Source organism: Stylophora pistillata, chromosome 7 (genome assembly GCF_964205215.1).
Source record: "Stylophora pistillata chromosome 7, jaStyPist1.2, whole genome shotgun sequence".
In the NCBI taxonomy this organism is placed as follows: domain Eukaryota; kingdom Metazoa; phylum Cnidaria; class Anthozoa; order Scleractinia; family Pocilloporidae; genus Stylophora; species Stylophora pistillata.
In genome coordinates this window covers 24,850,513-24,972,408 of record NC_142525.1, presented here as the reverse complement: position 1 = coordinate 24,972,408, position 121,896 = coordinate 24,850,513, and the positions used below count along the sequence as shown (strand labels likewise).

The window sequence follows — 121,896 nt, the reverse complement described above, 5'->3', positions numbered from 1 at the left end:
TCTGTCCGCGCAGCTTGCATATCCGTTATGTACTTTGTATCTCAAATAGTTTCTGTTCCTCCTTCAACTATGAAGTGTTCAAGATTCCTTTGTCATATTCAGCGTTCATACACTGTCCCTTCGTCGCCTTGTGTGCAAGTTCCAAAATGAGTTCGATGGGCAAAGCCACATCTACATAATTTGCCATCACGGTGATTCATGTAATGGCAACCAAAATGATTTTTTCCAGGGGAGGTTAGAAGCTGCATATATGAAAAGGAAATTTGAAAAATAGTGGAAGGTACAAATTATCTACAGTTAGGGGATCAAACTCTTCTTTTCATGTATGGGAATGGGATGGGATTGCCTTATCTTACAATATACCTTTGAAATTTCTAAGTCGACGTCCTGCCGGTTCCACTTTCCCATAGCGGAGTTTGCGTTTAAAGATGGGGGTTCTCGATGGGGTGATGGCTTTTAAGGGTAACGGTTAAATGTTTGGCCATTTTATGGCAAACGGTTAATTTTTTTGTTATTTTTAAAAGTAAAAAAAAAAACTGCGAATAACATTTTTCCCGATTAATTGTTATACTTTGTCAATTTTTCTGCCTAATCACTATTTTTTCCGTTTTACGGCCAACGGTTCATTCCATTTTAATCCCTCTTTTAACAGGTCGGATGTCTGAACAGGCTACCATCCTTACCACATTCAAAATTACCAGCCAAAATGACCGACCCTCAAGAGAGTTACGATTTTTAAGTTAGCCTTCCATTTAAACTTTCCGAAATGAAAATATCCTTCTAGCCTTCTAGCCTCTGAATTGCGATGGGATCGATCAGGTTACCATTATTTTTTGTCACAGTGATTTTTCAGCGCATTGATTATAGTTCCAACCTGTTGCAAAGACTATTTTGGCGTGTTGTTCAAACACTTGAGTTAGCGCAGTAAGTTTCCTCTGAGTGGCCTTCCTTAAGGCTTACAAGAGGCCGAAGAGTGACAACTCTAACTTGCTATTTAAATCAGTAAAATCTCACTCACAAATGTTGTTGTAATTAAAAATTATACGCTGTTTTTCAAGAGAAAAGAGAGTACATTCTTTTATTGACGTCAGCAGCGCGTCGGTACGCTGTATCGAGTATCAACCAATCACGGGGGCGCGTATTATTCCGTTCATTGTAAAGTCTGAAATATTATTCTGGTCCCATTTCTTTTCATTTAGCCCTGTGTATATACATACATAAAAAGGCTTACAAAAAATATCTATCACAGCTCACTCCTGAGTCAATAACAACCAACATTCCTGCGTTTCCAAAGAAATTTTTAGTGATCTTATTGTCAAATAAGTGTAGGACCCTCACTCCATCAGAGACAGTGAAGTATCAGTGACCACTGGGGATTTTTTCCTCTCAGTACTTCAAAACACTTAAGGTAGGATCGATTGTCGATTAAAAGCTATTCCTCAAATGTGATTCCCAGTTTTGTCCTCGAATTTAGCGCATTTGCGCGAAGTATTGCACGAAGATACGAAATAGTCGAAAATCTTTATTGACGTGGGTTTACTCACAATTAGTAATCGTCGTTTTCTTCGTGACCTCTTTTCAGATTTATGCAAAAATGAAGTTCTACACAGCACGGATGGTTTTTACTTTGCTTTTGATTTACCTCTGTTCTTTAACCCAAGGAGAGGAGGAAGGTATCAGCATTCTTTAAGTTTGCTCATAGGTGTATTATTACAGTGTTTAATGATTGGAGATAAAGTGAAGAGTAATTTGAGCTTGCAACAGACGCGGCGGCCAGCGCTCTCGACTCCGAATGAAAGTTTCTGGTTTGAACCGTTCGTCGATGTCAATGTGTCGCAAAGTGCTTTTCTTTTCTTTTCCTTTTTTTGTTTAAAAAGCTTTTATTCGCATAGTGCCTCTCTCTCTCCGCCGAGGCCCTGGTTTTTTCGAAGTGTAGGTAACGCTATCCATTACTGAGTTAAATCTGCATCGTTTGGATTGTGTCATAACTTATGCGTTGGAGAGCAGCTTATTTACGGCTTATAAAGATGAACACCTCTCCAGTCTGCTTCGGCGCAAAGAATAACCAGTTTGGTAAGTTCTCTGCTCCATATTGTGGAAAACTGGCAGCTGTAAAACTGGTTTATCTGCATGGCTACGTCACCTGCGCCGTCAATGCCTCTACCCCACAGTGGTCCTTTTGGGGCTGTGGCAACAGGCCTTCTGTCATAAACCACATCAATGGTGTCATCTCAACGTCATCTAATAGAGTCATTTTACCACCGGAACAATTCTTTTACTCTTGGAATGGGGATGTGGTCAGAGATTCCCGGATACAACTCGTTTTCCCCCGAAATCATTTTGTCTTTTATCTCCGGTAGTCACCCAGTCCATGCTGGTAAACATCTGCGCTTGTGGTACGGGGAAGATTACTTGAATTGGACTGAAGAAGACAACGATGGACGAGTCTGTTGTGATGTTTATGCCCACTATGTTGAGTAGGACTATTCACATTGACCAAATGCTTTGGAAAGTCTCCAAAAGCATAAAAAACAAGCCTTAGTGTCTTTCGCTTTTAAGCCTTTCAAACGTAGTGAATCCGCTTTCGTTGTTTAAGACAGTTCTGTTCATTTTTCGTTAGCTATTTAAAGTCAAAATCATAACATTTTCGTCAAAGCGCAAACGGTGAGAGTTGTAGTTTTTGCTGTCTGCTTTTAGCTTTTTTTTTTTTAACAGAAATGTGTGCATTACAGTGAGCAGGAGTGTGTTTTTTTTCTATTGCTGATAAAAGTAAAACGAAAAGTGTGAAAAATATGATTTGTTTGTTACTGTTTGCCATTCTCGCAAACCTCCGGGTTTAACTGACCATGAACTTTAAAATTTCAACCACATAATCAGACTGTTCCTTATCTTGAATAAAGGGGTTATTGGGGTTATAGCCCTTATTCAGAGCGAAGGGCCAACGCTCGAAAGGTCAGCTTTGAAACTCTTTACGGAAGCCAATTTATTTTATCAACTCACTGAGACTTGAAACGCATCCTCTTTCCAATCCCAGGGCCCTGCATCGAGGCTTCTTGTTACCAAGACTGATAGAGTTTGTAAATAGAATAAGAAAGATGGTGAATTTTAAGCTCGGTAAAGAAATAGAGAAAGATGCTGTCAGAGCGTGGAACAAAGAAAGGGGAAATTTCTTTTTTTTATTTTTTATTTCTTCCATCTCTTTACCGAGCTCAAAATTTACCACTTTTCTTATTCTATTTACAAACATGACGCTATCGACATAGCCGATCCTAGCAGTATGCAGGATGGGTGACAAATATTATCTTCGTAACGGGCCTTGCTCACCATAGAGTCTTTGTGGCTCCGCAGTAGATGATCGGAGTGCGGAATTTGAAGGACTGAGGTTCGCTTCCCTATGGGGACTCAGAATATTTTTTTGTCTCACGCTCATGACAAGACGAACAACATCTCTCGAAGATAGAATTTATCGATGACCCTTTTTACCTCATGGTATGACGTAAGTTATGCTATTGGGTTTGGGGTTTGGGGGCGAAATTCAATTAAAAATCGCTCACTCACTTTGTTAGACATTAATTTATGCACTAAAACTGAGTAAAACACTTTTTCTCCCCCTCTCCGACAAGTTTACCGGTTCAAAGTCACGGTGTACGTATATTCGGGCCGTTGGTACAAAGGCGAGACTATGCCGAACTACTTGGACAGATTCAAAATGGCGTCCTGTCCCTTAAAGCGTGATGGTTTTTTGATCAAAACATATCTTTGTGGAGCCGAAAATGGAAAGAAAATATGCTACAGAATACTTGACTGCAGAGAAATGGGCGCCTGAGTCCTAAAAGTGACGATAACATGAACGATTCGTGCGTAAAGACCCAAACACAGCGAATATGAAGGAATGGCTCTAGCGGGTAATGTGACGTGAAATCAAGAACACGAAAGTCTGCATTTCACACATTTTCACTTGTTTGGGAAGGTTGTCGTCGATATTGTCCGAAATATGCCGACTAGGTGTGTTGTATGAGGAATGTATGAAGCGCGATACCCTCTTGCAAATTTCGCACGTTGCTACATCCTTCTACAACACACTTAGTCGGCATATTTTCGGACAATATTGACTACAACCTTCCCAAACAAGTAAAAATGTGTGAAATGCAGACTTTCGTGTTCTTGATTTGACGTCACATTACCCGCTAGAACCATTCCTCTTTAAACACGGTCGTGGGGCAAGATGGCGGCCGATTTTCCGTATTTTGACTGGGTACAGAAAATTGAAGATTTAAGCATATAAAAAATTTTTTGCACGGAAATGCTCCAAAAAATACGCTTATTTCATTAAGCGAAAACAATTTTTTGGGTTTAGGAGCACTTTAAGCTTACTGCAAATTGGTTAGCGTGAAACTTCGTTGATTTTATCTTCCACCACATTCGCAATTTAAGACAATTTTTGGTAAAACTACAGAACACAGAATAACGCTTACAAACACAATAATTGTACTAGCACGTGTTGCCCACGATCAAAAAAACTTTCCGGCAAAGAAAGCCAGATCGCAGCTTACGTCAAGGGTGCCAAAAATTCATACCATGAGGTTGCTCTAAGGAGCCCTTGATCTTAGTATCTTTCTCTGATGTCCGATATTTCATTTAATTTTTAGATGTGTTGGTCATTTCTGAAATTCCCAAAGTTACATGATGTCGCTGACCTTCTTTTTTAAAGCTGAACTGAGTTTTAGCAAATCTTAGGCTTTTCAAAAGTTTACTGGCCACAAAAACCGAATAAAGTGGAATAAGAATAGTTTTGTTTCAAATTTCCATCTGTCTTTACTGAAAATTAGTAGTTTAAATAAGTTTAACTCCTGTAGTCAAGACGAGTAATTCTTAGATAGGATGATGCGGCGGATGCATGGTATCTTAATGCTATTGAAGGTGCACCAAAGCGGCCATCAGTGGTGAAGCAAGGCCAAGGAGGGAAGGGGGAAGGGGTTGGATGATTTTGGTTATGTCACAATGTAATTTTCCTGATCCCTTCTGCAGTGTACTAATGATACCCCTCAGTGGCAGTGATAATTTTCATGATCTCCTCCAATAATAAGCATTTATCGGATGAGGTTGAGCGTGATATTAAGGATTATTAAAACCGATGCCCATAGACACAAGATAATTCATTATATCTTGGAAACGCAGCAAATGTTTCAGAACACTACGCGGACATGAGGCAGACTTTGAATTCGAGATGATAAATGCAATATCCGCTACGGATATTGCATATATCAAGTCAGTCATTTTTACACGCTGTTGAATACCGATTGAATACTCACCTATATTTAGTTATAGATATACAACCAAAAATATTAAAAATCTATGCAAAGAATTGCCGTTAAAATATATAATAGAATTTGAAGTATCAAATTTTGGCATTAAGCAGAATATCAATGTCCTGTACGACTTCCGACCTTTTTCAAATTAAGTTTTAATTTCTGCATATTACCAAGTCCACCAATGCAATATGAATAATTGACCTCATAAGGAAACCGTGGCCGGTGTAGCCAAGCTCCTAAATAAGGGGAGAATGGAGGGGAAGGGAAGATGAATGGAACAAGAGAAACGCTAAATTTGCTTTAGTCCCCTCTTTTTTTTAATCTTCTAGCAACAACTGACCCCTCTCCGTTCCCCCTGAAAACCATGTGATCGCAACCCCTTACCAAAAAATACCTTCAGCCTCCTCCTTCAGGTGATAAATATTTAGTGGCCCTTCAGGCCTTATCAGCACGGAACAGCTACATGTGACTTGCAACCTCGTTCCCAGGGCTTTTCCCTTTTTGAATTTTGGCGGGCGGGAAAAGGCCCGCCCGCCAAAATTCAAAAAGGGAAAAGCCCTGGGAACGAGGTTGATGACTTGGTAACTTTGGCTGGCCACAAAGAAAGGTTTATCGATATAAAAATTTGCATAGTCAGTCAAAAAAATAATTTAAATAAATAAATTAATACATAAATAAACAAACACAGCGACAAGCATAGAAAAAGGAAGAGGACATAAAGGCTAAACTCAGACGCTTACCGCTGAAACCGAGTAAAATGGCGTAGATGGCCTCGTAGTAGCAGCCTTGTGAAACATGTAGTCGAACTATCCACTCTGGAAGTCTTGATATCGGGTAAATTTTAAGAGAGCGGCTGAGAGTTAATTTTTCTGATACTACCAACACGTATCTTTCCAATCACTGCGATAGGATACAGACACAGTTAAGGATTTTTTCATGTCCAAAGTGCTATTTGAGGTACAAGAGTGGAAGAAAAAGCAACGAAAAGCACCTCTAGCTTCTCAACATAACGGCCAGGACAAAAACAGGTTTCAATCGTGATTGAATTCAAAGTTCTCAAAACGGATGTCTTTGCTACTCTATCTCTTGGTTGCCGAGACGTACAGGCTTTAAGTTACTTCCGTTGATGTGCAGGTTAATATGCAACTCCCCATTTCAGGTAAACATTCCCTCTTTTCTAGAGATAAAGACCATGATAAGCAAACTGAAATTAGATAGGAACAACGTCTGTGCTATCTCGTTCTTAGATCCAGCTCACGCTGCTGGTCATTATTTGAAACGCATGCAATACAGCTCTCACAAATGGTTTCAGGCGGTGAAAATACCTCGATGACAGTTGCCTTGCACGAGGCCTTGATACAAAATGTTATGGCTCGTCCACACCTTTTGGTCATAGTGTCAAAGTCACTACGAATTTTAATGGGAAATAATCGTCTTAGCCAACTAATTTCTGACTTAAGGATAGAAAAAATGGGAAATACTAGAAAACGTGCGCGCCAGGGTGTTTCAGTTATCCTCTAATAGCCCCCTGTTTCTCCCACTTTCCATGCAACCCCTTTATTGGGCATTTCAGTCTGTTATCCTTGCTAGTGAGCCGCACGCATGACGGTCAGCGGACTTTGTTTGTACCCAGGCCTGGTCCTTATCCATTCGGTCGTGTCCGCCATTTGTCCCCAGGGTTTGTGTTTTCTTCGAAATCCGCCTTTGTACACAAATTAAACTGTGTGAGTTGCCCTGTATTCATCGTTGACAGGAAAAAGTTTTGCAGATGAAAGCGCAGAACTATTATAGCCTTAAACATATGTTCGTAGTTAATTTTAATCTCTGATTTTAGATTTAAGAATCATCAAATAAATGTTCAATATTCTTGTCAGATATACTTTTTAACTGTAAATTTGGAAAAGACAGATTTCACTGTGAATACAAAGCAGAATGTTTTTGTCAACAACGCAATGATCACCAGAGGCGAAGACGCTTGAATGACTTTTTGTGGATGCGTCTCACAGGGGCCCAATTGTTCCGAAAATACTTTCAAAGAGCAATTAGTCAGCACTTGAAAAAAATTCCGGTTATGACATGTTTTAAACCACATTACAAGGAAAGTCAAGGTTTTGAAAAGTTGTACAATTTGAAAAGCGTTTTCACCGGGCTTCTCTATAAGTGGGCAAATTACTGCGGACAGTGTGCCTAAACTTAGAGACAAAGCTAAATTTCTAAATTTATGCGATGTTGTGTCGACAACGTCTAAGAGAGGCTGAGAACAGTAGACTGAGAGAATGCATGCTGTGTTATCTTTCTTGATAGACTTTAAAATATATGCATTCTTTAATTCTCTCTTTAGGAAATAATATTCTGTGAACACCAAGGATAGCAAAACCACTTAAACCAATGTATGTCATACTTGGCGGGGGTGAGCAAAGCAATTAATGCTTAATACAGCCTGAGTTGATTAACTACTTTTGGAAATAATTTTGGTCACATTTTCAGATCCATGGGGCTTTATCTTAACATATTGTAGTCCAGGTTCTAATTGATTTGCGGTTAAATGTACGTAGGGAAGTATCAAGGGTGCTAGGTAAGGACTGAAGCAATTCCGAACTTTGAAGCAAAACATGTTTGCGTGTCCAAACCCTATGAAAACAGGTGATATTTTAGGATTCTATTGTGTAGCGGCCGTGGTGGGTCAGCGACTTTTTCGGATGATCGCTTTTCAAATGGCCTTTTAAGCACTTGCACGTGGTAGGCATTTCTTAGGCAGATGATGCGGTTAAAAAAAAGCTTGAGAGCAAATAATAATAATGGGAAAACATACAGACAAAGAATCATGCAAGGACAGGTGTAGACATATGCTAGTAGAATACTTGAAACTAAGCTGTTATCGTTTTAAACTGAGATATATCGAGGAAAATGAGCTTCACGATGTAAGATTAACCCAATGGACTGCAAAAAAGAAACCGTTTCACTTGCGTAAGGGAAAAACCCCGGCCTTCTTTTGTCCCAAATGCAAACATCAATCATTCGAGAACAGTTTCCAGACGGAAGATGATTAATTTCAATAGATATTAAGATATATATAGTATTTAATAAGAATAGGTTTAATCTAGAATACGCTGCTTTGACAATGAAAGGGATGAGAAGGAATGGGTAGGAGAGATACTTTTTCGTCTCCCTTTTATTCTGGTGACGTTGTTTATTCGCATTGATCCGTGAATATAAACCAAATACCTCTAGGTTATTTCCTGTAGGTTACTCGTTCCTTCCATTCAATTAGTAGACAAGGCAAAGAAGATAACAATTGACAAGTAACAATTGACAAGTAACATTTGACAAGTAAGTATGAAGCAAACTGACGTGTTGCTCTCGAACAAAAATTCGAAAATAAAACGCTTAAACTGTTGTTTGTTGCAAAAATCATTGAAAGAAACCAACTGTTATACTCATCTAATGACGAAGTGCCATGCACGATTAGAGTAAGAAGCGTAGACATTTAAATTGAGGAGTATAATGGTCAGTATGACGGATACTAACAATTTTTGTCCACGTCTAACAATATCGAGTACTAAAACTGAAAACTATTGGGGGTATTTTTTCCGTCTTCAATACTTAAAGAAAGAGGAAGACCAATCCACCTGAAAATAATGAAACATCAAGGTTTTACCTTCCTCAGTTTTTAGAAACTGAGAAAAGGTGAATACTTAGCCGGTTTACGTTGTAAAGAAAGAAACGCCTAACGTTTTAATGAAATAACGTACAGTTGAAGTAAGACCCCTCTGTATCCCTATTAGAATTCGACCTTAAAAACAAAGATGTTGAGTAAACCTTTGTTACATAGATACATATTATAACAAATATAAATTCCTTTATGGTACCAAAGCGTAACCGTCTTAAAACTTTAAGCAGATCTCATAGTCATGACTTAATATTATTAATATTAATTATTATTAATATTAATATTAATATATGTGCTAAATATTAGCAACAAGGTTGCATTTGCCTTTGTTAAAATCACCTTCGTCATGATTTATGCTTCTCTTAAACTTAACTAACTCCCTTTTTTCGGTTTCGTCGGCTGTAATAATTTTTAATTTATTCATAGCCTTGTTATTTTGGTTCATCTTCGAATTTAAGAGTTCTAAAGTTTTGTATTTTTAACCCGTTAACGTTACTTATGAAGATGAAAAAAATTAGTCAGTATTTTTTGAATACCTTACTTGCTGCAGGAGCCCATCATTACAAGTGATGGACTTCTACCTGTAGAGAGATAAGTTAGTCGTATCTTATTAATATTTGTAGACGTCAGTTTCTAAGATTCTAAAGATTCTATGAATTGCTTTGAATTGCACAAATGTATTAAGTACATAAATTATGGCAAAATATGATCTTTTTTTTATCATAGGGTAGCTAATGATAACTTAGGGTACAAAAGGTCTTGATTTGGTTCCTAGACTGTTGATTTCGAGAAAAATTTATAAGCTTGAACTTAGTATTTCAACAAAAATAAAGAGTGGTTTAAGACTATTTATGAGAAGTCTTATTAATCTGGTTAAATAATTTAGTGTTCTATGTGCTACAAGAAGTTGTAGAGCTATATATATATATATATATATTTTTTTTTTTATATGTTATAAAAATTTTGCAATCTCAAACTTAAACTCAGTGGGTTGCAATAATTGAAATGTAACCCACAAAGTACTTGGTCTTACTTTGCTAAGCATTTTTTTGATGCAGCTCATCATATGGGGAACGCATAAAAAATATAGATGGTAATACCTAAGGGATTAAAATTGAATTGTGTAAGCTTAAATTAACCCATATATTGATGGCTACCTTAAATGCGCGAACTTGAATTTAAAATCGAATTTAGCTGCTAAGAATCAAATGAAAGTGCTGACGAAGAAAACTACATAAAAAACTCACAGACATCTCTGAAGTGCAATATCTGTGCAATAATGTCAGCCAAAACGACCATTGCTTTCACGTTTTTTAATATATATAGAAAGTACACAAAGAATTTCTAAATTGAGACATGTTTAATTAGTCTGCGATTCATTCGTTGACTACATCGCGTATCAGCCATTAAAAGATATATACTTCCCTTTGAATGGGTATTTACAGAACGTTTCTTTGAAGTTACCATGTAATTTGATAGATAGATTGTAAAAGTTAGTGATGGTAAACCTTTCCATCATATGCACACTGTACAGCTTCTCTTCTACTCTTGAATCGCTTCCGTTTCTCGTAAGGACTTTTCCTCTGCTGAAATGAAATGACAAAAAAGTTTGGTTACAACTATTTTCTTTTATTAAAAAAAGCACCAAGAATTCTATCTGTGCGTGGAGTATCTCGATATCCTTGGATTATGAATACACAAATCCTCCTCACGTTTACCAAAACAAAAAAAGGGAAGTTTAATTCTACATCAGCAAGGAACACTGGACTGGCAGGAAACTCGTAACAGGTGACCTTTGCACACAAGGCGGCAGTGATGAAACTTTTATGATCCCACACACACAGAAAGCAACAGTTTTCCACAATGTCACAGTGACAACAGCAACGAGAGAAGAATTCACCTCAGAATTTTTTAGAGTGAAAAAGTTATGGGTAGAAAAGAAACATTCCGTGATTTTGCCCTATTACTTTGACAAAATTGACATACTATCCTTTAAAAGGAAAAAATAAAATTCTCAACGAGCGCGGTGAAGTTTTGTGACAGACGTCGATTTTCTTATCAATATACATTTGATTTCGTTTATCGATGGATTGTTGTATGTGCTTTTCTCAGTTATTCATGATCGGGTGGGGAGCGTGACCACCTGTGGTTTAGTGTTCAGTGTCTTTGTGCCAGATGGATGCAGGTGGTGTGCGGCTTACGACCACTGTGTGTTCTGGGTGAACTGTTGCTTCGAGCTCATTTTCATATGACCTCCGCGCGAGTAAGGTCGCTATGAAATCCTGGGACGATGTTTATTTTAGTATGTGCATCAATATTTTGTAAGTGTCTCTAAAAGAAGTGAAAAAAGAAACTTTCATTGGCCGCTCAGAGGAAAACGGCTGCTGTAGACGTTTCTTGCTAGCTTCACAATGCTATGACAATAAGTATCCAGCGAACTGGCCAATCCGAAAGGTACATTTTAGCCACCGAATGCAAATTAGTTGTACCGATTGAACCACTTTCAGGAGTTTCCTGAGATGGATGGTGGTAAATTGTTATATAAGCTTCATGTCTGCTCAAATGTAGAGATTGGTAAATAGTGGAACGGTGTGTATCTTTGCGACAGGTGAGAAATGAAAAGCGCATGGATATGAGAATCCCCTAATCGCTTTAACTTGCTTTTGAACGATCTATTTCGAACGTTTAAAAAGTCGAACTTCACTGAATTGTGAATTTGTAGTGGTGCCAACTTCCTTCTCACATCTCATTCTGAATATTTTGTCATAAGGAAAAATTACACTTTGACTGTGTTTTAAACTCTACGCGATTTTCTTGAAAAAAAAAAAGAAAAACGGAACTTTTTTTCACTTTAGGTTCTCTTTTAGAAGTGTAATTCATCAAAATGATCACTGATCTTCAGAGTATATCATTCTTGACACCCAATTCAATTTAATCAAACTGTGCACGCACGATTTTAGGAATACAGTCGAACCTCGATTATCTGGACTCTTTGGGACTAGACGAAGTAGTCCGGATAATCGGGGATTCGGATAATCGAGAATATGAATGTTAGTGAGGAACAAAACTGATTTTAATAAGAAAGCGACAGTTAATCGTGAAACAAAACATTAACAAATCGTTTTGAAGAAATATGCTCTACATCTTCACTTTCCGTTGTGAATACCTCTACACGCGCGTGTATCAACAATTAAAATAAATCAAAAATGTCGAACCTCGATTAATCCTGATTCATTAATCCCGATTAATCCTCGATTAATCCTGATTCTAGTCATTCTGATGATGACTTCCGCACAGGGTGTCGAAACGTCAGTCACTACCACCGAAAACAGTCCTTCTCAGGACTACACTCACCCGGACGATCAGACTACACCTTTACTAAAACAAAAATCGTTCATCCATGAACGGACGTGAAGGCGACTCATTGTACAGTTATCATCAGTAGTCCCTACGCAGACTCGTCTAGGTTTTGTAATCAGAGATGAAGAACCAGGATTGTCAAATGGATTACGCTTTTTTGTTTATGATGATGGTGATGACACATATTATTTGCTCATTTTTGTTTTATATCATGAAAGGAACAGTGGATTGGTTCACTCGTAGACGAAGGGTTGTCGCAGTAGAAAATGAGGATCATCATGATTATAACATCGAAGGTATCTTAGTCAAAACAATGTTTCAGTTTTAGCATGTGAGGTAGAAAGCTTAAATACTTTAGAGAGCTGCTAGGTTTAACTGTGAGTCTCAACCAAATAAGGAGTTCGATATGATTGAAACAAAGGTGTCTATTCATCGAATTAACCCTTTCCATAACAGTTCCAGAGGGTTACTTCAAACCGAGAAATGATTTAGTAACCCAAAGCACCATCATAATGCGCTGTATATGCTCAATAATTCCAGCAGAACTTTAAAGTGCTATCTCCCAAGTATTTTTAATGCTTGAACAGGTGAAGTAAGCGTCGGAGAATCCAATATAACAACGAGTAAAGATACTCAGAGATTCTACACAACAAAACTTTTAATAAGAGATTTATTATCCAACATGCCAAATTGTTATTTCAGTGCGGGCGGATTTCGCGAATATTTCTGGGGTACAAATATCGCGTGATATCTGTACTCGTCTCGCGCGTTATTTGTGCTCTACATAGCACATTTGGATAGTAAGAATACTGATGGAGGGGCTTGTAAACTGATATTCTGTTAGAATTGATCTCGTCTGCCTCTTACATATCAATTCAAACACATAATTTTTTAAGTGCAGATTTTCTGAAGTAAAGAAAATCTGGTAAAAACCACAATGAAAGAGATGCTTCCTTGCCATTTCAGTATATGTTGGGTAACATGTGCTCTACAATGTATCATTCTAACCAGGACACTCAACTACATTGAAGGAAAAAGAGTTTAATAGTCTATAAAAGCCACTCCACAGTTGAATTGATTACAACAACTTTTAGAACAAAGACAGAATTTCTTTTGAGAACTATTTACTGAAATTTATACATCCGTGCTTTAAATATACAAAATAAGATGTGGCGTATCTGACAGCGATTTTTCTGAGAATCTTTTTTACAAATGTATATGCAGACATTACCATAGAGATGATAATCCAAAAGGACTAAAAAAAATCATGTTACATTATACCATGTCACTTAAGCAAATCTTTGGAAATTTCCATAGACATTTCTGGATCGATTAGAACGTTAATGAACATTTACATTTTACCATGTCCATAGAAGATCTATGGAAATTTCCATATACATGTCAGGATCAATTATAACCGTACATCTTAAATTTTGCTGTGTTATGGAAGGTCTAAGGAAATTTCCATGCACATGTGTAGATCGACTAGAGCTGAACATCTAACATTATACCATGTTAATAGAAGGTCTATGGAAATTTCCACCATGTCAGGATCAATTATAACCGTACATCTTAAATTTTGCTGTGTTAATGGAAGGTCTATGGAAATTTCCATGCACATGTGTAGATTGATTAGAGCTGAACATCCTTAAATTATACCATCTTAATGGAAGGTCTATGAAAATTTCCATGCACATGTCTCGATAGATTACAGCTGAATATCTTACATTATATTATGTTAATGGCAGGTCTATGGAAATATCCATGCACATGTCTAGATCGATTAGAGCTGAACATCTTACATTATACCATGTTAATGGAAGGTCTATGGAAATTTCCATGTACATGTCAAGATCGATTAGAGCTGAACATGTTACATTTTACCATGTTAGTAGAAGGTCTATGGAAATTTCCATGCACATGTGTAGATTGATTAGAGCTGAACATCTTACATTATACCATGTTAATGGAAGGTCTATGGAAATTTCCATGTACATGTCAAGATCGATTAGAGCTGAACATCTCACATTGTACTATCTTAATGGAAGGTCTATGGAAATTTCCATGCACATGTCTAGAACGATTAGAGCTGAACATCTTACATTATACCATGTAACTGGAAGGTCTATGGAAATTTCCATGTACATGTCAAGATCGATTAGAGCTGAACATCTCACATTGTACTATCTTAATGGAAGGTCTATGGAAATTTCCATGCACATGTCTAGAACGATTAGAGCTGAACATCTTACATTATACCATGTTAATGGAAGGTCTATGGAAATTTCCACCATGTCAGGATCAATTATAACCGTACATCTTAAATTTTGCTGTGTTAATGGAAGGTCTATGGAAATTTCCATGCACATGTGTAGATTGATTAGAGCTGAACATCTTACATTATACCATGTTAATGGAAGGTCTACGGAAATTTCCACCATGTCAGGATCAATTATAACCGTACATCTTAAAATTTTGCTGTGTTAATGGAAGGTCTATGGAAATTTCCATGCACATGTGTAGATTGATTAGAGCTGAACATCTTACATTACACCATGTTAATGGAAGGTCTATGGAAATTTCCATGTACATGTCAAGATCGATTAGAGCTGAACATCTCACATTGTACTATCTTAATGGAAGGTCTATGGAAATTTCCATGCACATGTCTAGAACGATTAGAGCTGAACATATTACATTATACCATGTTAATGGAAGGTCTATGGAAATTTCCACCATGTCAGGATCAATTATAACCGTACATCTTAAATTTTGCTGTGTTAATGGAAGGTCTAATTGGAAATTTCCATGCACATGTGTAGATTGATTAGAGCTGAACATCTTACATTATACCATGTTAATGGAAGGTTTACGGAAATTTCCACCATGTCAGGATCAATTATAACCGTACATCTTAAAATTTTGCTGTGTTAATGGAAGGTCTATGGAAATTTCCATGCACATGTCTAGATTGATGAGAGCTGAACATCCTTACACTATACCATCTTAATGGAAGGTCTATTTAATTTCCATGCACATGTCTCGATCGATTACAGCTGAATATCTTTCATTATACCATGTTAATGGAAGGTCTTATGGAAATTTCCATGCACATGTCTAGATCGATTAGAGCTGAACATCTTACATTATACCATGTTAATGGAAGGTCTATGGAAATTTCCACCATGTCAGGATCAATTATCACCATACATCTTAAATTTTGCTGTGTTAATGGAGGGTCTATGGAAATTTCCATGCACATGTTTAGATTGATGAGAGCTGAACATCCTTACATTATACCATCTTAATGGAAGGTCTATGAAAATTTCCATGCACATGTCTCGATCAATTACAGCTGAATATCTTACATTATACCATGTTAATGGGAGGTCTATGGAAATTTCCATGCACCTGTCAAGATCGATTAGAGCTGAACATGTTACATTTTACCATGTCAGTGAAAGGTCTATGGAAGTTTCCATGCACACGTCTAGATCAATTACAGCTGAATATCTTACATTATACCATGTTAATGGAAGGTCTATGGAAATTTCCATGCACATGTCTGGATCGATTAGAGCTGAACATCTCACATTGTACCATGTTAATGGAAGGTCTATGTAAATTTCCATGCACATGTGTAGATCTATTTATAGCTGAATATCTTACATTATACCATGTTAATGGAAGGTCTATGGAAATTTCCATGCACATGCCTAGATCGATTAGAGCTGAACATCTTACATTTTACCATGTTAGTGGAAGGTCTATGAAAATTTTCATGCACGTGTGAGTCGATTGCAACTGAATATCTAAGATACGTCATTTTATCATACAGAAGATCTATGGAAATTTCCATGCACATTGTTTGGATCGATCATGACTGAAAAATTCCTTCATTTGAGCCATGTTGCTGGAATATCCAGGGAAATTTCCATGCACATTGTGTGAATTGATCATAGCTGAACATCTTAAATCTTGCCATGTCAATGGAAGATCTATGGAAATTTCCATGCACAAGTGTGAATTGATTATAACTGAAAATCTTATATTTTACCATTCTACTGGAAGATCTATGGAAATTTCCATTCACAAGTGTGAATCGATTATAACTGAAAATCTTATATTTTGACAATCTTCTTTCCAAATTCTGACCTGAGCCGTTGATGCCCAAGCTTCTCTGTATGTGGAATAACATAATCTGGGAGGACATCAACATTTATTTCTGCATCAGCCTGACATAAATAAAGAAAAGCAAGCTTAAAAAACTGTAGCAAAAATGCTTATTCCAGAAATTTAATATTTGAAGGACATGAACCAGACAGTAGAGAATGAAATGACCTCAACAATAAATAAGCTTCTAATTTAAGTAACTTACAGCTGTATACCATCAAGCTGTAACAGAGATCAGTTTGTGATTTTTCTAACAGTACTTGTCATTGTTACTAATATTATTGTTATTTACAATTATTATTATCATTATTGGTCTTGTATAATGCTAAGAATTAAAATGTAAGATCATCACACTCCATCTGAGCAAAACAGATATCTTCAGTGTATGAACAGAGTATAATTGTTAATGGAAAGTATTGTTGAGATTTTTTGTTTCTATTTATTCTCCATTGTACAGCAGATATTTCCACTTACTTTCACTACAGTTAACCACTGTTCTGAGTGGATGAGGGTTTACCGGTTTCCAGTTTTCCTTTTTGCCACTCCCCCAGTGAAATGGGCAACATCCCCTCCTTCACAGCAAAAACATGCTCAACCTCGGCAGCCTTTGGAGTTGGGGTGTAACAACTCTCAAAGGAGGTCACAAGCTCTATCAATTAACAAGAGAAAACATTTTAAGGTGGTCTTCCACTCAAATTTTAAAAAAATTCAGTTTATGCTTTACCTAAGTTATTTAAGTACCATTGGAGAGATCACCTCAAACTGATACTTTTAAGAATTTTGATAGACATGTCGTTGCCATGGTAACCAAGTTTTGGGCCCCCAACTGTGAAAATAATGGTGTTCTTGTAAAAAGGATATCTCAAGAACTAGCGGTCCTATTCACCTGAAATTGGTATCAAAACTAAGTACAAAGATGGCTTTATGTCATGAACCTCAGAAAACCCATATTTTTTATGCCAAGCTATTATAAAATTGCAACTGTTCCTTGATTACAACATTTTTGTTTGTATTATCACCATGGATACATCTGTCAACAACCATGTAACTAAAAATCACTAATAATTTTAGGTTCACAACACAGAACTATACTCAAGCAAACCTCCCTGAAAATTTCATCCCTTTTGGTTTAATACTTTTCAGGAAATCCTTTTTGCCGTGACGGGCACTCTCTCAAAATTGCAAAACTGAGAAAATCAAGTTTAAAGATTTAAGTTGATCAATCAAAATAATCACTAAAGCAACTGGTGCCTTTTGGAAAGTTTAAGCTAAGCTCTTTGATGTTCTCATTAAAATGCACCAGGTGCATATATGTCACCCTCCTTTTCCTGGGATTTGTCATTTTTTTTCTTTATTTTTCCCCTGAGTAGCCTCCTCCTTGTCTTGTTCTTCTCTTGGAACTTGTATTCAGCTTTCAAAACACGAATCTTGTCCAACTGCTGGCATTCATTTATACAGAATTCACCTGGGGGAATTCCAAGACTCTCAAACACTTTAATAGCTGCTCTTGAACCAATATTAAAGTGAGCGACAGCATCATAAACCCCCAGTTGCAGTACTTCAGAACCAACAAACACCCCCTTTGGCACACGCTCCCAAACCATACCATTGAGTGACTCATTCTGGTTTTGAGTCTTGCCATCAAGACATTTGCTGAGAAGGCTGTCCTCACTCAACCTTTTATAAATGGGTTTGATTTCCTCTCTGACATCTAAAGGTAGGCCAGTTCCATGTTTGAAAGTGTTTGTCCTATTGACCTTGTCCCGCTGAAAACCACACCAGCTTTCAGGACCCTCAGGGCAATGCCCATGGTAATTACTGTCTGCAGAAGAAGCACAGTGAAACAAGCTGGCATAAATTGCCTTCTTCATGGCAGCAAGATCACCTGAGTTGCTTCGAATGGCAATTCCATAGTAATTTTGCAGTCTGTCAATCATGGCATCTGTCAGCCTGCCTTTCCCACCCATCCCTTTCTTTTCCTTCTTTAACTTTCGTAAAGCTGTTCCCAGTCGTTTTTGAACATGGCCAACACATTCCTTCTTTTGAACTTCAATATCATAGACTTGGTATACATCTTTGACTAATGAGTAACTTTTGCTGTCACCATCGCCATAATATTCATCATACTGCAGCTTATGCAGATCTACTGACCTTTGAAACATTCGAAGGGCGCCTTCTGGTTCCATAGCTGGTGCTGAACCCTTAAAGTTTGCCTTGCAAGAGGCTCTGTGGTCTGCTCTCCATGCAGTAGTTTCTGGGGTGTCAGGATCATTTTCATGCTCCCTGCACTTGATACAAACTTTGCTTAGGGGCTCAACATCTACCACTTTCCCTGTATCCATGCTAATAGCACTCACACAGCCATTTAAAGAAGAAAAGCCTCTTCTCTGCCATGTTCCATCAACAGACACTCCACATCTTGCTATGCCCTCATCTGAACCTGGCTTGATATCGTGAATCTCTCTTGCAGTATCACGCATTGTCTCCAGTGAGATCTTCTTTACTGCTCGGAGTATTTCTTTATTATGGCGAGCATATGGTGTAGGTCTAGGAGGTGGCGGCATGTTCATAAGTCCACAAAACCTCTTACCTGCCGCACGTCCACAACCAACAGATCTTGAAGCATACACAAATCTTCTGTTTACTTCAAAGAAACGGCCTATTTGAGCTGAAGTAAAGAATTCCATAGACCAACCACACGAGCAGCAAAGCAAACGAAGATTCGAGGCACAACCTTTGCGTTTCATAGCTTGCTCTTGTAAAATTAAATCACAAACAAAGCATTCTTTGCATGGCATACATTCCATCACAGAAGACAAAATTCTCATATCTACAAACCGAAATCCACTTATGATTGACTCCTTACACTCCTTGATACCCTCAGAAGATGCGGTGGTCAGACCTGCTGGAATCTTGCGGGCAGAAGCTGAACATTCTTTCCCAAGACCTTTGGTGCTGACACTCGTTTTTTCCTTCTTCGAACGCTTCGATTCAGTAGAGTACTGGTTTCCACGATATTTACGCTTTTTTGTGTAACCAGAACGAGCCTTTGGTGGCATTGATAAATAAATTATCAAGCAAAATCGCAATAGGAATAGAGTGAACGAATACGACCAAAATGGTGGATGATAAGTTGGGAAATAGTGTCGCCACATATCATCCGCCATTTTGGGTGCTCGTAACTCACTGCATGTATGCCTGATTGAAATGTTAATAAACAACGGGAATAACCAGGGAGGGGTCCCAGGAGAAATTCCGTCGTTTCCTTTTGACTGCAACTGCGTTTTGTTTTCATAAACAAACCGTTGCTATGGTCGTTGCTAAGGTGAAAATTCATACTCCCTAAGGAATTTAGCAAAATTTTTGACTTTACCTCCTGAATATGGAAAAAAGGAAGCTGTAGAATGAAAGAGTAATGGTTAAAGATACCAAAAAGCACCATTTTCAAAATGAAAGTTTTTTGACAAAAAATACAAATTTTTGAGTGGAAGACCACCTTAAGATATTGTATCCATCCATATTGTCAGGAGAGGATAAACATCAATCAATTGAAGGCTTAAAGTATAACTACATGACCGTCTCAATAGTTATACAAATCTACTCTGCTCCTCTTGAATTTTATATATATATTTTTATTACAAATCCGTAATTAGTTAACTATAGATTTTCTCTTAGTTAACTAATTAACCACCACCACCGCCACCACCGCCACCGCCACCGCCACCGCCACCGCCACCGCCACCGCCACCGCCACCACTACCACTACCACTACTACTACTACTACTACTACTACTACTACTACTACTACTCATTTTCCAAGGTAGAAGTTTACTGATTGCATTCCTCCTAACAGTACCTATAGAGGTTCTTGTGTCCTTCTTTACCAAAAATTCAGAAAGCCTGTAAGACACAATTTAATATGACTAACAATTAACAACAACATTTATTATTTTGAAGCTGGCAATTAAGCATCCCAGCAGTGAAACTTCATCAATACATTAGCACAGAAGGTACAAAATTAACACTATTAATAAATGATTATTTACTTTGTGTATACTAATATCAATATTCTAATTACTTTTACACCATCGATGGTATATTTTGTATGAAAAGAATAACAGACTGCTGAACTTCACCGCACTGAACTTAAACTACCTGCACTACATTACCCTGGATACCTTGAGCATAACATCAGCTAAATAATTCGACGCAATTCATACAATAGTATCTAGAGAAATATGGCTCATCTTGGCGATAGAGGCTTCTAATTCGACTTTGTTCAGTCAAATGTAAATGTAAATTATTACTTGACGGCATCGTTCGGTCGAACACCTTTTAATAACTTATCGTTCCTTGTGCTATAAACACAATTTCAGTCTTGGAATTGACATGGTTTATAACGAAAGTGCATATTCAAAGCTTATAGCGCCGCAAGAAATTGGCATATTTCTTCTAGTGAAAGAAGCTATCGAGTATTTAGTTATTTGCTTTTTCTATTTCATTAGTGTATCGTGAACAAAATAATTGTTTAATCGCGATATGAAGATTTCTTCTACCGCCGAAACTCCGTTCATAATGCATGCGAACTATCGCCGTGTAATCGATTCCAGGGACACTCATTTGAATTGAGTTACTCATTTGTAACGCGCGAGAAATTTTTATACGCGTAAAGGAATGGGAACGACAATGTTTCTGTTTTAATACTCTTGAGGCAAATTGCGAAATTGTTAAAATTCCCTTTGTCTGTTTTCACGTTTCGGGAATAAGCTCAAGCCAACACAGTAAAGGTCGCAGTTTTCAGAAAAGTTTCTGTCGAACCTCCTGCGTGACATATTTCGCTCGACTAAAGTTGTGGTAACGTGTGAATTATGCATAGTAATTTGACCTGTGTAAGATCACAAGATTGGAGTATTAATACATACTCCATTCAAATTTATGGAGTTGATTCCTCAGAGTTTTTCAAACCTTGTTTTCTTGCATGATTTCTCGTCTCTAAAGCGACTAGTCCATGAATGTGCATGTGATTTTGCATCTTTTCAAGTAAATTCAAAATGGCCAGCGCTGCAATTAAAGCGTGAGGATCATGGCTTTCAATAAACCGTTGTCTAATAAAATGCTTTCTGTGGACTTGAGAGTTTATCATTAAGAGCCGTGAAGTTCTTTGTTATCACTACTCGTACAGCGCAAGAATTCTTCATCATTGATAAAATTAACACTTTGAAAGAGTCGAGTGGAAGTATTGTTCGGTAATCCTTAAACAATGCCATCTCACTAAGAAATTATCTTTGCTATCTTCGACCACCAGATTTTGCTCAATATTCTATTTTTCCAGTTGATTTCTCGTCGATGCTAAAGCTACCTAATGACTGAGTTAATTCAACATTGTGCCCTTCACTCTTTTCATCCTTATAACTAGTATGCAAGGAACAGAATTCGTTTATGTGAACTTATTTCTTCCGAACGAGATAGGTTTCTTCATCTTTATATATGCGCTCGAAGATTAGCATAATTGCATTTATCATATCAATCAATCAAGTAAACAAAGCAACACCAAATAATCAAAATTTATCTTCGTAAAATTTCCATCGACTGACAAACTCTATCTAAAAGTTCGCGTAAATAAACAGTGTTTTGCATAATTTTGACACAGGTTGGCGCAATAAAGATCAATTTTCAAGATTTAGAATCCTCAAAACACATCATCGTCAATCAAGTTGTCATAATTTAATGTGTTCAAGTCAGTCAGTCCGTCAGTCGCTTGGTTTTCAAATTTTTGTTGATGAAGAAGCTAAATTGTCATAGTGAATTTCGAAAATACTAACGTTACGAGCAGTAGCCCTTCGTTCAGTGAAGCCATTAACGAAAAAAAACTTTCACAGATACTCCCCAAGCTCTAAAATTGCGCACAAGTAGGCTTAGCGGGAATTACATTTTATGTTCTTTGTGGTTATCTGTTGTGCTTGCTGTAACTTTCTCAGACAGACTTCCGATACCGTGCACCGAAGATGACTAAATCAAGACTAGTGCACATGAAAATCATATCATTGATAGCAGTCAAGCCAATAGCTAGAAACTAGAAGAACTAGAAAGCAAGACACAACCCTCAAACAACAACGTAAAGGCCACGTGGAGTCTGACATCATCATGCTTCCCGTGCTACGGTGTCGTTCCATTGCGACTTCTTCGCCTTTTCGGAAAAAGACTCACTATCACTTTTATGATTCCACTCATGGCTGACATGGATGGACCGTATGAACAAACAACGTGGTTGAAATATTGCAGCGGGAGGTTTCGTGGGCTCGAGTACCAGAAATTGTTCTGCAAATTGATCCCGTGCTCTTTCGGCCAAAAAGTAAGAAAATGACAGGAAATTCTATAGTTACCTTTAATGTGGTTACCTCGTAAACTAGAAAAATTACAAAATGCTCTTCTGATGTCATCTTTCTGAAAAGAAATATCGATGATGTCGGCCCTTGTCGTTAGTCGGTCAATTTTTTTTTCTATATATCAACAAAGTTGAAATGGTAAATTGGCCACCGTAACGATTACAAAAGCTGACGTTTCGAGCATTAGCCCTTCGTCGTTAGCCCTTCGTCGAGCGTTAGCCCTTCGCTCCGACGAAGGGCTAACGCTCGAAACGTCAGCTTTTGTAATCGTTACGGTGGCCAATTTACCATTTCAACTTTGTTGATATATCCATAGTTAGTAGAGGGGACTGGTTATGAAACCCGGTAAACATCAGAGGCCGATGTCTAATGGTTTTCCCTTAGTCACGTGATCTTGACCGTGCACATGGAAAATCAACATGGAGATCGGAGTGACGTGAATGTGCAGAGACTCACACTGTATTTCGCCAGATTTTTAGCTTAGATTAATCTCGATTCGATAAGTGTTATAGCTACACTACTCATTAGTCGTCATGCCTGGAGATAACTGCGCTGTGTTTGGCTGTGGGAGTTGTAGAAGAACGAAAGGGATCGGTATTTGGAAGCTGCCTGCAGCGAAGGACGAGGCACACAAGAGGTGGCGGGACGATTGGTTGAGTGAAATCACAAAGACGCGTGAGATCGACCAGGAATTTCGTAAAAGGATCGAAAACGACAAGGTGTTTACCTGTGAAAAACACTTCGACGTAGAAGATTTCGAAATATGTAAGTACGGCTGCGATAGAAGCTTACAGTAGAAATTGAAGACGCTTTCCATAAGGTTTTGTTTATTTACGATCTCTCTGGAATTTTCTTGAAGGTTAATTTTCATCTTTCTGAGTTGTGTTTTACTTTATTTTCAAATGCAGTTCAAACGGCGAAAATGACGAAGAAGAAACCACGATTCGGCACCATCCCAACCTTAAACATGCCAAGGAAAAGTCACGAGTCTGCAAGGCCTACACAAAGACCTGCTAGATCGGTTGTCAAGGAGCACGATCAACAAGCCAAGGCATGTTACAAGTCGTTTGGTGAATTGTGCCAGCGAATCACTGGCTTGAAAACTCTGAAAGGGTGGAAATTGAAAACTATGTCAGACAGACTCATCCTGAAAAAGATTGTAGAACCTTTCCTTCTCCCAGAAGTAGAAATAATGATCGATGACAGTCTTGCATACACTGTGAAAGCTTTTGGTTGTTTTCTTCCTGAAGATCATCCCCTCTATGTTACTCACCGGCGTTCAGTCAGAAACATTTCAGTATGTGAAATTGTAAGAGAGCTAGAGTGCTATAAACTTTGCTGTGGTGTGGAAGTCAGTAAATTAACAAGCCAGCTGTTTCATCATGTATTTCCCATAGATGAAGACCCACTTCAGGCATGTGAGCAGGGTGAGCAGTTTCCCAACAATGGTTTCTGGAGGTCAAATGACTGCCAGCTCATGTGCAAAAAAGAAGTCGTGGAAGGTGCATGCCCACAATGTTTGGAGTACCTGGTTTTCTCAAGAAAGACCATAAAAGCAAAGGAAAGGCGGCTCTCCAAACCTGCAAATGTCAAGGCACCACTTTCAAAAACTGATCTGGAAAGAATTAAACTGACATTACAAGAACAAAGACTGAAATGTGCTGAACTTGAGCAAGAGCTAAATGAAATGCGAGCAGCAATTGTCAAAACAAACATTGAAGTGGACCATGAACTTAGCAACGACTTCGCTAAAATCTTTGATGAGGCTGATGACAAAATCACTCCTTTTATGAGCCTTTTCTGGCAGCAACAGAAGAAACTGTTCTCCAGCAGCCGTACTGGGGTGCGATACCATCCGATGATCATCAGGTTTTGTCTTTCACTTGCTGCTAAGTCACCTTCATGCTACGAAGAGCTTAGAAATAGTAAAGTGTTGGTACTCCCAAGTCAGCGACGCCTGAAAGATTATCCAAATGCCATTCGGCCACAACGTGGATTCCAAGAGGAAATTGTTCAGGAGTTGAACTCCTTAACTGACACGTACTTTGATGTTCAAAGATGTGTGGTTCTTTTGTTTGACGAAATGAAAGTCATGTCAAACCTTGTTTTGGACAAGGTAACAGGAGAACTGATTGGTTTTACTGATCTTGGAAACTTGGAACTGAACTATGCTGTTTTAGAAAAAGTCAATGAAATTGCAACACATGCCCTTGCCTTTCTGGTTCGTGGAGTTTGTACTGACCTCAAGTTCTACCTTGCACATTTTACCACCACTGGTGTTACTTCTGTGCAACTAATGCCCTTGTTTTGGGAAGCAGTTTGTATTTTAGAAACTAGTAGCAATCTGTGGGCTACTGCTGCCACATCTGATGGTGATTCACCAAAGAGGAGGTTTTACCACCTACACAAACCCCTTGATGGAGATGCTGGCACTGATGTGTGTTATCGTGCAGTTAACATCTTTGCACCGCACCGCTTTGTCTACTTCTTCTCTGATGCCCCGCACCTAGTCAAAACAACACGGAACTGTCTCATGCACTCTGGATCTGGAAAATGCACGCGATATATGTGGAATAATGGGCAGCATTTATTGTGGCAGCACATCACAGAGATTTTCTATCAGGATTTAGACAATGGCTTGAAGCTGTTGCCTAGGCTGTCATATGAGCATGTAAACCTGACCCCGTATTCTGCCATGCGGGTGAATCTTGCTGCTCAAGTCCTGAGTGCATCAGTTGCTACAGTTCTGATGACGTTTGGACCTCCAGGCACAGCAGCAACTGCAAAACTCTGCGAAATGATCGATGGCTTCTTTGATTGTCTCAATGTGAGAAGCATGACAGAGCATCAGAGAAAGCGCAAACCATTCTCGGCTCCTTATACCTCTGTTAATGACGAAAGGTGTGTTGTTGACTTTTTAAAATTTTTTTTTAATTTATAAAGTATTATTTAGCAAAATACAATGTTAACCCTGGGTATAAAATCATCCATTGTTAATGGTTTCTAAATATATAATACTTCATTCAGAATTTACAAATCCTGAAAAGGAGGGCCCAGAGGCTATCCCTATTAAAGGGCCTTCTACCTAACTACATTTAAATATGATAAAATACTATTTTTTAATTTTACAATGGGGGTTTTTATCAGAATATTTATTTTGCTTTAAAAAGCTTCTGTTTAATTAGCAAATCAATTAAAGCTGCTTAGGTGCATTTTGATAATGGAGTACTTATTATGTGTTAACCCCATTCACACCCTCTAAACAATATCGCCGAAACATATGATGCACGATCCTCTCAGTAGATAGCGCTATTTAAGCAATAGCGAAAATCAGACCTGAATAAAAAAAATGCCTGTACGGCCTGCACTAGAGCGCTGCACTAGTATCGCTGCACTAGAGCGCTGCGCTAGTATCGCAGAGGTGAGTGGTTCGAATCCCGTACAGGCCTGATTTTTTTCAGGTCTGATTTTCGCTATTGCTTAAATAGCGCTATCTACTGCGAGGATCGTGCATCATATGTATCTAATACCGCAGTACAAAATATATGAACTTCATATATTTCATTGTATCTCATTTATCACTTTCACGGGTTTATTACGAATCAACTTAACGGCCTGCTCCCAGTTGGCTGGTTAGCTCAATTGGTAGAGCGCTGCACTAGTATCGCAGAGGTCAGTGGTTCGAATCCCGTACAGGCCTGATTTTTTTCAGGGCTGATTTTCGCTATTGCTTAAATAGCGCTATCTACTGCGAGGATCGTGCATCATATGTATCTAATACCGCAGTACAAAATATATGAACTTCATATATTTCATTGTCTCAATATATCGCCGAAGGTAATTTCTATACTTAGACAGAAGTTGACACGCTTGAGTTAGTTTCTCCTTACTTTTTGATTTTAGGATTAGTTCACACTCATGATTCAAGTTACCAAACAATATCGTCGAAGGTAATTACGATGCAGCAGAAATAAGACACGCTCGAGTGACTTTATGATCACTCCTTTACTGTAAAAGACACTTTTACTCGTTTCGTTTCGTTGCGCAAAATACAGTAAGCCTTGCCGAGGGACAAATCGAACCAGAGGAAAAGAAAAGCAGGTTTTGGTCAGCTGATTCATCGATCTAAACAGAAAACCAGCTTTTACGGTATAACACAACGACAGCTGGCCATTTTCATAGCCTCTATTGTGAAGAACGAAGATAACGCTCTGAAGATTCAATAATATGTAAATGCAGGGCCAAATATTCAGTTTTCCTATTTTTTTTTGTGTACCTAAGGCATGCTTGATCGCTCATATCAGGATAACTAACGCTTCGAAACTTTCCTTCTTCATTAACACTGAATACTTTGTTTTTCATGAACTAATTTAAAACGCAGTTATTCGGTTTGCAAAGAGAAACTTTAAGATGCTTTTGAAACTTTACGGTTTTCAGGAAAACGATATAAAGAAACTTATACTTGAAAAATTTCCTTTTGTACGAAACATAGAAGTCAAAATGCAGGTATATTGTAAATTCTTTCCGTTGCTTAAGTCATGAGAGTGATGCATAGTTAATTGAAAAAGGAAAGCGAGTTTTGTTGATATCATGACATAGAAGACCATTTTCTGAGATGTAAACCAACAACACTTTGAGTTGTTGCGCATTCTTTCGTTCTAACGTGTTCAGTTGACGTTAACAAAGTGAAACTGTTTTCCTTGATAGAAGAGTCCTTGTTATAGATTTTCAACTTCTAAATGAGTCTCATCCACTCAAAATTTCGAGCTGAGCTCGAAACTTTGCGAAGAAAGTCTGGTAAAGAAACTTTTTGATGCTTTTAACAACAGGGCTTTAAGCGATAAACTTGCCAACACTTACAACTGTTTGATCAGAGGAGGAAGGAGGCAAAACTAAAACACCAAAATAACTTAATATTTTTGAGACTATTACATACCTGGTGGCTAGAATATCACGTTTTGCATCGTGCACGAGCGCATTTGAAAGTGCCTGGTTGCTCATTAGTCTGAAAAGACAGCTCGCCATTTTCATAGCCTCTATTGTGAAGAACGAAGATTACACAATAGAGGCTACTCTTATTCAATGACATGTAAATGTGTGACAAAATATTCAGCCGAAATGGCGCTATTTCGTTGTCCTTAAATCGTTTTCAGTCATGCTTGATAACTCATATCAGGATAACTAACGATTGTCGCGGAGGGCCGAGCGACCACTCCACGAGAATTAGCGACCGCTCCTTTCAGACCATGTGCGAAAAGAAGGAGGATTTTGTCCTCCGTGTAAATCGTTGTGTTCAGTTGAGAATAAAGAAAAATCGCGTTCGCGACGACGCTTCGAAACTTTCTTTCTTCATTAACACAGAATACTTTGTTTTTCATGAACTAATTTAAAACACAGTTATTCGGTATGCAAATAGAAACTTTAAGATGCATTTGAAACTTTATGGTTTTCAGGAAAACGATATAAAAAAACTTATACTTGAAGAATTTCCTTTTGTACGAAACATAGAAGTCAAAATGCAGGTATATTGTAAATTCTTTTCTTTGCTTAAGTCATGAGAGTGATGCATAGTTAATTGAAGAAGGAAAGCGGGTTTTGTTGATATCATGACATAGAAGACCATTTTCTGAGATGTAAACCAACAACACTTTGAGTTGTTGCGCATTCTTTCGTTCTAACTTGTTCAGTTGACGTCAACAAAGTGAAACTGTCTTCCTTGATAGAAGAGTCCTTGTTATAGATTTTCAACTTCTAAATGAGTTTCATCCACTCAAAATTTCGAGCTGAGCTCGAAACTTTGCGAAGAAAGTCTGGTGAAGAAATTTTTTGATGCTTTTAATTTAACAACAGGGCTTTAAGCGATAAACTTGCCAACACTTACAACTGTTTGATCAGAGGAGGAAGGAGGCAAAACTAAAACACCAAAATAACTTAATATTTTTGAGACTATTACATACCTGGTGGCTAGAATACCACCTACGATCACCTAGGTCACGAGGACAGCATATACAGATAAATCACTTTTTGGCTTCTTGATCTGTGTGCAAATCAGACAAGAAAAACTTATCTTCTGAGACTTTAAACACGAATTTTGTAGAATTTGAGGAGGAGACAAAGTCCATGGCTTAGAGGAATATCATCAAAACCCTCGCCGAAAGACGTTAGCAGGATACCAGAGCAGTTTAAGACCAACAGCCAACGAGTCCTCAACACCACCGAAAAAAAGACAGCAACAAAAGCTCGAGACACTTTTGCAGGAGAAACAGGCGCATGTTGACAAAACTAACTGGGTTGTTAATCTATTTTTTGGGTCCAAAGAAAAGAAAAGCCTAAACTTCGTCAGAACTCCTGACAACATACCTGCTACAGAGATCATTGCCAAGGTTAATTCAGCGATGAGACCGCTCGATCCCGAACAAGCAGACACTGGCAAAAGAGCTGCAAACGGAATCCTTTAACTGGCAAAACCACCAAAGCCTAACGTCACAAAGGAAATTCAGGACGCAGTTAAACGTCGAAAAGAAGACAAGTCCATCAAGATTTTACCATCAGACAAAGGAAGCGCCAGTGTTTTAGACGCCGACACATGCCAGACCAAGATGTCCTCCCATATCGAAAACGGATCGTATCAGCCCCTGAACAGATCCGACAGACCGCCTGACGAGGAAGTTGTCTGAGAAACTGCTAACCTTGAAACGAAGTGGATATCTACCTGAGGCCTTCTACTTCAAGATCAGACCACAACGTAAAGGGCCGCTTAGAATCTACGGTTTATCGAAGATTCATAAAGCTGATATACCTCTGAGACCAAATGTGTTTTGCGTGAACACCTTAGCATATAATTTGTCCGTTCATCTAGCTAGCATCATATTTCCATTAACAGGTAACTCAGATTTTACCGTGCCCAACTCATCCCACTTTGTATCTACCATCGGTGGCGAAAGGATTCGAGATAGCAAAAAAAATCATGGTGTCCTTCAACATAGAAGTGATGTTTACCTATGTTTCGATTGAAGTGGCTGTACGAGCAGCTCGACAGAAACTGAAAAATGATACTAGCCTACCCAACCGCACGACACTAACACCTAGTCAGATCACAGACCTCCTGAGCTTCGTTATGAGATCTACACATTTCCTGTACAATGGATTGATTTACGAAAAGACAGAAGGCTCAGCTATGGAGACTCCGGGTTCTGCTGCTATTGTTGACCTCTACATGTAAAGTTTTGGAGAACAAGCAGTGACATCATCACCCTACAAACCCGGGATCTGAAACGCTACATGGATGACATAGTCCATCATCTGAGACGAGTCTAATACTTAGCCCGGGGGAACAAACGAAGCTGATTTTATGTTATTATTTGGACATATGAAGTGGTAAATTGGCCACCGTAACGATTACAAAAGCTGACGTTTCGAGCGTTAGCCCTTCGTCTGAGCGAATAGAGGAATTGTGGGTTGTGTGTGCTTTTAAAGGCAGAGAATGGAGCTACGTTATTGGTGGGAACATGGCAACGAGAAAAACAAGAATAAATTAGTAGAGTGAAAAGCGTTCGTTGACCCCTGTGAGATTTAGACTGCCGGTTTGAAAGATGAGCTTTTGTTCAAGATTTTTACGGCTTTCCGTGCTACCTAAGTGTGAGGAAAGACCGCAGATTGCCATGAGTTGCTTAGAATGATTAGGTAAATTAAAATGTCTAGCGACTGGTTTCGATGTGTCCTTGTCATTCCTTTCCACGTCTCGAAGGTGTTCTCGGAATCGGTCACCTAGTCTTCTGCCTGTTTCGCCGATGTACATCTTTTTCCAATAAGTGCAAGTTATGCAATAGATTACATTGGCGGAGGTGCACGTGAAGTGATCGGTGATCTTAATGGATCGTTTAGGTCCCGATATTTTATCAGTGTTGTGAATGAAAGGACACGTTTTGCACCGTGCACGAGCGCATTTAAAAGTGCCTGGTTGGTCATTAGTCTGAAATGAACTTCTGACCAAAACATTGCCTATGGTTTTGTCGCGTTTGAATGAAACGAGCGGAGGCTGCGAAAAGATAGCGTTTGTCTCTGGATCGTTTTGAAGTAATTTAAAGTTTTTAAGAATGATGGATTTAACTGAGTGGGTGTGAGGGTGAAACGTACGACTGAATGGATTGCGGTCGGAATCTTCCTTATGCGACGTTTGTAGTGCTGATTTTATGTTATCTTTGAATATTCAGGATTATGAAAAGGTATAATGGCACGGAAAGGAAAGTTAGCTTTCATCCTGAAGATCGCGTTTATAATCTACTCTCTCAACTCAATCAATAACCGCCATTTTTTTTTTAATGAGATCTGCTAGTATAGTATTTGGGTTCGTAAAACTATACTCAAAGCCGGTTAAAAATTAATGAAGGATGTATTATACTTATTTCAAGTTTAAACTGACGTTTTAAATCACAATACTTACAAATTCTTTCGTTTGATTGATCACTTTGAATCGCCTTGGTTCTAGACCGTGCAAATCAGTAACCTTGTTTCAGATGGACAGGATTGGAACTGGAGAAAAGTGGGGACTAAAGTCCACCGATTATTCAGAAGAAAACACAAACAAGCAAAACATGAACGTTTCGAAACCTTTTATACTTTACCTGCCGACCTACCAGTGATAAGTGTGGTCAATCTTCAGCATCTTTGGCATCACTTTCATCTGGGTTTTCTCGCTCAAGAACGTTATCCAACACCATGTTCTTACATTGAAAAGTGCATTTGTCAGTGCATTTGTCCAGCTTTCAAACAACAGCATGTTCCCATAGACCACTTAACGTTTACATGTTTAAATTATTAATTAAAAACTTAAAAAGCGGAAGCATATTTAAAATACAGTTTCTTCGTGGACCTTTCTACCACAGCATCACTTTTAACAACTATATACCGCAAGCCAAAATCGCTGAGTTTGCAATCAATGATGCCCAATGATGTTGGTACCTGTCCGACCAAGTACCAGCAACAGTGGGTGAGGTTTGAGTTTCCTTACCTCAACCCAAACAAGATACTATATTCTCTGCTCCTTAGCTTTATCATCATACGTAGACTTAAGCCAAAATTTCGAAGAAGGCAATTCACCAGGTCCAACTCGTTTCCGCTATGATACACAGGAATCTCTCTTATCACAATTTCAGGCGATAGTGACCTCTTGGATTTTTTCTTCGATGGTGACTCACGAACCTCATTTTCTACATCTTCACTCTGCTGGTTTTGCTCCTCCTTATTTTTCAATGCAAGAATCGAGTTGACACGATTTAATGCTCCTGTTCCACTCTACGTGTATTCTAGTTTATCCATGTTGTTACTGACACTCCTTCACAGTTTGAATGCGTTCCTTTAATCTCAACGATTCACTTGTACATAACACAGAAAAATACAGAATTAACAATGCGAACTTAAACCCAAGGAAACTGAAATACAATGAAATAAATATGAAAAAACACAGGAAAATACAAACGAAAGCGTAACTACTTACAAGATCTGTACAGCACTCCGGAATAATCAACGACTAAATGAAATTTACAAACTACGACGTTATATAACGGATAAAGGCTAAAACAATAGACTAAACAAGGTTACATAATACTCAAAGGCGATAACATTAAACAACGCTGACAAACTTAATTTACATTTTGACAGCACGAAAAAAAATACAAACTAATAAATACAGAAATGAACCATCGAGGTGAGAACTATTTACACTAATTACAAATAACAAAGACGAAAGACAGAACCGATAAAAAATAACTCTCGTGGCTACACATTTTATCCGCGATCTTGAGAGCGAGAGGAAAACTTATTTAGACATTCAACAACTTTGCAAATTGAATATCATTTTCTTCTGAGTCAGCATTTGATTTCAACTCATTGTTCAAGTCAAAACTCTTCTAACAAGAAGCGCGTTATTCAACTTAAATTTATATCAAATCTTTGGCATATAATTCAATCACTCTCTCATCTATGTCACTTAGATTAGTGCAATGCTTTGTACGCAACTAAGCGAATTTTCTCACCGTTTCATCAGCCCGGAATTCTTGCACACTAAGCATCGTCTTCTTAGTTTCGATGTTTAGCTTATACTTAGTCTTGTTGCATTAAATTGTGACGGTCTGGTAGAACTGCTGACTGCTCTTGTGTAGATCTCCAGAAATTCTCCTTGCTGGAGGATCACTTTTGTTGTTTTCAGCAGACTTCTCGGCTTAAAAGTTTCTTTTAAGCTAATCTACATGAACGATGCCTTTCACGACACGGCTTTTGTAAGAGAACCCGATGGACGCTTAACCACCGGCGTATACAGGAAGCCAACACACACTGAAAAATATCTAGCGTTTGATTCATACCATCTGGAGTCAGTAAAGTGCGGTATTATGTGCCTTTTCGAGCGTGCGAAACGTCTCGTCGCAAAACCCTCCGTTATCTCCCATGAGAAGGAACATCTCTTATCTGTTCTTGTTTGTAATGGTTATCCTTCCTCTTTTGTGCAGAGTGTAACAAAAGCCGACCGCCAGCACTGTGATCAGATCCACTGCAGTCCTTCCCTCTATCAAGGGCCTCTCCGAACAACTTCGCCGCTATCTACAATAACAAGGCATACATGCTATTTCAAGTCAGATATCACACCTATTACGCCCGAAGGATGCCGTTGACCCAGCTAAACAGGATGGCGTAGTCTACAGGATCTCCTGTGAGTGTAGGAAGGTCTGCATAGGCAAAACTGGCAGACCTATTCAGGAGAGCATTAAGGAAACGACAAAGATATCCGACTCGCTGAGACGTAGACCTCTGCAGTTCCGGAGCACGCCCACAACACCGGACACCGCCCACTCTGGAACGAAATAAAGTTTATTGATCATGATCCCCGTGACATCACCCTAACTTCATCGACAGTGACAGTGGAAATTAAATCTTAGAAGCCTGGATGTCGACAATGAGTGCTGCAATAAACTTTCGGACCCATCAAAATAAAGCGGCAAAGGAAAAGTGTTTTTCTGTGATAAATTGTAATTGTCGGTAAGCGCCAACATGAGCTGAATTGTGCTTCCGTTATTTGACGCGATTTGAGGCCCAGTATGCGAATCGCATTATCGCGTAATGTGAGAAGCCTTGCATATTATAGCATTTGGTAGGAAAAGAAAAGGAAAACAAATCTTCGAAGTTAAAAAACAAATTGAAGTTTGTCTCGTAGTTATTGAACCATCAGTTTCCGAACTACCTTATTATAGGAATATAACGAAGCATGTTAATAACGCGAACAAAATTTACGCGTCATAAAATTAACGCGAATTTTCCAAAAGTTATGTTTACATAGATTTAATTAACGCGACTTTCCGTGCGGTATGTTGCATAATTAAGACGTGAATTTAATATTTTTCGCACTCATTTCGTTAGAAAACAACAACGGCTAACAACAAAATTTGCTCTTTATTTCCGGAAAAGAACATAAGATACTAAGGCATGAATGGATCCAGGGTTGGAATCCGACGTTTCCTGGCGCTTTCTACTGCCTCCGTTATTCCTGCTGCTTTCCATCCATTCAAGATGACTTTCCTCCCCTTTTCGCCTTGCAGGAATTCATATAAACTCATAAGTAGCTTGGCGTGGATTGGCTTCAGTGTTGAAAGCTTCAGGTCCACCTCGATTGTGGTGACATCTCTTTGCGGGTCTTTCTCCAATGTTTTAGTGATAGTGGATGTAAAAAAGTCACTGAAACCACGCTTCTCCATCTTCTTGACAGAGTTTGTTGTTGGATCCAAAGGCTGCAACAGATGAGTCATGTTCTTTGGTACAGCGACAACGTTTATGTTCAGCCTTTCCAGCTCGCTCCAGACTTTATCTGTACTTTGTGCCTTGAATGTATCCCATACTGGCAATGCCTTTTGAGTTTCAGGGAGGCCTAACTCTTCTTTGACTTTAGTGACATACGGGTAAATTATTTTATTTATCAGAGCCATTGTTTCGGCTTCTTTACTCCAGTGCTTTTCATTGTAACTCAAACAGAACCAGCTGGAAATTCGACATGCGGCAGTGAAGGGCTTGTCTTACCGGTGTAAATGAGTTGGAATGGTAATATTTGTCCACTTAACGTTTCCGCCAAAGTAACTGTAATTCCACGTTTGTCACTACTCCCTTTTCTGGATACATGCTTAGAACTCTTCTCTGCCATCGTGACGTTATCCGTCGGCACGAACTTAGACGGTGTTTGGACAACATTTAGAATAAGTTCATCGGGAATTTCATCTTCAACTATAGTGGACACTATATCATGTAGAAACGTTGCCTTTACTTCGAGCCAAGTTGCTTTGGTGATAGCAGGCCTTGACGTGGTTATAATCCTTCGAGTCAAGTTCATTCTCTGGTAAAGGGACTGTAACCAACCGTTGGTAATCACAAAATTTAAATACTGACCATATCTTCCGAGATCACTCTTAATGAAACCCATCAAAATGCCATAAATAACATGCTTGTTGATAGTCCCTCCTGCAGTCCTTGTGCTGACAATGAACGCTTGGAGCTTTCTGTCAAGCTCATCAGGCAGCAGTAAGGGTCTCCCTCTTCTCTCAGAGATTCGAATACAGTCACTCAAACACGTCTTTTTCGCTTCAAGTCGATACTTCGCCACCCAGGGTCGTAGAGTGCTTTCATTCAGGTTTGGGAAGTCTTGTCTAAAATGTTTTAGAGCGTTTACGGTCTAATGGCTATTGGCATATTTGGCAATTTTAATTTTCTCATCTTCGCGGTAGGTCTTTCTCTTTCTCTTGACTTGCGGGATAGACTGCATTTCTGTGACTATGCTGACATATTCTGAATGAAAAACTCCAGATTCTTCTCTGCTAGGAAGAATAATGCCTTGTGTATTTGATCCCTCTCTTGTGAAATACATTAGGATTGACATGTCTGGTGCATTTGCGCTTAGGAATTTTGCGGATTTCCCCGCTCATATAAAATTGAACACAAGGATCGAAATCCACCTATCAAATCACATCCTACACTTTAGTGGCTTTCCGTCTCGAAAACGGCATGTTTCCTCACAGGTTCGCAAATTCCAGTCTTCACGTGTTCCCCCCTCAGACCGGAAAATTATTGACCATTGAAGATAAAGGTAATCGCTGTACAAGCCTTAAGAGCTCGGTTCTTCATTTCAGTAGGCCAGTGAAATAATGAGTGGTCCAAGTACTGATGAAGTCGTTCCCACATTGAAATTCAACACTGCTTTAAGAGGTTATCACGTGTATCGCACAAGCTGGAAACCATTTTTAAAGCAACAGCTCACGTTCAAGCAAGAGAAAGACAACAAACACGACCGGTTTGCAGCTGCTGGGCAAACAATATTGCCAGGAACCATATTTCCTTCTACTGTCGGACATATTCCAATAGAATTGAGCCGATATATTTGGCACGCACTGCAGAGAGAAGCTGTCATAAAAGGAGAGGTCACAGCGATAAAATATAAGCCATCTCCACTTGTTGAAGGTGATTAGAAATACCTATTGCGGTGACTTTGAAATGGGATGACAAAAATGCGATAGACATTTTGCGCAAGAAAGTTGAAGAAGTGAGTTATCCCCTCGGAGAAGACGATCGCTACACTGATGAATCTAAGGACATTTTGAACTTAATATTAAATGATGATGCGTCAACCGACTCTGACGGTGACGTAGAGGAATTGTAGCTTTGCTTATAATAAAGGTGTCTTTAAATAACGATGCTTTCAATTAACGTAATTTTAATTAACAATGAGGTAAACTAAGATACATAAAATTAACGCGAATTTTTGAAATTCGCGTTAATTACATACATTGTTAATTTCCTATAATAAGGTAATACTCTGGCAGCGAACTCTACAATAACCGTCATGAGGTCTTACTCACGTAGTGGTACTTACATACTTACTTACACACCTGTTGACTTAGAGTTTTACCTGCTGTAAGCCAGTAAGCTCAAAAACTGCAAAAGGCAACCTGAAAATACTAATCCTACAATATTTTCAACTTACTCAAGTAATCCTTTCAATTAATATAAACTTTTACGTACCTCCAACACTTTTCCTATCTCCAGCACTCACTTTAACTTTGAAATTTCTAGGTGTGAGAACATATTGGCCTATAAAGATTTTTTCAACGGATCGCGGTTTTCGCACCCTTCCCCAAGAAAGAAATGTGTTTTAAAGCGATCATTAGAGAAACATCTTAGAAGCTTTTTTTACCGGCGGGGTCTCCTAGCGCGCCGCTGCGAACATTGCTAGCTACACGTATTAGGCTGCGAGAAAATTCACAAAAAGACAAGTAAAAAAAAATTCTTCTTTTACGAACCTCCTATTACTTCTCGTATCTCAAGATTGATTTTTTAGAGAGGGAAGCTATCATAGTTAAGAATGGAGATGGAAATGAAGAAGCAGTGGAATACCACACGAGAAGGGGTAATTTACTCGTTCATGATTCTATTTGTAAAGTTTTGATAGTATTGTTTACCAGAAGTTGTGTTGGCGGAAGTTCTCGGATATTGTAAACATGCAAAGGATCCTGGATAGTTGTGTGGGCCATGCTTTCCGGGTGTCATGGCGGCTGAATAAGGTGTAGTTTCTTTTTATAGTTAAATCTGGTTTGTTACACGGCTATCCGGGTAACATCGTTACACTATTCATAAATTCAGTATTGACTGTAAATAACATATCCACGAGATGGTAAGGTAGACACCACCGAGACAAAAACAACATCGACGGAAAGTTGGTAAACGAGTCGTGCACTAACAGTATAGCGTTGATTTCGAGTTTGTTGGTCATTCCAATAGGAGAACTTACTTTTTAATCGAAATAATTACGGTTTTTTCAACATGACTTACCTTGGGTAATATTCAATCTGCAAAGAAAAAAATCAAGCATAATCAAGACGGGGAAATTGAATTCTCTTGAGAACCATACTCAAAATGAGAGTCTTTCGATAAAAGCGCACAGTCTAAAATAACAAACTACAGAACAAAACCAGATTAAAAAACGAAAAATTCTGCTTCAGATAACAATAGATCAAATAGGACTGAAAACTCAAAAGAGGCAGAACCAGGTGAAAAAAGAAATTAAAGGTTCTACCTTCAGACAAGAAATTAAGCCCAAATGGGAATGATTGCCCAAGAGAGACAGAACCAGATGAAAAAAACCTAAACACTATTGATGTTGAAACGCTAGCTTGAGCTTCCTAGGGGATTTGTTGTGTAAACAATAGGCGATTTTACATGCGAGGTGGTAATAACTAGTGTGCGTAACTGGCAGTTTTGTAGAGGAGCGCCTAAGCAAGTTACGAAGCCGAAAGGGAAATGAAAAACAAGTCAAGTACAAGTCTGCTAGCAGCTTACACAAATGCAACACCATGTGCAGTTCATGATCAAGCCAAAATTTACGAACGCTTGTGCAATAATACAGGCTGAAGTAGTGTTCATGTCAGCCATTGCTGAGGGTATGAGGGAGGTGCAGGTTATGACTTAGTTTCTGGTGGTAGGTTTCCATCAGTAAACGAGACACATGATGCTTCGAAGGAATGGTCATGGAGAACTTAGCACCTTGCGCATAGGAAGTTTCACAAATACGACCAACGACTCTCACAACTCCATCAGTAAACACTGGTCACAATCTAAGATAAATTCACACCTGGGGGAGAGTTTGGGAGCCCTAGATTTTTTAGGTGAGGCCCTTTAGGTTCAGTCGATCAGGGCAGTATCTGGGAGACACATTTAAGCTTTCTACGGGTATAACTTGACTTGTTGGTTGCGATTACCTCCAATACTTTGGACCTCCGTCGCCAGAGTGGTGATTGGTGGGCTAGTTGCCGATTTTGATGTTAAGGGTGTTCTTTGGGTCTGATACCACTGCTCACTCTTGCTGTGGGATGCTGTGATCCTCCATAAACCGCGGGGTCGTTCTCTGTCTGTGCATCGACAGTTTTGAGTGCAGACTGCTCAACTCAATGAAGGCTCTCTTTCACCTGTCTTCGGTCGCGGTACAGTTTCGGCTGACATTCTCCATTTTGTCTGAAAGTAATCGGGTGAAAGATTGTTGATTTTTCGAAGGTTTGTAATACCATCAAGTTCATTGAGTTTAATTCGATCATTGCCCAGCAGAAGTTCCGAAGTTTGTAGGAGAGAGTTAAGAGACCTGCGCCGTTACTATTTCTAATTTTCGGACCACTGATAACCAATGACTTCAGTACCTCTATGATCATAGCACTCAGTCCAAATCTTTTTCTCAGAACCTGAAGGGCCACACGGAGCCATTCGGTGGGCCTTGATAGCTTTTAATGGCTCCTTTGGCTCCTCCATTTGTGCAAGTCATTAGATAGTTCATCCTTTCGCTGTGAGTCCGTCAATGAGACTCCACTCTTTACTTTTTCTCGAAATTTGCTCTGAATCGCAGGAACCGAATGGGATGACATTCGAGTGGAGTAGGTGCAGGTGGTGGCTGTGTAGTTCTTAGCTCCACTTTTTCCCAGAAGCCTGCCTGAGGGTCACTGATGTCCTTTACGAGAGTGTTAATTCCTCCTTTAGTAATGTCTTGGCCCGAGGTACCTCTAACGCTGTGAACAACACTTTGATGAGAGTGGATGACTGGTAGATTGAATTTCGATGCAAATAGATATAAGGTCTCCTTTACGCCAGAAGAATGCTCCAATTGCACACCTATAGCTCTGGGATTACCGGTTTTCTTTTCCCTCGGGCCCTTAGGATTCTTCACTTCACCGATATCAGGGTCGTCAGAGCCCAAATAATGTTCTTCATCTTCCTTAATTGTATCTTCGTACACCTTTCTAATAACAGCAGGAACTTCAAAGTCTTTCATAAGCCTGACCTTCTCGGTATCCTTCTCAGCTGTTTCAACCCGCTCAAAGTGTGTGATTCCTGCCTCTAACTCAGTTTGTCTTGCCTTGGCCTGAAGAACCCTTAGTTTGGATGAGGTCGTCGATGCACGTAAAGCCTTTAAACTCCTTGTTTTTATGCTGAGTTCAGAAGACCTTTCAATCCATTGTTCAACAATTCTTTCGGTGAGGCGATAGGCTTTTCACTTTTTCAGTTGGTCACGGTTGTCTCCTGTCAACATCAGTCCCTTTCGGATCCAAGATTTTAAGTCCTTTCACATTTTTATCAAAAACATGTGTATCTTCATCTGATGTCGGATTAATCGCATCTTTCGACCTCATAGGTAGCGTTGCCCGACTCAAATCTATCGGCTTTTATCTTTGTAGAAAAACCTTGAGGCTCACATAATGATGAGTCATCAAGAGGTTTCGTGTCTTCACGTTCGACGCTTCGGTCTCCCTCGCTCGTAAGATCCCACATCGACATCATAAAGCGTCAAAAATATTTCATCAATTGATTCCAGCAAACGAATCTTTCTCACCCAAGGTACTTGAGGCTGCTCTTCAACACCAGAATATTATTATAGTGAGATCGTAGTCGTCACAAAACTCCAATAACGAGGACAAGGGATCATCGAAGCGGAAACAACAGCTCGATCTTAGTCCACAACTGAATTTCAAGCAGCTTGAACACTGGGCAATTTGAAGTAACTGTAAGGACCAAAGGACCAAAATTACTCACGTAAATTTCCCCAAGTTTATTGCTGCAGGCCTCGTTACCTCGATGGAGTGTGCGGTATAATAGCAAGGGATCAATACATCACGGGCGACGAGCCGGGCAAGAAAACTGGTCCGAAATACGAGTGGTTAGTGGTGACATAGCTTTAATACCTCGAGTAGAAACAAATCATTTGTAGTTGTATTAAATAATCGTGTTATCAATCCCCAGATTTTAGCAGAAAACTTTGCTTATTGTTAGGGCTCACATTTCATCAGCTGTTAGGGCGGCTTGTTCTGAGATCAAGTGGAATTTAATGTCATGTGTTGACCTTAATCTACCAGGATAACGAATACAGTTCTTGGTAATCAATCAAAATATATATTCGGGAACGCCACTGTTCCAAAATTGTAAAGTGATGGAGGTACTTGGTGTTGTGGCCAATGCGGAGAAAACCCTACTTGCTTGACTCTAACGATAAAAGAGAGCAAGGAAATGTGTTTAGAAGAAAGAAAATTATTCATGAACTTTTCAAAATGAAATTAATTTCCTGTAGCCGTACCAGAAAGGAATGAACCATTAGTGGCTTGTCTACGAAGATTGACTTGATCTGTTGAAACATGACGCAAATGTTGAGAAATACTAGTTGATTTGTTTTGCTCTTGTGTACATAGGACAGTTTGAAGATTTATGTGTAACGAAGTGAAAAAGTTCGTAATTATAAATTGTGGTCATCGTCACTGAGAATACCGTTAGGGACTGTGACATCATTCTAATTCTCAAAAATGAGCTGGTCTTTGAGTTTGACTCTGAAATTTGATTCATTATTGAACAGCGATGCACGCTTTTCGGGCGAGATGGTTGGTGCAGATTTCTGAAGTGTGCTACTTAAGCACTTTGAAAAAATCGCTTTGGTTAGAGCTTATCTCCAATAAGGAACTGCTTGCTTCAGTTGGACATTCCATATATAATTTGCATTCAGACATGAGATGAGTATTGCTCAGGTCTATTATCAACTGACCACCTTAGATTAACCGGGTAAGGCTTGCCTTTTGAGAAATGAGTTATTAAGAGGAAATGTGGCCAAAAATCGAACATTTTCAAAGTATGGTGGCAACAGCCGAAAAATCGATTCGGCTTATATTCCTAAGTTAGGTAGGCCTTATGGCGAAACAAACCACTGCATACTTCGTTTTGCTGAATATCGATTTATTTTCGAGGAAATCGACAAAAGCTGAATTTCGCCCAAATGCCGCTTTTGAACCTCAAAATTTCAGACGAATCTCGGAGTGTCGCGCCAAAAATTGATAACACTTGGACCGTTAAAAACTACCAAATCTTGAAAAAACAACATCAATACATATCTTGACAGCAATTTGAGTAATTCTTGATCATTTATTTACACAACGTAATTGAATTTATCCGACCTTCTTCTAACAAGATTAAAAATAGGTCAAAAGTAACCTGTTATTTAACTAAGTGCTATACAAAATAATCGACTGAAAGTATGGCTTTTGGAAGGCGAAGTATGGTTCTTTTCGATCTCCAAAGGATTTTTTGGGGAAATGATTCAGTGCGATTTAATCAGATTTTAAAGTTGGATAAAAGTGATGAGCTGATTTGACGATGCAGTCAGTTCTTCGAAAATGTACACATTCACACGCAAACTCGATTGTTTCGCATTTTACATCCAATCTACAGCTTATTTAATATAATATTATCTTACCGTCCATATTGCTGTACCACAAAAGGGGATTGCAGTCCTGAAATTGTTGCAGTGCTCCCATAATAGCGATATAACTTGGCAGGATAGTCAACACCTCCTGATCATGATTGTTTACAAAGCGTATCTCAGGGTTTCTCTCTTTCCCTTTCGTTGAAAAGGAGGCCGCTGTAATTATTTCACGTAAGAGATCTTTGTTTAAATACAAGTCTTTAACTAAACCGCGAACCAAATGTTGGCGAAATGTTGCTAGTTCAGAAACATGTTTCTCGTGTGTGGAATAACGCTAATTAATTCAAAATTACGGTCCACAGAAATTGTCAACTCGGCAAAAATACAAATTTGGACTGTGAAGCACGTGGCTACAGGAACTAAGGTCGAGTGTTACATAAAGAAAAAAGGAGCAAACAATTATTTAACTCCGATCCTTATTGAGTTAATTTTTTTATTTTGTAAATTATTGTTTAAGTTGATAAAGCTCGTTTTAGGACAAAAAGAACGAAAGATAAACCTAGTTAGGTAATTAACACCTCTGCTTGCTATAATACTACTGTATTTTACTGTTGATAAGTTTCCAAGTTCCCTGCACTCTTTCTAAATTTTCTTCTGTTGATATGACGGTATGTAATATTCAAAATGAGTCACAGTCAAACCTACCAAATCGAGTAGAGGTAATGAATTTAAATAGTTTACAAGTATTTTTAAGACGCTGAAAAATTGAATCGTATTTGTTTCCTCTTCCTTATTATTTCAATCTCTATTGATTGTTTGATTAATTACAGAAATTACCTTGAAACTGGCATTTTCGTTTACTAATAAAATGAATTGCAGAGAAAAGTTGTGAATTCTGCAACAGCATTGCGTGTCGTTCTCCTCATACGGATATCTGATGCTCGTTCAAAACTATAGTCAGAGTACACTGTGACTTCGACAGACGATCCAGAAAACGGGAAAGAGTAATTATACCTTTTCTTGCCAGTTCAAGGCGGATCGAGAGCAATTCCTCTTGTCGGTTTTTCCGGGCCAGTAGACGAAGTTGACCTAGTTCTTAGCCGAACAGCCGTATTCTCTCCTCCTGCCGACATACATTCCATTACAATTTGTCCCTCGTTTAGTGCACAGCTTGGTTTGGGGTGAACGAGAGGCTCTAGTTCGAGGCGCATATTTCCTTCTGATATATCAAACCATGCTCAATAATATATCGCCGTCATATAATGCATTGATTGGCTTTGGACTTGTATAAGAAGTAGTCATTCACTTCTTAAATTTATTACCTTGGAAGGAAAGGTTTAAGGAGATAGGCACAACATAGGTTTGTTTACTTTCTTTTTTATATGTCAATCTTTTCCCGATGGGCGTGAACATTCTCGTCTGATCAGACAACAGGCTTATGTTAATTTTCCATTACGCATCAGCCACCCTCTATAATATTTCGCCATATAATGCATTGATGGCTTTGGACCCGACCATATTTGAGGGGTATAGATCACTACTTGGCTACATTCTTGGGCAAGAATACTAAATAACTAGCTAGCTGAGTTGATTTTTCAAAGCCACTGTTTCCAAAATGCAAATATTTGATGTGGGTATACCGACTCGCACTCGAGTCTGCTGTGTCAGCTGGTGCAATGATTACCCGAAGCGTTTCTTGAGTTCCGAGATACGCAGAAATGGTTTTATTTCCAGATGTGAGCTTTTTTGGGACCGCTGCCGGGAAAAGGTGGGTGTGAAAAATTGTGAAAGTTCTACCTGGGTCGTAGTCTTACTACCGGCACGAGTAACTTAACAAGGCACAGTAGTCTCTGGAGAAGAAGCAATATAATTATAAAGCTGTTGAACTTTGGCTTTTACAAACATTTCAGCGAAAGTTGTGGTTTTCCAGGTTTGACCCTTATAAAACTTCCTTTAAATAAACAAATATTCAAACACTACACTTTTCTTTGCTGCACATCTGCAGTGATGTATGATGGGCTATGCCCTTTGCAGATCTTTCGCTCTTTTTTTTCCTAAAATGAGCTTTATCTCCCGAAGTACCATGAAACATTCAATTATGATACATTAAATTATGATCGGAGTTAGATAATTGTTTGCTCCTGTTTCGTATATGTAACACACGACCTTAGTTCCTGTAGCCACGTGCTTCATAGTACAATGTTTTATTTTTGCGTTTTATTTCAGTAGACCTCATTTTGAATTAATTAGCGTTATTCTGCACGCGAGAAACATGTTTCTGAACTAGCAACATTCCGCTTACATTTGGTTCACGGTTCGGTTGTAGACTTATATTTAAACAAATATCTCTTACGCGAAGTATTTCAACGAAATGGGAATAGAGAAACCCCGAGATACGCTTTGTAAACAATCATTATCAGGATGTGTTGACTATCCTATCAAGTTCTAGTGCTATTGAGGGAGCAATGCAACAATTTTAGGACTGCAATCTCCTTTTGTGATACAGCAATATGGACGGTAAGATGATGTTATGTTAAATAAGCTGTAGATTGGATATAAAATGCGAAACAATTGAGTTTGTGTGTGAATGTGTACATTTTCGAATAACTAAGGGCATCGTCAAATCAGCTCATTTTATCCAACTTTAAAATTTGATTAAATCGCACTGAATCATTCTCCCCCAAAATCCTTTGGAGATCGAAAAGAACCACACTTCGCCTTCCAAAAGCCAGATTTTCAGTCGATTATTTAGTACAGCACATAGTTAAATAACGGGTTACTTTTGACCTATTTTTAATCTTGCTAGAAGAAGGCCGGTTAAAATCAATTAGATCGCGGAAATAAACGATCAAGAATTGCTCAAATTGCTGTTAACATATGTATTGATGTTGTTTTTCAAGATTTGGTAGTTTTTATCGGTCCAAGTGTTTTCAATTCGTGGCGGGACGCTCCGAGAATTGTCTGAAATTTTGAGCTTCAAAAGCGGCATTTGGTGGAAATTCAGTTATTATCGATTTTCTCGAAAATAAATCGATATTCAGCCAAACGAAGTATGCAGTGCTTTGTTTCACCATAAGGCCTACCTAACTTGAGAATATGAGCCAAATCGATTTTTTGGCTGTTGCCACCAAATGTTTGACCGTTGGTAACATTCGCTCTTAAGAGGGGTTCATGAAACCCACATCGGAGGGAGGCAACTGAATAATTTCGAGAGTGAAGATGAAGTCCTATAAAAAAAAGATATCAAATCTCCCTTTGCGACTCTTATTTGTTTCTTTTCTTTCGAGATATCATATTTTCACTTGTGCCACCAGTAAAAGTTACTTGTCTCTCATATGTGACAAACTGCTTTAAGAGTACCGTCACGGGTATGTCTGGCTGGTTAGTGCGACTTCCAACAAAGAGGTTTCACTCATTTTTTTGTTTAATAAAATTTCCTAGAAAAACACCTGATGGAATGATTACATTCTCTATTTCAATATTGGAATTGATATAGCTTATCTGCGAACTGGTTTTACGAGCAGACATTCTCCACTTTCTGAGTACTTACAGTGTGTTTATAAAATTGTCTTAGATCTTATGATCTAGCTCGTAGATCTTAAACAAAAGTCACTGCCTTTTTATTGACTTGAAATCGTCATGGAATAACATATAGCCAATAGAATAATCTCTTCATCCACTCCTTATTTCTCTCGCTCTCAAAGAAACTGCATCTACGATAATATGAAACTCATTTTAAGAGGGAAAGTTCATATCCATTCTTGAGTTTAGTTAATGGGACGTTCCTAAGCACACGCAGAAATGGAAATTTGTGTATTTCGCCATAAACAGCATGTATTTATTACTAAAAAATTGTATTTAGGTTATTCAGATTCTTGTAGGAAGAGTGCGCTCTTAGTTAAATCACAAAAATTGAAATATTAAATCTTTACTTCTAGGCTCATCTAAGCTAACACAGTTAGACATACTGGCGAAAATATACAAAGATTTATCTGGATTGTAATCTAATGCACCTATCACCACTTATTCAGATAGATATCCAGTGCAGTGTACGGATGACTGACTGAACCGAAGCCTTTGAAACGATAGCCCCAATTACAGTAGCAGTAGGTATTAGGAGCTAGAAGAAGCAGCAATGAATTTGCAAGCAAAGAAAGGACAATTTAGGAGAAGCCATTAGCCCCAAGCAACACAAGCGACCTGCACTAAGCACTAAGCTATCAGCATAAAGCAACAAGCAACAAGTAAGGAGCAGTAAATAACACAGCAACAAGCAACAAGGAGCATTACAACAAGCAACAAGGAAAACTGCTGGAAGCAGCAAGGACCACTGCTGGAAGCAACACTGCAACACTGCAACAGGCAACACCGCAACAAGCAACGCTGCAACAGTGCGACAACAAGTAAAACTGTAACAAGCAACACTACAACTAGTAAAAATACAACAAGCAACACTAGGTGTTTGATCTTTATAGAATACATGTCAAAGTAAACCACCGTTGAAAATAAGTCATGAAGGTGAACACAGCAAGACTCGATCATGTGTGAAACTTCAATTATGCAGTTTTCGCCGCTAGAGTATCGAGCCAAGGCTTGTTAAAATCTTTGTGTACAAGAACCCTTTTATCCTTTCTACAATAGAGTTCAAGATAAGATGTTTCCTTACTCCGTTCCATAATTTCCAACATCAAAAATAAGCAAGAAATGCATGAATGATAAACATGGAAATTCTTCATTGGTAGAAAATTTGTCTTTTTTTGTTTTTGTTTTGTTTTTGTTTTTTGTTGTTTGTTTTTGTTGTTTTTGTTGTTTGTTTGTTGTTTGTTGTTTGTTTTGTTTTTTTAGTTTATGTCGAGTTAATTTAATGTAACAAACAAATTTAACAGATTTATAGATTTATAGAACCCGCATGTAGCAACGTTAATCGCGGCGGATTGTATAACTTACAATAAAATTTAGCAAAATACAGCAATATTAAAGTCAGGTAAATAAATAGATAGAAATAGGTATACGCAGACATTCACATATAGCTAGGATTTACACTAGAAGAGCAAGAACCTATAATAAGAAATGGAACATAAGAAATTAATAGTAATAGCTATTAGAGTTTAATTAATGATAATAAGTCATTTTCAACATTAACGTAAAGACATCAACATAATCATCCTCATTACTAAGTACTGCAAGTAAAACTTGATGAATTTAATTTTTGAAAGGTTTTTTCTAAGTTTACGCAGGTCAGGCCTCAGGCAATTCCCCAGTCTACCTCAGACAATGGAAAACGAATTAAGTTGAATTCTCAGTCTTGATTTCAGTGTTAACATATAAATTACCAGCATCAGAAAATCTAGCGTTGTATGTATGAACGTCAGATGAACAAGTAAAAAGATCACAGATATTCTGAAACGCAGAATTTGTATATCGAGGGGTAAGACATTAGCAGAGACAAACAAGGGAACAGCGTGAGATCTGTTTCCAGCAAAGAATAGTGGCCAAAGAGCTCGTTTTTTGTAAGATAAAGACCTTCCTCAGATAGATCTGTGCAGCTTGGCCCCAGACAGTAATTCCGTAGTATGTGGATGTAAAAATCAGAGAATGGTGAATATGGATTAAAGTGTTCAGAGGAACAGAGTGCCTTAAACGTGATATAATTCCAACAACCCTGCTAATCTTAGACGCAATGTAGTCGATGTGATATTTCCAGTTAAGTTTTTATCGATGAGCACACCCAGGAACTTTACATAATCTTTACATTCGAGAATAGTATCACTTTCACGGGTTTATTACGAATCAACTTAACGGCCTGCTCCCAGTTGGCTTGTTAGCTCAATTGGTAGAGCGCTGCACTAGTATCGCAGAGGTCAGTGGTTCAAATCCCGTACAGGCCTGACTTTTTTCAGGTCTGATTTTCGCTATTGCATAAATAGAGCTCTTTACTGCGAGGATCATGCATCATACGTATCTATAACCGCAGTTCAAAATATATGAACTTCATATATTTCATTGTATCTCATTTATCACTTTCACGGGTTTATTACGAATCAACTTAACGACCTGCTCCCAGTTGGCTTGTTAACTCAATTGGTAGAGCGCTGCACTAGTATCGCAGAGGTCAGTGGTTCGAATCCCGTACAGGCCTGATTTTTTTCAGGTCTGATTTTCGCTTTTGCATAAATAGAGTTCTTTACTGCGAGGATCGTGCATCATACGTATCTATAACCGCAGTGCAAAGTATATGAATTTCATATTTTCGTCGTATCTGATTTATCATCACGTGTTTATTACGAATCAACTTAACGGCCTTCTCCCAGTTGGCTTGTTAGCTCAATTGGTAGAGCGCTGCACTAGTATCGCGGAGGTCGGTGGTTCGAATCCCGTACAGGCCTGATTTTTTCAGGTCTAATTTTCGCTATTCCATAAATAGCGTTCTTTACTGCGAGGATCGTGCAACATACGCATCTATAACCGCAGTTCAAAATATATGAACTTCATATATTCATCATACGAGTATGTAGAGTCGAATGAAACCTGGATGAACCCACATTTAAAGTTACTCTCTGGTGTATGAAGTCAGTGAAAGTGATTTCAACAAAGCATAAAGCAGCGTCAGGATGGTTATAGAACAGGCTTTTGGACTCTTGGAGGCAGATGGCGTTGTCTCCTTGGGAAATTTGACTCACCCAGATAATATTACTCTGACTATTTTAGCCCGTTGTTCTTTGCATACTATCAACGTTGACGCTCTAATAATATGAATTTGGACCCCATGATAATGAATGAGAAGAGCTCCCCCAAGTAAATTGCGAAGGCTCTTAGCTGAGGAACAAGATAAAAGAGGCATTTTTCGTTAACTTTCGCATATCGAACGAAACTATAATAAAAATAACACATGGAGCAGACGGTCATTTTAGTAAGTCAAACGCAAACTCGTTTCTCAGTTTACTTAGATTTGACAAGATTTAAACAGTGCTGATATATTTTTTCTGGAGTGACAGCATTTGTAATCAAATGAATGAGCGCAAGTCTTCTATTGGTGGAGAAAATTGCCGACTTGATCAAGCTACCTGGTTCAGTAACTTCAATTTACTTAAGAGTGGATGTCAGCATCCATTGAACAAATTTGAAATATAGTGGCAAGTCGCCCACAATTCGTTTTCTCTCCTAATTTGATAGTTTTTAGCCCAATATGTGCTAATAATTTTGGTGTAATTTTTTTGTGAAAATATATTTCAGTTTTCGAGAAATGACTTTTTTCGTTCGACCGCTCGAATATGCAAATTTTGACCTTGAATTTTACCCGAGTTGTGTGAGCTCGTGTGACGAATACACTCAATTTACGGTACTTCTGTCAACATAATCCTTTGTTTTATCATCTAAACTTAATCTCCTGTCATAATAGAAGCTGGCAAAGAGATATTTATTTTTTGGTGAACGTTTTTGTCCGACATACTTTTCCTATGTCGAAAAGTACTATCAAAACAAAGACAGTTTTAACAATGACCGATACGACAGAATCTACTGAGGTTCTAGTTATTAAAAGACAAAAGGATGGTTATGAAGTTACTGTAAAAATTTTCTTGTGTATTTGTGTCTTTCTATCGTGAGATGAACTTAAAATCGGGCAAAATTTACTTGCTAGCGACCATGATATATACATTGTGTGCCTACTTATCGCCACCGTCTACTGGCATAAATCACTAAAATTTGTAAAAAAATCCAACTAACATTATTACCTTGTTTAATTATGATTTTATTAGCTGTTTCGATTATTATATTACGTCTGGGTATTACTTTTTGCCAGAAGAAGCCCAGGTTTTGCGTTGTGTTCTCCCCTCCCCCATTTCTATTAAAAGCTTGTCACGCAATAATTGATATCGACACAAATGAATATTCACCTTGTATAAAGACTTTTGTTTTTGTTGAATTGAAATTATCAGAATGTGTGCTTTTTGTGGTCGCTAATCGTTGTTTCAGTGGCAGCGAAGTTATTAATAGCGGGTTGTTGTTTCAACGCTATTTAAATTTATAATGTACAGACAGGAGAGCAAAGCGTGATGCTCTGGGAATAAAATGTTACATGATAAAGGTGGTTTCCACGTTACGTCATCGCCGCCATGTTGGTGGACGTAAACATTAGATATCTCATTAGCTTCTTTTGGGCGTCCACCAGCATTTGTTCCTTTCACCATTGTTACCTGTGTCTTTAGAGATTGGTCGCAAACCCCTTATTGGAATGAGTTTTGTTCAAGAACGAGTTCATCCCGGTTGCCACATGATACCAAGGTAAAATTTATTCGAAACGGGTAATTTTTTAACAAGTTTATTGGGGATTTCATTTCAGAAACGCGGTACCTTAACTACTTTGCACTATCTGTTAATATTCTTTGCATTGTAATACCATCGCAACAATTATGTACAAATAAAACAAGACTGAGGATTTACAGAAACACTTCTCCACCAAAGATTCAATTAGCACAATATATGGTCTCTTGCGCTTTACTTTAAAGTGCACCTACACCCAAAAAATTTTTTTCGCTTAACGAAGTAAGCTTATTTTTTTGAGTATTTCTGCGCAAAAATTTTTTTATTTGCTCAAATCTTCAATTTTCTATGCCCAGTCAAAATACGGAAAATCGGCCGCCATCTTGCCCCACGACCGAGTTTAAAGAGGAATGGCTCTAGTGGGTAATGTGACGTCAAATCGAGAACACGAAAGTCTGCATTTCACACATTTTCACTTGTTTGGGAAGGTTGTAGTCGATAATTGTCCGAAAATATGCCGACTAAGTGTGTTGTACAAGGATGTAGCAACGTGCGAAATTTGCAAGAGGGTATCGGGCTTCATACATTCTTCATACAACACACCTAGTCGGCATATTTCGGACAATATCGACGACAATCTTCCCAAACAAGTGAAAATGTGTGAGATGCAGACTTTCGTGTTCTCGATTTGACGTCACATTACCCGCTAGAGCCATTCTTCTTTAAACTCGGTCGTGGGGCAAGATGGCGGCCGATTTTCCGTATTTTGACTGGGCATAGAAAATTAAAGATTTGAGCAAATTAAAAAAATTTTGCACAGAAATACTCCAAAAAATAAGCTTATTTCGTTAAGCGAAAAAAAAATTTAGGGTTTAGGTGCACTTTAATATTGGAGATGTCAAGCTGAAGGGATGAACAGTTATCTTGAAGGAGAAGGATAGAGAGCTTTTCCAAGATTTTTTAGTTAGCCATAAAAAATTCCTTAAATATTTGTCACGGCGACGATAGGAGAGAATAAAGCAAAATCACAGAGGAGTGGGAGAGACTGCACAGGTACAACGTGCGACTAAATTAAACCTAAAACGACACGCGAATAAAGGAGCAAGCGGTTTACAACGGTTTTGAATCGCTATTGATAGTCGAAACTGGTCCAAGAAAAGATCCCCGCCATCAGCAATGCCCCCCGAACAGCAAGGAAATGGCCTGACTTTCATCATTTAATACTCCCGGCAACTGTTTCTGGACAATGATTGACACGATCAAGGCCTACAGCAATGAAATCTTGATGCCAAGGCATCTAAAAGGATATCTCTATCTGTAATGTGTAGTGAGCTGGCAGAAATAATGAACGAAGCAATTAGACAAAAGGTCTTGTCTCGGTAAAAAATGGAAGCTGTTTATTCGACGAAAGCGTCCCAGAAGATACTCCATTAAATTTTTCTGCCCTAGTAGTACTTATGGTGCGAATGCTTAAACTTCATTTCCTTTCCAAAGATAGGTTTCACTGTAGGACTGTGATGATTCCGCGCCAAAAAGGATGGCGCCCTCTATCATAGGCAAAACCCCAAGCACAAACAATCCCCAGAAGACACGCAACAACATAACTAAACGTAGGCTTACAAATATTTATTATCCTAACTAAGACAATAAAGCAACTAACAATAGCGATAACACAATGAACTAAATTATTTATCCTAATTAATTTACAGAAGTATGATAATTTAAACTACGGTACACTAAAACTATTTACAAGAGTAATTACTATTAAGAAAGAAAAAGGTAGGTTTTTTTCGTGCAGTTCCGTTCACCTTTGCGTCCTGCGCTTGACCTGTTCTTGACCTGTTCTTAACAACCACGTTCCAACAACAAACGACAGATAAACCAACGATTCGCAAACCAATCTTCGCGTTTAACAACCAAGACTCGCGTTTAACAAACCAAACTCAACTCACGTTTAACGCAGCTACGCAGTAGTTTCCAACTTAACGTAACTAACCTACTTCCTTCACTCCTCTTGTCTTCACTGGCTTTCCCTTCGACAGAAGATAACTTTCTCCTTTTCCTTCTTCTGCGTGTCTTTTTCGTTTCGGCCAGCTTCTCGGTACACGTAAGCCCCCTGCAAAGAACTCTTTGTCGTGTGAAAGGACGAATTTTTTCTGAATGACTCTCAGTGATTGAAACGTGCCCCGAGTTAGTTTCTGTAAGTTTTCCAACCTTCGCCGCCGGTGTCCTTCTCTCAAAATAAAACCACACACCACACCGTAACTACCCGAATCCTTAAATATATGTAGACGCAAGGTGCCAGAAAAGAATGAAGAAATTTATTTGATATATACAATAAAGGTTAATTACACAACAGATATAAATATGAAGAATACAAGTTATGTGACTGTTACAAATATTACACACTACATGGATCCTAAGAGAATAAAATAATTTTTTATATATATCTAAATAAATTATTTAGCGCTTTCATGACAAGGACACAGTGCACTAAAACAGGTGGAAAAAGTTCGGGCATAGCGAAAAATAATTTCATAGGGCTGATGTATTCAATATTCTTATAAGCGACCTATATATTCTAATCAAAGCCGTGCAAGCAATGCAGATGAAGCAATTCTACAATTGTGACTCAGATCCGGCATCTTAGGAAAAAGAATTTTACTTGGCGTAAGCTTTTTACACAATAAATGTGAAATAAAAATGTGTGTGGAGTTTAAATAACGGAGATAAGATAAAACGTATAAAGAGACTACAGTTCAAATAAGAATAAAAATTAAATAAGGTCTTTATACGTTTTATCTTATCTCCGCATATTTAAACTCCTTGCGTCCACATATATTTAAGGATATGGCCGAAAAGAAAAAACACATTTTCCTCTCTTGTCATAATCCACGGAAGCTATATGAGCATTCGGAAAAAATTGACTGTTTTTGGCTATCGGTCAAAATAGTCGACATAACGAGGAAGAAAACATACAACTGTCAAGAACTTTGACCATTCTAATAGCTGCCACTTGTGTTTGTTGGCTACCGGTGAGCGTCCTGTACCTCACAGGCTTTTACGCATTCAATTACTTCAGTTTTTGTCATAGCCTTTCTTCGCAGTAGTAGTGTCAGGCCGTGGGGTTCCATTAAACTTTTTAGATATTCACATTTCTTCGGAAGTGCAGTTTGTGTTTCATGATAGCTTTCTTTATCTTGAAGTATCTTTTCTCTTCGGGACAATTAAACCTCTTTGGCTGTAATAGCTTTCGTTGTCTGGATCCATTACTGCAAGTCACTTATTTACAATTTTTAGGCCCTCTCGTGTATCGATCAAAAGGTGCAAATTGCAAAGCTCGGAGTGGTCCGGAGCGGTCCCGTTGGGAAAACCTGGACGGCTAGAGCGCGTAGAATTATCCAATCAGATTCGAGGATTTAGGATTCCGGACTGCTGAGATGCTTGTGAAAAAAAAAAAAAAAAAGAAAAAAAGTCCAGTCACTTTAATAAATGGCCTTTTTTAAATAAGCAGTATTAACTTCACCTTTCGTTTAAGAGAACGATGATGTGTCATACACTAAGTAAGTAATGATAGCCCACAATTCCTCGATTTGCTCTGACAATGGGCTAGCGCTCGAAGTGTCAGCTAGAAACTCTTTTCGGTGACTAATGTACAATATCAGTTCAGTTGATGAAACCAAAGCTTTACGATAAATAGTGCTCGACCAACTAAGGGTCTGTTCTATCGAACTTTGTAATAAAATTGTTGCACTCCGTAATAAGAGGGTCTCAACTTGGTTAAACGCAAACAGTTTAGCGCATAGGCGTAAAAGTTGACAAATTTTAACCTTCAGTTGTAAAAACAAAATAAATCGTGAAATATTTTCTTATCTACGATTTTTAATTAAAAAAAAAATTTCTTAGACTTGTCTTGTGGCCAATGCGGCCGGGAAAACCCTGCTAATTGCCTGATTCAAATGGTAAAAGAGAGCAAGTAATTGTGTTTTAGAACAAAGAAAGTTAATCCAACTTTTCAAAATGAAATGAATCTCAACTAAAATTTCCGTCAATCGTAACATAAGGAAGTTAACCATTGCTGATTTGTCTGCACTGTTGAATCACAGCACAAATACCAGTGTTGAAAAATACCAGTTTATACGTTTAGCTCTAGTTTCATTACCTCGAATGATCAAGAGGACACGCACGGTATCCTTACACAAATGACAGTTGGAGAGTGACGTGTAATGAAATGAGGAATTCCTTAATTGTAAATTATGGTCCGATGATTGTCAGAACTCAATAGAGACTGCGATATGGCTCTAACTCTCTGGTCTTTGAGTTTGACAAATTTTAATTAGTACTGAACGTAACAGCGAAGCATACTTTTCGAGTGATATGTTGGTGCAGATTTCTGAATTGTGCCACTCCAACCTCTGAAAAAAATTTGCATGGTTTAAATTTATTTCAAATAAAGAACTGCTTGCTTTATCACCTCCCTTGAAGTAAAGAAACTGTGGGTGGTCACTCACTACAGGTTCGAGTGTGATTCAACAGCAGACTAGCTGTGTACCATTCGCCACGCAACATTTTTTTAATTTACAATTTTCTGGCAGTTTGATACTTAAGATAAAAAGAAAGATACGATTCGTGAACGAATCGCACTGCTGAGAGCCAATCAGAATGCAAGAATTACCTAAGATTCAAAACTATGAAATAAGTATAGGTACTAACATGATCTCGAATGCAATTTCGTCATCATCATCTTTATTTGCCTTATTTTAACAATTAAAAAAATAGTTAATTACAGCGATAACAGTAAGAAGGCGACGAGACCCAAGAAGCCACTAGGCTTATGGGAGAGCCACCTCACTTAGAATAATAAATTAAGTAAAGAAAAAGTGCTGCGAATGTGCAGCTTGGCCAATTCAGTGATCATTTAAGGAAAAACTCTTGCAATTTCGCTTTAAAGCTAAGAAAGTTTGACGAACGAGTGACTGAAATAGAGAGAGAGAGTTCCAAATTTTAGGACCTTGGTAGAGAATTGTAAGCTGCTTGACATTTGTACGGCACAAATGCGTTTGATAATTACTGGCTGTTCTGGTACCATAGTTGTGATTTTGGCTATTCCTTACAAAAAGATCGAGAAGCAATGGGGACAATAAGTTATTCTTGAAATAAAACATAAATTTAGCGATTTCAAACGTATTGACTTGAAAAATTTATAAAATTCCTAGTTTGGAGAATAAAGGGGCAGAGTGGTCTCGATAGTCTGAGTTGGCGATAGCCCGCACAGCTCGCTTTTGCAAATAATAAATTCTATTTAAGTTAGATACGTATGTGGACGACCAGACGGAGTTACAATAGACGATATAAGGATAAACTAAGGCGTAATGCAAAGTGAGCTTGGTTGCAGAGGATAGGGAAAAGCGAGACGTAAATATAATACCTATTGATTTAGCGATTTGTTTACATACATAGCTGATATGGTATTTCCAGGTGAGATGATTGTCAGTATAGACCCCAAGGAATTTAGTTACATTAGCTTGTTGTAGGGGTTTACCTCCAAAGGAGAGAGAAATGCTGAAGTTAAATTTCTTCTGTCTGGGTTTAAGAATTATATAGTTGGTTTCCTTGACATTAACTGAAAGCTTGTTACATTTTAGCCAAACGTCAATGTTTTGGAGTTCACCATTAAGTATAGATTCTAAGCAATTTAGATTTGAGTGAGAATTAAAGATACTGGTGTCATCAGCAAATAGTAGAGGGTCTGATAATTCAGAGGCATTAGGAAGGTCATTAATGTATCGAATAAATAATAGTGGGCCTAGAATCGAACCTTGAGGAACACCAAACTTGATGGTTTGCATCGGAGAGCAAGCTTGATTGAATTGGACAAATTGCTGGCGGAATGAAAAGTAGCTTTTAAACCACTGCAGAGCCACGTCACGGATACCACAGTGCTCCAATTTGGCAAACAAGATTTAGTGGTCAAGAGTGTCGAATGCTTTGGAAAGATCTAGGAAAACACCCACCGTTGTTTGGTGTTAGTCGATTGCAGATGCAATTTTGTTTACCAAATGAATTAGCGCGTGCGATGTTGAGTAATTTTTCCGAAATCCGAACTGACAGCGGTAAAGTATATCGTGTTTTTCGACAAATTCTACTAAGCGATTGTATATGACCTTTTCGAAAAATTTGGTGTCAATAATCACGAAGAAAATTTTCAGAGACAATAAAATTGCACGAGCCCATAGGTCGAGTGCAATTTGCGTTACTTGTAATTTGCACTCGTGTTACAACTTTGCAAACGTGTTACATGAAAAATGCACTCGTTTTCAGCCAATTAGACGCACGTGATTTTTTCATGGATATTATTGATTATTTTATGGGTTAGGGACTAGGTCTCTGGAAGCATTCTTTCTGTGCATCTTTACAAACGTCTTCTATCATACATTTTTTGGAGAAGATAGTTACATAAGAGCTGAGATCCATTTTAATTTAGCTCAAATTAGATAAAAAATTCTAAGAAGCCATAAAGTTGTCCCACTAATCGTGACGAAAAGGGAGTGGTAATTGAACCAGGCGATAGAAATGTCACGTGATATATCCGAGTGACGAATAGACCATTTTACAGGTGTGTACTTATCCAAAATAGCATATTTAACAGTTCTATTATCTGTAACGTTTTGCAGATAATAGGTCCAATGTGGGCTCAATAAAGATAGATCATTATTACCTAAAAGCATCTTTTTCAAAGATAGAACCTTGTCTGTAAAAGCAAAGGGGCACCTGTTGCACCTATAACTGTCAATTATTAAATACTTCGATCATTTCTTCTTTTCACTGTTCATTGTGTGAAATAATTAATGTATGACAGTGATAGACGTAAACAGTGATGGGGGTTTTGTAAACCGTGCGTGATATTGAGATTACACCCCGTGGGCGGTTCTGAAGAAGACGTCAATGAGAGAATGCGTTCTGTGGGTGACGACTTCGATCCAATGAAAGGAAATGAACGATCCAGTGATCACCATATGACAAACAGTGTTACCACTCGAAAAAACTTGCGTCATACTGAGCAAGAACATTGAAAACCGCGCGATTAATTTAAAATGTAGCCTTGGTTGCTTTATAACCTTAGGCAAAACCTGTTGCTGAAAGTTTTGTCCTCGTGATGCTTTATCTGGACTTCTAAGACTATTCTAAGCATGGCCAGAAATCCGTGACAGTCAGCGGTTTGGAACGGGAGCTCATATATGCCAAAAGACTTCCTTCGGATATGTCACGCAACAGCACGTTTTTTTCTTGTACAATTTCGTGCCATTCTTTTAAAAGAGGATAGGGAATTTCCAAGGTTAAAAGCACTCTTTTCTCTTTTTCCCTCGCTTCATATCTTACTTCTGGTTGAGTGAATGTGATTGCGTCTTAGGTAAAACGCGAGCAACATTCACTAAATTCGTCAATCATTTTACTTGCAAATTTTCAGCGCGATTGTGTAACGCAATTGCATAATTTATTAAAGGCAAGGTTACAAAGTTCAAGAAAAGTATTTTGTGATTCAAGATGGAGGATATATGAGCTAGAAACTACCGTTTACGGCCGACTAAAAACATGGCGTTTTCTCGTAATTTTCCTCGGGCTTTAAAAATGACGTCACATTAAGGTTCCTCAGCAGTATTTTGGCTGGTTTTCCACCAAGTTTGGAACAGGTTTAGTGGCTTCAATGGCTCCTAATTTTGCACTATAAATTAAGTTCAGCATGTAAACAAAACAGTTGGATCTGGAAGAATGTTTCTGCGTACCTGCGAAGTGTGGTGATTTTCGACAGTTTATGCTACCTTTGGGCTGCTTTCAAGAAAATGTATGGCAGAGTGCGAGGATTTACGCGTCCAACAAAAATCGCTTCGGGAACCGCTTTAACACACGTAAATATCCACAGAGCATGCAGCGAAAAGTTGTACAAATAGTCCACTTTATTTTGCGATCTGGAAGAACATGTCTCCTTTGGCGGTTGTAACACAAGAGTAATTATTAAAAGAAGGTTAGCTGAAATTTCACTGTTTTCCTTGTAGTGATTTTGCGATTCGTTTGCAACCTAAGACAGAGTTCGACATCGATGCGCATGCGTGTCGGCCATGCTGTCACGGATTTCTGGCCATGTTCAGCTGATCGATTAGATATTTATCGAAAGCCACCTAATAATGGAGGTGGATGAAAACTAAAGAAATTTTGAACTTCAAAACAAAACGTGTTTGCGTGTCCAACTCCTGCAAGCTCAGATGTTGTTTTAGCATTTCTATTGTATCAGACTATGCTTGATCAGTGACATTTACGGATGATTGCTTGGGATATGGCCTTTGAAGCGCCTTCACGAGATAGACATGGCGTAATGAGTTATGAATAAGGCTGAGGGCTTGCAGGCATAAAAGTAAGGAAACGTTCAGATTCCTTGCTTGGAAAGAGATTAAATTCTTTCGCAAACTTAAGAGATACAAATCTATTTATATACAACTAATTGCAATAACGTTGTCAAAGAAAAAAAAAAGCAAGATGAAAAAGGAATAAGTAGAGTTCGAATTCATTAGCATGTGGCATGAGCATACAACATTAAACTGCACATTTTCGTTTCTTTATTTTTGGAATCGCTTGAAATTTCTAAATAACATTTGATACTCTTATTGCAATTGGGTGATTACATATGAAATATTTGAGAGTTAGAAGTCAATGGCATTGCGACGACAAAGAGAGATTGGTGTTTACAATAGCAGGCTCTAATTGTTTCCTGAGGGAAAAAACCATTTGATTGTCTATAAATATCACACAATAGGGAAACTTCATCTGGAACATTCTCCTGCTCTTGACGCAAAATCAAACGTGCCGATATGTATAATGAAATACGAAAAGCAGCTGTTTTCAAAGTTATCGTTCAGTCTCCCTATTCGTTTATAGTAGATTTATTAACAGTGATCAATAGATGTATCATCTCAACACTTTGAGTTATTTCCTTTAAACTTCACTCATTTTTGGAATCAATGTCACCCGTTTAGCGTAATGAATTCGCTCCTGATAAGGGACAAGTGGGACAGTCATCGCGACGTCGCAAAGGAAACGTCGATAGAAAATATACTTTCAAAGAATGACGCGTCACGCATTGTGCGATTTGTTTCTGTGTTTCTCGACTCTATCGACGCCAGACCCCCTCCCGGCATGAGGCAGGAAAGGCCGGGAGCCTTTAGTTGACGTAGAAACGTAAATAATTTTCCATCTGTCCTACCGGCGTTGTCAGAGTACTCAAAAGTTAGTTAAAGTATTTCATGTTGTTTGAAGGCATAGCAGGGCAAGAAATGTTCATGATTTGAAAATAACGCGCAAAGCTATTGTTGTGCTTAAGAGAAGGGAAATGATTGAAGAAAAAAATATTATAATTATTCGATGTGCGTATATTGATAAGTACGGGAATTTGGCTGTTTCGAAAACATCATAACTTCATTACGGACATGTAGACGTACCGTAGCAGTGTCGTCATGGTAACCATGATTATTACGATGGCGGTTTTAGTTTTCTAGATTTTTTCCTTAGTTTATGAATGTCTCTGAGGTTGAATTAAACTTTCTGGAAGAGGAAACAAATAGCTGCGTTTTTATGTGGCAAGGCTGACGCTGCGAGTGTTAGCCCTTTGTCAAAGCTCTTTGCTCTGACAAAGGAATAAAGCTAGAAACGTCAGCTTCAGAATCTCTGTGCAGTGGTCAGTTTATCTTATTAGATCAGTTGATAAAACCATCCAATCATCTTGTATTCTCCCACCGACGGAATACCGCATTTTCTTTGGAAAGTCACTCCCGTTTATTCGTTTGACGAGAAAGTCCACGACCACGGGCGGCCATTTTTTTTATTCTTTGTCAACTATATGTAAATCCACGAAATACTATAATCATAACTGCTGTTTTGAAGTCATGATATCGTTACCGTGCACTGTAAAAGTATCATGGTAACTGAATTTGATAACATAGAGGTTTCACTTTTCACGTTGAGCTTTATTTTTTAGTTTAATAACATCACTAAGAAAAACTTCTGTTGGAATGATAACATTATATATTTCAATTGATACAGCTTCCATGGGAGCTGAGTTTGCAAGTAGCCGATAATCTCAGTTTTCCGAGCTCTGAAACAGCTCTGAAATAGAAAATACCCAGTCTGTTTGTGGGTACGAATTCATCCAATCGTGTTGTTTATATGTCTCGCTCGTTCATTTCACTCTCATTGGCGATAGATGCTATCAACGCTCGAAGATAAAATTCATATACACGCATATCCATGTATTATTCTACGTCTCTTTCTTTCATTCTTTATTCACACGTGGAATCCTTAACTTTAGTAGTCTGTAATCTCGCGGCTTTCTCAAGTGAAATCAATTTCATCAAATGTACTTCACTAATGTTTTTATTTACCACCAGGGTTTAGGGGTAGGGTAATCTGGACAAGACACCGAGAAGTTCTTACTTTAGTATTCCAATCCAATGCACCTATTCACAAACTACAAGTTTTAAGATATTTCTACAGGAAATCTGATATATATGGCTCCGGAGTTGCCACAGATCAAATTGGAGACATCAAATGATTATTGAATGATATTTGATTCAATATTTATTTAATAGCTGCTGGATGGTCTTCCTTTCAGGTTGCCATTATGAATTAGGCATAAAAAAAATCAAAAGAAAAAAAAACATGATAATGATAATACTGATCATGAAGAGAAATAAATGTTTCCCACTAGTTGTCCTAGTTACTTCTGGTGAATTAACCACGTTTTCATCTTCGTTTGCACCTCTGTCTACATTTTATGACCTATTTCTCCTTGCCTGAAAGGAAATTAAAAATAAAAGGAGATCAGTTTGGTAAGAAATAACCAAGTTTCCTTCCTTTCAAATAGAGAGCACAAATATAAGCATTCATGCTTGCTCCAAAGTTAGTCTTGGTACGCTAATTAACGTTGAATCATTAAAAGCTGCAATAAACGATAAAGCAATTCATTAAAAGTTTACTCAAAACCTCGCTAAATATATTTAAACAGTTATATAGAACCACAGATTAGTCGGTTATTTGCAGAGGCGGATCCAGACCTCGAGCTAGGGGAGGGGGGGACGTTTTTGTTTGTGTGTGTTCACCTGCCGGCTTTTCTCCCTCTATGTTAGTTTTTTAACCAAAATTAGGGGGTTTCTTTGACGCCAGTTATTCGCTATTCTCTATTAAATCATACCCGTTTTGTTGAGTATTAAAGAAAGAACTTAAAGTTGAAACTTCCAAACCCCTCCTCACCCCAGCCCTGTCGGAAAATCTCCTAACTGAGCTTACAGAGCATTGGGAAGCTTTGACAGTAAAGTTAGCCTAGGAACTTTTATACTAATTTAATCCGAGAGAAGAAAAAATGGAGTTTTGGCTCGTGGCTTTAGTCTGGTTTTTATTGCCTTTTTCGTTGGCTTGGCTGATTTGGGTCTATGGAGCTACGTTTCAAAATTACAACAGGATAGAGGCCAGACGCCTTCCTGTAGAACAAGACGAAGTCCAATTGCAAGGTAAAAGAGGCCTTAGTAAAATACCTAATTAGTTAGTCAGGGAAATCTGAGAGCAGCTTATGTTCTTACTATCGCGGATCGATTAAGGCTGATTGAAGATCATGACATCAGTTGAATCTCTTATCTCGGTAAAGCTAGTGGATCTTTCGGTTCGCATTATTTTATTATGATTAGCCTTTCTAAAAAAGCAGCTTGTTATTAATATTTAATTGCGCTTCACCATTTATTCGTTACTTTAAAATTCAGCTTGCAAAAATAAATTGATAAAATGGATTATATTTTCTTAAAGTGTGTTTAATATTATAATAATTAAGCTGTTGCATGTAAATATTTGAACTACATCAGTTCATGATATCTCTCTTCCTAATTAATAGTAACTCCAAATATAGCTCAACTTAACTTCAACAGTTCAGTATTAACAGTATCCTATGAACATCTATTAGTGACCTTAAAGTATCACACAGTGTATGTAACAGCAGCTGAATTATAAGATGAAGTAATCAGACAATTTTAATCCGTAAGCGCAAGCAAAAGTTCAAACCACTTTAACAATGCCATTTACGTTTTATGGTTAAATGTGTACTAACTTAACGTTTTTGTTATGAATTGCTCGTTATGCCCAACTTATGCGATTTAAGTAAAACCTATAATAATCCAGGCAGCAGATTTACAAATATTAGCAGATTTATTTCTTATTTAGCTTAAATTGATCATGGAATAGCATATAGGCCATAAAATAATTGCTTCATCCACTTGAAGTCTATTCACTCTCAGTTGACCACAAAAATGGTACCAAAAACTTGTCAGAAAGCTGCTTAAACGATGAAATGAACATTGTAATCTGGTGCGCAAATGATCACTTTTCAGATAGATATTCAGTACAGTGTACCGATGATGTCAATGGGGCCTTGCAGTAGCAATTGAAACCTAGAAGAAGTAGTAATCAATTTGTAGAAAACAACCAACGATCTATAAGCCATAAGCAACACAAGCAGCAAGAAGCAAGCAGCAAGCAACAAGAGGCAAGCAACGAGCAACAGGCAGCAAGCAACGAGCAACAAGCAACAAGCAGCAAGCGGCAAGCAACATGTAGCAAGCAGAAAGTAGCAACAAGTAGAACCAACAAGCAATAAACAAGAGAGAACATTACAAAAAGCAACACTGCCACCAGCAACACTACAACAAGTAACAAGCAACACCGGAACAAGAAACAAGTCACAGGAAACACGCAAGACAGTAACAAGCATCATGTCACAAGGAGTACTGCAACAGGCAACAAGTAGCCAGGAATACTGCAACAAGCGACGAGAAACATGCATAAAGCCACAAGCAACAAGGAACACTGCAATAAGCAACACTACAACAAGCACCAAAGAACACTGTTACAAAGAAACATTTTAACAAGCAAAACTGCAACAAGCTATAAGTCACAAGTTAGGAGTACTGCAACAGGCAACAAATAGCAAGCAGCAAGCAGCAAGCAATATGTAGCAAGCAGAAAGCAGCAACAAGTAGAACTGCAACAAGCAATAGGCAAGAGGGAACGTTACAAAAAGCAATACTGCAACCGCAAGCAACACTACAACAAGCAACACCGCAACAAGAAACAAGTCACAGCAAACACGGAAGACAGCGACAAGCGTCAGGTCACATGGAATACTGCAACAGGCAACAAGGAGCAAGGAACACCACAACAAACGACAATAAAAAACATGCATAAAGCCACAAGCAATAAGGAACACTGCAATAAGCAACACTACAAGAAGCAACAAACAACACTGTTACAAAGAAAATTTTAACAAGCAAAACTGCAACAAGCTATAAGTCACAAGTTAGGAGTACTGCAACAGGGAACAAGTAGCAAGGACCATTTCAACAAACAAGAAACATGCAAAAAGCCACGAGCAACATGGAACACGACGATAATCAACAAGTAACACTAGTGAGCAACAAGAAACCTGCAAAAAAGCCACAAGCAAAAAGGAACAAAACAATAATCAACAGGAAGAAGTCACAGCTAGCTACAAGTATTAAATATTTTTGTATTCATTGAAATTATTTTACTGGACTACATATCTATTAATCGATTTTGAATCGTAATTTGTTTGGCGACTGATGAAGTTCGTTATAAAATCCAAATTTCAATAAATAAATATCAATAAGTAGTAATAAATATTAATAACAAGTAATCCTTTTCTAGCTCAAGTTATGTGTTATAGAGGCTAAAAAACCTGCAACATATGTAGAAATTACAAAGAAAATACTAGTACACGCGTAGAAATTACAAGTACATCGATAACGCCTATGAGATGAGTGTGTTTTTCTGCATCCGATATTTGCATGAATAATAAAAAGTCTTGTGTTGAATTGAAAATAGCTCAACTTATACCTTGATAATTTGTGCTAGGATAACTTTGTTTTTGTGCAACCTAGTCAAATGTTATCGAGGTTCCTTTTCAAACATATTGTTATGCATACACTGCTTGTGATACAGCTTATTCTTTTGCTTTTTTGCCATAAAATAGTCCAGCCGCAGAATGTTTGTGTTATTGTTTAGAATTTGTGTTCTCTACAAGATAGCTTCGCCTTCTGAGAGATTCATGGACAGACTTTGCAAGCTTTTTGAACACCTAACTCCACATGCTAGTAAAAAATACTGCCGCCAACAAAAACCTCTCGACTTTTTTACATTTGTTCCTAGACGTTGATTTAATTTTGGTTGTTGAACAGCGAGTGAAAATATTGATAAGAACTACTGAACTGATTATGGCAGAACTTAAACTTTCGGTAATTGTTGTGACTACCAGATTCTATGGTGGTTTCTGAGAAGGATTCAACTGTATTAAGACCATCCGAATTCGCAATAGAGGTATCTCTCGCAATAAAAAAAATTAAACCAAAAGATTCACTTTTCTACGAAGTGGGTTGGCAAAACATTTTTGCAATGGAACGAATGGAAGAAAGGTCTGGAAACATTTGCTGTCACAATATTTATCTCTTTCTCGCTGCAAAACTGAAAGTTTGTAGCCATCAAAATAAAAGACAAGCTGTCAACTAAATGTACAAAAATCAGTAGCTCTCAGTAGCTCTCGCTTTCCGGTGTGGATTAAGTGCAGTGATTTTCTTCCATTATTTCATGATGTATGACTGTTTTCGAAGTATTTGAGCGCTCAAATTAATGAGTGAAGTTAATTGCCGAAGGGCAGCAGGTTTCTCTTTCTTTTTAGTTGTACAAAAACATCTCAACTGCTCGATGATTCACGGCGTGGAGAATATTTCATTTATTTCAACGCTGGAAACATTCTAATCAACAGAAAAATTACACTAAGCGAGATGGTTAAAAAATGTTAACTTTAAAGAAGTGGACCCTGACCGATAGACCTTTTTAGCTTCATACGTCACAGATTGAATAGGTTAAAAACAATCATATGCAAATTGTATCACCAGTCATATCCATATATATATATCTTAATAGACGTTTTGTTGTGTAGTATCGCTGAGTATTTTTACGAGTTGTGCCGTATTTTGACGAGCCCGTAGGGCGAGTCAAAATACAAATAACGAGTAAAAATACTCAGCGATACTACACAACAAAACGTCTAATAAGTTATTTATTATACAACACGCCAAACTGTTATTTCAGTGTGGGCGAACTTCGCGGATAATTATTTACTGGGAGTGCTTGACAGAAGTACGCGAAGCGGAACGGAACTGGCGCGTTGTTGTGTTGCTGTTTCTATTTTCTTCATTAAATGAATAAATTTTCTGGTCTTCAAGCTGTTTTTCTTCGTTCGATTCATCTAATGAACTTGGATCTATATTTGCCAGCCATTCTGACTCTTCGCCCTCGGAAATATGATTCAAATTGTCCGCCATTTGGTTTTTTTTGCGTAACTACAATCCAATAGGCGATTTTACAGTTGTGTACTTAGTTGCCAAGCCTTTGATTCAGAGTGAGGCTAAAGATGACCTTGTTGTGATAGAGACCTGTATCTAGTTAGCATGATAACAAAGTGATTTACGTAAATGAGAACGATCCTTCGCAGTAAAGCACTATTTGAGCAATAGTGAAAATCAGACCTGAAAAAAATTTCAGGCCTGTACGGGACTCGAACCACTGACCTCTGCGATACTAGTGCAGCGCTCTACCAATTGAGCTAACAAGCCAACTGGGAGCAGGCCATCAAATTAATTCGATATAAACCCGTAGATGATAAATCAAACAACAACAAACATATGAAACATTGCTCAAATAGTGCTTTACTGCGAAGGATCGTTCTCATATACGTCTCATAACCGCAGTTCACACATATGTTTCATATGTTTGTTGTTGTTTGATTTATCATCTACGGGTTTATATCGAATTAATTTGATGGCCTGCTCCCAGTTGGCTTGTTAGCTCAATTGGTAGAGCGCTGCACTAGTATCGCAGAGGTCAGTGGTTCGAGTCCCGTACAGGCCTGAAATTTTTTTCAGGTCTGATTTTCACTATTGCTCAAATAGTGCTTTACTGCGAAGGATCGTTCTCATATACGTCTCATAACCGCAGTTCACACATATGTTTCATATGTTTGTTGTTGTTTAAAGTGATTTACATTTGAAAGGCAGCAAGGTTTGTATCATAACAAGGTCATCTCTAGCCTCACTCCCTTTCAAAGGCTTGGCAACCAAGCACACAACTGTAAAATGGACTATTCTTCGCTTGCGCGATGCGAGAAAACCTGTTTAACCGGTACGCTACAATAGACGAGTACAAATACCGCAAGTGTTTGTACTCGTCTATGGCATTATTTGTACTCGTCTAGGTGTAGTTGGATAATAATGTGTCATATTAACTACGAAGTGGGAAGAATCGGGTTGTTTTGCACTATTGCGGAAATAACTTTAAGAAAAATTGTTCTTCACCACGAGAGTGAACCTAATCCTCGTCCTGAATAGCTAATTGCTTGACGGCAACCATTTGCATATTTCAGCATATTAAGAAGCGTCAACTGAGAATGGTTTTCTTTGTTGAGGACATAACTCCTAAGAAAAATTGTACAGCACCACACATTATTAAGAATTCTCAGTAACCCTACGCGATGTTCTTTTCAGAAAAGCTTGGTTGGCTTTGACGAAAACCGCTCACATTCAGAAAACTAAGAGACCGTTACGAAACATGTTCCTTCTTGCCTCAGGGGGGTTTCGAAGCCGTCAACCGTGACGAGCTTTACTATTTACTCCAAGGTGTAGTATGCATATATTTGTAGCTTGCTTATTTGAAATTTATTTTGTTTCATTGGATAATAACTACTTTAAGATGCCTTAAGAACTTTATGGTTTTAAGGAAAACGAAACATCGCTAACCATTCACCCCTCATACAAGATGTACTAAATTGCGAGCGATAGAATCGTCTTCGAGGGACATGCTAAGTGGGAAAAAAGCGTTCGACTTTAGACTGTTGATTTAGTGTTAAATACAGAAAACCATTTTCTATGGCAGACATTTTGTTCAGTTATAATCACGTTTGATTTCTTTAACTCGGTTACGTAGTTTTCGATTCTGCGCACAGATTATTCGGCTCTGAGACGTGCTCTTTCCGTCAACAATACTTCATTAAGTTGAACTTATTCGAAATATTTTTATTCAGAATGCCTTTATAAATACTTTAAAGATAAATAAATAAATACTTTAAAGATGCGTTAAAATTCTACAATGCTACGGAAAGAAAAAAACAATGCCAACTTGCAGTACGTCTATTTATACAGAACACAGAGCCTTGATAAATCATAGTTAGTAGAAGAGTTTTCTTAGGTAAAGGACAAATCCTGTTTATTCCCGATACATTTTTTCAAGGTCTTGTTAAAGATTTTCAACTTCTGAAAGAGTCTCATCTGTCAAAGTATTAAGTTCAGGAGAAGCCCCCTTTAAGAGATTTTTATACTCCGTTACATAGGCACTGATCACTATAGAATGCATGCAATTAACAGCAAACCAGTATCACTAAACATTTGTAAAACTTCTTGCATACCTGATGGATTCGGTGACAGATCGAGGCAGCCATACCAGCGACCCCTTTTCTGACATTTTCATTTTGCGCCTTGCGGGGTACACAGTCTCTTTTCGACGAAGAAGAGAGTATGTAAATTTGTGACGTAGTAGTTCACGTGTGACATTTGTGAACAACTGTGATCGTACACGGGAAAACGTACTTTAACGCTTATCTGTTAAACGGGCAAAGACTAACGGGTAGTTAACGGATAGTTAATGGCCTTGAAAGTGTGGTAACGTTTTGCCTTAACGGTCGGCATGTCATGGCTAACGGTCATTTAGAGCGTTCCAACGCTTCGCTCTAACGCCCTACTGATTTTGCCTAACGGCTCATGAAGACTTTCTAACGCTTCCACAACTTGTTGTATCGCATGGCTAAAGCCATTAAAATCTAACGCTTGCATATGACGACTTAAGCGTGAGAAGCAGTAGATGCAGCTAGTCAGGTGTACCAAAAAGGTTTTCACGAATTTCCGAATACCTCACAATAACCATCTTACACAATAGCAAACTCCACATCGGTAAAAATGTAAATTTCTCTAAAAAAAGTCGCGATTGTCGAATGTTTCAACTAAGGAGCGTTTGATGGCCCTGCCTGAAAGGGAAATAGCCGGATCGCAATTATTAAACTTGGATGTTTTTGAAAGGTCACAAGCACATCTAAACAAAGTCAAGAAACGCGTTATGAACAAACTCCCTCACTTTCCTGGCGCACATTTTCAGTGACAACATTATTTTGCATTCGAACGCTTTGTTGCTGTATACCCTTTGCCGTCGTCAGAAATAAAAAAGATCTTGGACAAAAGTAATGTTCAATATTATAGTCGAGAATGTCAAATGATAATTATGTTGTGCGAAGACGAGAAAAATTCAACAGCTTGACACAGTGATCACTTAATCATCCAGTAGGAAGGATATTTGCGATGCGTGAATATATCGTAAACGACGTTATGCAAATTTGGTATCTTAGAACGAGTCATATCTTGCGAGCCGCATCCAGGACTTTAATTATTCTTGTTAATATACATTATTTTTAGGCATTTCGATGCCTAAATTAAGGGGAAAATTCCCACCTGAGTAAATCCTAGACTTTCTAAAAAGTTCTTTGCTGGATTTCATATGGCGACCTCTCGCGACTTTGTCGCTCGCGGTTGGCCGCTTCGCCGCCAAAAAAGCCAGCTCACTCCGCTCGCCAAAAGGTCGACTTGTCAGGGGCACCCAAAAACCGTTTTCTAGAAAATGATCTGAAATGCCCCGTTTATGCTTCCGAGTGTACCTTAAAAGCAATATAAATGAATTATTCGAATCGCAAAAAAATTTGATCTGTTCGGTCGTTCAAGTAGTGAATTCAGACTAACGAATTTTTTAGGGCTGTTTTTCGCCTTTCCCGAAAATAACAGCCCACAACAAGGACGACCTATTTCCTTAGCCGAAATGTTTAGCGGTCCTTTCAATTTTTTCCCGAAAGCGTTATCTTGGTGGGAAAGTTTTCGAATTTTCTAGGGCGACTTAGCATGTATAGAAAACTATAGGAATTCAATAACGGGTTTCAGAAATTTTGCTATTTTCATTTCTTTGTGTTTGTTGTTTACGAAACTGACATTCTAACGGATACAACTAACGCTCTAACGCTCGGATGCTAACGGCTAACGGAAACTAATGGCTTTCATCCATTTAACGGAAGGTATGATGTTTTCTAACGCCTCACCTAGCCGTTCTAACGGATACAACTAACGTTCTGACGTTCTGATGCTAACGGCTAACGGCTAACGGCTAAACTTTTCGATCTAACGCAGTGACGTTTAAAGCTAATGGTTCTGTTAACGCTTCTAACGTTTCTGTGAAAAGTTTCTAACGGGCAACTGACGGATGACTAACGGTTTTGCCCGTCTAACGGATAAACGTTAAAGTACGTTTTCCCGTGTACGGTCACAACTTTTTTTGAATAATATTAGGATATCATTAGGATATAGTGCATTTTTAAAAGTTCTCTAGAGTTTTGAAAGATCTGCACTTTAAGGTAATGAACCGCAGATTAGGATGTTATCAGCATATCATTAGCATATTGAGCATTTTTAAAAATTCGTTTGATTAATGAATGGAACAAGACCATTTAGTGGCTTGGCAGACACTAGAACGCCTGTTCTGCAGGCTAAGGAGTTGTTAATTCTACCGCGACAGCGCAACATTTGCTTCTCGTCGAGAAACAACGTCAATTGTTCCACTCGTCTGGGTTTCGATTGGTTTCCATTACGTAGAAATTGGATTTCACTGGCAAATGAGTTGGCTTGGATCGTTCGTATCCAGTAGGTCTCGGCGTGGTTGATTTCATTGGCGCAAAGCTGTTCGTCTCGGCACACTTCTAGGACTTCGTCTGGTTTACGTTTATTGACCTTGTGTTTGACCTTGCTGATGAAACAAAGCCGTACAAAGCTTTTTCAATTTAGTTACTTTAATCGTGTCGCTAAACTCTGGAATACCTTACCTGTATCCACTCGCATTATTAGTTCTCTCAATCAATTTTTATAACATAACCAAAGTAAAGCGCGCGCTTTGATTGGTCAATTTAGCGTCCCCCATTTGCCCATGGGTGTACGCTGCTGACGTGAGCAAATGCAAAGACTATTTTTCCGCGCGCGCTTGTTTTTTCTGGTTGGGTAAGATTTGTTAAATAAAAGGGAACTCTTTAGCTACAATGTATCAATGTTATATTATAAAACAAATGGTAAACACCACAGCGTACACTATTGAGTTATGGATGCACGCGGGAGGTTTGCTAAGCACTCAAGAAGCTAGAGTCGCTCTCGGCTATCGCCTCGAGCGACTCTTACGCTTCTTTCGTCCTTAGCAACCTCCCGCGTGCATCCATAACTCAATAGTATACGCTGAGGTGTTTACCATTTGTTAAAACTCTCACGTACTCCAACGCTATTCAGCTGCTTTTCGTACAACTATGACGTCACTAACTTTAACACCTGGAAGTCGATCTGCTGCAAATGCAGTAGGTCACGTGATCTTCTATTAGTTGGTAACTGCTGCTATTAGGAATTTCTATCGGCTGCATGAGGGATTTATTCCTATCGTTTTGTTTTTTTTCCTTTTTTTCTTTATTCTTTTATTTACTTATTTTTTTTATATACTTTTCACACTGTCTATTGTTTACAAAGTTAGTATTTGTGTATTTCTCGTATGGGCACACTTAATTTGGAGCCTAGCTCTGTTGTATGTCCCGCACCTTTGTCCCCCATTCTCTTCTGTGTCTTGTTCATAAGTATATTTTAGTCCTTTTAGTATTGCAAGTATGGTGAAAGCGATTAAATAACAATGTGTCCCAGTAAACAGGCCAGACCACAACACAGTAATCTCGTGATGTGGGTTCTTTAACGCCCCCTGCCGAAATTAACTAGTTGATAGGTGCAGGAGACGGGACCTCTGGCTTTACGTCCTATCCGAGAAGACGAAGCAATGTGAGTGAAGCGTCTTGCTTGAGGACACAAAGTCAAGCCCCAGCCAGGACTTGAACCCGGGCCATCTGACCTAGAGTCCAGCGCACTGACCATTGGACTATTCACGCCTGGGACAGTTTTAGAGTCAGTCCAGTAAAATTTCCTGATTTCTTCGGGCAGAGAGTTCTGAACAGTGTTCATTAGTCTCGCGAGAGTGCAGGCTCCCAACGACTCGAGGCGAGGAATTGATTGCTGTTTGACTGGGGCTATTCTTGTCTTGGAACACAACAAACGGCCAGCAACACGTCCATCGTCGTAACATGGCCGAAGATAGACAATTGCTGCGTAGGCTTGTTTTGACGCGTCGCTGAAGCCATGTAGCTAGACAGAATTAGGTTTTGAAGTCGTGATGAAATAACATCTCGGGATTCTGACTTTGTTCAACGATTCCAGTTCATTCGGACAGGAACGATGTCCACTTCGATAGCCAGTTTCGGTGTAGCTCTTGGGCCCAGTCGATTTTTTCCGTGCAAAGCTCCTGGAACATGCACTTTAGCTGTATTACGTAAGGGTTAAGAAAACCCAGCGGGTCGAAAACCTTTGCACTAATCTTCAGTAGTGACCTTTTCGTGACGGTCAATGTGTTAGCAAACTTGACTAACTAGGTGAAGTTGAAGAGAAATTCGTCGGCTTTGATATTCCAATTGACACCAAGGACTTTCACGAACTTGCCATATTTATTATCGGCTGGACCAACCATTGACTTCTTGTAGGACTCGTCGTCTTGTGTAAAATCGGCTGACTTCGATGTAAATGTTTCCCGAGATTTCTCTGATGAATTGATCATGTCTTTCGAATGTCACACGATGTCTTTCGAATTCTTGGAGATTTCTTGGGCTTTCTCTATTGAATCCGCTCCTCCCCGAAAATCATCCACATACAAGCGCTCTCTCAGCAAATTGATTACGTAGGCTAGCTCAAGGTCTAATCTCTCGCAAGAATCCAAGTGATGACGAATGGTGGAACCAAGTATCGCAGGTGAAGGTCTTAGACCAAAGACCAACCGGCAGAATCGAAGCTGGATGACGTCGGAGGTAATTTCGCACAGGTTTTTGAACCATAGGAACCGCAGCATGTCCTTGCTTGCTTCGTTCATTTAGACCACGAGGAAGGCTTTCTCGATATCACCAGTTAGGGCAATTGGGTCGGACCTGAACTTCACGAGAACATCAAATAATTGCAGAATGAGGTTTGGTCCAACTTCTAAGCAATCGTTTCAAGAGTACTTGTTTCCAGGCGACTTTGCAGAACCATTGTAGGCTACTCGAACTCTATCTCGGCGAAAAACTGCGTTATGGGGTAAATAATGCACGGTTTCGCTAAATTTGTTGTCACTTTCGGCCCTTACTTCTTCGATGATCCCCGGTTGTAGCTGTTCTATGATGATCTTATCGTATTCGTTTAGTAACTCTTGATCTCGTCTTAGCTTGTAATGCAATGAATTCAAATGATTGCGGCTCAGTTGGTATTCACTTGGTATTACCTCTCTCTCCTCCTTCCAGGGGAGACAGACGACATAACGTTTTCCATCTTAACTCAGATCCTTGATTAAAGAAATTCCCATCGATTCTTTAACTTGTTCCGGTTTAATTCCAGTCGATTCGGCTTCCCAGAAATGCTTCAAAGTGTTCACCAGCTGGTCGTGTTCCTTCGTGTAAAAGCGAATGTAAAATCGTGTAAAATCAGCCAACACTTCTGTAATAACGAGATTAGAGACAGAGGCGTTACCAACCGACTCTCCACCTGGACCGCACAAAAGCCATTCGAGCTTGCTGCTAATCGCAATAGGGCCAGATTCGCATCGAATCTTTTCTCCATACACAATGTTCCAGTAATGGCCAGACCCGATAAGTATGTCTATCGAATCATTATTTCCATCGTTGAAATTTCGTCGGCTAACTCCTGGGTCTCGAGTTGCGGAAACTTGCTGATATGCACCTTGCTTTGTAAAGAGGAACAAATAACAGGAAAAGTTAACGCGGAGATTTCTACTCCTTCATTAAGCCCAGGTTTGCTGAGACGAACTTTCACTAATTCGCAGCTCTGCTTTCGGTATTTCTGCTCACCGAAAGTGTTTAAGTTCAACATCTCGGTTTTGTAGGACTTAGGATTTAATCGTGACTTAATTCATTGGTGACATAAGAACGATGACTACCACTATCAAAGAGAATTTTCCCTCGTGTCATTTTGGTGCCATCCTCATTGGTGGCCACAGCTGTCGCGGTTTATAGAAGCACTGTTCCCCGTTTTCACCTTTCGTAAAGCTGCTGTCGGGGTGACTTGGGAATTCTCGGATTTGTCGTTTGCGATAGAAGTAGTGCTAAGTTGTTGATTTGGTGCGCCTTTTTCGCAGATGGTTTGATGGTGACGTTTGTTACAATGGCGAAATGTTTTGGTCGTGTGGCACTCGCTGCTACGATGCCCAACTCTAAGACAGATAAGTCATCGGTGCTTTCATTGTAGAACTTCTTTCCGTTTTGCGGGGTCGATTACCTTTGGACATGATGCGGAGTAGTGAAATGCTTCGCAGTATGCACAACGAATAGTAAATTTTTCGCCACCTTGAAGGCCTTGATTGGACAGGAATGTTGAAGACGTAGCCTTTTCCTTTGGCTTGAACGGTGGACGGTTTGATAGCGGCGGCTTTTTCATAGAATCGGACGTAACTAGAATTCCTTCGCTCGCCTCTCGAGCTCTCATTTCATTCTTAATCGTTTCAAGTAAATCCTCGATTTTCCAGATTTCTTCTTAGGCGTTTCGTGTAATCTGTAATCGAACGTCGTCGGGAAGCTTCGACATAACAAGAGGGAATAGCAAACTACCATATTGTTCAGCTGTGACACCGAGAGACTTCAATCCTCTCACATGAACACTTAATTTCTCGTAAACGAAACGGAGCGAAGATGGTCGATCACTTGTGCTCGGTGGTAATTTTACGATTTCATCCATATGAGCAGATATCATTTGTTGGGGTTTCCCGGAGCGCTCATGAAGAATTTACACCGCTGAATCGTAATTTGACTCTGACAAAGTAACGCCTTGAATAGATCGCTTCGCTTCTCCTTCCAAAAGGGAATTTAAGTACTTGAATTTGTCGACTTTAGATAACATTGCATTGTTGTGAACCGCAGAATTGTAAGCACCCCAGAAACTGATCCAGCTAGTTATCGAAACGCAGAATTTGGATAAGAAAAACTTCGGCAATTTCGCTTTCAAGGTAGGCTGATGCGAGCTGAAGGGATTCGTAAAGGGTTGTATTCCTTGATTGGTAAATCCTGAAGACGCTGTAGGATGTTCTGGCAGCTCTACATTTGTATGAACTTGTGCTGGAGGTTTGATAATTTCACCAGGAACGACTTTCGTTACAGGAGGCGTTGTCCTCGTTGAAATGCCCGCTTTCGTGTCCATGATGTGCATTGTTAATGTTTCTGTCTCTTCTATTTCTTTCTCAATTTCTTCCACCTTGCATACGGCTATTATTTGATCGTTGAGCGTGTTTAACAATGTCAACTTTTCGCTTAACATCGAGTCGATTCTTCGTAGTCGGTCCCTTGTTTTTGCATCCAACTCTTCCGGACTCTCTTTTAAGATCGTTTCGACTTGTCCTATAAGTTTGGTTACAACGCCTCTGTTTTCAGCGCGCTACGCGCGCAATCGAAGGACCTTCTCGCTCATCGTTAGCATGTAGGAATCCCGCCCACGTTGGGCGCCAGTATATCGTATAAGAAGAAACTCGTTGTTCGTTCTATTCGTTTAATCAGACAATAAAAAATCTATTTACAAAGTTATTTCTAAGCTAGACAACGATAATTAATCACGAGGTGTAAATGTCAATCAAAGGTTCGAAATCAATGCTCTGGAATGTAAATGTCTTTCGCACGTGTAATTAAGTAAATATTGCTTGCAACTCGATGACAAACGAAACTTTCGTGACACTAAGAGTGTAAGGTCTAGTTAAAAAATGTATTTTACAGTCCAACCTGTATTAAGTGGTCACCCTGTATCAAGCGGTGAGTTTTCAAAGTCCCGAAATATTTAACCATTAATCACTGAAATTTTCACCTGTATATAAGGGTCATCTTTTACTGAGTTCCAACGGCCTTTCTGTATATCCTTCACCTGCATTGAACGGTCACTTAAAGCGGAACCACTCAAATACAACTAAGAATAATCTTTTCAGTAAAATTTAATCCGTCTTAATCTGCCGAAATCAATGTTAGTATTGTTCTTGAGCGATTTTCTGCATGTTAAGTGGTCAGATATAGAATAAAATGGAGACTTCAATCGTATTTAAAACATCCCTGTTCTGTGGAACCTGTGTTCATCAGCCAACCTATTTTTCCGCCATTCACGTTGGTGACCGTTAAAAACAGGTTCGACTGTAGATCACTTTGTAAGTCTTGCGTCACGAGTCATGTTGTAGAAGTGTCCTCTTCGTTCAAGAAGTTTGTTGGGTGCGTCAAATTCTACGATGGAACCGTCTTCAAGAACCATAACCCTGTGAAAGGAGAAATATAGTTCTGTCACTTTAGCATGTAAGGTATTGTGTCATTAACTTGCCTTTTAGATTATTTTGTAGCGAAAGAGCACCAAGAGGTAGGGACCTGCTGTTTACAATCGAAGCTTGACAGCTCGCGTGCTTAAGGAATAATATTTACTTTTTTGCTACGTTGAGCTATTGGAGATCAACGGTTTAGTTAAACTTTTCACAGAAGTTTGTACGAAGTCCGGAAGAAAGAGTTCTACCTGTCATAGTCCATAATGGTGTTAAGCCTGTGGGCGATGGTGAACACTGTACTGTCGGCGAACTCCCGTCGAATCGTTTGTTGGATGAGTTCATCAGTTTCCAGGTCCACCGCAGCCGTTGCTTCGTCCAAAACCAGGATCTTACTTTTACGGAGAAGTGCACGCGCTAAACAAACCAGTTGCCGCTGGCCAACACTGCAATTAATTTTAAATGTTCCATAGCGGTTACACGAATCACTTGGAAGTCGTTGGTCAAAGTAAACCATCCGCCCGAAGCTGTTCTTAAATGTCCTTAAACTTTTCAATCGTTAAGGCTATGCTGTCTATTGCTCTTTGGTTATAAAATCACATGAGCTTTAGTATTATAAGAGTTACATTTTAAGCTAGATCAAAAGTTTTAATAGTCATATAGCAAAGAGAGCGCAAGAAAAATTAATTACGATTAGAAATAAAAGATTAGACGCTCATAACATGAAAAAACTAAAACTTTGTATAAGCGAAAAACAATGAGAAAATCACCAAAACCCTGACTTAAATAAAATTTAAATTAGGTTAGATACCTTTCAAGCCTGAAATGATATTTATTTTGGGTTGTGGTCTTTACTCTTTACCCCGTACCCCAAGAACTTCAAATAAATTCCCATGAGCCTCTTGATTTGCAGGGCTTCTGGAAGGGGGATTGACATCTCATGGAGAGCCGCGACGCGATTCTATGATTTTCTTCTGAACTTCTCTGAGCCGCATAATTTTAATACACACCGCATACAGGAAATGTATCTCTTAGTTTGCAAAACCGGCCACACTTGAAACGGATTGTGAGACAAGCACATTAAATCGTAAAACGGACCGTGTTTCATGTTGAAAATACATTTTTGTATCTTGTATCATTAAACATTTCAACGTATTTATTGTCAGTCCATCCTCTTTCCTACCTGAGATTTTCGCCTCCTTCTGCTATAATGTGCTGAAATCCTCCACCCAGACTCATCACAAATCTCTTCAAATGACTCACTTCCAGTACTCTCCAAAGCTCTTCATCCTCATGTTCATTGAACGGATCCAAGTTTAGGCGAAGAGTTCCAGAGAACAGCACTGGCTCCTGAAGGTAAAGGTCAATAGGAACGGAATAAAAAAAAAATAAGAAAATAGGCCGTTTATGATTTCATTTAAGAAATTTAACAAGGTGCAACTTCCTTCCCTTCTGACCGAGTATCAATAGTTTTCCTGTGTAAGGGAGCTTCGCTACTGAAGTCAATCGTTTAAGGTGTTGAAGTAGTAATACACATAAATTTCCTTAAAGATCCTGAAAACTGATGTGAGAGCCCTTAATTAGAAGGAATTTGTGGCTAAAGATGCTCACTATTGTCTCTGAAGAGCGCTTTCTTCCCAAAAAGCAGCTAACAAGTGCATCGAGAACAATTTCTTCGCGTACTGTCACTGTAAACCTCCCCTATTTGTTTGCGTCAAAAACCTTCCATGTTTTACCTGTGGAATAATGGTAAGCCGTGAGCGAAGATCTCTGAGTCCAATGGTGGCAATATCAACACCATCGATGACAATTTTACCACCTGATCTTTCAAGGATACGAAACAAAGCTAAGGCCAAGGAAGATTTCCCAGCTCCTGTTCGACCCACAATGCCAATCTGTCAAGAGTTAAACCGGCAGACTTATATCAATCGTGATTGCAAAAATGATAATAATAATAATAATAACAATAATAATAATAATAATAATGGTAGCAATAACAAGTTAATATCACTTGTACAGTTCAAGGTGCGTGAGATTTTTTACACAGTATGTTTCATAGCTGATTGCATTTCAAAATGTCTTTAAGGAACGTTGGAGTTTCACTGTTCTCAAAAGTGAAACACCGAGTCTCCTTTTGACTTAAGCCGTTAAAGGAAACTTGTTTTAAACTACTAATTCAGGTAAGTATTGCTAAGATTTACAACGGTAATAACTTATGATAATGGTAATAATAATTATAATAATGATAAAATAAAGAGATTTAACAGTATACATTCCACGAGATAGATCTTCATGTCCACTGATTCACGGTCGAATTGGAATCTGAGGAAGAAAATCAAAAGACCCAGAGAAAAAAACCGAAGCAACGACGAGAACCAACAAAAAACTCAACCCACATGTGGCGTCAGGTACGGGAATCGATCCCAGGCCACATCGGTGGGTGGCGAGCGTTCTCATAACTGTGTCATCTCTGCTCCCCTCGTCATTAAACCAGACAATATCTTCTCTATGTAAGGGGAATAGAAAATACAACAATACCTTTTCAGCTGGCTTGATTATAGAGCTTATCATTTTCAGAACTAATGGAAGTCCTTCTCTGTATCGCAACTGGAAGTTATCAAATAGAACTACTCCTTGTTGTGGCCAATCACGAGACGGCCGGCTATCAGGAATGACTCTCTCCGCCTAGAAATTAATGAATTGAATGGTATACATTCGAATGACATTAGATTTTGTCAGACATTTAAGAATAAATATTAGCGAGAAAAACACACAACGTTTCGATGACTCCATGTCATCATTCTCAAGTGAGAAGAGAATAAAAATGAATAGCTAATTTTTCCCGTACGAAGGTGACAAACGTAAAAAGTTAAAAAATTTTCAAAATTTAAATAAATAATTGCGCGTGTTGAGTTCATAAATGTAAACTATTAAATAAATAGTTTCGCGCGTATGGAATCTGATTGTTTGTTCAAAGATGATGTTTACAAACCTCAAGTATCCCGACCACTTCATCAATTCCACCATCTCTCACTTTGTCACCTCAGTTAGGTCGGAAAACCCTGGAGTGCAAGCTCAATTATCCATGAACGAAAATGCTGTTCACCGAGTGGTTTTGCCTTTTCAAGATCAAAAGTCAGCTGACGCAGTGAAAAGGAAATTATCAGATCTAAGCAACAAAATCGATCACACCCTTCATCCCGTGTTCAAGAGTCGTAACATCTGTGAAGATCTCAGAGTACGTGAGCCTAAACCTCCTATAGTTAGCCAACAATTCGTTGTATATAATTATAAATGTGATCTGTGTGATGCAGAGTACGTCGGGTACACCAGCCGGCATTTACATCAACGTATTAATGAGCACCGTAATTCGGCCATCGGCAAACATCTAAAGAACGACCACGGCCTACAAACCATCGGCGACCTGACCAAACATTTCAACGTACTTAAAAAGTGCACCGGGAAACTGGACTGTTTAGTTCATGAAATGCTTTTCATAAAGAAGATGAAGCCCTCTTTGAACAAACAATCGGATTCCATACGCGCGAAACTATTTATTTAATAGTTCACATTTATGAACTCAACACGCGCAATTATTTATTCAAATTTTGAAAAATTTTTAACTTTTTACGTTTGTCACCTTCGAACGGTATAAATTAGCTATTCATTTTTATTCTCTTCTCACTTGAGAATGATGACATAGAGTCATCGAAACGTTGTGTGTTTTTCTCGCTAATATTTATTCTTAAATGATATACATGCATAATTTAATATCTTGATCACAGAAGTGGCAAATTTAAATACTACTTCGCCTTAAAATATCCAGAAGTAGAGAAGAATGAAACTGAGAGGGATCTGGAACTTTTTTTAAGGTTCATCTGGCAAATGTATATCCTTGTCTTGCGCTAGTGAGAAAATCTTTTGTAGTACGAAGGTCGTTTGCAAAGAAAATTCTGATAACATAGGAACTACCTTTAACATTTTCACGGACTTTAAATGGTACATGTGTCTCCTAAAAAAATGATTCACCTAGTTTACAAAACTGTTTGGACAAATATCTATGTTTAAATACTTCCATTGTCGTTTGATGAGAAAAATCAGAAGTACCGTCAACCAATACGTGAAGTGAATTGGTTTATATCTCAATGGAAATATCCAGGAAATTCTGCTTAATTTAGTAGCCTCATATAGTCGTCCTACGTAAGACGTAAAGAGTCATTCACCGCCAATTGCAAGATCTATTAAATTGTTTCAACACGTTGTTGCTCTTCTTCGCGCGATTTGATTTTGATTTCATTTTCACTCACCTCTGTCTGGGTATCAGAATACTCCTTTACCCTCTCAACTGATACTAAGTTTGTTTCCAGTTGACTCGACATTCTTATCATCCAGGCTAGTTTTTGAGTTATCTACGACACCGATTGGATCAGAATAAAAATGAACATCAATAGGACAGGAAAGTCACGTTTTTCTAGCAATTATAGAGACTAGAATTAAGTTGATTAAACAAAATAAAATAAGAAACGGTGGTTTATCTTGCAAAGCTTCTGAACCCTTTCCCTTTACCCACTTTACCAAACTAACTTTGTTCACTTTATATGTTTACTATCTTAATGGAACATATTTATATCTGCAATCAAGCATTTTATCGAAACTGTTACGTGCGAACACACTTGTCGCACGAGCTTTTGTCGACAAACTTACAGGCACCTACGAATTTAAAGTAAGGGTCGGTCATGATGAAGGTTTTTTTTTCCTTCATCCTTTTGGCTTTGAGGAAGTAAAGCCGTTCCGTTTGATTACCTGAATTGCATAGGTTACAGACAGTCCTACAAGACCTCCACTGATTTTGTCCCGGCTAATAATAGCGAATAAGGCCGCAAAGAGAATCAGGCAATTGCCAATAAATTCCAAACGAAGAGATAACCATCTGTAAAAAAATAATGTCGAAACAGTTTCATTCTCTTCTGAATCTAACTATGGTGTTACATACTCCAATAGTTCAGGCCATCATTTCGATTTCCGTCTCTGAGAACAAGCTGTTTTCACGTATGTTGGCATTAAAGATGATCAGCTCGTTCCCCTAAAACAAGTGAAGGTGCAAATCGTAGTTGCTTGTGGTGTACATCCCAAATCATATCAAAGTTACATCAAGGATGAAAAAAAACTCCTTCCTTAAATTCCCGCATTAAATAGCAAAATTAGCCTCATGAGATAAGTCATTAAAGTTTATACTTGAAAAATAAGATTGGCAACGGCGGTTTAGGTCGCATGCAGTCTCGTGAAGCCATTTAAAGAATTACAAAAGGGAAAAAGGATCAGTTTGATAATCTGCTTAAGGTTACTCAGAGAAGACTAATTATTTTCCTATGCTAATAAAACTGTTGCTAATGGATGAAGCCTGTAAAACGCAATTTCATGCTTATCTGTGAAATGGATTCTTGTTATAAAATATATATATAGATTATTGCAACAGCATTCATCTCTTTACCTGTCAGCGGTGACAGCCAAGTAATGTGCTACTTGATTTTCGTCTAATTTCCGGTAATTATCCCGGATGAAGCGCTGCTGTTGTGAGAAAGCCCGTATGGTGCTGGCACCGGTGATGGTCTCCAGGAAGTGACTATATATTGGTGATCGGCTTACTGACTCGATTCTTCTCAGCTGTCTTGATGTAGCTACGTATACTCTCTAGTGAAATAACCAGTAAATTAATTAAACGGCAGAAATCAAGACGTGTGATGTGCATCCAACATTGAAACCTGCGTTCCAGCTTGGAGAACAGTCACGCAATTAGCAACTATACTATACCGTCAGCTCTGAAATCATTGTATCCGTAAACGAAACAATATTGTCTGCGTGCAAATACATGTTCAGTACTTTAATCGATTCGCACAGTTGAACTGAATGTGGAGGATGAAATAAGATATTGTGACAATTATTCTTGAGCCTGATTAGGAATACTGAATAGGAAGGGAGAGAAAACAATTGTTACTAACAGTTGCATTATTGCAACAGCAAAAAAAAAAAAAAAAAAAAGAAATAAAGCAGAAAGAAGATTGTTGAAAATACGAGTTTTGCATAAAATAATCCCATCCTTCTTTGCGACGTATTTAAGTAACGAAAGAAAAACTCGAAATGTTTAATTGTTCAGAGGACACTTTTTCTTTTCCTTCTCTAGCTGCATTTGCTTTTTCTTATTTGCGCGTATTGAAGGATCCTGAAGTGAGTTTCCCTTAAGTTCGAGAGGAAGAAAAAGTTGAAATATATATTTCAAGTCTTCATCCCACCTGTATGTAAAAATAGAGGGCACCCAAAGGAGGAACAACGGTGAGAAAAAGTGGCGTGGCGTAACTAACAGCTACCAGCATCCCAAGAACATCGAAAAACATCTGTAAGAACGACTTCAGAGATAATGGAATTGTCACATCAATGCCATAAATATCCTTGGACAGCCGGTTCATAATCCTTCCAATCGGTGTCGTATCAAAGAACATCATTGGTAACCGCAAGACGTTCACGATTAATTTGCGATGGAGTATTCGGGAAGCTCTAATCGCCCCAATAAATAACGCCAAGGAGTAAAAAACGGTAAAGAGGGTCTGACCCGATCCGATGCTTCCATAGATTAATAGATAAAAGTCCCTTTGATGGTTTGTTGTAATGTTTGCTGCGCTCCAGTAGGCTAACCATACTCCTGTGGCCACAGAACTCGCTTCCATAACCATGAAAAAGAACAAAGAGAGAAAAAACCAGTGTATGCCAGAGGACTTGATGTAAGAAAACAATAAGGACAACGTTGCCTGTTAGAAAATAAAAACAGATCGTTGGGCACTGGTATTCATTTTTATTGAAAACTAAGTCCCCCTTTTGGACACATGAGCCAATCCTAAGGACATGGGTAGTAGACACAAACAGTCCAGAATTCAGATCAAACAAGATATGTAAGGATGCAGAAAGTCGATATTGTGCTCGGGGAAGGTCGAAAACTGTTCTTTATAAAGCAAAAGGCTTCCAAAGCATTTATCTCTCTTAACTGGTGAGCACTTTTTTTATAACGGAAGTCTATCTGTGGGCCGAATCGAGTATTATAAGCAAAAATGTTCAGAAGAGACACTTTGCTAATAATTTTTAGCCCTCCCGAGAATTCGTGTTAACAAAATCAATGAAAAAATTAACACTGTTAGGCAGAGGGATGAAATTCCATTTCTGACATCTAAGGCAACTGCACATACAGAAAATATGAAGGAGCCTTATAATCCCTACAGGAGTAAGATTTGACTCAACAGATCTTAATTATAGATACGGAAAATTGTATTTACTGCAGTAGATAATTACTCGGGCGAGAAAATTTATGTCAAAAGATAGATCATTACTGTTTTGGAGTAACGTATTTTTCTCTTTCAAGGAAAGCACATTGGATCATATACTCATATATTTTATATAAATAATAAAGTTATAAAGTTATTTATATATGAAGAGTCGAGCGCTTAACTGGCGGTGTTAATTAATAAAAAAATGCAAAACTTACTCCTCCAGTCTCTGATATTTCCTCTGTTATTGTTTTTCCGGTATTTCTATCATTACGTCCTTGATTATGCTGGTAGCCCTTCAGGGAGGTTTGTATCCCTTTTCTGCTTTCTTGAAGCACCTCGTCGGTTTCATTTTCATCATGAACATCCGTTTCTAGTAGCAGGGCATTCAGTGATCAACACGATGTTAAAGGTAATGATATGATTAAAACTTTGATTGTGCTAACGTTATGTCATAATTCATGATAACGGATAACGACGATGGTGATTAGTATACACTAAAACGGCGAATGGCGTTGAAGGCACACTGTGATTGGCCATTCAAACTCCGAATCTCCTTTGCTATTCGCCTCCGAGCAACCTTCGAGCAACCTCCGAGGAACATAAGAGTTAAAATCATCTTTCTCTTCTAAATTATCTCACTGTTTAGTATATACCAAAACAACTATCGTGGAAAAGAGAGGGAAAAAATTTCCTTTTAATAAAGAAGAAAGATGTGAAATTAAGCTGTAAATAAACAACGAGCCCTTACTTCTTTCAATTTTCACACGACTTTGCATGACAGCACTGAGTGTTGCTTTAGAAGCGTGCAACAGCTTGACGAAGTGGAAAAAAGTATCGAATTCAAATATAGTTTTGGATACTGACCACAGTTTTCCTCTGATCTGTAAGCTTGTAGGAAATCAGCAAAGGCACTTGAGTTTTCCAGAAGTTCAGTGTATGAACCTTCCTAAAAAGAAGCCAAACAACAAGGACACAAAGAAAATGTATGTCAAATAATCCTGACCTTAAAACAATTGACCGCTTGATGGAAATGTTTACAGAAGAGCATACCTCTGAAACAAAGCCGTCCTGAAGAACGATGATGTGATCCATTTGAGGTAAATAGTTGATGCCATGAGTGACAAAGATTCGAGTCTGGCGAGTAATGACAAATGACAGTGAAAATTTACAGTTGCATTTTGGAAAATTGGGCCATCTTTAAGAAGAAAACGCATCAAAAGCAACAACAAAAATTTATTTACACCATAAAATCATAGTACAACAATACGTATAAATTATATTATTTCCTTAATGTGTAAAGGTCACTGGCACCCAAACTAAACACGAGGCTGACGAAACTGAGTGTCATTATGAGTCGTACCATAGGACACTCAGTGAGTGTCAGTAAGTAGCTGAGGGTCAGCACAAATGCATGAGCTTGCTTAATGGTCATCTAAAATTTTATAGTAATTCACCATGTTTTTGTTAAATTTCCAAGAAAAAGAGCCATCATTAATTCATACAGATACCCAGGATGGGATCAAGCTAAGAGACTGACTACAGAGAATAAAGCTTCAGTCCTTCTTGATCTTATTTTTGGTGGTTTTCGAGGAAATATGTAAGAAATATCTTGCTTTTTTCTTGAATGGCGATGTGAAAATCAAACAAAAGCCGCATAAGATTTCCGCAACCATTTCGATTATCTAAAGAATAGATACCTATGCAATAAATCAGACCTGTGTGGGGTACTCAGAGTCTTAGCTTGACTTTCTTTTGAGCCAAGCTAATCAACCATATTGGACTCAAAGCATTAACACCCTTGTGTTGACTTCTGACTCCAAACAGGTCAATTGTAAGTTTATATCGAACTGGTAACATTGAACAGACTTAAGGGAGATAAGCAGAATACATAATCAGATGCTCATTTCCAGTTCACCTTGTCTTTAAGCAATCCATTAGGTCCGATGACATTTTGAAATAGCTTTCGTCCAACATGGGCGTCCACAGCACTGAGTGGATCATCTAGTAGGTAGATATCAGCGTTAAAATAAACAGCTCGTGCCAGACTCACTCGTTGTTTTTGTCCACCACTGAGGTTGATACCCTGTTATATTTAAAGTAATTTTTTTCTGAGAACGAGAACAATAATTTAGAAATAACTTGAAGAATGTATCAGCGGCATTATTATTCATGTCTCTCGGTGATATGGACGACTGTAGCATCAATGCCGCCGCCCAGTTAGCCCAATGGATAGTGCACTGCACTGTTGTGCGGGAGGTCGAGGGTTCGAGCCCTGGCCGGTCCAACACACAAGGTCTTAAAATAATTGAAAAGAATTTGCTGCCTTTCTATAACATCAGGAAATGGTTAGATATTCTAGTCTTCTCGGATAGCGACGAATAAATGGAGGTCCCGTCTCCTGCAGGGTTGGGGTAGGAGACGTTAATTTCCCACACACGAGATTACTGTGTGATGGATGTCCTCCCCTGGGGTGGGATGGATTGGAAGGTGAGATCGATGGATTGAAGCGGCTGCCAGAGGCGCCTGATATGCTGACGTGTGTTCTCAACCTTACACTGCACCCGTAATTCAGCCTCAGGCTGCAAGTGGTCAGATATAAACTATATTATAATTAAAACAGATAGAATAGTAAAGATCTTAACCAATTATAATAAGATTGCTTCTCACCCGTTCTCCAATTTCTGTAGAGTCACCAGCTGGAAGAATTCTCAAATCACTTCTCAAGGCGCACGAGTGAATAACCTGCTCATAACGAGCGGGATCCATGGCCTTATTAAACAAGATATTGTCTCGTATGGTGGCGTTTTGTATCCAGGCCTGCTGGGAAACATATGCCACAGATCCCTGTGAGAAAAAATATCGAACACTTTATTAAACGACTTTTAATCTATAAGTCCACATCATATACGCTATCTCTCTCTTTTTGAGTTAGGGGACCTGAAGACAGCGAGCTCAAAATTAACTATGTATTTTAAGTTACCTAAATTGAAAGGAGGTAATCATTCCTAAGAGATAAAATACATTACGCACGTCAACAAAAACGGTTCCATTTAACTTCTCTGTTTCTCCAAGAAGAGAGGAAAGTAAAGTAGATTTCCCACATCCAACTTGACCAACGACTGCAACAAGCGAGCCCTTTGGAATGTTTAGGTTGACACTGAAACAATAAAAAGCGACAATAAAATATGTGTTAAAAATGTGACAGAGTAGATTGCCAATAAGGGGATGTCTTTATATAAATTAAGTGTTATTCCAAAGCGATGCATATCATGATAAATATGCTACATGCAGTTAAGCCCTTCACGAATTATCGCTTTTTATCTAGCGGTAAGTCGTTCTCACTCAAAGATTTATCGTAATGGGCCTTGGATTGTGTTCAGTGTGATATCCACACGATCTATTGCTAAGGAAACACTACACTACTCAGAGAAATTTACTGACTTAAAGTAGGTCATGTATATCCAGTTTAACGGCTATATTGTCGTCCTAAACAATCTGACCCAAAGTGAAACAGACTGCCAGCCTGACAGATAGATAGACAAACAGATAGACAGGAAAAAACCAAGAACGAAAACAGAATAAAGGAGAAGAACAATGGGACAGTTGACAGAAGACGTTTACAAGATAACTTAGAGTACCTATACAACAGTTCGTGCACCTTCAAATTACCAACATTCTTTCAACTCCGTAAAAATTGAAAAACTCATGGCAATTCATTCAAACTCTCTACATCCGTACCCTTAGTGTTCTTCGTATTTTTTCGGTTAGCCTCTAGATGTTTCTTTCATAACTAAGACTAAAAACATTTTCCAGAAAATTGCATATTTGATTTTCGCCTTTTTATTAATTCTCTGTAATGCTATCTTACCCATGAATTTTAGGAGCATCCTTTCTATTCCACCCAAATACACCACTTTTGACGCCAATCATTTCCGAAGTAAGCTGTGTTGCTAAGTGAGAGATTAAGGGGAGTCTGTGTTAGTTCTTTACTCGTTGCTTTAAATTTAAGGTTAGCCTCCTTTACTTCGAATTACAGTCATTAAATATGGAAAGCTTCCATGCCTCAGGAATAATGAAGATATGTCAAGGCTAGGAAAATTGTCTACTGGCAGTATTGGTACAAGTTGATGCACGTATGCTCACTGCGGTTCCGGTACCATCAGTTGACCCTATATTTTGGTTAAAGATAGAAATAAGATAGACAAGGCCTTGAGCGTTCACGCGTTTCGTACATTCTCTACTCAAGGAAACGCTGTCTTTATATGTATTTATAATGGCTTAAAATTGTCGGTCAGTTTGTCTGTTAGTCATTTCTGGTGATTTATTTTACGAATAGGTTTGCCTCCCCAAATCACTGGGTGAGTCATTTGTGTGGCCTATTGGCCAACGCATCGATCAGCGGAACGAGTGCTAAATCTTTGCAAGTCACGGAAATACCCACTACATTACATTGTTCTTACGTGACGTCCTCAGAACATTGTTGGGGTCCAGTTCTTCTGAATCTAAGAACTTCTCCAAACGCTTGACCGAGACCCGTGCCTTAGGAAGAAAAGAAAAGGAGTAAGGGAAAGTGTCAAAAATCTGCATTATATAATAATATAACTTAATAACATTAGAAGTAAAGGGGCTTTACACCGCCAAGATGATTCGTTACTTTAATTGCGTTTCGTGTCTTGTCCATTCTAACATCCTAGCTAAATATTCTCGAAATGCTAACTTCGGAGGTGCGAGGCTAAGTCTCATTCATATTTACTCAAAGGAAGTACCACTATTAAGATGAACGAAAACAGGAGCAAGACGAAAACTATTAAATAGAGCAGGAGTCATAAAATAGTTACTTTGGACCTTATATAGGAGCAATCACAACAACATTGCTCCTTTTCCGACCTACTTGTATGCAAGTTGCAATCACATCTGGAAAGAAACCAAGAGGAAAACGCAAAATTCCAAAGAGCGACAACGCCACAAACGCTTTGGAGGCGGTGAGACTGTTGCCTGTGAGGACGTAGACTGCAAACGTTGTAACAGCAACCTGTTTGGAGGAAAGTCGATTGAGACAGCAATATTAACGTTGCGTGATTGTGGTACTACATAGATGAAAACTTTCAGTGTGTTAGTATAGAATCACAGAGTTAACGAGGAAGGAATAACAGCAACGCATTTTGTGACTAACAACATGTCAAAGAGAGAACAGACAGTTCAGAAATGAGATGAAATGCAGATAACTGGACTGAAACTATTCAAAGTGAAATGGAATAGAGTGACAGATAGAATACAAATGGTACGAAATTTAACGCAAAAAATTTACTGTGCTGTCTTTTGTAGGGGATTTTCGCCATCAAAGGAAAGGTACACATTTTGCGATAGTTTAATGTATCGGGCAGTACGTGCTTTGATTTTCTCATTTTGGGTTTTTTGTTCACTTTGTAAACGCTATATTCACCATTCTTGTAATAAACTTCTCAAATTTGCTACCGTGAACTTACCATGACAGGCATGCTATTGTAAATAAAATTCAGAAAAACTTTCCAGATTTGAGACTTCAGAAGAAACGAGAGTTCCTTGTCTCGCTTGCTGCTAATAATTGACAAGAAAGATTCTTCCCAAGCATAAAGCTTTAGAACCTGGAAAAGAAAATTTTTTTGTCAATTATAGTCCAAATGAATCCTAACTTATAACCTTTGTTAGAAAATGACGGTAAACAGTACAAGGTATATTACTATACTTTATACAAGACTCCAATCTCTCTCTACGGCTCAAGCTCAGCATGAATATCATTATTAGTATTGTTACTATTTTTGACCTAATAATATACATGAAAACATTTCTCAGTTCTGATTGGTTAAGATAAATGCAGTTTTCAGTTAATTCAGTGCAGAAGAGAGTTAATTCATTGCAGAAGAGGGTTAATTCAGTGCAAAAGAAGAAACGAACCAGACATTCTGATTGGTCAGAATGATTGGTTAATGTCAATGTCAAGGTCAATGTCACTTGCAGAGTTTGAATAACTTATTTTTGCACGTGATGCGCGCGCTTTTCTTCTGCGTAGTTATGAGAAGCTACCTCGCATTTTTTCATGTATATTATTAATAGATAATCACATGATTTTCTCGTGCAATTTGGAATAAATAAGCACTTGCAAATTTTTTCAAAGACCACAAATTGCACTCACTCTACGGGCTCATGCAATTTTGATAGTCTTTGAAAAAATGTACTCGAGCTTATTTATTTCAAATTGCACTCGAAATCATGTGATTACCTATAAAGTAACGAGTTCTGCTTTCTATTTTACTCCGCAAATATCCTGTTTAAGATACTGTAACGTGTACCTTGATTCCATTGAGAACTTCGTTAATTATCTTTATTCTTCCATCCTTTTCTGACATTTGCTTAACCTGACCAGGAGAAGTCTTTCATAAGAATTCCGAAAGATAGTGACAATTATTGAACTTCCCTATTAACAGGATGATGGTGTAGTTAAAACTGCAGAAATTCTTCTTGTAACCAAACTGAGAACTTCCTTTTTCTCAGGGATACCCTGTTAATTTTTTTTTTTTTTTTTAGATCAATATTACACGGACATCGCAAAAAGTGAGACAAACTATTCAACACATACAAATCAGGACGTTGAATACCTGCAACTTCTTCACCACTCTTCCGACCAAGAAATTAACTGGAGTGAAAATTACCATCACACCTAGGCCAGCGTAAATCGGCCAGCCCATGGTTTGATGAAGAAAATACAAAGACACTCCAACTTGGAAGGGCCCAGACCATATCATGTTAAGATATGTCATCACATCCATCAGCCGTTGTGCGTCCACTGACATCAGGTTCACAATTTCTCCAGCTGTTGATTTCGACCGTGATTCGTTGCAGAGCACCAGCGCCTGATTAAATGATGTTAGTGGCAAATCAATCGTTCATAAGAAGAGTAGTAGAAGGATGTTTTAAGGTTTTGCAAAACAACTGCGAAGAATTCGTGTGGTGTTCAACTTCCTTAACGTCAATTCACTGAAAATCGGTAATCCTTGATAATAATAATTATTATACATGTTCCTGGTGTCAGGGGGAGAACTATATAAATAATTACGAAAAATTACGTTGTGACTCGAAATAACCTCATAAATTTAGGTTGTTAGTGATTCAATCGTTGATGGGTAATTTATCAAGTAATTCATGCTTGCACTTTTCATGCCTCCTTTTTTTCCATTCTAACTTAGTATATGGAAACAAAATAGCAGCCGAATGTACTAGAAATGAGTTGTTCGACTAAGCAGCTCACCTTTTCATATATTAGACCAGTAACAGCTGAACGAATTTTCATACCAAGTGTGACCATTATATGGAAATACTGCTGAAGGACGAGGGACTGCAATGTTGCTGACACAAACATGGACCCAGCGTATACGTAGCCAATCCATATTTTCTCAGAAGAGGACTTGTCTTCTATGTATTCAATAAGCATTCTAAAGAAAGAGACGAACATAGAAGTGTTTCTTCCAACGCAAAGCGATATCACTCCTTTACATCATTGTTTTGAATTTTCAAGCCCAAAGTGCGAAGGGTTAGATTTTGGAAAATTCGGAAATGATCGTAAACTTGAGAGTCCTTGATTTTTAAAGTAACTTTCCTTCTCCTTGTCGGCGTACGAATGTATACAGCACAATATGGAGAATATACGTTGTAAATATATTTGTGTGTTATTATATTCATATCTATGTGTTTAAGGTGTTTTGGTAAAAGCAACGATTAGCCGGGTAGTGGTATTTCAAAGTATTCTACCGAGGAAGAACAAGTTTCAAGTTTCCAAGTTTATTAGGCCTTCCAAAACAATTACTTACAATGAACACCGCCTACAAATAGCGAGCTAATCTAGGCGGGCGATGTTAAGGACAAACAAACACGAATTAATAATTGAAAGCGTTAAAAAAAAAGTCGATTTTGAACAGACACCAATCACTAGCGGGCTTTGAAATTGGCCTATGCAGAAGTTTATACCGTGTTTTTTTTTTTTCTCAACTTATGTATGCTTACCTTAATAACTGAGGTTGTACAAACAAAAAGCAGTCGTGGAACAGTTTAAAGATAGCGGCTAGGAGAAATTTCCATCCGTACATCTTGACTAAAACCTTCAAAAGTGAAGGTTTTCTCTTGTTGCTTAGTGATTTAGTCTTCTTTCGATTTCTATCAAGTAATGAATCAGTTTCACTGGGCTCAAAGCCACAAGCATCTTCAACCAGGAGTTTTTTCTTCCTGTTAAGAATAGTAAATAGATGAGATCTATATTGGGGTTTTTGTATCTAATACACTAACCACTTGGCGTCCGCCTCTGTGATGCTGGTCAGAAAAATAAAAATTATGGCAAACATTGCCTCCGTAAAAGAAGTGAGAAGCGGGCGTCAAACAAACTTGCTAATGAACCTACCTGTTGCATTTTCTTTGTTCGTGATTCCAAATGGATCTCACTTTAGGAACAATGTATGAAGCTCTGCTCTTCCAATTTAGTGCCCAGAGGTCCTTGTCCTCGAGTGGCCTTTTGTATCCGGTAAAAATTATCCTGTGGAAAGAGAATAAGAAATAACTTTCTATGATTCAGAAGTTCAAGCAAACGGAAGTATTTCTTGCTCTTCCTCCGCCTTGCTGATACCTACTTCCAAAATATAGTAATTTTTCCCTCTTGTTAGTTTGTTAAATAGAATCGAGTTGGCACCGTTCCATTGCTTCCCAGTATCCTGCAGTTAGAAATGTTCCTTTGTTTGCCTAAACACGTAAAATACCAGGCAGCCATGGTAAAGAAGTTAATAATATACGTGAAAATTGAGTGTCTTTCTCTAAAAACTCAGTTCAACGCATTTACTACGAAACAGGAGGGTTCCAGCAAATTCGGTTTCAATTCGATCATTCTGCTTGATGTTAGTTTATGGCAGAAAAAAGTGTCTATGTTAGAATTTTTACTAACTTTCCCTTCTATATTTGTCCGACGGGTATATAACACGCATCGTGACCCCACATCTATCTCAGTATTTAAAGGTAAGTTAGTTAGCAATTTCGGTTACCAGTTCAACCACCAAAACGTGATTCTTGAGAGGCATGTTGCTTTATCTTCGGGACAGGAAATCTAAAAAGAGAGCAGGAAAACGATAGAACAGGATAAATATTTTTGAAGGAAACTCTGTGTTGACATAAGAGCCCTAAATCTCGCTAACTTTTTGCCACTTTTGGTATAACTTATAAAATGCACGACAAATTAAGTCAAACTCATGCGCTGTTTTACAAGATTTAATGATAAATCAGCTTTAAATTGAGTGTCGAAAAACCAAAACCAAATTCCCCACAACCCCTGCAGGGGCGGATTTAGGGGAGGGTACAGGGGTGTACACCCCTCCCCCCCTGAGATGACCTGCGGCTTTCTAATACAAGTGGTATTCTCCAAAAAAACAAAACAAAACTATGTGGTTTATTGGTGTTGAAGTAGAGCAAGAGACGAGGTTGAAGAATTTATGTTAAACGGAGTAAAAATGGTAGTATGGCACTGAAGTTTGGAGCATTAGCCCTTCTAATGGTCTGAGCAGACGTTGTGGTCACCAGTCAGTTACACCATTCTTTAGTGGTGCACCCTCCTCAAAAAAATCCTGGATCCGCCCCTGCACTAATCAAAACAAAACTTTACTTCGACATTAGCCACTGGGAAATCAGATTAAAAAAAGTAACCCGCTTGAAGCGCGAAAGAACGCGAGTGACCAAGTCACTGGGACTGGTTTTAGTTCTTGCATTTGATTGGTTGAAATGGTGGCGCGAGTTTTCTAGACTAATCACACAACGACGTACCGCAAAAACAAAGCAACCCAGGCTGGTCTTTTCGATCCCCGATTGAAAACTGCTCTAAAGTAAAGAATGATTCAATTGACCTCCTCACCCTCTTTCTTGTCTCGTTTGTATGATCTGGTTCCCAGTTGACACTGAAGTTGTTTTCATGATTCGAATTGGACGATATTTCCGTCATTTTCGCCTAAAGATGTGAAAAGAAGTCTTGATTTGCCTTAATGTACACATTGCATCCTGATACATTCTGATGCATTCTCCTCGATCATATGTAGTCCAGGTCCTGTTAGAACCCACGTCAAAACCTAACTCCAACCGTTCGAGAAAAATACGTACATTTTCAAAATCATTAAAAAAGCCGGGAATTCCTCGTGCAAAACAAAATGGGCTCGCGAATCGCGTTTAATTCAGCTCTTTATTCACGAGACACGTTTTTATATAAAAAAATTAGTTTCCGTGAACATAGAAGATCTTATCATCCGTAATAACGATTCACGAATAAAAAAGAATCAAATTACGATCCATAAGAAAAAAAAAAACCGCCTTATCTGTCTATCGATGTACTTTTTACTGTTGTGACTCGTCACGCAACGTCACGTCAAACGTTATGTCACAATTAAGTCAACCGTATTGTCTATTCTAAGTTCTTCCAAGAGCCTACAACACCATGATATTAACAAAAAAGCGTGAAACATGACTCACGTACTACTAAATAAAACGTCGATGAATTGAGAAATCATTTTCCGGCGAAAAATGTCACCGTATTGTCTAAAAGTCCTGTACTGAATATGCTCTCTAATCGACCTTGTGTGAAGTCCACGAGGATTTGAGGAAATGGTAAATTTTCCCTCGCCCTTTTTACCAACGTTTTATTTTAAGTGGGTTAAGCTACTTTTATAATGAATATGTTTTGTAATAGGACAGATGACGAAAACTACTTGTAGACAATTTACCACCCACAATTTGACCGCCTTCATACGTAGCCCTTAAACTCTACCTCGCATTCGTGATCAACGTCTCAACACGAGGTTTCGAAGCTTATCTGTCACAGCCATCTTATCCTGATCATGCTTTTCCTGTCTGAAATCGAAATAGTTTAAGAGAAAAACCCTTACTCGGTTATCGCAACAAAGACGATACATATGTTTTGTCAGCGCTACTGAATATTCAAACGAAACTGGCACGAAAGTTTTCAGTTTGCCACAAACCTCAGGTCAGTACGATGCGTGAGACGCTAGTTTTTCTCCCTCAGATTATCATCATTCAAATGGATCATGATTTATGTTTTCCAAAACGCCTGAACGAACAGCTCGATACGAGCTTCCAGTAATGTTACCGGGGTTTTGCGACCGACATTTTTAATATATTAGTAACTCTGATGTATGCTATTGTGCTACTGGTATCAAGGTTCAATCGCGTTTGTCACGCAATTGCTGTGCATTTTAGTGAAGCCCCTCAGCACTAGAATGAATAGTCAGTTTTACAGTTCCGTGCTTGGTTGCCAAGGCTTTACACGATAGTAATGATACATACGTTGGTGCTTTTCAAATGTAAATTACATTTATATCGTGCTAACTAGATACTGGTCTCCATCACAACAAGGTCACCTTCAGCCTCAGTCTAACTCAAGCTTGCCAACTAAGTAAACAACTGTAAAATGGCCTTTTACTAGAAGTACTAAATCAATCATCGTTATAGTTCCTCAATCCCACAGAGGACAAACAAGAGCAAGGCTCAGTAATATGCTCAAGTGTATTACCAAGATTAATTCCCTTGACGGTTATTTCTAACGTGTGTGACAAAATATCAAACTCTTGAGAATCTAGCAAATGGTTCCCATGGTATAAACTGACTTGGCAGAGAAATTCTGGCAAATTGACAAACGTGTGAAAAAATCTGGTTCTGTCCTCGTGTACCGGTTCACAAGAGCCAATACAAAAGACCAAACAATACACAATAGCTAACCGATAACTCCTAAACAAAGAAAGAACAATGGTAATTCCCTTGTGAACCGGTACACCAGGACAGAACCAAAAATCTTATATAAATAGCTTATCAGTGTTTAATAAACCTACTGATACCACCCATAGTTATGTCAAAATGAGAGAAAATTAAAAGAACATTTTGTGCTGAAAGGAGAGCAGTTGAAATCTGCATTAGTCTGCACTTAACACTCCGATGTGGAGTTAGGCTAACACGTGCGTTGATGTAAGGTGTTAAAATTGTTAGTTGGTAACTACTCGAAAGGACTGAAGCGAAGTTCCCGTTTGATAATTTGGTGTCCACTTGGTTTCCGTGACGAAACTCTCGAAACTACAGCCGCTTACCTTGAGTGTTGGAAGAAGCGTTCTCGAGTCAGGTTGTTGTTGACTGGAATAAGGGTTATATTCGCTTGTCTTATCTTAATAAGCATAATACGGTGACTGCAGCGACAGTAATGATATAGATCCGTTTCCTGAAAGGTGCAGAAAAATGTGTAGATGAGGTGTTAAATAATCCGTGCGAAAATTCACACCTCGTGAGGGTTCTATACAACAATACAGATAATTGGCTTCATGGGTCTGCTCAGAACTTCCCTGGCCAGTCAATTCATGTCCTTACAGCACTTTTATTCAATTTGATTCCTGTAAAACGTTTAAAGTAAGCAGAAACTGCACATTAATTGAAAGTGATTCACTTATATTGATCACTCAAAGTTCTTTAGCAAAAATGTCATTTTGAATATAACGCGTGTGAACTAATCAATTAAGGAAGCTGTAAATGTAGATGGTCTAAAGCCTTCAGATCAATGTCACATAAAGGGTGTGAGAAAAAAATGGACGTATATTCTGTAGAACATCCAAAGAGTAATTACATTTGTAATATAGGTTAACGAATACTTATAAATGAATGGAATAATGCTGTAGGAAAAATAAGTAGGGGAAGTGCTGATGTGGTAAAATCAGCACTTCCTGATTACTGATTAGAAGTATTTGAATCGCAAACCAAAGCGGCACTCGAATGACTGGAACTTAAAAATCCCTTTTTATCTGTTTGCAGTGTGGGAAACATGAATAATCTTATAATAATAAAAATGGCAGTCCTGTAGTCGACATTTATTAGTGGGCGACTGTCTTTACGGAGTGCCTTTTAGTTTGATTCTCAGTAATGCTACACACCGTGTGGTTCAACGAAGGCGATTGAAAGACAGGGCGTGTTAGAAACAAATTGACAAACTAAATTACAGGCTGCTTTGTCTCGTTTAATAGTTGCAGTTTACAAGAGAATGTAAAATCATTTTATTGTCAGGAAACTGCGAGATGATTTTATATTGTTTTCCTTCCTACTTTGTTCTATTTCTATACAATTTAAAGTCGCGCTTTTGCGTGGCAATGTAAGAATTACGCAGCGCTGGTAGCTAGTTATTTCTCGTTAGCAATGCAATCGCGCTGTTTTCGTTAGATAATTCTCATTACTAGTTGCCGGCTGTGATCACGGAGTTTTCTGCTCTCAGGCCAGAGCTAATTACCTTGTATAATACGGATGCGTTATTAACCAAGCGCGAGGTTAAGATGGCTGGATATTGGCCGCGTTCTTTTTCTGCATTTTTATGGACCGAGACGAAGTCCAGGTCTATAAAAATGCGAAAAAAGAACGAGCCATCTTGACCGGAAAAGCTTGGCTGATAAAGGATTTATTATATTGCAAAATGATTCCGCTTTATTAAGAATTAAGAATGACTTGTTTATTTCGAGAGCCAGGAAAGAAAGCCAAATGTGTTTGTCGCGCAACAAACTCACGAGAGTCGTTTCTGTTTTCTTTGTTTTGGCTATCTTCTGCCGCTTTTTGCGTTTCCATCGCCGAAATTGTCCAAGAATTACGAACGTAGTTCTAATTCTATTTTTTTTTTTTCATGCGCGGGATCATTGCGGGCAATCCCGAGCGGGTAAGATGGGCTCATCTTGCCCGCCCGGGTAGTCAATCGGAACACAAGATTCGCTTCATCTTGCTCACGGGCGTTGTCTCTAGGATTCCCTGTGAGTGCGGGAAAGTCTGCATCGGCTAAATTGGCAGACCTATGCAGGAGACAACCAAGTGTCACCGGCGCGGCTCTTGAGGTCTTAATTGATGTGGTCTTATTTAGTCACTTACTTACTTACTTACTTACACACTCGTTGACAGAGAGCTTTACTGGCTTTAAAGCAGTAAGCTCTAACATAATTGAAAGATTACGAAACAAGTTAAAGAATGAATGAAGGAATAACAAATCTACGAAGTTAATAAGTGACACAAACACTACCAAGCAGGTTAATGAGTGACACAAACACTACCAAGCAGGTTAATAAGTGACACAAACACTACCAAGCAGGTTAATGAGTGACACAAACACTATCAAGCAGGTTAATGATGAATTTCAGAGTGAGGGATTAAGAGACGCGTAAATGTTCCCAGTCCTTAATAAGAGCAGAAAGTTGTTCACAAGCAATGCTTGTTGTTTTTATTATTTATCTAGCTACATCTGCGACAGTGCAAATTGAGTCTGAATAAAAACTTTTCACAACACGGAAAAAGAGGCTATAATATATCCTACAAAAAAGCTGACTATCTAACTAAACACGAGTCTACCATAGGTTCAGTAAAAATCTATCTATATGACCTCGCTTTTAGCTACCTCAAAGGATTTTTAACCCATTTGGAGATTAAATCATATGTATGAAAATGTGAAGGAATTCGGAATGTACAGAAAAAAACTGGGTAGAGAGAGTAAGTTTTGAACTATGAGAAAGTAAAACGTTATCTTTTCCTTTCAAAATAAGAAGAGAAATTTGGAAGAAAAATGGCCTTTGCACAACATTTCAGGGGTAGCGAGAAACTCAGGACATTTCACTGATGACTGGGTAAATGGGTGTTGTCTATTAGAACAGCAAAAGAAACCATTTAAACATTAAACTATACATAAACGGATGCTGTTTTCTCAAATCGAGCACAGAATGGCTCAAGCCTCCTTGCCAACGATTGCAGAAGATCTTCAGTTTGCAGAATCCTTATCTTGCAACGTGCAGTCAAAGTACTACAGTTAAAAAAAAAATGAATTTCGGTACCAAGTATCATATGCTTAACTTAAAGGCTTACTCATCATACCTCGCAGTACATTATAGCCTTAGCGCTCCCATGTGGCCGCGTTTGCTTAAACTTAAATTGCAATCGTTACATACTACGAGCTTGAACTACAAAACCAAAAGCGAGGCGAGGTGCGAAATGCAAAAAAAATTCTTACTTAGGCGAACTTCTAAAGGCTGGGCTTCTCTGTGGACGCTCTTGTCACTAGAGGCTTGCTTTGAACATTAATTTCGCCGAAAACATTTACTACTACTAACTACTCCTAAGAAGGCTTATAATAGGAAAAAAATTAAGCTAGTCCAGCGTCTTGTGCCATGGAATAAAATATGCCCCCCATGGCCAAGAGGTTTTCAGGACTGTCAAACTCCACCACGAAACCTTTATCCAGAACCATGATCCTAAAAAGAAATAGATGAGCACTAATTCAGGATCACCACCTTTGTGTATGGCAGAAAACGTGAAAGCTTTATTAAGAGGCAGGACACTTTGCCATAGGAGGGTACTATTGTGTTTGGTGCGCCACAACAGGCTCTCGAGCTAACAGTAATGTCCCTCGAAGCTAGTTTGCGTGAGGGATGCGGCCAGAGGTACAAGCACAGGAAGCACACACAACCATTGTGAAACAAGGACCTGAGGCAATTCTTATGCTGATATGCATAGGTAATCGCATGGGGCCGTGTAAAATTGAGGATTAATATCACGCGTGTTTTCGGAAGTTGCTGAAATTGCCCGAGTCGCGCAGCGACGAGGGCAATTTCGGCAACTTCCGAAAACACAAGTGATATCAATCCTTAATTTTACGAGGAACCATGTGATTACTTGTTTATAATATAAGGGGCAAAATGTTTTCTTACTGATCTCGCGCAAAACGGGACGCCATTGTTACAAAACAAACAGAAATTTCTTTACCTTGGCAGCCGTTGCTAAGCGATTTTCAGCCAATCATTTTCAAGTAATTTTGCCCGGGGCAATTACAAAAATTAAGAAAAAATGCCTTCTGTCTTGACCAATCACAATTCAGTAATTTTGTCCCTTATATGATAAAACGTTAAAACATAGCAAACGAAAACTGAGGAAACATCAATCTCATGTTCCTGTTACCTTATGAGTATTACACACCTGGTATAATCCATAATGGTGTTGAGCCTGTGAGCAATGGTGAACACTGTACGGTCAGCGAACTCACGCCTAATCGTTTGCTGAATGAGGTCATCAGTTTCCAAGTCCACTGCAGCCGTGGCTTCGTCCAAGACCAGAACTTTGCTTTTACGAAGCAGGGCACGTGCTAAACACACCAACTGCCGTTGACCAACACTGTTAAAAGCATCAAAGAGTAAAGATGCAGATTATACTTCAGTGGCATTAAAGGACCAAAGCTGAGAGAAAAAGTCGACACAAACGCGAACGAGACATGCAGACAGACATCTCCTTCGATAAAACCACATTCACACCACCAAGTGCCCCCTGGCAAGTGCGTTGGTCATCCAAAATTGTTCGCCGTGTATATCAGCAAGAAAAAAGTTCTCGATGACATTTGTCGAGGCATAGAGTGCTGGCAGGCCCTTCATTATTAGCGCTGCGACACGAACGTTTCTTAGCCCACGAGAAAGTGTGCGTTTTTGAGTCTAACGAACCGGCGAGAGGTCTACTAGTGGTCTGGCACTAATAATCATTTGTACCAGACCCCCGCCAAACCTCTCCCGACTCGTCTCCAATCTTCTCGCCGGTGGAGAAACGCGTGTCCTGCGCTAATAATGGGGTCTGCTCGCCGGGTAGCCGAGGCAACCGCGAAATCAAATTTTAGCCCTATTTGTGTTTATCTGTTTTAAAAGTAGGAAAAACCTAATATTTTTTCTTCATTAACATTCCCTCGGAAAACCTTATCATGGTGATGCTGCTGTAAATATATCTCTGTTCTACCTTAGGTTACTTCCTTCCTCACTGACAGGATAGAGAAGCCCTTCTTCCAAGCCCGAGACGAAGTTCTTCAAATGGCTCAATTCGAGGATTTTCCACAATTCTTCGTCCGTGTGGCTGTCAAATGGATCCAGGTTTAGACGAAGAGTCCCGGAAAACAACACGGGATCCTTAGCACAAAAACGAAAGCAGACAGTGCGACTGTTAATAGTCCGCGTCAATGCAAATATAGATGTAAATTTCAAATTGGAATGCGTTTTTCTTGTTCCCCTCAATACTCTTTAGGGCTGCTTTCAGTGTAGGAAAGACTGGAATCATAGATTACGTGATTTTTGCAGTATACGGGGGTTAAATAGATATCAGAAACTTTTTGCAGTTAATATGTAAAAGTGACCAAACACCGGCTGTAAACTCAGCCCTCATGCTGTACCCAAAAATACAGACGGGATGATTTTGAGTTATATCTTCCGATTTGTTTCGTAGTAGGCCAAGAGCATTATAAACATTGATCATTCAAACTCTCTCTACGTTTCAATTCTTAAGATGCGCTTCATTACTTGGGGGATGATGGTGAGTCGTGACCGCAAATCCTGCAGTCCAATCTTGGAGATATCAATTCCATCAATAAGAATCCGTCCACCAGCTCTCTCCAGAATACGAAACAGTGCTAAGGTAAGAGTTGACTTGCCAGCTCCCGTGCGACCCACGATACCAATCTAAAAAATAATTTTTGATAATGGTGACAAATTTCTAAACAAACTGTGGTGCTGTGTCGGTGGTGGTCGGAGCGAACAGAGGAAATGTCAGTTACATTTGTTTCACAACCAGCAAAAATGGAGCTACGCTTTCAGTGGAACATGGTGACGTGAAAACAAGAACAAATTAGTTCAATGAAAAGCGTTCGCTGATACAATGGTGATTAAGAGTGCCGATTTGAAAGATAATTTTTTCTAGAGTTTTGCGGCTCCCTGAACTGCCTACACGTGAAGAAAAGCTGCAGACTGCCAGTTTACATTATTAAGTCAGTTGATAAAACCAAATTATCCTAAAAGAAATTGACCACAATGGGTCAGTAAAGAAAAACTGTGCTTCTCCTTCGAAAAAGTAATGAAGTAAGGAATACGTAGAATGAAATACCTTTTCTCCTGGTTTAATATCGCAGTTGATCTGTTTTAATACCAGAGGTAATCCTTCTCTGTATTTCAAGTCAAAGTCCTCAACGACAATGTTTCCAGCATCAGGCCAGTCATCTGGGGGCCGGTTGTCTGGGATAATCCAGTCAGCCTGTATTAAACAACCCCAGGTGTCGTTTACAAAAGCATGCTTTCTTGTAACATACTCATAGTCAACATTTTTTAACTAATCATGACGAATGAGAGAACAAAGAAACCAAATTTCTTTCCTAAAAAAATTCAAAAGTGGAGATGAAAGAAAAAAACTCAGTACTTGGAAGGCACAAAATGTTTCCTTTTGTTTATTTGATTGGGATCTTTCCTATTCATCTTGGATTGTACGAAAACTAGCGTTACAGAGGACGAAACTTCCTTTTCCTCACTTTCCTTCAGCTGACCGTTAAAACAATGAAGAACGAAAAGTGCGAAAACGAACAAGACAGGCGTTGTACAAGAAGAATCATCACATCCGATCGCTATTGTGAAGAGTTCGTCGTGTTATTTTAACTTACTACTGTTTGTTTTACAATACCTCAGTTGGCGCTTCTGAATATTCCTTGACCCGCTCGACAGACACAATATTAGTTTCAAGCTCACTGCTCATTCGCACCATCCAGTTCAGGGTGTTAGTAATCTTTAATAACCAACACGCAAAATAAGTTCGAGCAAACTCTTAAGACTTATCTGTCTTTTTTTTTTTTTTGCACTCATTTTATTTATTCATAATGATAATAGGACACCGGGTGCAGTCTAATTTGGTTCGTAATCATATCAGCGATTGACAACATCGGACGACTGCAAAGCAGGGGGATCTGATTTGTCAATAGGGACCTTAAGCAGTCAGGACGGCAACGCTAAGGAAGACTCCGATCAAAAAATGAATTTCTACTCTTAGTTAGAATTTCAAACATGGCTGCACGAGCTTACTGTCTCATATGGCGCCACAGCTCAACTTCAGCATGACGTATAAAAGTAGCGTTAAGTTCCAAATGGAAATTAAAATAATTTGCCGTCGCGGTTTCGGTTCGCAGACGACGCAAATTTTGGCGATTTGACGTTGTTGTTTTGCATAGGACGGCTAAGAAATGTACAAAGTTTTAAAAAGCACGTGCTGAGCTATTGTTCTGCAAATTAGATCTCTTGTCTTTCTCGTTGCCGTTGCCGTCGTGGGTGCTTAAGGTCCCTAATCACAGTATGATTCCAGACCTAATCGGACGACACGAAGTCCTGCTACTGATTCATCATTGCCATAACAATTTCCGGAAAAAAAAAAAATAGAAGATATATAAAAAGGAAAATGTGTCTGAAGAGATAATGTCTGAAGAAATAAATTTCTCTATTTTGGAAGTTCCCCAGTTTTTTAGGATAAGCGGTTCTTGCTATTGTTGCTGTGATTAATTCTACGATTGGCGAATTTAGCTGAGGGGACTTAGTATGATTACAACTCTACAGAATAATTAGTGAAAAATAAAGCAGCTTATGCATCAATCACATTTGAGAAAATTGTAAGCGTTATGATTTATTAGAAAAACTTAATTGTAACCACACGCTGGTTTACTGGCAGAACTTTGCCTCCCCCCCCCCTCCCAAAAAAAAAAAAAAAAAAAAAAACCAAAAGAACCAAAAGAACCAAAAAAATTAAAAAAATCAAAAAACAAAATCAAAACCCAAATGAAAAACAAAAGAAAAACAGAAGGAAACAAAAACAGGCCTTCGCTAGCCTCCTCTTGCGTCCCTTCAAAATTAAAAGAGAAGAAAAAGGACAAGAAAAAGTAAAAGAAAAAGGAAAGGTAGAAGAAGAAACAAAATAAACCAACCTGCAAAGCATACGTGATGGACAATCCCACAAGGCCACTTTCTATCGAGTCACGACTAATGACAGAGAACAGCCCGGCAAATAGAATGATCAGATTTCCAAGGAACTCCAGACGCAGGGCAAGCCACCTGAATGGATATATCACGTCAATCAACGTGATATCAACTGATTTGGTGTTATCAACTGATTTGATAATGTAAATTCGGCACCATAAAGAGTTTCTTTGGCTGACGTTTCAAGCGTTAGCCCTACCTCAGAGCGAAGGACGAAGCGTTAAGGGTCGGGACATCAGCTTAAGTTACACTAAACGGTGGCTAATTTACATTATCAAGTCAGTTGATACACCAATTACCTTCTTATATCCGCCATCTATCGCAGTACCACAGTTCCTTTAGAAACTCACCTTACCCTCTTTATTCTTGAATGGACATATCGTTGAGTGGGAAAAAAATGAGTAAGGTCTCATACGGGGAATAGAGAATTTACCTGTTGGCTGTAACTCCTGGATAATAAGCCACATGATTTTCGTCAACCCTGTGGTAGTTTTCCCGGACTAAGCGCTGTTGTTGAGCAAATGCACGGATAGTGCTGGCTCCGTTGATTGACTCAAAGAAGTTATTGTAGATTGGTGACCGAGTTACGGACTCGATTCTCTTAAGCTGTCGTGAACTGGCCACATATACTCTCTGTAAAATAAAGGGATAACATATATCAAAAACAAGAATTTGAACTTACAGTTTGAATTTTAACGTATCGAAAATGCCCTATTATAAGTCATTGCAACTTCGATATTATTTATTTAACGCATGTCAGATTTGTGATATCAAATAAGAGACGCACATGGCTGGTTTAGCCACCAATTGTATGTTGTAACTATCAACGAGTAGAGAAACTTTCAACTGAGGGTCGAAAGTTATACTAGATTGCATTGATTATCCCTTACTTCGCGCTGTGATTGGACCATAAAACTCGTACAACTCTTCTGAACCAATCAAATGCGGAACTATGTTTCCCTTTCTTTTGATCGGCCGTTGTGATTACTTTGGTTTGAGTTCTACCATACCCAATCAAAAGCGCTCTATAGAAAGAGTTAATAATTCTTTCAACATAAACTTTTTACCTGAACAAAAAAGTAGACAAGACCAAGGGGCAGAATTACAACCAGAAATATTGGAGTCGCAAAGCTAATGGCAACAATGGTTCCCAGAACGCCACAGAACGTTCGCAAGAACATAATCAGAGTCATGGGAACCTTATCATCGATTGTGCTGATATCCTTGGAGAAGCGGTTCACGATCCTCCCCAGGGGAGTGGTCTCAAAAAACGACATGGGGGAGTGTAAGACATTCTCAAGAAGAGTCTGATGCAGATAGCGTGACGCAATTTTCGATCCAACAGCCAAGGCTAGGGATGAAACGAGTGTGCTAGTAGCTTGCAAAAAGCCAAGACCGCCATAAACTCCTAGGTACATGTCACGCTCTTTGTCTGAAGTGACGTTGGTTGAACTCCAGCGGGCCAGCCAAATTCCAGAAGAAACTGAGGCAGCTTCTGCAAGGAATACGAAGAACAGTATACTGACTGCCAAGTAGACTTTGACTGATTTTGCGTAGGTCCAGAACACTGCAAATTTGACCTGCAATTATAGAAAAAAAAACATTATAACCAATTATCCAAAAACCTTATAAAACAGCTTTCTCGCGGTGTAATAAAAGTAATTTAAAAAGAGAGAAACTACCCCCAAAGTTCGGCCATTCTTTCTTTACGTACGTTTGTATGTTAGCTTTTATTTTTTTGTTACTTTTTTCTGATTCGTTTTGTTTTGTTTCAGTCATGTTTAACGTCACCTTCGTGGTCCTCGAGAAACGCGATCGTTTGGAAATCAGACATTGTTTAAATGGTGCATCGTGCATTTTCGTCGTAGATCACGGTCAATAAAAGCAAAGTAGCGAATAATAAATTGAAAAATACCCGTCCAGTTTCGGATTTTTCTTCTTCGATAATCTTGTCTTCTCTCTCTTCATCGGGTCTAGTGAACGTACAATCCAAATCGGCCGTGTCAACGGTTACCACAGATAAGCTATCTGCTCGTTTCCTTCGGAAAACTGGGGCTTCCATCTGACTGTCCATTCGCTCCAAGCGACTATCCTGCCTCTCCAAATGACTGCCTGAGCGTTGAAACCTGACATCTATTCCATCTGTGTCTTCTGAAACTTCTTTTATCGTAGGTTCCATCCTGTGTTGTGTCTCTGCCATTGAAAAAAGGTTACAAAGAATCCGTAAGGCAACGACATGATCAATTTTCAAGCAGTTCCTTTTGGATGGTTTCTTTACGATGCTACCCGTCACATCAGGATTTAAATTAAGATTTAAGCTCTTAACCTCATGAAGCTGCTTTCCGTCCTATTTGACGGTCGTTACCTCGTGCTCTTGAAATATCGTTCGAACAATAAATACCCTTAAGATATTTTGAATATATCAACAAAGTTGAAATGGTAAATTGGCCACCGTTACCATTATAAAAGCTGACGTTTCGAGCGCTAGCCTTTCGTCGGAGCGAAGTTGATTTCAACTTTGTTGATAATTCAAATTATTTCGTTACCCCCACCGACGCAGCCCCAAACAGTTTCTTTAGAAACTATCAGCCTTTATTCCCTTAAGATATTGACCGCTACCTACCATCCTCCTCCACATTCTGTTCAGCAGCAAATGTGTTGAGAAACTCAGAAAAGGCTCCCTCGTTCGCAAGAAGTTCTGAATACGTTCCAACCTGACCAAAAGGAAAATCTATCTTAATTGGTAGAGAGCATATGATCTGCGCAATTGTTTTACACTGGGCTTGTAATGCTCTGCATGGGACACTTTTAATTTTGACTGCGGAGTCACCGTGCCACCTGGTGTCAGTCCTTCCGTCCGTAAGATACGCAGTAAACCGAGAATATTTGGCTGCGAAGTCACCGTACCCCCGTGCGTACCCCTGTGCGTACCCCCGTGCGTCGGTCTAATTTCAAGTGTATAAAGGGAGTTAGTTTCTAGAGAAACTGTGGTACCGTGTCGTTGGCTGTAACAAGGTAATTTGGTTTTATCAACCAGGTTGATAATGTAAATTGGCCACCGTAAAGAGTTTGAAAGCTGACGTTTCGAGCGTTAGCCCTTCGTCAGAGCGAATGGAGGAATTGTGGGTTGTGTGTGTGTTTATATGTAGAAAGTGGAGTTACGCTATTGGTGGGAACATGGTAACGAGGTTAACAAGAATACATTAGTACAATGAAAAGCGTTCGTTGATATCTAAAAAATCGAGACGTCAGCTTTCAAACTCCCTTTACGGTGGCCAATTTACATTATCAACCTAGTTGATAAAACCAAATTACCTAATTTCAAGTGTAACAGCGTATCAAAAATCTTTCATAGGTGCGCAAACTGAATAAACGAACGGTAAGTAAAGTCAGTTTTTTTTGACGTTTCGTCTCGATCAAGATGACATTTTGAAGCTTCATGCGAAAAGACAACATGCTACTGAACAACAAACTTCTTCGACTACTGCGCAACTTTAGTTCAAACTTGAGTCATTATCGTAAACCTACCGACTACCTTAAAGGAATCAAAGTTTACTCTAAAGCTTAAGAAAACCTACCTCAGATATTCTTCCATCTTGCAAAACAATGATTTGATCCACTTGAGGAAGAAAGCCAACTCCATGGGTAACAAAGACGCGAGTCTAAGGAGAATAAAATTGCACTTGACTTTTACATTAAGAGAAGATACTGGAAAAGCTCCAGTAGTTGAAAATTTAGAGATGCTCTTTAGCTGTACCTTCTTTCTGAGTTTCCCCCTTGGTCCGATAACTTTATCAAATATGTGTTTTCCAACATGTGAGTCCACAGCACTAAGTGGATCATCCAACAAGTAAACATCAGCATCAAAATACACAGAACGTGCAAGACTGATACGTTGTTTTTGTCCTCCACTCAGATTTATACCCTAAAAACAAACAGAGGGTAAATTTCCAAAAGTAATCACATCCACAGTTTTCAGTCTCAAAAGCATTTGCCCACTCAACGAATGTAAAAAACAAGAAATGACAAGTCCATCCGTCCAACCCTGCGCCACTGCCTTTGTTGCAGTTTCTGTAACTTGAACAAGCAATTAACCGTATCTACATGTACATCTGGCCCCGTTTCGTTAAAATGGCAGATAAAGCTAACAAACGGATAAATCGCTATTCAGCGGATGAGTATTGAAAATCTACTCAGTAGATAGCGTTGTCCATCTTTCGAATAAACAGGCCTAGTCACTTTTGGAACTATACTTCAAGTTGTCTCGAAAAATCGCGTCAACATGGTTGACTGAAGCGATGCAAGCCGTTAATCACCTGGTTGATAATTTGGTTCAGGAGGCCGTCAGATCGATTCGGGGTAATCGGTGCGTTAGTTCCACTGCTCGACAGTTCGCTGATTCGTGAGGTTGTCGGTTTCTTTTCAATAGGATTTTAGCGTGAACGTTATTTTTTTCGTCACGGTTGCTGCACGCTGCTCAATGTGATAAGTAAAACTTATTTTTGTGCTGTCAGTTTAAACAATTATTTAGATCAAAACAAGGGTGCAAGTAACCTCTATCACTGCTCGAACGTATGTAAATAAAGCACTCTGAAAATTAATAGCTGACAACGCCATAGGCACAAAGCGTGATAAAAATGTGTGTGGCAATTAGGTTCACGCATTGTATTTCCGTTATATTCTCGGACTTCTGGTTCGTTGGCCCGCTCGGCGCAGGTCAGTCGATTCAATAACGTCAATAACGCAAAACAGTCAGCGCAACTGCAAAGTATACATAACTGCTGCAAGCAACGTACCTTTTCCCCAATCTCCGTCATGTCTCCCCCGGGTAAAATATCCAGGTCGGTCCTCAAGGCGCAAGTACTGATGGTTTTGCAATAACGTTTAGGATCAAAACTTCGTCCAAAAAGGATGTTGTCCCTCAGTGTTGCATTTTGTATCCAGGCCTGCTGAGGAACATATGCCACAGAGCCCTGGAAACAAATTCAAGAATTAGTCTTCAACTTGCACCGCATTAAATGATTTTTAATTCCTGTCTTATCATAGTTAACAGAAAGATTAGCGATGAGTCAGTGAGTTTCCATACTGAGCATGCGCAACACTGGTTGCTATTTTCCTTTCGACTAACCGCACGTGTTAAGCGACGTACTGTATTTGCTCTAACTCTGCCCAACGATTCTTACGTCAAAGAAAAGGAGGCTTTTGGCGCCGCATTAGCCCAGATTGCTAAGATAAGATCGGTGAGCTTAGTTGATAAAGAACACACCTAACACGAAATAAACAACAACCACAATGGTGATGGCTACCACAAACAAAAACAAAGAGACAAGCGAATAAAGAAAAAATAAGCAAAAAAAAAAAATAATAATAATAACAATAAAAAAATAACAATAACAAACTAACGAGGTCGCAAATACTTACCTTGACATACACTTTTCCGGATAACTTTTCTGTCTCACCAAGGAGAGCGGAGAGCAAAGTAGTTTTACCACACCCCACGTGACCAACAACAGCTACGAGTGAACCGCTGGGAATGTTGATATTGATGCTAGGTGGGTGTAATGAAAGGAAAAGTTATGAAAAGTAATAAAAATAAGATAGGGAAATGAGGGTAAGCCAAACGCTACGGTAGAGAAATTTAGGATTCAAATAGGCTATAAAAATAACAAGTGAATTATATGGAGTTTTCTGGGAAGTAATGTTTTAAGTTTTGTATGTAGCCAAAAACAGGGCTTGACACTCACTTTTCAACTTACTAGCCAACTGGCTGGTGAAATCTTAGATGGTACAACAATTTCAGTTTGTTTACTGGCGAAACTGGCTAGTGGAAATCGAAAACCACTTGCCAAAACCGAATTTCTACTAGTCTGTGGCTAGTGGGCTACTGTAAGTTTCGAGCTCTGCGAAAACGGTGTTAGTTAAAGATTTTTTGTTAATGCTCGTACTTCAGACCTTCGTGCTATTGCTGCAAAGCAAAACTGACAACTAGTCACTGACTGGTGTCGATTTTCACCGACTGTATGTCTTTGCTTTGTTTCAGTACTTACTTTGATAAGAAAGGAGTTTCATCTTTATCCCAACCAAAACTGCCTTCTTCAACATGAATTGCTTGAGAACTAACTATAAATAAAGACAACAAAAATAGTTTTACTTTCCGAATTTCCTTTAAGCCCTATAGGGCTAGGCTGGGAGAGAAGGTTGACTTTTGAAAAACAAACAAAACAAACAAAAAGACACAAACAGAAATAAAAAAAACAGTTGAGTTTACTTTTTAAAGGCACCGAGAATCTAGACGTTGAGATAGAGGGAACCGGTGTCAGTATCTGAAAAACTGCACACCCACCCCTCCCCCAACCTAACATCAACTGTAATTTGCTATCACTTGACTTTAGGTTAGGAGAGGGGTGGGCGCACAATTGCTCAGAAACTGAAGTTGATCCGATGGAGGCACTGTTTTAGCGAGCCGTGATACAAATGTTCTTATTTTACGCATTTTCACAAAGTAATTTGTGATTTGATTTGTTCCCAGGTTAAGAATACACTCAAAATCAAATAAAATACAGACGAGAAAAGTCTCACTTATAATAAACTAGTAATTCTCCTTACTGATTGCCGTACAATTCTTATGATGTTACTCTGAAGAATTTGCTATTGGATTAACTAATCATCCCCTAATTGATAGTTTTCTTTACTCTCATCACTTGTCTGCTTTATATCGTATTGACAATGCAAGGAGAAATTCTGTCTTGGTCACTAACGCGAGTTTAAATGGTTAAAGTGGACTTACTATGCTCAGGCATTGTCTTTTCTACATTGGTTGAATCCAGCTCTTCAAGATTGAGAAATTGTGTTAGCCTGTCAACAGACACCTTTCCCTACGGAGAAAGAGAGCCGTAAGTTATCAAATAAATAAGGAAGGGAAAAAAGCAGCCAACACAGTTAAAAAAAAAATAATAATTTGAATATATCAACAAAGCTGAAATGGTAAATTAGCCACCGTTACGATTATAAAAGCTGACGTTTCGAGCGTTAGCCCTTTGTCATTCGCTCCGACGAAGGGCTAACGCTCGAAACGTCAGCTTTTATAATCGTAACGGTGGCCAATTTACCATTTCAACTTTGTTGATATATTCAAATTATTTTGTTACCCCCACCGACGCAGCCCCAAACAGTTTCTTTAGAAACTATCAGCCTTTATTCATTTGTAAAAAAAAATAACAACAAAGAAACCAAAAATGTATTTCATGCTACAAGTGTGAAGTTACACAAATCATGTTGAAAATCTTGAAAATTTCGAGACTGTGAAAAGTCTGCCGTCAACTTGTATCTGTATACTTAATTGATATACAGCATATGTATACTTAATTGACCCACACCCTTTCCCCGATGGCGCTTTTCAGGGCCGATAAGAACGAATGAATTAATGATTCATTGTAATAGTCGGGATGGATTGGCACCCCATCGGGGAGGGGAGGGGGGGTAGTAGTAGTAATACTCCACGTCGATTCATTAAATATAGTTTGTTTTTTTTCAAGAGGGGAAACCAGTTTTCTTTACGTGCAAACGAAGCGCAGCCCCGTAGCAAGGTGAAGGGCTTGAACCAACAGATTAAAGTCAAGCGTCCTTATCACATTGCCACACTAGTGGCCTTCTATAAACTGCAGGGGAAGATCGAAGGAACATAGACGAGCAGATAGAGAAAAGAGTGGGACAGGAAAGAAAAATCGTCTTTCTTGGTCCCCTTCTTCCATTTCCTTCCGTTCATAAATCAAACATGACGGCTCTGAGAACGATCGTGAGCTTATGATGTTGACCCGCCTTCTCTGATAAGACACTCACATAATAACTATTGATGGCGTTACTGAACTGCCAAGCTAACAATTGATCAGCGTGTCTTCAGTAACACCGGACACTCACTTGTATCGTGCTGATAATGACATTCGGGAACATTGTAATGGGATATCTTAGGATGTTAAACAATGACAGAGCAACAAATGCCTTGTTAGCTGTCAACTCATTTCCCGTTAGGACATAGATGGCGAACGTCGCAAGGGCAACCTGGAGTGAAAGTAAAATATATTAATCAGTGTGTATTTTTGTTCAAAAAATAAACACAAAAACGCAAAATGTAAAAAAGCAACTTGAGATTGTTTATTGCTGGAGTATTCCTCGAGAGAGACGTTCGATATCAACTCTTTTTAGGAGAGCGCCACTTGGCAGGAACACATTTTTGCTTGTAATCCAATTGTAACAAATTGGACGCCGAAAATTCCGCCGATCCTTAACATGCTCGCCCCGAAGTGAAAAAAAATCGCGGAGTTCTCGCTTTTTTGTTTCTTTGCTGAAAACACATCCCAGTGCGTGAACGGTTACCAAACGGGCGATTTAAAAAGTGCCTTCCCTTGATTCTCAAGCGCTTAATTCACGAGGAACATTGGGAGGCCCTTAGGTAATTCGTATCCAGGCAGTCACTTCCACCCAAAATAGTTCTTTTCAGGATTATTCTCACCACAGACCATCACATAGCAAGATCTACTGTTTCCGTCGTCAAACCATTCTCTGCAAAACATTTATCACCAAAGTAATATTTAAGAACTAACCATAAATGGAGCACATGTGAAGGTAAAAGCAAACGATGCGTTCAAATAAGCAGCATTCTTTAGTTGTTTCAACTCCTTTTTACGAATGCTGAAAACTTTGCTCATGAACGATTTTTCCCATGCATACAACTTTAGAACCTGGAATTAAAAGGAAAGTAAGCCCTCGCTCAGTCTTAAAATAGTCCTTGTTTTTAATATCAAGAGAGGGTCAAGATGAGGCATTCCTGCCACGCGAGTGAGATCGATTAAAGGGCTGTGCGGTTCAACCTCCTTTGCGGATAAATAGATGTGGCTTTTCATCAACTTCCAACGCAAACAAAGCGGAAAACTGGATTTTACATTTCAGCTGAAATAGATAAGCGTGCAATTGGAGAGTGGTGGGACTGCTTGAAAGGTTGGTTGAGCCAAAAGAATTGAGTTAAGGTGATGAGGTTAAACACGAAAACCCAGTAAATGGCTTCCGCCACGGCAACTTCACTCAATCAAACAGTGGGAGATTCCACATAATTATACCCAATACTTAACGAGAGGCGGGGAGAGTAGGGGGAGGGGTGAGGGGAAAGCTGTCTTGCGAGCGTATGTAACATGACGCAAACTAAGAGCAAAAACAAAACAATCAGACATCCGCAAGGGTGCTTTAAAGTTCAAGAACTCCTGCGACCTTGTGCGACTACCCCGAGGTAAATAAATGTGGAAACCGCTTAGAACAACTTCTTCGTGAAATGACTAGCATGTAGAAGAGGGAAACTACAGAAGTGATAAAATGGAAGTAACTAATAATACCTTAATCCCAGCGATGATTTCATTAATGATCTTTATACGCGAGTCTTTCGCTTCCATCTGCTTCACCTATGAAAAATCAGAATAAATCACGTAATGAAGGAGTGATAAATGGGAGATCTCTTAATTTCTTCAACGGGGACGTTCAAAAGAAAATTAAGGAACAAAGAGTGAGAAAGGGAGAACAAATAGGATGCATAGCATTTCAACTGACGCAACAGGATCGAGTTGTGGTGCAATTTTACGAAGAACTGCAGTGAGATTACAGCCTATAAGACTGCTTGGCTCCCAGCTGTCACCCGTTAAAATGGTTTTATCTGTAAACATCAGATCATAATTTCTAACAATAAAATTTAATTTGACCTGTGAAGGTAACCATCAAAGTCAAACCTCTACAAGACATCAAACTTAACAGTCAAGCAAAACTTTCTGACCTGCAGTTTTCGCGCGAACTTGGTCACAATGAGATTAAACGGTACCAAGATAATCAACACTCCTACACCAGCCATCGTGGACGGACCCATCACGTCAAACAGAAAATACATCGATATTACAATCACAAGGGGCGATGACAAGGGGCTGCGAGTAACGCCATCAATCAGTTTATTGAACTACAATTGAGATCGTACAGTTATAATCGTAACCGGATCTGTCAACCGCGAGTAAGCGAGCCAGTGGGGCCAGAAAAAACCTGCCTCAAAAAACCCTGTGGGGAAAAACAGGACAGGAAATCTGGGACGGGCCAGGCATCACTTACGTCTTCCGCCAGGACTTCTAGGCAACAGCAAATAGATGGAAATAATAAATACGATAAATAAATTGATTGCAGTAAATAGTAAACCAGAACTACAATAGTTATAAACTAGCAAAAAAGCACAAAATAATCGCAAACTAATGACAAGAATAAACTGTAAACTAGCGTAAAGTATACCCTCAGAGCAAAAGCGATTTTGAAACGCTTAAACGATCTTTAATTGTATGTCTAATGTATCTGTTCTTTGAGGAAGGACACCTCCACCCAGCATGCATATCCAATAAATCGCCCGGTATGCGCCTACAAGCGGCGTTCGACGCTGCACCAGACCTCGTACTATGCGTGCCGTACTTTGAAACGTCGTCAACAAAGGGCCGGATGTACTTCTTGAATTCCTCTCTAAGAGTAGAATTAGACACGCCTTTGCTAGCGTGGAAATACTCGCCAGATTTGGACTTCACAATACGACGAACAAGCGGAAGCGATGAATTAGACTGCGACAAAACCTGAATAATTCGTTCAGTAATGGAAACTGGGCACGTAGATTTCCCAGACCTGGCAAGATAAGAGGTGTGACCCTCCCGATACTGGTCATTTTTTCGCTTGGAGACATAAATAGACATATGGTCAGCATTAATAGTCACATCCTTAAGGCAAAAACTGTTCATTTCATCAATACGAAAAAACCCATAGAAACCAACTAACAATATGAACAAAAAACGAAGAGTGGCAAGAGAATTACTCGCAACATAACATTCGGCAATTGCCTGCAGCGTTTCTACGGATAAAGGCTCCTTCGGGTTAACAGGACGCGCCAATTTTCTTTTCGCGCCCTCAAGAGAAGATTTCACAAGGGGATGGTTGACAGGACATATTTCTAGCCCAGCCATAGGAGTGGGCCCACTTAATGCCATAAACAACAGCTTCTATGGGGGAGACACCCGTATTGTTCGCAAGGCAAACGTTCGTAAGTTCTGTAATAAAAAGTGCAATGTGCAAGGGCCTCGCCGGAATGACAGGGACACCAATCTTCGAGGATGCCCATCCGCGCCATCTCAACCAGCCTGACTTGTACTTGGTTAAGGTAGACGGGGCCCTGGATGCCAACTGCAAATCAAGAAGATCTGGAACCAAGCTGCGTAGTAATGGGTCCTCCAAGGCTGCCCCGTCGCTCCAAATCCCGGAAATTAGAACATCTGAAAAACAAAAACACAAGGTGAAGGAAACGACAACGGAAAACTGAAAAAAGCAAGCTCATACAGAATGGCAATATCGGTATAAGAGGATATTCCAAACGCGATGGTCGGCTGCGCGGCATAAACTTACCCATACCTACTAAATTGCAAAGTGAATCCAGGTGCCACTACAGGCCAGGTGCCATTACAGGCCAAACAAACGCCCCATCGGGCCGAACATTAGCCAACTTAGGCCTCAAGACACGCCACATAAGGCTAAAAACATACGCCAAATCAGGCTCTAAAATGCGCCAAAAAATTCAAATATGCGTAACCAAAAAAGATACCGGAAAAAGTGCACCGCCGGGCTCAAAAAGTATGCCACGAGGGCTAGACAACTCACCTAAAATCTAAACGCAAAGCCAACATTCTGAACTTCGGACAACGACGAAAAATAGAAGGTCGAGACTTATAGATCTGCTTCTGACCAGGACCCTCCAATAGTAGATCCTCGACTGCAGGCAGAACAAACACTTCCGCGACATACGAGCTAAACCGAGAAGACCCTTCACGCAAGAAAGGCCAAAAATGAGCGGAGGGCCATTCGGGGATGATCAATGTCCCATGGCCAAAGCAAGACATGAGATGACGGACAGAATCGACGATCAGACTAACTGGGGGACATATCCAGTTGTTTTCGGCGCTCCAGTCTTGTGCCAATGCGTCGACCCCACTGCATCCGGGAGAGGCAAACTTCGAGTTAAACCGAGGGAGCTGAGCATTGTAATAGGTCGCGAGGCGGTCGAATGTATGAGGACCCCATTTAGCATCAAGGAGGCGGAAAACTGAAGGATTGACGCGCCAATCGTCCTTGTCAACGAGTCGGCTAAGGAGATCAGCCTTCTCATTCTGCGACCTGGGAATCCACTGTGCTTCAAGGGTGATCCCGTTTGAAAAACAAAAATCAAAAATGCTCAAAGCAACAGACTGGAGATGAGCTTTGGAACTGCCAACAGAAACTATTCTCGCGGCGCCTTGATTGTCGGTGAAAACCTTTACTCTCTTCTGCTGCAGCTTCTCCGCATAGGACAATAGAACCTAATAAATAGCTTTCAACTCGCGGTACGTGGAGCTCTGACCAAGATCTTCAGACGTGAACATGCCGCTAGCCATTACGCCGTCCAAGGAGGCCGAAAACCCGCCGAAGGCGACATCGCTAGCATCAGAGAAAATAACCGTCGACGAATCAGGGGGTGGACGAAGAGAATAGCCGTTAAACGAGTCGATATTGCTCTACCAAAATCTCAACTCCTCCAAAAGAGCCGGAGAAAAACGAAGGGTGTGGTCCCACGCTGATCGTGATTCAATTGCCAGGTACATTTGCCTGGTTAGAAGACGTGAAATGGGCCCCACTGCCAAGGCTACAGAAATTATAGAACCAGCGATTCTGGCCAATTCTCGATACGAGGACGACGTATCTCCAATCACAGAGCCTAAAAGACTCTTCAGCTTTTCCACCTTCCTTTCAGGAATATGAAAAGACATAGTAATAGTGTTAATCGCGAAACCCAGCCATTCGCCTACTTGCATGGGATGCCAATGAGATTTGTCTTCATTCACAAGGAGACCTGAGGAGTCGAGCTCGTTCTTTTGAATAATGGCAGCTGCTGCGGCGGAACACTTATCGGGTAGACTTCCGAGCCCATCGTCGAGATAAATAAAGCTATTGTGACCCATAGAGCGCCAGCGACAGACTAACGGACGCAATAATTTGGTGAAGCAAAAACAGGCGCTGCTAAGGCCGAAGGGCAAAACTACGAAGGTAAAATATCTTGGCACGCTGTTGAACTGCCAAGAAAAACCGAGATACCGCTGATGTTCCAAGCAGATATCAACATGATGATATCCGGACTTAAGGTCCCATGTAAAGAACCAGTGCCCCTCCTCGAGGACTTCAGATAGGGAGTGAAGATCCTCGTACTTAAATTTTAACCTCACAAGGAAGCTGTTAACGTGCCTGAGATCGATGACTAAGCGCAGCTTCTTCCCTTTAGCAACTGACGAGGGGTTAACGCAAAATGGCGGAACACTGTACTCAATATTGCAACCGTAGGCTAAAAGCTCCGAGATGGCTTGTGTCACAAATTCAGAATGCTGAAAGGCCGATCTATTATTAGCCAAAAACACGAGAGCGGATATTTCGCGAAAGGGAGCCTGTACCCACGCCTGATTGTGTCAAGCACAAATTCAGGAGCATTCAAGGTACTCTTCCAAATTTCAATGGAGGCGCTCAAACGACCCTTGACACCGCTCCTAGTGCTTTTAACGTTAAAATCGTCGTAACTACCCAAAAAAAGGAAGAAAATCGAACTCAACTGAATGCTGAAGAACGTTCTCTGAGCTTGAATCCACGTCTAGTCAAGAATGGTGCGAGTCACTCTTTGGCGCAACAGACGGCTTAGAACAGAAGGCGCTCAAATGGCCAAACTCCCTGCACTATAAGATAAACAACGCAAATTAAAGTTCTGTATGCGATGGCGTTCACAACCCGAAGGGTGAATACCAGTTAACCTCAGACTTATATACCACTATGCAAATAACTACAAACAAGAGACATACCGGAATGCGTACTTAGCGAGGACCACATTCCATACAGAACGTGCAGAAAACAAATATCTGCTAAACTTCGTAACGCAGATATTTATATATTCTGCACTAACTTAAGCGAATAAAACCAAATGAAAACAAGACACAACAAATCATGGAGAACATTGGATTGTCGGCTGCGAGCAACGCCATCAATCCGAAGTAAAAAACAAAGAGGTAAGACGCGCGAGTGAACTGAACCAAGCAAAAAAGATTTAAATACTTATCTTGAAACAGGGACCCAAGCGTCGGGGAGGGTTTGAATCCGTACGGACTGCATGATCGCCTGCAAAAGGCCTTTGTGAATTTGAAGAAACATTCGAAGCGGTAGGCTGGGAACTTCCACGAGTAAAAGGGCGAGGCTGGCGACGACGCTTATCTTTGATTTTCCTCTCCGCTCTCCTCTCTGCGCGATACATCCTTTTCTCGTCGTCTGAGTCTGACGCCAACTCGTCTGACAGGTACTCGTTCACGGTTAGCCAACCAAACTCGCTTTTATCAGCTAACTTAATGGCTTTTATGCGCTTGGATACGATACCCGTACCTTCCTCCAAGATGGCTTTCACTTTGTCGTACTACTTGTTCTTTAGAGCACTCGTTGCCGCATCAAATTTATCCAGCACCTCTAGCTCGTGATCGAGCTGCTGTTGATTTCCCTTTCTTTTACATGTATGGTTTTCACGGCGGGCCTTTTTGACGGCTTGCTCGACGGTGGCGGCATTTTCTTCGGAAAAGCGTTGAGCAAAACTACTGAGCCTTGCCTCAATCACTTCAGTAAGGTTATCTGTTAGACGACCGACCGACGCGTCACCAGTAGATTGAATCGCTTTGTTGATCGCTACATCCATTACGGCCACAACCGACGTATGCCGCGTCCAAGGAAAGAGAAGGTCCGCTACTCTGGTCGATGAACTGAAAAAAGTTCTGTATGCGATGGCGTTCACAACCCGAAGGGTGAATACCAGTTAACCTCAGACTTATATACCATTATGCAAATAACTACACACAAGAGACATACCGGAATGCGTACTTAGCGAGGACCATATTCCATACAGAACGTGCAGAAAACAAATATCTGCTAAACTTCGTAACGCAGATATTTATATACTGTAGGACTGTGACGATTCCGTGCCAAAAAGGATGGCGCCCTCTATCATAGACAAAACCCCAAGCACAAACAATCCCCGGAAGACACGCAACAACACAACTAAACGTAGGCTTACAAATATTTATTATCCTAACTAAAACAATAAAGCAACTAACAATAGCGATAACACAATGAACTAAATTATTTATCCGAATTAAATTACAGAAGTATGATAATTTAAACTACAGTACACTAAAACTATTTACAAGAGTAATTACTATTAAGAAAGTAAAACGTAGGTTTTTTTTTTTGTTCAGTTCCGTTCACCTTCGCGTCCTGCGCTTGACCTGTTCTTGACCTGTTCTTAACAACAAACGACAGATAAACCAACGATTCCCAAACCAATCTTCACGTTTAACAACCCCAGACTCGCGTTTAACAAACCAAACTCAACTCACGTTTAACGCAGCTACGCAGTAGTTTCCAACTTAACGTAACTAACCTACTTTTCCTTCACTCCCCTCGTCTTCACTAGCTTTCCCTTTGGCAGAAGATAACTTTCTCCTTTTCCTTCTTCTGCGTGTTTTTTCTTTTCGGCCAGCTTCTCGGTACACGTAAGCCCCCGGCAAAGAACTCTTTGTCGTGTGAAAGGACGAATTTTATTCTGAATGACTCTCAGTGATTGAAACGTACCCCGAACGAGTTTCTGTCCTTCTCTCTCAAAATAAAACCACACACTATGCCGTAACCACCCGAATCCTTAAATACATGTGGACGCAAGGTGCCAGAAAAGAATGAAGAAAACTATTTGATATATACAATAAAGGTTAATTACACAGCAGATATAAATATGAAGAATACAAGTTATGTGACAGATACAAATATTACACACTACATTGATCCTAAGAGAATAAAATAATTTTTTATATATATCTAAATAAATTATTTAGCGCTTTCATGACAAGGACACAGTGCACTAAAACAGGTGGAAAAAGTTCGGACATAGCGAAAAATAATTTCATAGGGCTGATGTATTCAATATTCTTATAAGCGACCTATATCTTCTAATCAAAGCCGTGCAAGCAATGCAGATGAAGCAATTCTACAATTGTGACTCAGATCCGGCATCTTAGGAAAAAGAATTTTACTTGGCGTAAGCTTTTTACACAATAAATGTGAAATAAAAATGTGCGTGGAGTTTAAATAACGGAGATAAGATAAAACGTATAAAGAGACTACAGTTCAAATAAGAATAAAAATTAAATAAGGTCTTTATACGTTTTATCTTATCTCCGCATATTTAAACTCCTTGCGTCCACATATATTTAAGGATATGGCCGAAAAGAAAAAACACATTTTCCTCTCTTGTCATAATCCACGGAAGCTATATGAGCATTCGGAAAAAATTGACTGTTTTTGGCTATCGGTCAAAATAGTCGACATAACGAGGAAGAAAACATACAACTGTCAAGAACTTTGACCATTCTAATAGCTGCCACTTGTGTTTGTTGGCTACCGGTGAGCATCCTGTACCTCACAGGCTTTTACGCATTCAATTACTTCAGTTTTTGTCTTAGCCTTTCTTCGCAGTAGTAGTGTCAGGCCGTGGGGTTCCATTAAACTTTTTAGATATTCACATTTCTTCGGAAGTGCAGTTTGTGTTTCATGATAGCTTTCTTTATCTTGAAGTATCTTTTTCTCTTCGGGACAATTAAACCTCTTTGGCTGTAATAGCTTTCGTTGTCTGGATCCATTACTGCAAGTCACTTATTTACAATTTTTAGGCCCTCTCGTGTATCGATCAAAAGGTGCAAATTGCAAAGCTCGGAGTGGTCCGGAGCGGTCCCGTTGGGAAAACCTGGACGGCTAGAGCGCGTAGAATTATCCAATCAGATTCGAGGATTTAGGATTCCGGACTGCTGAGATGCTTGTGAAAAAAAAAAAAAAAATAAAGAAAAAAAGTCCAGTCACTTTAATAAATGGCCTTTTTTAAATAAGCAGCATTAACTTCACCTTTCGTTTAAGAGAACGATGATGTGTCATACACTAAGTAAGTAATGATAGCCCACAATTCCTCGATTTGCTCTGACAATGGGCTAGCGCTCGAAGTGTCAGCTAGGAACTCTTTTCGGTGACTAATGTACAATATCAGTTCAGTTGATGAAACCAAAGCTTTACGATAAATAGTGCTCGACCAACTAAGGGTCTGTTCTATCGAACTTTGTAATAAAATTGTTGCACTCCGTAATAAGAGGGTCTCAACTTGGTTAAACGCAAACAGTTTAGCGCATAGGCGTAAAAGTTGACAAATTTTAACCTTTAGTTGTAAAAACAAAATAAATCGTGAAATATTTTCTTATCTACGATTTTTAATTAAAAAAAAAATTTCTTAGACTGGTCTTGTGGCCAATGCGGCCGGGAAAACCCTGCTAATTGCCTGATTCAAATGGTAAAAGAGAGCAAGTAATTGTGTTTTAGAACAAAGAAAGTTAATCCAACTTTTCAAAATGAAATGAATCTCAACTAAAATTTCCGTCAATCGTAACATAAGGAAGTTAACCATTGCTGATTTGTCTGCACTGTTGAATCACAGCACAAATACCAGTGTTGAAAAATACCAGTTTATACGTTTAGCTCTAGTTTCATTACCTCGAATGATCAAGAGGACACGCGCGGTATCCTTACACAAATGACAGTTGGAGAGTGACGTGTAATGAAATGAGGAATTCCTTAATTGTAAATTATGGTCCGATGATTGTCAGAACTCAATAGAGACTGCGATATGGCTCTAACTCTCTGGTCTTTGAGTTTGACAAATTTTAATTAGTACTGAACGTAACAGCGAAGCATACTCTTCGAGTGATATGTTGGTGCAGATTTCTGAATTATGCCACTCCAACCTCTGAAAAAAATTTGCATGGTTTAAATTTATTTCAAATAAAGAACTGCTTGCTTTATCACCTCCCTTGAAGTAAAGAAACTGTGGGTGGTCACTAACTACAGGTTCGAGTGTGATTCAACAGCAGACTAGCTGTGTACCATTCGCCACGCAACATTTTTTTAATTTACAATTTTCTGGCAGTTTGATACTTAAGATAAAAAGAAAGATACGATTCGTGAACGAATCGCACTGCTGAGAGCCAATCAGAATGCAAGAATTACCTAAGATTCAAAACTATGAAATAAGTATAGGTGCTAACATGATCTCGAATGCAATTTCGTCATCATCATCTTTATTTGCCTTATTTTAACAATTAAAAAAATAGTTAATTACAGCGATAACAGTAAGAAGGCGACGAGACCCAAGAAGCCACTAGGCTTATGGGAGAGCCACCTCACTTAGAATAATAAATTAAGTAAAGAAAAAGTGCTGCGAATGTGCAGCTTGGCCAATTCAGTGATCATTTAAGGAAAAACTCTTGCAATTTCGCTTTAAAGCTAAGAAAGTTTGACAAACGAGTGACTGAAATAGGGAGAGAGTTCCAAATTTTAGGACCTTGGTAGAGAATTGTAAGCAGCTTGACATTTGTACGGCACAAATGCGTTTGATAATTACTGGCTGTTCTGGTACCATAGTTGTGATTTTGGCTATTCCTTACAAAAAGATCGAGAAGCAATGGGGACAATAAGTTATTCTTGAAATAAAACATAAA

General features: G+C 39.0%; 5 protein-coding genes, 1 long non-coding RNA gene and 5 pseudogenes across 16 annotated transcripts; 4 read left to right on the top strand and 7 right to left on the bottom strand.

The window, feature by feature from the left end:
* The first annotated feature begins 1,991 nt into the window (after window positions 1-1,991).
* Window positions 1,992-2,829, top strand: LOC148727217 (uncharacterized; annotated as a pseudogene).
* A 7,459-nt stretch (window positions 2,830-10,288) lies between these two features.
* Window positions 10,289-68,521, bottom strand: LOC148727212 (uncharacterized). Of its 3 annotated transcripts, XR_015989885.1 has the most exons (3): window positions 67,982-68,347; window positions 66,876-66,995; window positions 61,013-61,256 (listed from the first exon to the last, which is right to left on the bottom strand). It is a non-coding gene; the product is annotated as an uncharacterized LOC148727212 (long non-coding RNA). The 3 variants fall into 3 exon arrangements; XR_015989887.1 differs by lacking the exons at window positions 61,013-61,256; window positions 66,876-66,995 and adding an exon at window positions 10,289-10,568 and having other exon boundaries at window positions 67,982-68,521; XR_015989886.1 differs by lacking the exon at window positions 66,876-66,995 and having other exon boundaries at window positions 67,982-68,521.
* LOC148727215 (uncharacterized) lies at window positions 13,368-27,974 on the bottom strand. Of its 3 annotated transcripts, none has more exons than XR_015989868.1 (3): window positions 27,838-27,974; window positions 16,990-17,164; window positions 13,368-16,577 (listed from the first exon to the last, which is right to left on the bottom strand). XR_015989868.1 is itself a non-coding variant. In XM_088728286.1 (3 exons), exon 1 carries the CDS (start codon window positions 19,680-19,682, stop codon window positions 17,805-17,807), a length of 1,878 nt encoding a protein of 625 aa, XP_088584412.1. In that variant the 5' UTR covers window positions 19,683-20,011; the 3' UTR covers window positions 13,368-16,340; window positions 16,498-16,577; window positions 16,990-17,804. The 3 variants fall into 3 exon arrangements, 2 of the variants coding, with proteins under 2 accessions (XP_088584412.1, XP_088584410.1); XM_088728286.1 differs by lacking the exon at window positions 27,838-27,974 and having other exon boundaries at window positions 13,368-16,340; window positions 16,498-16,577; window positions 16,990-20,011; XM_088728284.1 differs by lacking the exon at window positions 27,838-27,974 and having other exon boundaries at window positions 16,990-20,011.
* Window positions 23,296-25,842, top strand: LOC148727216 (uncharacterized). The gene is made up of 2 exons (XM_088726453.1): window positions 23,296-23,666; window positions 23,810-25,842. Exons 1-2 carry the CDS (start codon window positions 23,435-23,437, stop codon window positions 25,840-25,842), a joined length of 2,265 nt encoding a protein of 754 aa, XP_088582579.1. The 5' UTR covers window positions 23,296-23,434.
* Window positions 28,418-30,145, top strand: LOC148727214 (uncharacterized; annotated as a pseudogene).
* Window positions 33,149-33,832, top strand: LOC148727213 (uncharacterized; annotated as a pseudogene).
* A 6,722-nt stretch (window positions 68,522-75,243) lies between the features above and the next one.
* Window positions 75,244-95,532, bottom strand: LOC111341384 (multidrug resistance-associated protein 1-like). Of its 6 annotated transcripts, none has more exons than XM_088728266.1 (28): window positions 95,471-95,532; window positions 94,141-94,223; window positions 93,238-93,330; window positions 92,378-92,439; window positions 91,747-91,878; window positions 91,356-91,574; window positions 90,604-90,787; window positions 89,954-90,208; window positions 89,648-89,713; window positions 88,805-88,942; window positions 88,210-88,350; window positions 87,779-87,857; window positions 87,187-87,268; window positions 86,349-86,475; window positions 85,986-86,162; window positions 85,234-85,401; window positions 84,369-84,452; window positions 84,183-84,264; window positions 83,534-83,688; window positions 82,293-82,805; window positions 81,494-81,693; window positions 80,806-80,932; window positions 80,310-80,411; window positions 78,541-78,687; window positions 77,739-77,897; window positions 77,186-77,352; window positions 76,254-76,448; window positions 75,244-76,005 (listed from the first exon to the last, which is right to left on the bottom strand). In XM_088728266.1, the coding sequence occupies exons 3-28, from the start codon at window positions 93,322-93,324 to the stop codon at window positions 75,894-75,896; spliced, it is 3,960 nt and encodes a 1,319-aa protein (XP_088584392.1). In that variant the 5' UTR covers window positions 93,325-93,330; window positions 94,141-94,223; window positions 95,471-95,532; the 3' UTR covers window positions 75,244-75,893. The 6 variants fall into 6 exon arrangements, with proteins under 6 accessions (XP_088584392.1, XP_088584391.1, XP_088584393.1 ...); XM_088728265.1 differs by lacking the exon at window positions 95,471-95,532 and adding an exon at window positions 94,352-94,503; XM_088728267.1 differs by lacking the exon at window positions 95,471-95,532 and adding an exon at window positions 94,352-94,492 and having other exon boundaries at window positions 94,141-94,219.
* A 2,049-nt stretch (window positions 95,533-97,581) lies between these two features.
* On the bottom strand, window positions 97,582-113,142 carry LOC148727211 (multidrug resistance-associated protein 1-like). 2 transcript variants are annotated; one of them, XM_088728273.1, is made up of 21 exons: window positions 113,016-113,142; window positions 112,585-112,650; window positions 111,802-111,939; window positions 111,119-111,259; window positions 109,989-110,076; window positions 109,249-109,321; window positions 108,623-108,749; window positions 107,998-108,174; window positions 106,959-107,126; window positions 106,780-106,863; window positions 105,825-105,915; window positions 105,117-105,394; window positions 104,269-104,781; window positions 103,635-103,834; window positions 103,150-103,276; window positions 101,865-101,966; window positions 101,298-101,444; window positions 100,718-100,876; window positions 100,164-100,330; window positions 99,363-99,557; window positions 97,582-98,641 (listed from the first exon to the last, which is right to left on the bottom strand). In XM_088728273.1, exons 1-21 carry the CDS (start codon window positions 113,124-113,126, stop codon window positions 98,533-98,535), a joined length of 3,261 nt encoding a protein of 1,086 aa, XP_088584399.1. In that variant the 5' UTR covers window positions 113,127-113,142; the 3' UTR covers window positions 97,582-98,532. The 2 variants fall into 2 exon arrangements, with proteins under 2 accessions (XP_088584399.1, XP_088584400.1); XM_088728274.1 differs by lacking the exon at window positions 111,802-111,939 and having other exon boundaries at window positions 111,119-111,760; window positions 113,016-113,035.
* Window positions 113,143-113,276: 134 nt separating this feature from the next.
* Window positions 113,277-114,532, bottom strand: LOC148727210 (uncharacterized). Its single transcript, XM_088728354.1, has one exon. The coding sequence runs from the start codon at window positions 114,247-114,249 to the stop codon at window positions 113,515-113,517; it is 735 nt and encodes a 244-aa protein (XP_088584480.1). The 5' UTR covers window positions 114,250-114,532; the 3' UTR covers window positions 113,277-113,514.
* On the bottom strand, window positions 114,498-116,566 carry LOC111320674 (uncharacterized; annotated as a pseudogene).
* A 299-nt stretch (window positions 116,567-116,865) lies between these two features.
* Window positions 116,866-118,004, bottom strand: LOC148727209 (uncharacterized; annotated as a pseudogene).
* Between the last annotated feature and the right edge of the window lie 3,892 nt (window positions 118,005-121,896).

Excerpts from the sequence above, each read along its gene's own strand:
- LOC148727215 (XM_088728284.1), bottom strand. The coding sequence starts at position 19,682 with ATGGCGGATGATATGTGGCGACACTATTTCCCAACTTATCATCCACCA.
- LOC148727216 (XM_088726453.1), top strand. The coding sequence starts at position 23,435 with ATGCCTGGAGATAACTGCGCTGTGTTTGGCTGTGGGAGTTGTAGAAGA. Across the intron at positions 23,667-23,809 it reads CGTAGAAGATTTCGAAATAT|TTCAAACGGCGAAAATGACG; the intron begins GTAAGTACGGCT and ends TTTCAAATGCAG.
- LOC111341384 (XM_088728266.1), bottom strand. The coding sequence starts at position 93,324 with ATGACGGAAATATCGTCCAATTCGAATCATGAAAACAACTTCAGTGTC. Across the intron at positions 91,575-91,746 it reads GAACAAAGAAAATGCAACAG|GAAGAAAAAACTCCTGGTTG; the intron begins GTAGGTTCATTA and ends TATTCTTAACAG. Across the intron at positions 80,933-81,493 it reads TTGGCTGTCACCGCTGACAG|ATGGTTATCTCTTCGTTTGG; the intron begins GTAAAGAGATGA and ends ATTTTTTTACAG.
- LOC148727211 (XM_088728273.1), bottom strand. The coding sequence starts at position 113,126 with ATGTATTTTCTGTTTGACGTGATGGGTCCGTCCACGATGGCTGGTGTA. Across the intron at positions 111,260-111,801 it reads TCACATGTGCTCCATTTATG|GTTGCCCTTGCGACGTTCGC; the intron begins GTTAGTTCTTAA and ends CTTTCACTCCAG. Across the intron at positions 103,835-104,268 it reads TTGTCTACTTTTTTGTTCAG|AGAGTATATGTGGCCAGTTC; the intron begins GTAAAAAGTTTA and ends TTTATTTTACAG.
- LOC148727210 (XM_088728354.1), bottom strand. The coding sequence starts at position 114,249 with ATGGCATTAAGTGGGCCCACTCCTATGGCTGGGCTAGAAATATGTCCT.